This window comes from Salvelinus alpinus, chromosome 24 (assembly GCF_045679555.1).
Source record: "Salvelinus alpinus chromosome 24, SLU_Salpinus.1, whole genome shotgun sequence".
In the NCBI taxonomy this organism is placed as follows: domain Eukaryota; kingdom Metazoa; phylum Chordata; class Actinopteri; order Salmoniformes; family Salmonidae; genus Salvelinus; species Salvelinus alpinus.
This window is the reverse complement of record NC_092109.1, coordinates 17,451,054-17,593,617: the sequence shown is the minus strand read 5'-3', so window position 1 is coordinate 17,593,617 and position 142,564 is coordinate 17,451,054. Positions and strand designations below refer to the sequence as shown.

Below are 142,564 nucleotides of genomic sequence, written 5' to 3'. Positions count from 1 at the left end.
TCTTAAATCTCCTTCCTTCTCTCTCATCTCTCTTTAACTCATCTCTCATCTCTCTTTAAGTACCCTCCAGAGTGAGACTTTATGGCTTAAAGGAAAACTCCACCCAACAACTATTAGTCAATTGTTGATATAGTCCCAAAATCTTTCAAAATACAGAAAAACAGCCTTGCAGCAGTCTACCACAGTGTCCCAGTGTTGACACTAAGGCTGGCACGCACACACACACACACACACACACACACACACACACACACACACACACACACACACACACGGGGGCTAATTACATCTGGAAGAGATCATTACGCTTGCAAAACAAATCTGCCAATTACACAGCACATCACACAGCTTTACCAGAAGAGAAACAAAAATTCACAAGTCACAGTGAGATTGTCTTCAACACACAAACCGTTAAAAAACAAAGACAAACTCACATAGACATAGGCAGATACACAGAATAGTCACATAAATATATACAGAAAGGCTGATGCAGAGCCATATAGATACACACATACACACAGTGCCTTACTATGTAATCCCTCATGAAAAAGTACTAATTACTGTACAAAACCTGTTTGTGCAGTAGTGACTATGCAGAGGCTGTGTAGTGAATGTGTAGTTACGCACTAGTCAAGATACACAAGTAGAGTTTTGTAGTGTTCAGTAGGAAAACAGTAGTGTTTCCAGTAGTAGTCAGGTAGATTGATGTTGATGTTGGTAGTAAATAAGTAGTCAAAACACTATATAGCTTTACTAAACAGGCTTTTCATTAGTAATCAGGTAGAGTTTTTACTATTTGATGTTGGTAGTAAATAAGTATCACAACACTACAGCCAGACTACACCGTCTTTTCGCGACTGCAGAAGAAGACAAAACAGCAAGTAGTTGGTTGTTGTTAGCTAGCTACTGTTTTTGACAATCCCGAATGTAATCATCTTCCATTATTATTGATCGCAGACAATACGTGGGTTTATGACAAGGTCAGGTGAGGTCACTGTATTGCAATGGTATTTGTGCAGGTTCTCTCTGACAGTGGACATTTTGACCACCAAAGGCATCTTACTCAGAATATACAGAACCTATAGGCAAGAGAGAAACAGTGTGAGAAACAAGAGAAGAAGTGCAGGGATGGAAGGGGAGGGGGGAATGCAGAGGAGAAGGAGTGTGATGGGTGACTGCAGAAAAAAACAGTGTGTCAGTTTACTGATCTCCAGTGAATTGCCAAAAATAATAGAGCAATATAAGTAGAGGGAAGAGAGACATAAAGGAGAGGGGAGGGGGGAGATGAGGAGTGGGAGATGGATAGAGAGGTAGGGATAGAGAGGTGGAGATATGCCAAAATAGAGTATGGGTGAGGGAGACAGAGCGGGGGTAAGATTAGATGGAGGAAAGACGATGTAAATGCATTAGAGACATATTCTATTCCAGTCAAATACACTATTATAGGGTTAATCTATTCACTCTGCTGGTGGTTGGGCAGCCATTCACGTCCTTCCCTGATGAAAAATAGCTGACTTTAGCGCACATCGCTTTTAACCTCAGCATGAGGGCAAAACATTGTCAGTACAAAAGAGTGTGTGCTTTTGTGTGTTAGAGCAATATGCTGCACTGTGTCCTCAGTAACTCTGACTTTCAGGTTCATACAGACTCCTTGCAGCGTAGACAGACCAGCTAAGAGGAGACCCCCTAAAGCCCATTTGGGCACTTCACATGGTGGGCTCAGACTACAAACAAGGGGTCTCAGAACCAGGGTGCCGTTGATGAATGAGGCGTTACTGCAGGGCTGTACAGATCCATACATTTGAGTCATGTTGGATCAATAGTCTGTAGAATACCTGGGTTGGGTGAGGGAGTGTCATTAACGTTTCCTTATGGATGTTGGAGACTGCCATCTCTGTTCCCAGGATAAAGAACCCACAGCTCCTTCAAAGAGGGTCAATGAGGCGGCTCCAATATGGCTTCCATGCTCAGTTTGTCATAAATAGATTATTTAGGGTCATAATATTATCTGTGGATATGATATGATGCCTTTCGAAAGTATTCAGACCCCACATTTTGTTACGTTACAGCCTTATTCTAAAATGTATCAAATGAATTTTTTCCCTCATCAATCTACACACAATACCCCATAATGACGAAGCAAAAACAGGTTTTTAGAATTTTTTTGCAAATGTATTACAAATAAAAAACGAAAATAACTAATTTACATAAGTATTCAGAACCTTTACTCAGTACTTTGTTGAAGCACCTTTGGAAGTGATTACAGCATCGAGTCTTCTTGGGTATTAAATCAAACTTTATTTGTCACATGAGCCGAGTACAACAAGTGTAGACCTTACCGTGAAATGCTTACTTACAAGCCCGTAACCAACAGTGCAGTTGGTTACACAGAAAATATGATGCTACAAGTTTGGCACACCTGTATTTGGGGAGTTTCTCCCATCTTCTCTGCAGATCTACTCAAGCTCCGTCAAGTTGGATGGGGAGCGTTGCTGCACAGCTATATTCAGGTCTCTCCAGAGATGTTAGATCGGGTTCAAGTCCGTGCTCTGGCTGGGCCACTCAAGGACATTCAGAGACTTGCCCCAAAGCCACTACTGCATTGTCCTGTTGGAAGTTGAACCTTCAACCTATTCTGAGGTTCTGAGTGCTCTGGAGGTTTTGATCAGGGATTTCTCTGTACTTTGCTCCGTTCATCTTTGCCACAATCATGACCAGTCTCCCAGTCCGTGCCACTGAAAACATCCCCACAGCATGATGCTGCCACCACCATGCTTCACCGTAGGGATGGTGCCTGGTTTCCTCCAGACGTGACGCTTGGCATTCAGGACAAATAATTCAATCTTGGTTTCATCAGACCAGATACAGAGTCTTTAGATGCCTTTTGGCAAACTCCAAGCTGGCTGTCATGTGCCTTTTGGCTTCCGTCTGGCCACTCTACCATAAAGGTCTGATTGTTGGAGTTATGCAGAGATGGTTGTCCTTCTGGAAGTTTCTCCCATCTCCACAGAGGAACTCTAGAGCTCTGTCAGAGTGACCATCGGGTTCTTGGTTACCTCCCTGACCTAGGCCCTTCTCCCCCGATTGCTCAGTTTGGCTGGGCAGCCAGGTCTAGAAAGTGTCTTGGTGGTTCCAAACTTCTTCCGTTTAAGAATGATGGAGGCCACTGTGTTCTTGGGGACCTTCAACTCTGCAAATATTTTTTTGGTACCCTTCTTCAGATCTGTACCTCGACACAATCCTGTCTTGGAGCTCTACGGACAATTCCTTCAACATCATAGCTTGGTTTTTGCTCTGACATGCACTGACAACTGTGGGACCTTATATAGACAGGTGTGTGCCTTTCCAAATCATGTCCAATCAATTGAATTTACCACAGATGGACTCCTTGTCACACTCTGATCTGTTTCACCTGTCTTTGTGCTTGTCTCCACCCCCCACCAGGTGTCTCCCATCTCCCCTCAGTATTTATACCAGTGCTCTCTGTTTGTCAGTTCATTTTGTTTGTCAAGCCTACCAGCGGTTTTCCCCTTGCACCTTACTTTTCTAAAGTTCCTGTTTTCTAGTTTTCCCGGTTTTGACCATTCTACCTGCCCTGAGCCTTTCTGCCGTCCTGTACCTTGTCCCACCACATTGGATTATTGATCTCTGCCTACCCTGAGACTGCATGCCGTTGTGTACCTTTGGACACTGATCTGGATTACTGACTTCTGCCTGCCCTTGATCTGTCATTTTGCCTTCCCCCTGTTCTAGTAATGAAATGTGTTACTTCGACACTGTCTGCATCTGGGTCTTCCCTAAAACATGACAGTATGAACTGGCCACAACCGACCCAGCAGACTCAGACCAGCTCCACAATGCCGGCTCCCTGCAAGGAGACACCATTGGACGACACGAGGAGTTACTGCAATGTCTTATGGAGGGACTCCATACCCTGGCAGAACACCATGACCAGGCGTTCAAGACTTTGCTGGAGCAATTCCGCCGATTCCACACTGGGCAGCAGGTCACACCCATAATGTCCCAGCCTACCCCAGTGTCCCAAGAACCTCGCTTACCTCCTACAGAGCGCTATGCTGGAGATTCCGGGACCTGCCAGGCTTTTCTCTCCCAGTGCTCCCTCATTTTTGAGCTGCAGCCTTCTTCGATCACCTTGGACCGCTCGAGGATAGCGTACATCATAACGCTGATGTCCGGGAGGACACTCGCCTGCGCTATGGCGGTGTGGGAGCAACAGTCCGCCGTCTGCCTCAGTCTAGAGGAGTTTGTGGCGGAAGTTCAAAAGGTGTTTGATTCTCCGTTGTCCGAGAGAGAAGCTGCTCCAGCTACGTCAAGACTCTTGTTGTGTGACAGACTACCCAGTGAATTTTCGCATGTTGGCGGATGAGAGTGCCTGGAACCCGGAAGCATTGTTCGACATGTTCCTTCACAGATTATCAGAGGTGGTCAAATATGAGTTTGCAGCCTGGGAGCTGCCCCATGGACCTTGATTCCCTCAAGGCCTTGACCATCCAGATCGATGTACGGCTTCGAGAACGTAGGAGGGAGAGGGAATCTGTGCCCTGTCACCCTCGTTTGTGCTCGATTCCCACCTCGTCTCCGAAGAATCCCGGAGACCCCCGAATTCTACATATCTGAGTGAACCCGACGTCACCCGAGTTCTCTCGGGAATCACCGAGGGCTGCTGGCTCGCCTCCTTTGGAGTCCGGGCACCTGGACAGGGCTAGATTGACTCCGGCTGAGTGCTTATGCCGACTCCTCACCCAGAGCTGTCTATATTGTGGAGCTACGGGACATTTTGTAGCCACCTGACCATTGAAAAACCAGGCTAATCAAGAAGGGTCGAGTACTCTGGTGGGCCTTATGGAGAACTTTTCCTCTCACCTTACTCGCACACCTTTCCATGCCATCCTGCTGTGGGGGAACCAGGCGAAATCTCTCTGGGTACTCATCGACTCTGGGGCCAATGAGAGATGTTTGGACGCTACCCTGGCATCCGAGTTTGGCATCCCCACTCAGCCCCTCTCCATTGCTATAGACGTTAGAGCGCTGGACGGGCGATCTATAGGCCGGGTCACTCACAATACCACTCCCATCAACCTACGAGTATCTGGTCATGCCACTTGGCCTTATCAATGCCACAGCTGTGTTCCAGGCTCTGGTTAATGATGTCCTTCACGACTAGTTGATCCGGTTCGTCTTCGTCTACCTTGACAACTTCCTCATCTTCTCCCGCTCCACCCAAGAACACGTGCCCCCCCGCCTCCTGGAAAACCAGCTTTTTGTGAAAGCGGAGAAGTGTGAATTCCATCGCTCCACTATCTCCTTCCTGGGTTACATCATCGCTGCAGGGAGAGTGGTGGTGGATTGGCCCCAGCCTACGTCCAGGGTGCAGCTGTAACATTTACTGAGATTCGCCAAATGTCATAGCCACTTTATCCGGGGTTACAACACCCTGGCTTCCCCCCTGTCTGCACTTGCCTCTCCCAAGGTTCCATTCACGTGGTCCCCAGCTGCTGACCGGGCGTTACGGGATCTCACCAAAGCTCCCATCTTGATTCATCCTGACCCGTCCCGCCAGTTCATGGTGGAGGCCGAGGCTTCGGATGTCAGAGTGGGGGCTGTCCTGTCCCAGCTTTCTGCCCTGGACCTCAAGTTACATCCCTGTGCCTTCTACCATCACCTCAATGCCATGGAGAGGACCTACAATGTGGGGAATAGTGAGTTTCTCGCAGTGAAGATGGCGTTGGAGGAGTGGAGGTACTGGCTGGAGGGGGCGGATAATCCATTCATTGTGTGGACCGACCACAAGAACCTAGAATATCTCCGCACCACCAAGCATCTCAATTCCAGGCAAGCTAGGTCGGCCCTGCTCTTCACCCGGTTTAACTTCTCCCTCTCCTACCGACCAGGATCCAAGAACATCAAGCCGGATTTGCTGTCATGCCCAGATAACCGGATGTTTGTGCCTGACGCTGTCCACTCCTCGGTCCTGGAGTGGGCCCACTCCTCCAGGCTTGCCTGCCACCCAGGCTCGCGTTGGACCCTGGCATTTGTGCGACAACGCTTTTGGTGGCATACCATGGTCCCTGACGTCTCCACGTTCAGCGCCGCCTGCACGGTCTGTGCGCAGGACAAGATTCCTCGGCAAGCTCTGGCTGGTCTTCTTCAACCACTGCCTGTCCCTCACCATCCCTGGTCTCACATATTCCTGGACTTCGTCATGGGTCTCCCCCGTCTGATGGCAACATCGCCATCCTGACAGTAGTGGACCAGTTTTCAAAAGCCGCCCACTTCATTCCTCTCCCCAAGCTACCCTCTGCCAAAGAGATGGCCCAGCTCATCGGGCAGCACGTCTTCCGGATCCATAGACTCCCGGTGAACGTAACAAAATGTGGAAAAGGTGAAGTGGTCTGAATACTTTCCGAATGCACTGTATGCGTGGTTGGTTGAAGGGCTCCATCTCTATCACAGGGCAGGGAGAAAGATGTTATTGGGATGGAAACGTTCACAATGACACAAGGTTGTGGTCAATGGATGGATGGATGTACATTTTACATTTTATCAGAGCGACTTAATTAGTTACTCACTGTCCCTATAAGTGGCAATTACTGTAGCCATATTTAAATGCAGTCTAAACCCAACACACTATTTTAAAGCTATGTAACTAAAACAGTTTTGAAAATATCTCCCCTGGGAGGGGAAATAGGGAATGGTTTAATTTGTGTGGCTACATAGAAGTCATTAAAGGACCATCTAGAGTAGAACATGCTGCATCTGCCTTATGCTACTCACAAATTCAGAGTGAGGGAGAAAGAGAGAGGGAGAGGGAGAGAAACAGGGAGAGAGAGAGAGCTGCTGCTGATGCATTGCAGATAAACTGCAGATCCTGGATAACCCCTCCCATCTCATTTTCCTTGCACCCTTCCTCCCCAAATGCTCGATATGACATCACTGCCTCCTCACCCTCACCCCATGCAGCTCGGCTCCCCAGAGCCTCTGACTCGTCAACCCTCCCCGCACACACACCCCATCCCAGAACAGTTTGGTGCTGCTTCACTCACGCCATATCCCAGGTTACGTCCCTCTCCCCACACTAGCGAGCACTATCCAGCCACGCCCATCTATGCTATTCACTATGACATTCAGCTCACAGCTCTGCTCATAGATTTGATCAAAATACTTTCCTCAGGGATATACTACATATGTATATTGATATACCAGACAGTTACCACACTGATTAATAAAACAAAATACTCTACCTCACAATGATGCCAATATCGGCATCAGCATACTGTAGTCACAAAACTGGTTGATTGGGATATTAGAATTGGGATGATATTTGAGGTTTATTTCAGAACATGACCTTCCAGTCCTGAAGTGCAACAGGACATACCGACCTACTGGGGTAATATTGAGGGAGTTTATGGAGCAAATCCAATAAAGGACACCTCTGTGGCAACAACACTGCTTACTAAGGGTAAATATGGCCAGGCTAACAGGTGTCTGAGTAGACAGACAAACAACTACTGTATGTTATCATTGTGAACAACAGAGGACAAAAGATGGCGACTGAAAGTGGCAAGCGTGACATGGATAGAAGGAGATAAAGATGGGTCCGGGGAAGAAGGAGATGGGGAGATAAATTTGAGAGAGAGAGAAAGGGCAAAGGGGGCGACGCTCCAGCTGGTATTTCTGGCTGGTGGCGGCTGTGACTGTCTGGCCACGTATCAGACCATGTCTGTCCTCTAACTCAGCCCACCCATGCAGCGCACACAGACACACACACATATATACACCACAGGAGGTCGGTGGCACCTTAATTGGGGAGGACAGGCTCGTGGTAATGGCTGGAACAGAATTAGTGGAATGGTATCAAATACATAAAACCCATGGGTTCCATGTGTTTGATGCCATTCCATTAGTTCCTTTCCAGACATAATTATGAGCCGCCCTCCCCAGCAGCCTCCACTGACACACACACACACACACACACACACACACACACACACACACACACACACACACACACACACACACACACACACACACACACACACACACACACACACACACACACACACACACACACACACACATCCTCAATATAATTTCCAATTACACATAGTCTCACTTCACTATTCACCCATAAACATTCCTTACACCATGCCAACACACAAACATTAATTTAGCGCTAAATCCCTATCCATAAAACATCTGTCTCTATATGGGAGCACTATAAAAAAGAAGTATTTTTTTCTCTTTATGATAATGCTTTGTTTAATTTATCACATTGACAAGCTTTTAGAAAAAGAAAAAGTCTGAAATGGATACTCCTATACAGTAGCATAGGTTAATTTGGATACAGACAGCTACGTTAGAAGCTAAGGCTAAATAAACTGACTTAACCTTTTCCACTTTTAAACCCATCGATTGTGTGTGCATTCCGTGTAGGAATGGAGATGGGTGTGATTAAAACCTGTACAGACTCAGTGAGCATAGCCTTGCTATTGAGAAATTGCCACATAGAAATCAAAGATTTCCTTAAGTTTGGGTCAGTCACAGTGGTCAGGTGTTCTGCCACTGTGTACTCTCTATTTAGGGCCAAATGGCATTCAAGTTTGCTCTGTTTATTTGTTAATTTTTTTCCAATGTGTCAAGTAATTCGATTTTTGTTTTCTCATGAATTGGTTGGATCTAATTGTGTTTCTGTCCTGGGGCTCTGTGGGGTCTGTTTGTGTTTGTGAACAGAGCCCCAGGACCAGCTTGCTTAGGGGGCTCTTCTCCAGGTTAATTTCTCTGTAGGTGATGGCTTTGTTGTGGAAGGTTTGTGAATTGCTTCCTTTTAGGTGGTTATAGAATTGAATGGCTCTTTTCTGTATTGAGATAAACTTTTGTTATTGACCAAATACTTATTTTCCACCATAATTTGCAAATAAATTCATAAAAAATCCTACAATGTGATTTTCTGGATTTTTTTTTCTCATTTTGTCTGTCATACCACCTGGGGGCGGCCCGTCAGGAAGTCCAGGATCCAGTTGCAGAGGGAGGTGTTTAGACCCAGGGTCCTTAGCTTAGTGATGAGCTTTGAGGGAACTATGGTGTTGAACGCTGAGCTGTAGTCAATGTAGTCCGATTTATTTTCCAGCAATTGAAAGTTTGCTAACAGTACGGATGGCAAATTCAGATTAGCCACTTGTCGCCTGATCCTCACAATGCACCCCGATCTCCTTCCACTAAATATGTTTCTTTCTCTTGCGAATGACGGGGATGAGGGCCTGTTCGGGTGCTTGGAGTATATCCTTCCCGTCCGACTCATTAAAGAAAAATGATTTGTCCAATTCGAGGTGAATAATCACTGTTCTGATGTCCAGAAGCTATTTTCGGTCACAAGAGACGGTAGCAGCAACATTATGTACAAAATAAGTTACAAACAAATCCAAAAAAAACAAACAAAATAGCACGGTTGGTTAAGAGCCATCCTCTCCGGCGCTCAGAACTGTTTTTTTTCATTAACAATTAATTTGCTCTCGCTTTTAAGGGACCCCTCCAATGGAAGTTAACGTCACTATTTCAACTTAATTACTGTCCTAGTGTGGAAATGCTAGTTTCGTTCCACCCTCTGAACACTGGCGCATGGCTCCTTATCAATGGAGGCTGCTGAGAGGAGGACGGCTCATGGAGCAAATGGAATGGCATCGATTTATTTGATACCATTCCACTATTCCGCTCCAGCCTTTACCAGGAGCTTGTCCTCTCCAATTAAGGTGCCACCAACCTCCTGTGCTCCTTGTAAATATTGATTAATCGGGCGTGCACATCTCCACCATAGAGAATAATAGAGGCCTCTGGTGGCCAAAAGGCCGTATTAGCATGGGCAGCGCCATTGAGGCCTTCCACCATTTTAATGTAGTCAACTGGGTGGGACTTCCAAGTTCATTGGCTGATCCCTCCTTGTGATCCTGTTGAAGTCATGTCCAACCGGGTCATCAGCCAATCGAGAGGAAGAAAAAATGGAGATAGCCTCAATGGCGCTGCCCATGCTGTCACAGATGCTATAATTGCAGATACAAAGATGAGTCCTCTATCTATCTCTATGAGCTCCACCTTTGTCCGTGTGCACAGCCCATATACGATCTCTGGCACAGCCCACGCTCTGCGGATAGCGAAGGTGCATAAAGATGGTGGCCTTCATGCACTTATCACAAATGCCTTGTTTACCAAGTTCGCCGTATTGTACATTGCTCACTCTTACCCTTTTCTTGTATTGTCATTATTAGCACAGTATACATGATCCCAATTTAAGCTCCAAGACGCATGCAATTTGAAAAAACGATTTATTGGCAAATTTGAAATATGTTGTGCCTTAGATAAAAACATCCATGGATAGTGGTAAAACCATGACATCATATCTGAATTCCGACATCTTTATGTACCTTCGTCATTGTAAACACACCAAATATTACCATCTCCTAGCAGCAGGATATTATGCAGGCAGCACGATCACAGATTCCTTTTGTTTATTTTTGATAAGAGTCCCCTTGTAAAGAAATGCTAAACATTGGGAGTATAAGTTTTTTTGCACTCTAGTGCTGAACCACTGTTTTCACAACCTTTGAAAAAATAAATGTATAATTTCATATTTTTTTTTATATTGTATTATTTTTACCAGCATTTCCTTAGAAAGTTTACATACATACTGGTATGTTGAAAACTATTATGTAGGCTATAGTTAAATAAATCAAATATAGCTCCATTCACTGCAATGCAATACAGTGTATCTGAATTACCCATTGGTTTATAGAGAAATGATATTCCATGTGCCGAGGTAAAAGTGGGTTTAGGATTACTCAGTAGAGTCTGTAGAATCTATATATGGTGTTATTTTTTGGCGGACTGAGGTCTAAATACCCGGCAGAACTTTTTACTCCACCCACTCCATTGGTCCCAATGCAACACACTGTAGGCCATATATTACGTATTGGCTTAGAGAGAAAACACTACTCTATATGCCCGAGGTAAAAGGGGTGTTGGGTGTGGTCTAAATACCCAGCAGCACTTTCTACTCCATCCATGCCATTGGCCACACTCCCGTGCCGGATTTCCCTGTTCAAGCCCAAATGTATCATACTTTGACTAAAACGAAGACTTGTTGATTTAAATCGTTGCACAACATCAAAAGTAAGTACAACATCAAAGGGCATTGTCTTTCAGCTGAAAAAGGGGATTTTCGCTGGTGTGGACACGCAGTATTTTATTTTACTATCAATACTTTTGGGTTTATGTTTGGATTTCAATATCATTATGTTTGTTTGTTAAACCAACAACTTTCTTCTCAACTTCAAAAGTTTTGCTCGATATTAAACCCCCGGAGATCGATGTTCGCGCCCCCAAGGAAATCTAATTAACATAATACAATCATCCCCATAATAATCAGTCAATTTAAGCTAGAGATACTGTATCTGTTTTTTTGCATTCAAAGGGTCTCAATCCACCGCATCCACCTATGTAACGCTTCCGCTTTTGAGGTGAAAGGTGACAGAGCTAGAGAGGTGTTTGTCAGACCATGAGACATCCCGAAAATCAGTCTTCTCACAAAATTGTCTGAACGGTTTGGCCTACGACCCCCACAAGCGTCTTAGCGTCCGAACAGCGTCCGAACAATTTGGGCTGCACACTGTGTAAAGGTGAGACTCTCACAAACACGTACAGTGCATTCAAAAAGTATTCAGACCCCTTGATTTTTTACACAATTTGTTACATTACAGCCTTATTCTAAAATGTATAAAATATTTTTTCTCTCTCATCAATCCCTACACACAATACCTCATGACAAAGCAAAAACAGGTTTTTAGAAATTGTTGAGGTCCTGTGCGCTCTGGAGCAGGTTTTCATCAAGGATCTCTCTGTACTTTGCTCCGTCCATCATTCCCTCGATCCTGACTAGTCTCTCAGTCTCTGTCGCTGAAAAACTGGATGGTTCCAGGTTTCCTCCAGGTATGACGCTTGGCATTCAGGCCAAAGAGTTCAATCTTGTTTTCATCAGACCAGAGAATCTTGTTTCTCATGGTCTGAGAGTCCTTTAAGTGCCTTTTGGCAAACTCCAAGTGGTTTGTCATGTGCCTTTTACTCAGGAGTGGCTTCCGTCTGGCCACTCTACCATAAAAACCTGATTGGTGGAGTGCTGCAGAGATGGTTGTCCTTCTGGAAGGTTCTCCCATCTCCACAGAGGAACTGGATATCTGTCAGAGTGACCATCGGGTTCTTGGTCACCTCCCTGACCATGTCCGCTCTCCCACGATTGCTCAGAAGATGTCTTGGTGGTTCCAAACGTCTTCCATTTAGGAAGAAGCCACTGTGTTCTTGGGGATCCTCAATGCTGAATACATTTTTTGGTACCCTTCCCCAGATCTGTGTCTCAACACAATCCTGTCTCGGAGCTCAATGGACAATTACCTCGACCTCATGACTTGAATTTTCTTCTCTGACATGCACTGTCAACTGTGGGACCTTATATAGACAGGTGTGTGCCTTTGCAAATCATGTCCATACAATTGAATTTACCACAGGTGGACTCCAATCAAGTTATAGAAACATCTGAAGGATGATTCATGGAAACAGGATGCACCTGAGCTCAATTTCGAGTCTCATAGCAAAGGGTCTTAATACTTAATGTTGTATTAAACATACTAAATGTTTAATACATTTGAAAAATTGTCTAAAAACCTGTTATTGCTTCGTCATTATGGGCTATTTTAGAATAAGGCTGTAACGTCACAAAATGTGGAAAAAGTCAAAGGTTTTGAATACTTTGCGAATGCACTGTACATGTCGATTCATTAGCTCTTAAAATTCTAAATAAAATAGCAAAATGATCCTTGTTATGACCCTCTTAATTTAAACAATTCAATATAGCTTACAGGAGCAATTAGGGTTTAATGCCTTACTCAAGAGCACATCGACAGATTTTTCACCTAGTCGGCTCAGGGATTCAAACCAGCAACCTTTCGGGTACAGTCTCAACATTCTTAAATGCTAGGATACCTGCTGCCCATGAACTGTTGCTTGCTGTAGTGGTTACCCTCAACAAATCAGGAAACCTGGGCACCTGGAACAGGCTAATACTAACGTCAACACTTGCTACAGTGATCCCTAACAGTAAGCCAGGCTTGGAGTGCCACCCCAGTATCCGTGCCCCCCTCCCTCAGCAGGCAGAGGCCAGCCTGCCTGTCTGAAGGGCTGGGTGGGTCTGCCTTGGGGTTTGAAGCCATAGTGAGGAGGACATGGAGGGCCATTATATCCTTTACCGCCCCCAAGACAGGTTAATGGCACAAAAGTAATTCACTCACTAGAGGATTGTACCATATAATAACACTTTTACCGTATTAAAGGTGTTTAAAGCGGCAATTCTTAATTTAAACATTAACAAGGTGCTCATTCTGCCACAGTTTTAGTAAAAAGCTGAGGGATGGGGCTGGAGAAATACAACCACTCTCAATGACCATCCATGATATAAAAATTATAGTTTTAACCATGTTTTTTAGGTTATACAGTGTTTGTCTTAATTTAATGAGTTTTCTTACATTAACATGTGAAACTGCAAATTAGATTTTCACTTTCACATGTGGAATTGCAAGTTCACATGTGAAGAACAATCAGATGTGTAAGTTTTTCAAATATGAAACTGCAAATTAGATTTTTACATTTGATTGTTTTTCACATGTGAAAATGCAATTCCACATGTGAAAGTAAATTTTTTACATGTGGACTCCTCTTACATGTGAACCTGCTAATTAGATTTTTCAAATATGAACATTTTCAGACGTGATATTTTCACTTGGAGTTGATTTTAACATGTGAATTCTAAATGTAATACATGTGAAAATATGGCTTCAAATCAGAAATTTTAGCTCAACATGTGAATTGATTTAACATGTGAAAATGCAATTTTCAAATGTGAAACTGCAAATTTTATGTGCTTTTTTGTAAGGAGTAACTTCCATCGCGAGCATGGCCAGCAGTCTGGCAGTGGTGGAAATAATAATAATAATAATAAATATTACCCAATTGTCATACTTCAGTAAAAGTAAAAATACCTTAAAAGAAAATGTAAAACTGGAAGTCACCCAGTAAAATAATACTTGAGTAAAAGTATTTCGTTTTAAACATACTTAAGTATCAAAAGTAAAAGTAGAAGTGTAAATCATTTCAAATTCCTTATATTAAGCAAACCAGACGGCACCATTTTCTTGTTTTTTAAATTTACGGTCAGCCAGAGGCACACTTCAACACTCAGACATAATTTACAAACAAAGCATTTGTGTTTAGTGAATCCGCCAGATCAGATGGAGTGGGGATGACCAGGGATATTCTATTGATAAGTGAGTGAATTGGGCTGTTTTCCTGTCCTGCTAAGCATTCAAAATGTAACGATTACTTTTGGGTGTCAGGGAAAATACGGAGTAGAAAGAACATTATTTTATTGACAAATGTAGTGGAGTAAAAGTAGAAGTTGTCAAAAATATAAATAGTAAAGTACAGATACTTCAAAACACAACTTAAGTAGTACTTTAAAATATTTTTACTTCACACCACTGCAGTCTGGCACGGGCCAGGTTCATGAGTCCTCACATGAACTCGAAGGGAAGTTCAAATCAAATCAAGCTTTATTTGTCATATGTGCCGAATACAACATGTGTAGACCTTACTGTGAAATCCTTACTTACAAGCCCTTAACCAACAGTGCAGTTCAAGAAAGAGTTAAGAAAAGATTTACCAAATAAACTAAAGTAAAAAATGATATAAAGTAACACAATAAAATAAGTTGTATGTTATGGTAGAACACAGGGCGGCAGGTAGCCTAGTGGTTAGAGTGTAGGGGCAGCAGGTAGCCTAGTGGTTAGAGTGTAGGGGCGGCAGGTAGCCTAGTGGTGAGAGTGTAGGGGCGGCAGGTAGCCTAGTGGTGAGAGTGTAGGGGCGGCAGGTAGCCTAGTGGTGAGAGTGTAGGGGCGGCAGGTAGCCTAGTGGTGAGAGTGTAGGGGCGGCAGGTAGCCTAGTGGTGAGAGTGTAGGGGCGGCAGGTAGCCTAGTGGTTAGAGTGTAGGGGCGGCAGGTAGCCTAGTGGTGAGAGTGTAGGGGCGGCAGGTAGCCTAGTGGTGAGAGTGTAGGGGCGGCAGGTAGCCTAGTGGTTAGAGTGTAGGGGCGGCAGGTAGCCTAGTGGTGAGAGTGTAGGGGCGGCAGGTAGCCTAGTGGTGAGAGTGTAGGGGCAGCAGGTAGCCTAGTGGTGAGAGTGTAGGGGCAGCAGGTAGCCTAGTGGTGAGAGTGTAGGGGCAGCAGGTAGCCTAGTGGTGAGAGTGTAGGGGCGGCAGGTAGCCTAGTGGTGAGAGTGTAGGGGCAGCAGGTAGCCTAGTGGTGAGAGTGTAGGGGCGGCAGGTAGCCTAGTGGTGAGAGTGTAGGGGCAGCAGGTAGCCTAGTGGTGAGAGTGTAGGGGCGGCAGGTAGCCTAGTGGTGAGAGTGTAGGGGCAGCAGGTAGCCTAGTGGTGAGAGTGTAGGGGCGGCAGGTAGCCTAGTGGTGAGAGTGTAGGGGCAGCAGGTAGCCTAGTGGTGAGAGTGTAGGGGCAGCAGGTAGCCTAGTGGTGAGAGTGTAGGGGCAGCAGGTAGCCTAGTGGTGAGAGTGTAGGGGCAGCAGGTAGCCTAGTGGTGAGAGTGTAGGGGCAGCAGGTAGCCTAGTGGTGAGAGTGTAGGGGCGGCAGGTAGCCTAGTGGTGAGAGTGTAGGGGCAGCAGGTAGCCTAGTGGTGAGAGTGTAGGGGCGGCAGGTAGCCTAGTGGTGAGAGTGTAGGGGCAGCAGGTAGCCTAGTGGTGAGAGTGTAGGGGCGGCAGGTAGCCTAGTGGTGAGAGTGTAGGGGCAGCAGGTAGCCTAGTGGTGAGAGTGTAGGGGCGGCAGGTAGCCTAGTGGTGAGAGTGTAGGGGCAGCAGGTAGCCTAGTGGTGAGAGTGTAGGGGCGGCAGGTAGCCTAGTGGTGAGAGTGTAGGGGCGGCAGGTAGCCTAGTGGTGAGAGTGTAGGGGCGGCAGGTAGCCTAGTGGTTAGAGTGTAGGGGCAGCAGGTAGCCTAGTGGTTAGAGTGTAGGGGCGGCAGGTAGCCTAGTGGTGAGAGTGTAGGGGCAGCAGGTAGCCTAGTGGTGAGAGTGTAGGGGCAGCAGGTAGCCTAGTGGTTAGAGTGTAGGGGCGGCAGGTAGCCTAGTGGTGAGAGTGTAGGGGCAGCAGGTAGCCTAGTGGTGAGAGTGTAGGGGCGGCAGGTAGCCTAGTGGTGAGAGTGTAGGGGCGGCAGGTAGCCTAGTGGTGAGAGTGTAGGGGCGGCAGGTAGCCTAGTGGTTAGAGTGTAGGGGCAGCAGGTAGCCTAGTGGTTAGAGTGTAGGGGCGGCAGGTAGCCTAGTGGTGAGAGTGTAGGGGCAGCAGGTAGCCTAGTGGTGAGAGTGTAGGGGCAGCAGGTAGCCTAGTGGTTAGAGTGTAGGGGCGGCAGGTAGCCTAGTGGTGAGAGCGTTGGGCCAGTAACCAAAAGTTGCTAGATCAAATCCCTGAGCTGACAAAGTAAAAAGCTGTCGTTCTGCCCCTGAACAAGGCAGTTAACCCACTGTTCCTATGCTGTCATTGAAAATAAAAATGTGTTCTTAACTGACTTTCCTAGTTAAATAAAGGTAAAACATAACAGCCTATAGATCATACATTGGATTCATTTGCATCTAGCTGATGATGCAGTGTGCTAGCCAGAGACTTGTATTTCAGTGCATGGTGGTGTGATTTGCCAAACTGTGTTTTCTGGATCTACTTATTTACATCTCTGTTCCTCTGCCACGCCCTATTAGCTCCAATAAGTATCAGATTAATCACCCCAGTACTTGTATTGATTACCTATATATATCCAATGACCTCTCTTCTGCCTACCTTTCCCTTCTTTGGCCAGAGGGATCTCTTGTGGCGCTCTCTACTATCTTTGAATTAATGTAGTCGCTCATGCATTAAATAATGTGTAGAGACATACATAATAGAACATGAGAGGGGAACTGAGTTTGTAAGATCCTGTTGGGTGTCAAGAAGATGCTCCTGAACATAACTTTATTGATACACTTATTTTATTTAATAAGATTTAATAAGATAAGTTATAAGAACAGATGAGACTTTAATCTAAGTGAACCTATATCAGGTCTGGGGCGGGTCTCCTTGTCACGCCCTGACCTTAGAGATCCTTTTTATGTCTCTATTTTGGTTTGGTCAGGGTGTGAGTTGGGGTGGGCATTCTATGTTTTGTGTTTCTATGATTTTCTATTTCTATGTTTTGGCCGGGTATGGTTCTCAATCAGGGACAGCTGTCTATCGTTGTCTCTGATTGGGAACCATACTTAGGTAGCCTTTTTTCCCACCTGTCTTTGTGGGAAGTTGACTTTGTTTAGGGCACATAGCCTTTGAGCTTCACGGTTTGGTTTTGTAGTGTTTATTGTTTTGTTCTGCGTCATTTTAATTTAATAAAGAAAATGTACGCTCACCACTCTGCACCATGGTCCTCATCTTTCAACAGCCGTGACATTCCTTCCTGTTTTAAGCTGAGTCTGCGTTGATGGTGGCCAGGGTGTTGCAGGGGGATGCAGGACGTCATTGGGAGCTAGCAGGGAGAGCTCTGCTCTGTAGCCTGGGCTGGGCTTGGCTGCTTGCTCTCTGTTCACAGCCTGCTTCTGCTGCAGTGCCAAAGCACTCCAAGCCTTCTGCAGTGCGTTGGAGCCCGAGCCCCAGACTGAATTTAAACAACACCCCTTTCTCTACCCCATCCATGCATCACACCACCCCTAGCTGTGCCAGCCAAAAGCACCTTGAAGGCTGAGTGGCTGGCCTATTGTACTTGTGTGGTGATTTACATGTTTAAAAGGCTGAGGCCAGCAGGAAAGCAGAGAGAGAGAGAGGCAATGAACAGAGGCCAGTGGTCTAGGACACTGAAGGATCAGCACGGAGAAAGTGAGTTAGTGCTTTATACAAGTATAATCACCCAAGTAACCTCTAGTACACACATTCACACATTCTGCTCGGAGATTCACAGTAACTACCTCTGTTTTTTCTCTCCTTGTCCCTCTCTCTCTCTCTCTCTCTCTGTCCCCTTCTCTCTCTCTCTCTCTCTCTGGTACAAACACAATCTAAAATTGGCTGAGCTCTCAAACGCATTAGGGTTCGCTCTGCAGAGCTAGCTGTTGCGATGGAAAAACAATGAGTGAGATAACAGAATACAGACGGGTGATTAATGAGAAGAGTCTAATTCAATCTCAGAAATGGGAATAACTTATTCTCCCCTCTTATTCCTTTGGTATAAAACAAATTATGTTAAAGGTGACTGGAGCATCTGAATCAATCCTGAAAAACACAATTCAAATCTTATTGATTTTCATTTTGTGTGTAATAATGTTCTGGGGGGCAAAAATAGCCTTGTCATTTGTCAAAAATAACCTCGCCAGTTTTCATTCGATGAAATATGGCCATCTAAGGCAACCTATTGGCCAAAACCTGAGACAGCCATTTTGTTGCGTTAGGTGCAGCAGTTGCAGCTACAGGGTTTGCAGTGACCTCTGTTACCTCTGAAAGGATTAGAACAGGATTGATTGGGGATCAATAAGAATGACAGCAGACTGCAGCCAATCAGATCTGGCAACCAACACTGCGGCTTCACTCCTTAGAGAAAACATCTCAATGTAGGGAGGAGATAGCAGCCTCTCCGTCCCATGGCGTCTCAGCCACAACCCAAAGACTAACTTATGCATTATATTCTGTATCTCTTAGCGAAAGCATATTAATCAAAGTGAAATATTGTCCTGAAGAGAAACTGCTAGATGATATGGTATACTGATTGTACTCATATTCAGGACTCTAAGAGCAGTCCAATTACTTCTGATTTTGCTCAGATTCAATGTAAAATCCAATGGAGGGGGTCTAACGTTAACATGCTGAAAATTCAAACGTGTAATGACTCTATTCACAAAAGTACTTTTCTTCCAATTAGTAAGCTCTCAGAGAAAGAAAATAATATCATATGCTAGGAAGAGATAAGCCCTCTTTAAATTGTGAGTACTGAGCAGTTGGTGTTTCCCATCATTGTTAGAGTTAGACCGATAGAGTTACAGTCCTTCTGAGGCTGCAGAAGTGATATAAAACCACAGCTCATGGGTGGGCTAAATATAATTACAGAACTTTGGTGGATTAACAAAATGAGTGAGTTAAAATACGCCAGCTATCTTGCATGACTAATCAAAGATCAGAATCCACCAGACATCTTATCTCCCAAAGGAAACTAGCTCTGTCTGAAACCTTGCAGATGATTGAAAATTATCTCAAATACCACCAGATATAGGCAGTAGTCATCAATCTGTCAGGCTGAGCCATCCATACTCATGAGTGTTACTGTGCAGGGAGCACCCATTCAGATGGACAGATAAGATTCTGAACCACGAGGGAGACATTATATTATAGAAACAATGTTACACTGTTAAAATGAAGTGTTTTGTAACAACACTCAAACTAGTGGCAAATGAGCTGCCAACAACTTGAAGGAGACGAAACCTTAACTTTGCTGGAGTAGTGAAACACATCATCCTGAAATGTTTTGAAACATTACATGGTGTGTTGTAACACCACTTTATCAAGTGTTGTGTAACACCTCGCTAGGGATCGGGAGCACTAACTGAAAAGGTTTGGTATTTGGTATTTTATTAGGATCCCCATTAGCTGTTGCAAAAGCAGCAGCTACTCTTCCTTGGGTCCACACAAAAGATGAAACATAATACAGAACATCAATAGACAAAAACAGCTCAAGGACATACATTTTTTTTAAAGGCACACGTAGCCTACATATCAATGCATACACACGTAGCCTACATATCAATGCATACACACGTAGCCTACATATCAATGCATACACACATAGCCTACATATCAATGCATACACACGTAGCCTACATATCAATGCATACACACGTAGCCTACATATCATGCATACACAAATACACTCTCTAGGTCAAATAGGGGAGAGGTGTCGCTTTATCTGTTTTTTTTAAACCAGGTTTGCTGTTTATTTGAGCAATATGAAATGGAGGTTCCATGGAATAAGGGCTCTATATAATAGTGTATGCTTTCTTGAATTTGTTCTGTATTTTGGGACTGTGAAAAGTCCCCACTATTTCTGTGTTTCGAGTCCTGTTTAGCCTAGTTAAATAAAGGTTAAATAAATAAATAGTGCAGAATGAGATCCCTTCTCTTTTGGTGCCGTTTCATCTCTCGAAAGCTTCTAAACACCATTATGAGGCTTTGATTTCCTGTCTAGTGCAGAATTAGATCAGTTTTTCTGGTGTCTTAATGTTTAACCTTGTGTCATGTATTTGGTCATTTGGTCATCGTTTCGGCAGGCATTGTCAAGCAGTGTTCAAACCATCATGAGTAACTTGAGGTTTAACTGCAAGTATTGAGGATTCTGCAATTGCCTCTTCCATTGACAATCATGAATGTGGGAATGGGTGCTGTCCTCATTGAACTTCATTTTGCCTGACAGTTTTGATATCCATTCATCATGATCCATTGCACCTCATGGCTCAACAAGCCATATAATTGTCTTTCTTTGAACATGCATACAACATTTTTTGAATTATCCACAATCCTCTAAAAACAGAGTCATTGTGGCAAGATGATTAAACCAAAGACTTCCAGTGAGTTCAATCACTAAATTGTATTTTTCTTTGGTTATCTTCATGAAATATATTTACATTTTAATCAACATATTAGGTTGGATTTTTTCGAAAATGATTTACGTAAAATGAAATTAACAAATCAATGAAAGGACTTGCATACATTTAAAAAAATATATTTAGGGTTTATTTTGACACTTTATTGAGACAGTTCTGAAATGACAGCGGGGATACAAATAGGTGGGAGAAACAGATGGAAGGGTTGGAGCAGGGAATTTAACCCCGGTCTTCGGTGGGGAGAGGGATGACATGTCTAAGCCGGACGTGTTACCACTAGCCACGGGCTCCGCAAGACTTGAATTCCTTTTTATTAAGTGTATGTGGTTTTTTTGGTCAATTTACATTCACCCCAGAATCATTTCTTACAGTGTGGCTACTTGGTTGAGCTGGTAAAATGCCAACGAAATGTACCATTTTACTGCCCCCCCCTGTTTCTAATCTGTCTAAATAAAGCATTGAACAAATAAAAATGGAATTCCACAAAACAATATTATCTATAGGCCCTTATCATCAATCAAGTATTTAGGCTATAAACCATTTGCATTTCTAAACCATTGATTGTATGAGAAACAGTTTTGTGTTTTGATGCTCTGAAACCCCAAAAAGTGTTTTCACAACACTCTCTTAAAAACACCAATATTCAGGTTGAAGAACCACTGTGAGTGTTTCAGAGTACTTGATTTCTGTTTGAAAACACATGCCGTCTATTAAAACACTTACATTAGGTTTACAGTCAAACACTCTCCAAACACCAGATCTCAGTTAAGGCGCATTACTTTTCATGGTTTCATTACACAATCACGGTGTTTTGAGACTTTCCATTTTTACAGTCTACAGTCTGGATGCATTTTCATCACTACAGAAATGATTTGATTAGAAATGTCTCAAAAAGAGCACAAGAGAGCAAATTTGTCCAAGATGAACTTCACGCTTCATAATTTCCTGAAACTAGCAAGTGCTCACAGATGATTCATGCATGCATAGCCTGCATAGCCTTGTTGATTGAACCCTTATGCCCTTATGGTGGTCTCAGTTTATACGTCATCGGTATGTCACTGATGGTATAATCCCTCTAGCATCGGGAGATTTGATGTCAAGAAGTAATCGATCACCTATATTGAAGATTTAGCACAAACACATAACATCAATACTAACAAATTAGGTCGGCTTTATACATGTTCGTTGGCAAAGATGAAATACTCATTAAATACATTTAAGGATCGACCATTCTATAATACTTTCGATTTGAAAGAAAATGTTTGAACACTTTCAAACGTCTTATAAAGACGGGAATTGTGTTTTGCTGCTTTAAGTCGCTGCCCATGGTGCTGCTAGCGCTAAACGAATGGCTAGCGTCTGGCGGACTGGCTCTTTCCAAGGTGCTGATATTGGTCTCGTTCTGAATTGCATTGGTGTAACAGTTTTTGCTGAGTAACAATAGGGAACATAAGAATTAACATGGGACATAGAACTCCTCCATAAGTCACATCTCCATGCATAGAAATGCTGCACATTGGTTGTTTGAATGAGCAAATGCAGGGATGTATCGATCATTTCCTTTCTCACTAATGTTCAATATTGCGAGAAAGTTATATATTCACTCGGTGACAAGCGACAACTGATAAATACCTGAACACATAGGCTATCCTAATGAATGACTCAGCATCTGCATGGTTTCGAATGAATGATTCCAGTTCTGGAAACATCCTAATGATAATCGCCCCTTTCCTTTTTCCCCCTGTGTGATTATTCCTCTGCCTTTCAACCCGCCACCCACGAACCCTCACACTCCCACGTGGTATTTCTTGAAAAGTCTGAGGGGTTGGTTGAGACATGGCCCTCCCCCCTTAGATCAATGAGCCAGTAAAAACAGTTCCTACTTGCCTTTTTAACGATTGCGCCTTTCGTATATAAAGGACAGCCGGTGAGGCTAAGAATGCTGTGAGCGCCATCCACCCCGCACCTGCACACACACACACCCACCCCACTACTCCACCTCGCACACCTTCCCAGCCATTTGCACACGCACCTCCTTGTCTGGCCGGATGAGTTACCACCCTGTGGACACGGTAGGGAGTCCATTCAGGAGAAGCATGGATAGTAGGACAAGCTACGGCCGCTCCTCCGGCACCCCCTCCAGCGGGTTCCGCTCTCAGTCCTGGTCCCGGTCAAGCCCTAACAAGCCCTACAAGAGGAGCGTCAATATGCCGGTAGCCAGAGCGTACAGCTCCACACTCCTCAGCTCCGCCGACAGCGTTGATTTCAGTCAAACTAACGGAGACTACAAGCGTTCCAATGAGAAAGAGCAGCTCCAGGGGCTCAACGACCGCTTCGCCGGTTACATCGACAAGGTGCACTACCTGGAGCAGCAGAACAGCCAGATCGAGGAGGAGATCCAGGCGCTGCGGCAGAAGCAGGTGTCGCAGTCCCAGCTAGGGGATTTATACGACCAGGAGCTCCAGGAGCTGCGCTCCATGCTGGAGCAGATCCACCACGATAAGGCGCAGATCCAGCTCGACACAGACCACATCGAGGAGGACATCCAGAGAATTAGGGACCGCTTCGATGAGGAAGCTCGCATCAGGGATGAGACGGAAGGCATCATCCGGGCGCTCAAAAAAGATATGAACGACACTGAGTTAGTGAAGTCGGAGTTGGAGAAGAAAGTCCAGTCACTGCAGGATGAGATTGCCTTTATCCGTAACAACCACGAGGAAGAGGTGAGCGAGCTGTTTGCCCAGGTGCAGGCGTCGCAGGTGACCATGGAGAGGAAAGACTTCCAGAAGACGGACATCACCGAGGCGCTCCGGGAGATCCGCACCCAGCTCGAGGGCCACTCCAACCAGAACCTGCAGCAGGTGGAGGACTGGTTCATGTGCCGCTATTCCAAGCTCACTGATGCTGCGGAACAAAACAAAGATGCAATCAAGTCCGCCCGTGATGAGATTGCGGACTACCGCCGCCAGCTCCAGTCCAAGACCGTGGAATTAGAATCCGTCCGGGGAACCAGGGAGTCACTGGAAAGGCAGCTGAATGACATCGAGGACCGACACAACAACGACCTGTCCAGCCTGCAGGTATGATGAGACCCACTGTTGGCGTTGTTTTCATACAGAAACCCCCAGCCACAGGCTTAATGGTGAAGTGTTCTATAAAGTTGTATTCTTTGTGTAATTAGAGAAGCAACGTAGTGAAGAGAGTTGGCTAAATAATATTATCAGATGTGTTTCGTTTATCATATAGGCTATCAAATTGTGCCAGAGTCGTGCGAGGATATTATCACGATTCCTATGAGGTTTTTATTCTTAATTTAGGTCTACCTATAAGCAGAGTTCCCTACTTTGAGAAAGAAACATATACATATTATATTTGTTTTATTGTGTTAATATAGATAGATGTGTTTTATCTAGGTATACAAGCTCTGCGCAATGGTGGTGTCTGCGCATTTGCTTTACGATAAATGGCACAATGCTGACATCTTATGGGCACGGCTTTTACATCGCCCATCCTTGTTGAAGCATTAGGCTACTTATACGCTGCGACAATTGGTGAAAGTCAGGAGACATTGTAGGGTTCTTAATTAAGGGGAGACATAATGCAGCAAACGTTTTGTTTTTTTGCCGAGTCAGAGACGCGGGTCGATGCGTTCATTGGCTGTGTCCTTGCCTCACCCCACACAGATTTCGAGGAGGACTATTGAACAAGTGTGAAGAGGCTGCCCTTGAAACAGTGTACACTGCGTCAGAATAAATTATTTCACAGAACAATAATAGCCTAACCTTTTGCGCAGAACGGTCTCCAACATATCAATTGATTTGCCCTTTTACAAGGAGACAGGGTGACTTCACACTTTCAATTGTTATTGCAACGATATTGTAATGAAATCTCAAAGCGCTTTAATGTGTTGTAAATTTACACACGTTTCAATGTGCTTGTGATATAGCCTAATTACTAGGAACAAAATACGAAATTGTATTTTATTTTATTTTTTTTACAGTTTACATATTACTTCCAAAGGGTTCTGTCCTTTTGGAGACATATCCTCCCTGCACCAAAAAATAGATAACCAAGTATTTTTTCAGAGTTCCACATAGGCCTAGGTAATAACAGCTCCTAACCAGCTCATGTCTCTCTTGGTCTTGTTTTCTGCAGGAGACCATCCACCAGCTGGATAATGAGCTCAAGGGCACGAAGTGGGAGATGGCGCGTCATCTGCGCGAGTACCAGGACCTGCTCAATGTCAAGATGGCTCTTGACATCGAGATTGCTGCATACAGGTACAGTGTGGCGGATATATTTTTTAAACACGAAGAAACAAAAATTGTACTCATTATTAAGGAACGAAAAGATTGTATTTCATCATGTGTAAAATATATATATATAAATATAAAGGCAACATTTAAAGTGTTGGTCCCATGTTTCATGAGCTGAAACAAAAAATCCCAGAAATGTTCCACATGAACAAAAAGCTTATTTCTCAAAAATGTTGTAGATACATTTGTTTACATCCGTTAGTGAGCATTTCTCCTTTGCCAACATAATCCATCCACCTGACAGGTGTGGCATATCAAGAAGCTGATTAAACAGCATGATCATTAAATAGGTGCACCTTGTGCTGGTGACAATAAAAGGCCACTTTAAAAGGTGCAGTTTTATCACAAAACACAATGCCACCGATGTCTCAAGGTTTGAGGGAGCATGCAAATGGCATGATGACTGCAGGAATGTCCACCAGAGCTGATGCCAGATAATTTAATGTTTATTTCTCTATCATAAGCTGCCTCCAACGTCGCTTTAGAGAATTTGGCAGTACGTCGAAACGGCCTTACAACCGCAGACCACGTGTAACCACGCCAGCCCAGGACATCCAATTTCTTCACCTACGTGATCGTCTGAGGGGTGGTGGGGTGGTTCGGTGGTGCTGAGGAGTATTTCTGTCTGTAATAAAGCCCTTTTGTGGGTGGGCCCAGCTGCCAAGCGGGTGGGCCTTTGCCCTCCCAGACCCACCAATGGCTGCACCACTGCCCAATCAAGTGAAATCCATAGATTAGGGCATAATTTATTTATTTCAATTGACTGATTTCCTTATATGAACTGTAAAATCTTTGAAATTGTTGCATGTTGCATTTATATATTTTTTCAGTATATATCAACCCTAACTTTTATATTAGGCCTACACTATACTATATCTAATTTTCTATTGTTCTTGCAGGAAACTCCTAGAAGGTGAGGAGACCCACTTTAGCACTTTCCCTTACCGCCAAGCTGTCACCTCCTCTAAGAAGTCCAAGTCTGGGCCTCCCAAACTGAAGGTCCAGCACAAGTTTGTAGAGGAGATCATTGAGGAGACCAGGGTGGAGGATGAGAAGTCTGAAATGGACGTGGACCTGGAAGAGATTGCCCAGGAGCTGTCTGCCGCATTGGAGGCAGAGGCCACAGATGACAGAGAAGAGGAAGGAGAGGATAAGGGAGAAGAGGAAGGAGAAGAAGCAGTGGAACATGGAGAAGAGGGAGAGGGTGACTCAGAAGAGGTTGTAGCCTCCACTGAAGCCCAAGTGAGCTCCAGCGCCCCTGCTGAGGAGGAAGAGGAGGACAAAAACGGTGGTGATGAAGAAGAAGATGGAGGAGAGGGTGCCGAGGAGGGAGAAAAAGAAGAAGAGGGTGAGAAAGAAGGAAAGGATGAGGGTGAGAAGGGAGATGATGCAGAAGGTGGTGATGAGGGAGAAGGAAAGGAAGAGGGAGAGGAGACAGCCCCAGAATCAATGGTCTCTCCTGACAAAGAGAAGGCTGGAGAGAAGGAAGGAAGCGGAGGAGAAGAAGAGACAGCAGAGGGAGAGGGAGAAGAGGAGGGTGGTGATAAAGAGGAAGTTGCAGGTAGTGACAAAGGATCCAAAGATGGAGATGATAAGGATGAGAAAGATAAGAAAGGAAAGGATGAGAAAGATGACAAAACAGATGAGGCAGATGTAGCCAAGACAGAGTCTCCAAAAACAGATGCCCCCAAGAGTGAGGCCCCAAAAGCTGAGGTCCAGAAATCTGAGGCCCCAAAAGTCTCCAAGCCAGACTCCCTGAAAGCTGAATCCCCTAAGGCTGGGTCCCCTAAGTCTGAGTCACCAAAAGCTGGATCCCCCAAACATGAATCCCCCAAAGCTGGTTCCCCTAAATCTGAATCCCCAAAACCCGGCTCCCCCAAATCTGAAACCCCCAAACTTGCTGGATCCCCCAAATCTGAATCCCCCAAACCTGCTGGATCCCCCAAATCTGAATCCCCCAAACTTGCTGGTTCCCCCAAATCTGAATCTCCCAAACCTGCAGGGTCCCCCAAATCTGAATCCCCCAAATTAGGATCCCCTAAAGCAGAGTCTCCTAAGGATGAGGCTCCCAAACCAGAAGCCCCCAAGTCAGAGGCCCCCAAGGCTGCAGAAGAGAAAGTAGACAAAAAGGGTGATTCAGAGGAAGAGAAGGTAGAAAAGAAAGATGCAGCTTTGAGCGGAGAAGTGGAGAAGGGTGCCCCAGAGGACAAAAAAGACGATGGGAAGAAAGAGGAGACAGATGTGATCTCAAATGGAGTGGACGAGAGCCCCACCAAAGATGACCCCAACCAGAAAGATGACCCCAACCAGAAAGATGACCCCAGCCAGAAGGTGGTCATCACCAAAACGGTGGAGACCATCACCACTGGAGAGGACGGAGCCAAGCATGTCATTAAATCAGTCACTGTCACCGAGACTGTGAAAGAGTCTGAGGATATGATTCAGGAGAAGATGGTGTCCAGCAAGACGATGGAGAAACACTCTTCCAAGTCCGTCAAGGTGGTGACCGAAACCGAGTGACTGCGCTCCAACCAATCCACCCAGGAGGGTCAGGGAGGAGGACACGACGACAAGCAATCATACAGCTAGAGCGATGTAATAAAGATAACCACTCTCAAACATACAGAAAAGCAAAGAGAGAAGCCATATGATGTGACAAAGCTAAAATTTCTAAAATGCATGTTGAGTGAAGCTATAAATGAGCTTTTCTGCAGATGTGGTCAGGAAAATTTGGGAATGGGACAGATTATTAATTCTCTTTCTATCTGCAGTTCACAGGAGGGCTCACGGGTGGGGGCGTCTGCATGCTAGCTCAGGGAGGGAGTCCCCTCTCTAACATGTATGTATGGATGGATGGATGGGAGAGTGATAGAAATGTATCTTCATTCAAATGAAGTTTTTTGGGGGGCCCAGGTGGGAGGGTCCACTTCAGAAGTAAGCTTACTTATTATGTGACGATACCAATTGAGCCAAAAAAATACAATCAACTACAATACAATACAGTGAAGAAAGAGAATGACGATGGTGCAATGAACTCATGATCATGAACATACAGTACCCAAAGCAATTAACGCATAAATAACCTTGAAGAAACTCCTAGCCTTAAACATGCTTTGTATCAGTGTCTATTATGTTTACGAGTGCAATTGAAAATAAATCTGTAAATGCGCACACATACATTATTGTATGCATAGGATGGACTTGAATTTAAATACCGAACATACATGAGGTGCTACAGTTTGCAATCCCATGTCTTTACTCATCATGAATGATTTCCCAGCAGCATTTGCTCAATAAATGTCGTACTGAAATACAAAATATGGTCTCTTGTTCCTTTATGACACGCCAAACTCATTCCACGGACGGCTGAGTGTCTGCGGGTTTTCGCTCCACCCTTGTACTTGATTGATGAATTAAGGTCACTAAGGAACTCCCCTCACCTGCTTGTCTACGTCACTCGGCCCTCCGTGGAATGAGATTGACACCCCTGCTTTATGCAATTTTCCTGTTCTGTACGTTCCCTTTTGAATTTACAGTAGGTTTCTCACCACAATATGCACACAATATTCAACTTCCTCATCTGCTTTCATGGGGATGAGATTGCATCCTTCATTATCTTTTGCAGCCTAGAATTTATACAAAACCGCATAAACATCCACAGGCTGTCCTCTACAGATATTCGCAGTCACAATCGGTAGGTAATATGTGCATGCCATCTAAGAATAGGCCACCAACAATAATATGAACAATGCAATCCTATGCCATCACATGCAAATAGCACTTGATTAGAGTTGATTTATCAAATCAAATCAAACTTTATTTGCAAAGCACATTTCTTAACAGAGAAAATTGCACTTCAAAGTGCTTTACATACTGTACATAAATAAAATAATAAAAAGTGAGAAAGATTTAAAAAAAAATATATATATATACACATACATTTCTAGACAAATATACAATTAAGATAGATTAATTAAGAAAATAAAAGAACAGTGGACATGAGAGACTAATATGAAAGATTTAGACTGAGAAATGTATGGTATATGACATAGTAGTCTTTCAGCCATTAGCTATATTATTCGAGAACAACATTACCTACAATGTTAAACAGGATTTGAAACTAAACCTATTTTAAGTATTTTACACTACAACTTAAACAATGGAGTGATAGGTAATTTGGAGATTCAGCAACATTGAAACAGACAGTGACTCGTTTGGAAGTTCAGCACCACAGAAAGGTGGACAGCAACGGTCTCAGGCACAAGCCACACTGGAAAAATCCCTGAAGAAGTTTCTTTGAAATCCTATCCACATACACTGAGTGTAGAAAACATTAAGAACTTCCAATTCGTCGGGCCAGGGACTCTACAAGGTGTCGAAAGCGTTCCACAGGGATGCTGGCCCATGTTGACTCCAATGCTTCCCACTGTTGTGTCAGGTTGGCTGGATGTCCTTTGGGTGGTGGACCATTCGTGATACACACAGTAAACTGTTGAGCGTGAAAAACCCAGCAACATTGCAGTTCTTGATACAAACCAGTGTGCCTGGCACCTACTACCATACCCTGTTCAACGGCACTTAAAGTGGAACTGACAGTGTTTTAGTAACATGACATCGTATTAAAATATGTTCATATACACCTCCAGTAAGAATATGACACCTTGTTTTTATTTTCTGACAAGCGAGCACTTAGTTATGGTCATTTTCAAATTTTCATACATTTGTAGAATGTTTGGGATTGACGTATAGTAAGGCATTTGTGAAAATTCTGTTTGGACAATTAATAGACACTGCAGCAAATAAAACCTAATAAAAACATCTGTCTTGTCCAGGACTGGTGTCTATGCAGACCGGTATGCCATAGCCAATCAGAGCTAATAGCCAATCAAATAAGCCATTTGCCACACAGGCCTGCCATCATTCACTTTGGAATGGACTGTGTGTTTACAGGCAGAAGCAACAGTGCGACTTTAGAGCATTACAACGCATTGGCCAAAAGCCACAAAATACACCTGAATGGATTTCTGCAAATATGTACATACCACAGGGGTCCTCTTACATTTGGGAACTTCACAGTCCTATTGATCAAACAACCATAAAAAGGTATCTCTCCATCAGTTATGCACATCAACAACAACAAGATCAACAACTAATGCTAGCCAGAGCAAGATAAGCTAAACTCTAGCAAGGGTACATTGGATAAACCCTCTCAAGCTTTTGAAGCTAGTTGTTCATCAGCATTGCAGTGAAACAATGGGGAATAGTAGCTTGCTTGTCCTTCTGCATCTTGCCTGCCAATGCATGCTTGTCCCAACCCACGTTTTGACAACTGAATGGGAACTTGTCTGCCTGCCCACCCATTTGATCAATGCCAAATACATTTGACTGACAACTAAGAGATATGCTAAATGTGGATAACAATCGTTCAAATTCAGCATAGATAGCTAGCTAGCAAAGCGAATCACATTTCTTGCCAGCTAACAAAATAACACCTGCATCTCTAGCTGCAAAAACGGGGGGTTGTTGGTCACTCACCCACTCCTCCAATGACATGACATCCTCCCAGCAGCTAGCTATCTAGCGTTAGGCACTGTGTTTTTAGCTTGCTATGTAGATAAGCTAGCCCAGGGGTGTCAAACTCAATCAGTGCAAGGGACCTATTTAAAAAACAACGAATTTGCGGGCCAGACATGACCTATTTGTTTTCACAAAAAAACGTGCAACTGCAACCCAAACTGGCCATTGTTTATTAGAAAAAATATGGCTCTTTATAATGTCCACTTATATACAGAGAATGCTGTATATAGCATTCTAACATATTAAAACATGCTATTTGGTATGCTATTTTATCTCTTATAAATAATATTTGTCCAGCCTTAGCTGCTATGCTTGCAGATGTGCATAATATGCTGCGACCCTAATCAGAAAGTATTTAATAACAAATAACAAAAACGTAGCTATAGGTTTGTTTTAACATTTAAACTTAAAACATGTTTTAAATTTTTTTGCGCTGCATGGATCACCGGTGCGGTAGAATGCAACATTATATTGTAGTTGAGTAGCCAGCCTGGGTTACTGCTCAAAATGTTGCTGAAATATGCCTACATGTTTCTCTTTTGCATGGTGTTTTCTTGCAGATTTTGTTTTTTGGTTATTCGTTGTCAAGCTTTAAAAACCAAAGCCAGACTGCAACATTTTAGTAGCCTAGCTAGGACTGTGGCATGTGTCTGCACACTTTCCCTTTGCTGCGTGCTGTAAAAGGGACACACGAAAGCAGCTCAATTTAAGTTAAATTGTCCGATGTGAGCGCATCCGGCTGTAATCTCATGAAGTAAAATAAAAAAATAAGATTACAACATATATCAAAAGAAGAAAAACCTAGAGAGGTCTGCCTGTAGGCTACGACTGTAAATTGACTATATGATCTTTTTTCTCCGTTGCTTGTCCTCACGTTGCTTGTCCTCACCTGATCCGGGCTGAACCCTACTGCACCTGCCGACACTGCTGGTCGGGGACGACACTGCGGGGACGATGCTCTATGCTCACTCAGTGCGATTTCAACCCATTTCATCAGTGGACTTTGCCAAATAGCATGAATAAAAACAAACTAAAGCAGGCAAAAAAGCAGTGGGTTATAAAACATGTCACGTTTTAATTCCAATACAAGTAAAGCCTCTGCCCTAGTACGTCAAACTGGACCCAGGGGCAGACGTAACATTGTAAAAGTAAATATATTTCCCTCATTTTATATGCCCACCCACCCCGACCAAGCGGTTGCTAGACGATCGTGTTATATGCGCAGCCACCCCGACCAACCTGCCTCATTTTATTTATGCCTTAATAACTTCTTTGGGGTACCCCCCCCTTCTTCTCAATTTCCGCCTAAAGACATACCCTAATCTAACTGCCTGTAGCTAAGGCCCAGAATCAAGTATATGCATATTCTTGGTATCATTTGAAAGGAAACACTCTGAATTTTGTGGAAATGTGAATTGATGGTAGGAGAATATAACACAATAGATCTGGTAGAAGAAAATACAAGGAAATAAACATACGTTTTTTGTTTTTTATTGTTGCTGCATCATCTTTCAAATGGCCAAGAACAGCCAAACATACAGATAGGATGCTGTGGATGAATTGAATGAAGAACATAAGATGGCAACAATAGCTGAGCAAAGTTTTAGACAGATAACTTCAAAAATGAGCGAGCTACATGATATTGAGCATGAAGTCACCCAGGTGTCCCACACAAATGTACCCAAATGTACACAAGTGGCCAAATTGGTACAGTGATACATTTTGAAGGAAAAAACTATATACAAAATACATAAATGCTATTCTAACACCCCCAAAAAAATATATATATATAAATGATTTTTTTTAAATAAAAAAATAATAATAATAAACAAACAAATAACAAGGGTAACTATTTACACATTTTCTATTTACAATATTGTGAAGACCATCAGTCCTCTACACAATATTGTGCTGCTCATGCCATGCCCCATAGCAGTCTCTTTCTGCTGTAAAGCAGAGGGTTACTGAATAGGTGGTGCAGGTGATGGGGCATTTCCTGTGACAAAGCGCACAACGACGTCTCCCTACTGTCACGCCCTGGCCTTAGTTATCTTTGTTTTTTTATTATTTTAGTTAGGTCAGGGTGTGACATGGGGGAGGTATGTGTTTTGTATTGTCTAGGGTTTTTGTATGTTTATGGGGCAATGTTAAGTCTAGGTGTATGTATGTCTATGGTTGCCTAGATTGGTTCTCAATTAGAGACAGCTGTCTATCGTTGTCTCTGATTGGGAGCCATATTTAGGCAACCATAATCATTAGGTAGTTTGTGGGTGATTGTCTATGTCTATGTGTAAGTTGCCTGTGTCTGCACTTGTCATTATTATAGCTTCACGTTCGTCGGTTTGTTGTTTTGTTTAGTTAGTGTAAGTGTTCTTCATCTTCGTTGATTAAATATGTGTTCATTTCACGCTGCGCCTTGGTCCTCCTCTCTTTCACGTAACGACGATTGTGACAGAATTACCCACCAAAATTGGACCAAGCAGCATGAAAGGAGGGAACAGCGCTTTGTGGAGGAATGGACCCGGGAAAAGGATGAGTGGAGAACAACCTGGGAAGAGATAGACAGGTGGGCGATCGATCCAGAGAAAGTGCCGGAGCCCGCCGGGGATTCGCTAGAGCAGTGCGAGGAGGGTTACAGGATAATGGAGTTGGAGAAAGGAGCACGACGGCGCGGTAGGAAGCCCTCGAGGAAACGCCAAAAGTTTCTTGGGGAGGGGAACATGGGGAGTGTGGCGAGTTCAGATAGGAGACCTGCGTCAACTTCCCGTGCTTACTGTGAGGAGCCGAAGAAGGAACCAGAGCCAGTTGGGCTGATATTGGAGGTGAGCAATGGGAATGATACAGAGACTGTAAAGGATTTAATGGGGAGTTTGGAGGAGAGTGAAATGAGGGAGCTGCTGTGTTGGTGCTTGAGGCACAACATCCACCCAACAGAGCGTGTGCGGGATGTGATGTTACCTGAGTCATCTCTCCATACTCGTCCTGAGGTGCGTGCTAACCGTCTGGGAATGACAGTGCCAGTCCCACGAACCAGGCCTCCTGTGCGCCTCCCTAGTCCTGCACCTCCTGTAGCAGCCCCACGTACTAGCTCTCCTGTGGAAGCCCCTCGTACCAGTCCTCCGGTTCCGGTACCACGCACCAGGCCTATAGTGCACCTCGACAGTCCAATACGCCCTGTTCCTCTTCCCCGCACTAGCCTTGAGGTGCGTGTCCCCAGCCCGGTACCACCAGTTCCGGCACCACGCACCAAGCCTCCTGTGCGTCTCCAGAGCCCTGTGCGCCCTGTTCCTGCTCCCCGCACTAGCCTTGAGGTGCGTGTCCCCAGCCCGGTACCACCAGTTCCGGCACCACGTACCAGGCCTATAGTGCGCCTGGGCAGTCCAGTACGCCCTGTTCCTCTACCCCGCACTCGCCCTGAGGTGCGTGTCCTCGGCCCAGTACCACCAGTGCCAACACCACGCACCAAGCTTCCTGTGCGCCTCGGCAGTCCAGTACGCCCTGTTCGGCCTCCCCGCACTAGTCCTGAGATGCGTGTCCCCAGCCCGGTACCACCAGTTCCGGCACCACGCACCAGGCCTACTGTGCGCCTCAGCCGGCCAGAGTCTGCCGTCTGCCCAGCGCCGTCTGCGCTGTCCGCCTGCCCAGCGCCATCTGAGCTACCCGTCTGCCCACCGCCGCCTGCGCTGCCCGTCTGCCAAGCGCCATCTGAGCTGTCCGTCTGCCCAGCACCGCCTGCGCTGCCCGTCTGCCCAGCGCCATCTGAGCCACCCGTCTGTCCTGAGCCGTCAAAGCCGCCCGTCTGTCCTGAGCCACTAGAGCCGTACGTCAGTCAGGAGCCACTAGAGGCGTCCGTCAGTCAGGAGCCACCAGAGCCGCCCGCCAGTCAGGAGCTGCCAGTGCCGCCCGCCAGTCAGGACCTGCCAGAGCCGCCAGTCAGCCAGGACCTGCCAGAGTCGTCAATCAGCCAGGACCTGCCAGAGTCGTCAGTCAGCCAGGACCTGCCAGAGTCGTCAGTCAGCCAGGACCTGCCAGCGTCGTCAGTCAGCCAGGACCTGCCAGAGTCGTCAGTCAGCCAGGAGCTGCCAGAGCTGCCCGACAGTCATGAGCTGCCTTCCAGTCATGAGTTGCCCTCCAGTCATGAGCTGCCCTCCAGTCATGAGCTGCCCTCCAGTCATGAGCTGCCCTCCAGTCATGAGGTGCCCTCCAGTCATGAGCTGCCCTCCAGTCATGAGCTGCCCTCCAGTCCGGAGCTGCCCCTCAGTCCCCTCAGTCCCCTCAGTCCGGAGCTGCCCCTCAGTCCGGAGCTGCCCCCAGTCCGGAGCTGCCCCTCAGTCCGGAGCTGCCCCTCAGTCCGGAGCTGCCCCTCAGTCCGGAGCTGCCCCTCAGTCCGGAGCTACCCCTCAGTCCGGAGCTGCCCCTCCGTCCAGTGGCGCCCTCTAGGATGTTCTTCAGTCCGGGACTCGCTGTAAGGGTCCTCGCTCCAGAGGCGCCACCAAAGCGGGTATTGACTATGGTGGAGTGGGGGCCACGTCCCGCACCCGAGCCGCCGCCGTAAGAAGGCCCACCCGGACCCTCCCCTTCTATGTCAGGTTTTGCGGCCAGAGTCCGCACCTTTGGGGGGGGGGGGGGTACTGTCACGCCCTGGCCTTAGTTATCTTTGTTTTCTTTATTATTTTAGTTAGGTCAGGGTGTGACATGGGGGATGTATGTGTTTTGCATTGTCTAGGGTTTTTTGTATGTTTATGGGGCAATGTTTAGTCTAGGTGTATGTATGTCTATGGTTGCCTAGATTGGTTCTCAATTAGAGACAGCTGTCTATCGTTGTCTCTGATTGGGAGCCATATTTAGGCAACCATAGTCATTAGGTAGTTTGTGGGTGATTGTCTATGTCTATGTGTAAGTTGCCTGTGTCTGCACTTGTCATTATTATAGCTTCACGTTTGTCGGTTTGTTGTTTTGTTTAGTTTGTAAGTGTTCTTCATCTTCGTTGATTAAATATGTGTTCATTTCACGCTGCGCCTTGGTCCTCCTCTCTTTCACGTAACGACGATCGTGACACCTACTGTGCCCTTTTTGCCCTGAGGCACATTCATGCCTGCAGAGATGAATCTGGGCAGGTGAACAGCACTGGTTGGAGCAGAAGGTGCTGCAGTGGACTTGCTGTAGCTAGCAAGCTCCTGGATGAGCAGCTCCCTGAAGGCTAGTTGTGAGATGGGGGGCTGTCCACAGCTCTTGGCCATTTCCTTCTGGAGGATGAAGGAATTCACCACAGCAATGTCAATGAAATGATAGAAAAATGTTTTGTACCATTTCATGGTCTTGTGAAGAACATTGTAGTATCCTATCAGCGCATCTGACAGGTCCACACCTCCCATGCTCTTGTTGTAGTCCTTGATGGCTGCAGGAATGGGGACAATTTTGTGGTCCATGACCCGGAACCATCCTTTACACGTCTGATGACATGATCTCCACTGAAGGACTTGTGGATACTGGAGCACATGACCACCTCTCTGGTATCCATCCACTTCACAAACAGCAGGCCATCTTCACGGATCCATCGCATGGTACCCCGCTCAGCTCGCTTAGGCATGTCGTTCACCTTGGTCTTTGGAAATCCCACCCTGTTGGTCCGAATGGTGCCACAAGCCCACACATCCAGCTTCCTCAGGTCTGCAAACAGGGTAGGGCTTGTGTAGAAGTTGTCCACAAAAAGTTTGTAGCCCTTCCCCAGCAGTTGAAAATCCAATAACTCCATAACGGAATCATAACTCAGTCCATTACCGGTAGCAAAACAGTTTTTTCCCTCATAAACAAAAAAATTGCAAGTGTAGGCACACACAGAATCAGCCAAAACAAACAGCTTGTAACCCCATTTGGTTGGTTTGTTACGCATGTATTGTTTGAGGCTGATTCTGGCCTTTGAGGCTACCATTCTCTCATCGATGGACAGGTTCTGGGCGGGCTGAAAATAAGTCTTGCAGGCATCAACGATGCTGGGGTAGAGAGGTTTTATTTTAGTTATCTTTGTTTTCTTTATTATTTTAGTTAGGTCAGGGTGTGACATGGGGGATGTATGTGTTTTGCATTGTCTAGGGTTTTTTGTATGTTTATGGGGCAATGTTTAGTCTAGGTGTATGTATGTCTATGGTTGCCTAGATTGGTTCTCAATTAGAGACAGCTGTCTATCGTTGTCTCTGATTGGGAGCCATATTTAGGCAACCATAGTCATTAGGTAGTTTGTGGGTGATTGTCTATGTCTATGTGTAAGTTGCCTGTGTCTGCACTTGTCATTATTATAGCTTCACGTTTGTCGGTTTGTTGTTTTGTTTAGTTTGTAAGTGTTCTTCATCTTCGTTGATTAAATATGTGTTCATTTCACGCTGCGCCTTGGTCCTCCTCTCTTTCACGTAACGACGATCGTGACACCTACTGTGCCCTTTTTGCCCTGAGGCACATTCATGCCTGCAGAGATGAATCTGGGCAGGTGAACAGCACTGGTTGGAGCAGAAGGTGCTGCAGTGGACTTGCTGTAGCTAGCAAGCTCCTGGATGAGCAGCTCCCTGAAGGCTAGTTGTGAGATGGGGGGCTGTCCACAGCTCTTGGCCATTTCCTTCTGGAGGATGAAGGAATTCACCACAGCAATGTCAATGAAATGATAGAAAAATGTTTTGTACCATTTCATGGTCTTGTGAAGAACATTGTAGTATCCTATCAGCGCATCTGACAGGTCCACACCTCCCATGCTCTTGTTGTAGTCCTTGATGGCTGCAGGAATGGGGACAATTTTGTGGTCCATGACCCGGAACCATCCTTTACACGTCTGATGACATGATCTCCACTGAAGGACTTGTGGATACTGGAGCACATGACCACCTCTCTGGTATCCATCCACTTCACAAACAGCAGGCCATCTTCACGGATCCATCGCATGGTACCCCGCTCAGCTCGCTTAGGCATGTCGTTCACCTTGGTCTTTGGAAATCCCACCCTGTTGGTCCGAATGGTGCCACAAGCCCACACATCCAGCTTCCTCAGGTCTGCAAACAGGGTAGGGCTTGTGTAGAAGTTGTCCACAAAAAGTTTGTAGCCCTTCCCCAGCAGTTGAAAATCCAATAACTCCATAACGGAATCATAACTCAGTCCATTACCGGTAGCAAAACAGTTTTTTCCCTCATAAACAAAAAAATTGCAAGTGTAGGCACACACAGAATCAGCCAAAACAAACAGCTTGTAACCCCATTTGGTTGGTTTGTTACGCATGTATTGTTTGAGGCTGATTCTGGCCTTTGAGGCTACCATTCTCTCATCGATGGACAGGTTCTGGGCGGGCTGAAAATAAGTCTTGCAGGCATCAACGATGCTGGGGTAGAGAGGTTTTATTTTACAGAGCCTATCAAACCTTGGTGTGCCTCTCTTCTTGTCATTCTCCCCATCAACTTCTGGGTCACTGATGTGAAGCGCCCGTGAGATAGTCAGAAACCTTTTAGAAGACATGACAGTCATGGGGAAAGGCAGTTGATAGAGAGCTGATGTTTTCCAGTAGTCCCTTAGAGTTTTCAACTTCACCAGCTCCATGTAAATGACCATTGAAAAGTAACAGAAAAGGTCTGACATGGAAATGGTCTTCCATGCTCTTTCTTACCTGCCTGCTTCTTTGCCCCATACTTATTGGTGTTCGCCACCAGGGAATCAACAACTGACGAGGTGAAAAACAGTTGAAAAAGTTGAAGGGGGCTGTACTTTGCAGTCATGTCTAGTTGAGGTCCTGGCTGCCTTTTGGGTCTAAAAACTGGTGGATTTGGTTCCACATCGTCTTCTAACACAGAGTGCCAACGACCCTCTGGCCCTCTGTCTGCAGGTTTCTCTCTTCCCCACCTCCTCTTCTTTGTCACTGACTTCACAACTCTAGATGGCCGGGTAGGAGTGGAGCCGGAGACAGCGGGGGTCTGGCTGGATGAACCAGCTTCAGAGGGAGATGGACACCTAGACATTGGCGGCTCATAATCATAATCACTGGCACTGTGAAAGATTTAAAAAATCAGTAACAATACTTTCACGTATGAGCCCTGTATCAACACGTAAAATAAACAGATATACACTGCTCAAAAAAATAAAGGGAACACTTAAACAACACAATGTAACTCCAAGTCAATCACACTTCTGTGAAATCAAACTGTCCACTTAGGAAGCAACACTGATTGACAATAAATTTCACATGCTGTTGTGCAAATGGAATAGACAACAGGTTGAAATTATAGGCAATTAGCAAGACACCCCCAATAAAGGAGTGGTTCTGCAGGTGGTGACCACAGACCACTTCTCAGTTCCTATGCTTCCTGGCTGATGTTTTAGTCACTTTTGAATGCTGGCGGTGCTTTCACTCTAGTGGTAGCATGAGACGGAGTCTACAACCCACACAAGTGGCTCAGGCAGTGCAGCTCATCCAGGATGGCACATCAATGCGAGCTGTGGCAAGAAGGTTTGCTGTGTCTGTCAGCGTAGTGTCCAGAGCATGGAGGCGCTACCAGGAGACAGGCCAGTACATCAGGAGACGTGGAGGAGGCCGTAGGAGGGCAACAACCCAGCAGCAGGACCGCTACCTCCGCCTTTGTGCAAGGAGGAGCAGGAGGAGCACTGCCAGAGCCCTGCAAAATGACCTCCAGCAGGCCACAAATGTGCATGTGTCTGCTCAAACGGTCAGAAACAGACTCCATGAGGGTGGTATGAGGGCCCGACGTCCACAGGTGGGGGTTGTGCTTACAGCCCAACACCGTGCAGGACGTTTGGCATTTGCCAGAGAACACCAAGATTGGCAAATTCGCCACTGGCACCCTGTGCTCTTCACAGATGAAAGCAGGTTCACACTGAGCACATGTGACAGACGTGACAGAGTCTGGAGACGCCGTGGAGAACGTTCTGCTGCCTGCAACATCCTCCAGCATGACCGGTTTGGCGGTGGGTCAGTCATGGTGTGGGGTGGCATTTCTTTGGGGGGCCGCACAGCCCTCCATGTGCTTGCCAGAGGTAGCCTGACTGCCATTAGGTACCGAAATGAGATCCTCAGACCCCCTGTGAGACCATATGCTGGTGCGGTTGGCCCTGGGTTCCTCCTAATGCAAGACAATGCTAGACCTCATGTGGCTGGAGTGTGTCAGCAGTTCCTGCAAGAGGAAGGCATTGATGCTATGGACTGGCCCGCCCGTTCCCCAGACCTGAATCCAATTGAGCACATCTGGGACATCATGTCTCACTCCATCCACCAACGCCACGTTGCACCACAGACTGTCCAGGAGTTGGCGGATGCTTTAGTCCAGGTCTGGGAGGAGATCCCTCAGGAGACCATCCGCCACCTCATCAGGAGCATGCCCAGGCGTTGTAGGGAGGTCATACAGGCACGTGGAGGCCACACACACTACTGAGCCTCATTTTGACATGTTTTAATCAAAGTTGGATCAGCCTGTAGTGTGGTTTTCCACTTTAATTTTGAGTGTGACTCCAAATCCAGACCTCCATGGGTTGAAAAATGTGATTTCCATTGATCATTTTTGTGTGATTTTGTTGTCAGCACATTCAACTATGTAAAGAAAAAAGTATTTAATAAGAATATTTCATTCATTCAGATCTAGGATGTGTTATTTTAGTGTTCCCTTTATTTTATTGAGCAGTATATATAGAGTACAGTGAACATAATCACTATGGTGAAGTGCTGTTCCATTCCATGTTTATGTAAAATAAATGTAAAAAATATATAACACACACACAGTATTGCCAATGTGTACTTTACACATTTCATTACAGATAAAAATTTTATACATTGCAAATAAAATAAGAAAATCCCCCCAAAAATTCTCAAATGAATAATATTTCATATTAATTTCAAACAATGACATTAGCATTAGAATTTACCAATCCAGCATGGCATCCTTGCCATGCAGAAACATGTATTCCGCCTGGGAGTCAAAACTAGCTTCACTAAAAGATTCATCTTCCTGAAGAAACTCTGTCTCGCTGTCTCTATCAATTTCCTCTATAATTTGGGTTAAATCTGTATACCTAGACTTTGTTTTAGATTTTCCTGATTTATTCGCCATAATTTAAATATATAAACTTGTTGAAAATGCTATTGAATATGTACTGCTATGCGTAACACTCGTGGCTCCGTCAAGTAGGATTTGCAATGGCGACAAAGGCTGGTCTTTGAAAGTATAAACATTACATATTGCAGTTTACCTCAGCTCATTGGCTATCTTCCAAGCTAGATTTCAAGATGATCAGTGGTCATTGGGCCAAAATACAGTCAATCAACGATAGACCGGTCCTACCATTGGTGCGTAATGAGGTAATTGATTGGTGTCTTCAAATCGGTTTGCTTCGGTCAATACGTCCCGGGAAAAGAACTATCATGTATGGTTGTGTTAGTAACAACCAGAGGATTGCAATAAAACCAACCATGACTGGATAAACGTTTGTTTAGTGTGTGTAATTACCACGAACGCTTCGTCCAAAGTTGAATGAGACAGAAATCACGACGCAGCCGGTTTACAAATGTTTCGTGTTAGGCTATAAAAATGGATTTTATCAAACAAAACGAACATTCACTGTGTAGTTAGGACACTTGGAATTGCCACCAGAGGAAGATCTTCAATGGTAAGCGATTTATTTTATTGTTATTTCTGACTTTCGTGACGCTAATGCTTGGTTGGAAAATGCTAGTAATACTTGTGTGTGTGGGGCGCCGTCCTCAGAAAATCACATATTTGCTTTTGCAGTAAACCTTTTTGACATCTGACACAGCGGCTGGATTAACAAGACGTTCATCTTTTAAATGATGTAAGATACATGTATTTACAAGAATGTTTAATACAACGAATGGTGTATTTAAAATGTTAGCTCTCTGCAGTTTCACCGGATGTTGGCCTCGTGGAACGTTAGCGTCTCACCTACCCTAGAGAAGTTAAGTAACCTTATGTCATATGTAACCTTACCAAAAGTAGTATATCCTTTCTGGCGCAGGCGTTCCGCTAGCGACCCACCTTGACAACATCCGTTGAAATTGCAGAGCGCCAAATTCAAAACACAGAAATAGTCATAATAAACATTCATTGAAAATACAAGTGTTACACATCGGCTTGAAGATGAACTTCTTGTTAATCCAGCCGCTTTGTCAGATTTCAAAAAGGCTTTACGGCGAAAGAATACCATGCGATTATCTGAGGACAGCGCCCCGCTTACAAAAGCATACAAACATTTTACAACCAAGTAAAGGAATTACAAAAGTCAGAAATAGCGATAAAATTAATCACTTACCTTTGAAGATCTTCATATGGTTGCAGTCACAAGAGTCCCAGCTACACAATAAATGTTAGTTTTGTTCGATAAAGTCCCTCTTTATATCCCAAAAACTCTGTTTTGTTGGTGCATTTTGTTCAGTAATCCACCGGCTCAAAGGCTGTCAAAACATGCAGACGAATACATCCTAATAGTACTGGTAAAGTTCTTCGAAACATGTCAAACGATGTTAATAACTAATCATCAGGTTGTCAATTGTCTAAATAATCGATAATATCTCAACCGGACAATAGCTTATTCAATAGAAAGGAAAACAACGAAGGGCGCGCACTCGGTCACGCGCGCAAACCAGCACTGCATGATTCTACAGTCCACTGACAGAAGGGTCTCATTCTTCTTCATTTTTCAGAAAACACGCCTGAAACAATGTCTAAAGACTGTTGACATCTAGTGGAAGCCATAGGAACTGCAATCTGGGTCCTAACCCATTAGATACTCTATAGGCATTCAATTGAAAATACCCACATCAAAGAAATCCCACTTCCTGGATTTTACTCAGGTTTTCGCCTGCCATATCAGTTCTGTTATACTCAGAGACATTACTTTAACAGTTTTGGAAACGTTAGAGTGTTTACTATCCAAATCTACCAATTATATGCATATCCTCGCTTCTGGGCCTGAGTAATAGGCAGTTTACTTTGGGCATGCTTCTCATCCAGACGTCGAAATACTGCCCCCAAGCCATAAGAAGATATCATGCTAATTTCAGTATCCAGGATTTACTTTTATTATGTTATGTCTAGTCTATGAGACCATGCTGAGTAGTTTAGAAAAAGTTTTATGACTGATACACAGTGCCTTCAGAAAGTATTTATATCCCTTGACTTATACCACATTTTGTTGTGTTACAGCCTGAATTCAAAATTGATTAAATTAAATACAAATCTCACCCATCTACACACAATACCACCTAATAAAAAAGTGAAAACAAGTTAAAAATTTTTTTTGCAAATGTATTGAAAATTGTCACGCCCTGACCGTAGAGAGCCTTTTTATCTCTATTTTGGTTTGGTCAGGGTGTGATTTAGGGTGGGCATTCTATGCTTTGTTTTCTATGTTTCTTTATTTCTATGTTTTGGCCAGGTATGGTTCTCAATCAGGGACAGCTGTCTATCGTTGTCTCTGATTGGGAATCATACTTAGGTAGCCCTTTTTCCCTCCTTTCAGTGTGGGTAGTTAACTTTGTTTGTGGCACTAATGTCCTTGTAAGCTTCACGGTTGATTCTTTCGTTTGTTTTTTTGTTGGCGACATTTTAATAAAAAGGAAAATGTGCACTTACCACGCTGCACCTTGGTCTTCTTCCAGCGACGGCCGTGACAAAAATGAAATACAGAAGTATCTAATTTACATAATACTTTTACCCCTCAGTCAACACAGAATCACCTTTGGCAGTGATTACAGCTGTGAATCTTTCAGGGTAAGTCTCTAAGAGCTTTGCACACCTGGATGGTACAACATTTGCACATTATTCATTTTAAAATTCTTCAACCTACACTACATGGCCTAAAGTATGGGGACACCTGTTCATTGAACATCTCATTCCAAAATCATGTGCATTAATATGGAGTTGGTCCCCCCTTTGCTGCTATAACAGCCTAAACTCTTCTGGGAAGGCTTTTCACTAGATGTTGGAACATTGCTGCGTGGACTTGCTTCCATTCAGCCACAAGAGCATTAGTGAGGTCGGCACTGATGTTGAGCGATTAGGCCTGGCTTGCAGCCACCGTTCCAATTCATCCCAAAGCTGTTCGATGGGGTTGAGGTCAGGGTTCTGTGCAGGCCAGTCAAATTCTTCCATACCCTCATGCTGAACCAGGAAAGGGCCTTGTATGCTGTAGAGTTAAGATTTCCCTTTACTGGGATTAAGGAGCGTAGCACAAACCATGAATAACAGCCCCAGACCATTGTTCCTCCTTCACCAAACTTCATAATTGGTAGTATGCATTGGGCCAGGTAGCATTCTCCTGGCATCCGCCAAACCCAGATATGTCCGTTGGAGTGCAGAGTTTGAACTCGGTAGTGAGTGTTGCAACCAAGAACATACCATTTTTACGCGCTTCAGGTTAGTATTATGGAGCAACTATAATCTTGTTGATCCATCCCCAGTTTTCTCCTATCACAGCCATTAAACTTTTAAAGTCACCATTGGTCTCATGGTGAAATCCCTGAGCGGTTTCCTTCCCCCCGGCAACTGAGTTAGGAAGAATGCCTGTATCTTTGTAGTGACTGGTTGTATTGATACACCATCCAAGGTGTAATTGATAACTTTACCATGCTCAAAGGGATATTCAATGTCTGCGTTTTTTATTTTTACCCATCTACCAATAGGTGCCCTTCTTTGCGAAGCATTGGAAAACCTCACTGGTCCTCACTGGTCAACTGAGGGACCTTACAGATCATTGTCTGTGTGGGGTACAGAGATGAGGTTGTCATTCAAAAATCATATTAAACATTTATGCACACATCCAACTTATTATGTGACTTGTTTGGCACATTTTTACACCTAAACTTATGTAGGCTTGCCATAACAAAGGGGATGAATACTTACTGACTCAAGACATTTCAGCTTTTAGTTTTTAATAAATGTGTAAGAATGTCTAAAAACATAGTTCTATGTTGACATTATGGGGTATTGTGTGTAGGCCAGTGACACCCAATCTGAATTGAATTCATTTTAAATTCAGGTTGTAACTAAACAAAATGTGGAAAAAGTCAAGGGGTGTGAATATTTTCTGAAGGCACTGTATCCAGTCCTCTGCAATGCAGTTTTGCTTGGTGCATCATTACGCGCAAATTAATTGTTTTAAGCGATTTAGGTTGTTTGGAATTTATTATGTGATTATTATATTAAATTGAAGAGATGTTGGGTGCTGTCCATGGGTGACTCTGCTGATTGCTAACATTCTTCCTCTCAGGATTTTAGCTCAGCACTCACGTAGAGTGCTGAAGGAAGCAACTAAATTGTGATGAGTCATAAAATCAGCTCCACAGTATTTCAATGTCTTAAAAGCAATAAAAACACACGACTGATCCCAGATTTGATCGTTCTCAGCCCTGAAATTAGGTAATAAAAATGCCATCCCTCTCTGAAGTTCCTCCCGTTCCTCAGCATCTGTTCTCAGACACACTGGACATGAGCTGCATAGCTGATGGAGCCTCTGATGTGGACCTTGCCAGGTTAGTGCTCCCTCAAGACGGAATAAAGTACAAAAAACGATCAGATCCCTGCCAGTGCGTCGTGATTGTGCCTGCGTGCTCCGAATGTCGATGTAGGCAACTCCAAACCCAGAGAACTAGCTGTGTTCGCCATTCATGATCGGCACTATGGACAGGTTACCTGAAGTGCAACACACAGAGATATCTAATTCTGTGCTAGACACTTACACCAGCGTGTGTGTGTGTGTGTGTGTGCGTGTGCGTGTGCGTGTGTGTGTGTGTGTGTGTGTGTGTGTGTGTGTGTGTGTGTGTGTGTGTGTGTGCGCGCCAGCCTTAGTGTCAACACTGGGACACTGTGGTAGACTGCTGCAAGGCTGTTTTTCTGTATTTTGAAAGATTTTGGGACTATATCAACAATTGACTAATAGTTGTCGGGTGGAGTTTTCCTTTAAGCCATAAAGTCTCACTCTGGAGGGTACTTAAAGAGAGATGAGAGATGAGTTAAAGAGAGATGAGAGAGAAGGAAGGAGATTTAAGAAAGGGAGAGGGAGCACACTGCAGACTCTCTTGAAGGGAGGGGAGGGTAGAGGGCGTGTGAGTGGTGCATTGAGATGATTAGTAACTGATGAGGGAGGAAGATAAACAAGGGGGATGATACAGTAGAAGGAGGCGCTGTAGGTTCCAGAGAGACTAATGGATGTGCTCATAAGATGGCTCTTCTAGGCCTAAAAGATATCTGATAGGCTAATTGTAACGGCTCTCGTTGGTGGTATGAAGAGTGGACCAAGACGCAACGTGGAAAGTGTTCATGATTTTAATATTCAAAAACACTCAAACAAAATAACAAACGTGAAAATGAAAGCGCACAGTTCTGTCAGGCAGAAAAACTAAACAGAAAACAAGATCCCACAAAACCCAAAAGGAAAATTACAACTATTATATGATCCCAATCAGAGACAACGATAGACAGCTGCCTCTGATTGGGAAACACACACGGCAAAAAACAAAGAAATAGAAAACATAGACTTTCCCACCCGAGTCACACCCTGACCTAACCCAACATAGAAAATAATAAGGAACTTTAAGGTCAGGGCGTAACAGTACTGGGAACCGTCGCTGGAGGCTCCGGACTGGGAACCGTCGCTGCAGGCTCCGGAATGGGGACCGGAGACACACTGGAGGCCTGGTACGTGGAGCCGGAACAGGTCCCACCTACTCTCGGTGGGGGCTCTGGTGCGGGACGCAGACCCCGCTCCGCTTGAGGCTCCCCCCACTTCGGTGGCGCCTCTAGTGCAGGGATCTTTGCCGGGACCTCCGGACCGTAGATCGTCGCTGCAGGCTCCGGACTGGGAACCGTCGCTGGAGGCTCCGGACTGGGAACCGTCGCTGCAGGCTCCGGAATGGGGAACGTCGTTGCAGGCTCCGGACTGGGGACCGTCGCTGCAGGCTCCGGACTGGGGACCGTCGCAGGAGGCTCTGGACAGGGGACCGTCGCCTGAGGCTCCGGACCGGGGACCGTCGCCACGGGCTCCGGACCGAGGACCGTCGCTGCAGGCTCCGGGCCATGGATCGTCCCTGGATGCTTCGTGCCCTGGATATTCACTGCAGGCTCCGGGCCATGGATCATCACTGGAGGCTTCGTGCCATGGATTATCCTTACAGGCTCCGGGCCATGGATCATCACTGGAGGCTTCGTGCCATGGATCATCACTGGAGGCTCCGGGACATGGATCATCACTGGAGGCTTCGTGCCATGGATTATCACTGGAGGCTCCGGGCCATGGATTATCACTGGAGGCTTCGTGCCATGGATCATCACTACAGGCTCCGGGCCATGGATCATCACTGGAGGCTTCGTACGTGGAGCCGGAACAGGTTTCACCGGACTGAGGAGACGTACTGGCAGCCTGGTGCGTGGAGCTGCCACAGGGCTTACCAGGCTGGGGAGACACACTGGAGGCCTGGTACGTGGAGCCGGAACAGGTCTCACCGGACTGGGGAGATGCACTGGAAGCCTGGTGCGTGGAGCAGGCACAGGACGCACTGGGCTGTGAAGGCGCAGCGGAGACACAGTGCGCAGAGCCGGCGCAGGATTTCCTAGGCCGAAGAGACGCACCGGAGACCAGGAGCGCTGAGCCGGCTGAATGCCCACTCTAGCACGGCAAATGCGGGGAGCTAGCACAGAGCGCACCAGGCTGTGAATGCGCACTGGAGACACAGTGCGCATCACCGCATAACACGGTGCCTGACCGGTCACTCGCTCCCCGCGGTAAGCATGGGGAGTTGGCCCAGGTCTAAACCCTGACTCCGCCAATCTCCCCGTGTGCGCCCTCCAAAGATTTTTTGGAGCTGCCTCTCTTGCTTCTGTCCTTGCCGTGACTCTTGGTATTGCCGCCGTTCCTCCCTCGCTGCTTCCGCCTGTTTCCACGGCAGGCTCTCATGCCCTGCCATTACCTCCTCCCATGTCCATGATGTCCTCCACTCCGGGGCAAGCTGCTTGGTTCGTTTTTGGTGGGATCTTCTGTAACGGCTCTCATTGGTGGTATGAAGAGTGGACCAAGACGCAGCGTGGAAAGTGTTCATGATTTTAATATTCAAAAACACTCAAACAAAATAACAAACGTGAGAACGAAAGCGCACAGTTCTGTCAGGCAGAAACACTAAACAGAAAACAAGATCCCACAAAACCCAAAAGGAAAATGACAACTATTATATGATCCCCAATCAGAGACAACGATAGACAGCTGCCTCTGATTGGGAAACACACACGGCAAAAAACAAAGAAATAGAAAACATAGACTTTCCCACCCGAGTCACACCCTGACCTAACCCAACATAGAAAATAATAAGGAACTCTAAGGTCAGGGCGTGACACTAAAAAGCATAGTTAAACAGTATTCTAATGTATTTTAACAAGCAGCTAATAAACCATTCAATGGATAGTTTTTTTCAACATTTACAAAGTATTTATAAATCATGACACATAACCTGTTAATGTTTGAATGAATGAATTGAGTAAGGACCTGCTGTCATGTATGATGAACAACAGCCCTTATATGTTTTCACATTGTGGTGAACTATGTGGTCATGGTTTTAAGCACCTTCAAGATGTATCAATGATATATTCAACATTTTATCCTTGTTGTTGCGTTTTAACAGGTCTAACTTGAATATGATAAAACCCAAACTATTATAAATACTGTTTACTGAGTTGTTATTCAGCATGATTCAGTGTAAGGACAAAAACAATCAATTACACACTCGGCATGGCTTTCAAAAGTATTTATTCAACCATCCAAAACCACACTCTCACAGACTTGCACAGGCATAGCACACACACCCTTACACACACACTACAGGAATTGTGTGACCTTTATTGACTTTATTGATTTATAACTGCTAGCAGATAACCTTGATTCTGATGCATTAGTGCACCAAAAGACATTGTATTGAGCACCTTGTTACAAGCACACTGGAGTCGATTATGTTGGGTATTTCTGCTGTTTGCCGAGCTGAGGTTTTATTAGACTGTCTTTTGGCTTGTGTGGTCTTGGGCCACAAACTTACTTTTTAGCCTTTGGTTTTTCAGATTGGTCTTTCTCTTCGGCAGGTTTTTCTCTCTTCTCCTCACTCTTGGACATCTCTGGTTCGCCCTTCTCTTCTTTGGTTTCAGCTTCGTCATCTTTTTTCTCCTCACTTTTACCTTCATCTTTCACCTCTTCATCTTCATCATCTCCTCCCTCCTTTTCTACCCCCTCCTCTTCCACACCTTCCTTTCCATCCTGCCCCCCACCCTCATCCTTATCTTCCTCTTTCTCTCCATCCTCTTTTGCAGTTTCTGCCTTCTCATCTCCACCTGTATCAAAAAAGGAAATAATTGAGAAGAGGAATAGTTTAGTTAGTATACAGGTTTGTAAAAATGTCAGCATGTAAGCAATACACAACAACAATAGAGAATATTCTTTGAGGGAAAATATTCCAACGCTAACCTTGATCTCCATCCTTAGCATCCTCTCCATCTTCCTTCTCATCCTCGCTTCCCTCATCCCCATCTTCCTCTTTCTCTTCTCCCTTTTCCTCCTTCTCCTCTCCATCCTCTTCTTCCTCCTCCTGTCCCTCCTCTTTCTTCTCTTCTGCTTCTTCCTCCTCCTTCTCCTCCTCTTCCTCCTTCTCCTTCTCCTCCTCTTCCTCTTCCTGTGGTGGGCTGGCAGAGTCCCGTTGGGCCAGGCTGGTAGAGATGATGTCTTCTCCAGAGACAAATGAGGAGCTGAGGAAGCGTGAGGTCATCAGGTAGGGGGTGCCAGAGCTCAGGCTAGACTGCATTGAGAACATGGAGCAGCCGAAGGAGGGCATGACTGACAAGGTGTGGCCATAGACACTGGACATACCCCCTGACCCGCCCACACTGAAGTGAGACTCCTCCCCCTCCAGCAGCTTCCTGGAAAAGTAAAGGATCATGGGAAAGATACAATTTTAGAATAAACGCGCAATAGGCTTTCCTTGACCTGGACTGGCATTAGTATCATTACATTATATTTGTTTAAGTTGAAGCTCTGGCCAGTGCTCCTCATAGCATCCTACCTGTAGGCAGCGATCTCAATGTCCAAGGCCATCTTAACATTCAGCAGGTCCTGGTAGTCCTTCAGGTAGTGAGCCATCTCCTGCTTGGTGGCTCTCAGCTCATTCTCCAGCTGACCAATAGTGTCCTACGGGAGACGTTTAAAGGTTATGAAGTGGATAAAGTTTTTTTTACAGTGGGTAATACAGATAATATGCCTAAAATGGCTGAATGGATGAAATTTTAAATGTATTAGAAATAATCTTATTTGTTCCTATTCTGTATTACTAAATCAGTTCCACTTGGCACAAAATATAAAACATTATTGGTGTCTTGTATTCTGATATAGTTATTTACCTATTAGTAAGCAGTTTCTAAACATAAATAAATTCACATTCAGATTGCATTCATTCTGAGGTATTTGCATCAATCCAGATTTGCTGTTTAATTCATCCTGCAGTACCACCACTGACCTGCATGTTGCTGATCTCAGCGCTCTGCTTGTCCTCCATGATGTGTAACTGGTTTTCCAGAGACTTGTTGAGGCCCCTGCAGGTATCGATCTCCAGCAGGTGGGCCTTGAGCTGCCGGCGATACTCCCCTGCCTCATCCCTGGAGCTCCTCACTGCGTCGCTGTGCTGGGCAACACTCTCCGTCAGGGAGCCCACCTTCCCGTGGAACCACTCCTCAGCAGACTGCATGTTCTTGGCCGCCAGCCTCTCGTACTGGGCCCGGATGTCCCTCAGAGCACCGGACAGGTCTGGTGTGGCTGCCTCCATCTCCACAGCCACCTGGGCCCCCAGCTGGGCCTGGGCCTGGAGCTCCACCACCTCACCCTCGTGGAGCTTCTTGAGGAAGGCCACCTCGTCCAGGAGGGTCTCCACCCTCTTCTCCAGCTCAGCCCTGGCCAGGGCAGTCTGGTCGGCCCCACGCCGTGCATCCAGCAGCCTGCCCTCCGCGTCCTCGCGGGCCACCACCTCCTCCTCATAGCGGGCCTGCAGGGCGCTCAGGGCCTGCTCTAGACGCTCCCTCTGGCCCAGGGCGGCCTGCTGCTCCCCACGCGCCTCATCCACGGCGGCCCTCAGGGCCCGCGCCTCCTGCTCATACAGGGCCGCCAGGCGGGAGGGTTCACCGTGCCTTTGCCTCAGCATCACCAGCTCAGCCTCCAGTGCACGGTTCTGCTGCTCCAGCTCCCGCACACGCTCGATGAAGCCAGCGAAGCGGTCGTTGAGGTCCTGCAGCTGGGCCCTTTCCTGGGTCCTCACTGTGCGGAACTCAGAGCTCACCTGGGTCGCCTGGCTCAGCTCCAGTTCCACAGAGGAGGAAGAGGCCATGGATGAATGCAGAGCCTGGCCAGGAGAGTACTGCAGACGGGAGCTCAGGGGGGAGGCGTGGGAGGAGAAGGCCGATCGTGACCTCCCCTTGGTCACCACTCCGCGAGGGGCACCCTCCACGTGCCAGCGGCGATAGGAGGAGGATGAGTAGTAAGGGTCAAAGCCGAGGGCACTCATGGCTGGGCTGGGAGGGCAGGCAGCTCTGTCTGGCTCTGTGTCAATGTGTCTGTAGGGCTCAGGTGAAGAACCCAGACTGATGCCGCTGCAGTGGCTCCAGCTTTTATAGCAGGGAGGGAGAGCTCTGACGCAGGCGCATTCCCAAACTCTGACTATGCGGGATCGATAGGCTTACACTGCAACGAACAGAGAGGGAGAAAGGAAAGGAAAGAAGGAAAGAGAGGGGGAGGGAGAGGTTGCAGATGGAGATATATTTGTGTTTTTGAGGGTACAAAGGAGGTTAACATGTTTCTAGTTTCTTTACACTGTTTCTGTCATACACAGTAACCTTGACTACAAAAATGAATAGTCGCATGAGATGACTTGAGTTTGGAGTCATTCATTTGAATGTAGGTCTCGCAGTCCTCCCTGTAGGGGAATAAAATGAATGGGCTGTCCTGATTCTACAGCAGCCTATGCATTGATATTATACACAGCTTCTCCTCATACAGTGACACAGCAACTGCCCTGCTGGCCAATTAGAGAGCGACACCCAAGACCACAGAAAACCTACATTGATAAACACAGAACACGCGGCTGGATGGTATGTGTTTATTTATTTATATTTATTTATACATTATGGCTGGGAAGCTACTGTTTGGTGCCTGTAGATACTTGTGAGGTTCTGAATCAGATGCTGTAATGATAATGTGTATAAATATGTTGATGTCTGTGAAGATGTATTTGTGTTTTTGGGATGATAATGCATTGATAATAATAATAATAGATAATCATAATAATAATAATAGATAATTAATCTATTATACAAAATAGGTCAAATTAATTCAAATACATTTTCATGATTGCCTTAGCTGTAAGGGACACAGAGGAATTTGAAGAGAAGTTGAATGGTCTTTTTATATTGTTATGTTAATTCCCTAACAAGAGAAACAGGCTTCTTATCTTTCAGCTGCAGAGTGAAGAGGGAACCATAACTGGTCAATAACACTCTGCTTCCTCCCTGCTGACACCCACTTCATCCTTTTCCTCCTCCACTTCCTCCTGAGAGGGGTGGGGGAGATACACATGTTATACTGTCCCAGACTGTTGATTGAGAGAATGGATAGCACAGTGACTTGCCATACATTTAAGCATAGTATGAGGATCTTGTGAGAGAACAGGCTGGTATGCAGTATATTATGCATTTCGCCTGTACACATTTGAGGAGAGTGTATGAATTGAAGTGTGTTTGTGTGTCTCTCTTGTATGTGTGTATTTTGCTGACAGTTGTCAAAGCAGAAGCCTTGAAGGTGAGATGGATGAGGGTTGCTAGGCTACAGTAGGTGCGGGGTGCTGCCGCAAGCTGAGTCATAAGTAAAGTCAGGGCCGGTTCCAGGCATTATCAAAATAAGCCCCAGGCATTTTAATAAATCAGTCGGGGGCTCAACTTACTGTTGAGAGTTAGAATAGTAGAGTATACAAGGTGCAATTTAGACATTTGGTTGTGCATCAGCATTTTGACAGTCACTCAACTAGCCCATGTCAGCTAAAATGTTTTAGATTGGTAAATGAGTCTAGCCAGGTATCTATACTTGTAGTTATCATGGTCAAATTACCCTGACCTCCAGGGGGCCCCCATTGATTTTGTTAGTCACTCTCACTCAGAAGTCATATTAACATGGCAAATGTGTAAAATTGCAACAAACTTGCTTTGAAACTGCAACATTTTCTTTACACCCCATGTTGTACAAATAAATTAGCTTAGGGCCCCAAAAAGTGAAAGCCAGCCCTGAATACAGTAGTGTTTTCACCCATCCCCTCCACACCCAGCCCCACAGTATCCTCTCCACTTCTCTCTCATACTCCCTTCTCTTTCAGCTTTACCTGCTTTCTCTCTATCTCTCGCTTTTCTCTCTATCTCTCGCTCTCTCTCACGGCAGCATCCTCAGTCTTTCTCTCTCTTTGTGATTCCTCTATCTCTCTGTCCTTTTTTTGTGATATAAGATATGCAGATTGGCTACATGCCCAGAGTTCCATTACTATTGTATTTGCTGATATTGTATTTCTCTCTTTTCTCAATGTGTCTCATACTTTGATTGGTAGAAGGGAGCATTGATTGACTTGGCCCTATAGTTTGGGCTCCGCCCTGACTTTCTTTCAGTTTAAAGCCCAATCAGTATTCGTGGTAGGATCGGTTTGAAATCTTGGTGCATTTCTACATAGAATTTCAAACATCCCAAATAAATATTTGCTGACTGTATTTATTTGCTGACTGTTGTCCTGTGGAGACCAAATAGTGGTTGTACTGGGAATAAGTACCATTTCTATTGTGTGTTCTTTGGAGTATGTGTGATATTATACAGTAGGACTACTAGAGTATATGTGTTATTATACAGTAGGACTACTAGAGTATATGTGTTATTATACAGTAGGACTACTAGAGTATGTGTGTTATTATACAGTAGGACTACTAGAGTATGTGTGATATTATACAGTAGGACTACTAGAGTATATGTGTTATTATACAGTAGGACTACTAGAGTATGTGTGTTATTATACAGTAGGACTACTAGAGCATATGTGTTATTATACAGTAGGACTACTAGAGTATGTGTGTTATTATACAGTAGGACTACTAGAGTATGTGTGTTATTATACAGTAGGACTACTGGAGTATGTGTGTTATTATACAGTAGGACTACTAGAGTATGTGTGTTATTATACAGTAGGACTACTAGAGTATGTGTGTTATTATACAGTAGGACTACTAGAGTATGTGTGTTGTTATACAGTAGGACTACTAGAGTATGTGTGTTGTTATACAGTAGGATTACTAGAGTATGTGTGTTATTATGCCGTAGGACTACTAGAGTATGTGTGTTATTATACAGTAGGACTACTAGAGTATGTGTGTTGTTATACAGTAGGACTACTGGAGTATGTGTGTTATTATACAGTAGGACTACTAGAGTATGTGTGTTATTATACAGTAGGACTACTGGAGTATGTGTGTTATTATACAGTAGGACTACTGGAGTATGTGTGATATTATACAGTAGGACTACTAGAGTATGTGTGTTATTATACAGTAGGACTACTAGAGTATGTGTGTTATTATACAGTAGGACTACTAGAGTATGTGTGTTATTATACAGTAGGACTACTAGAGTATGTGTGTTATTATACAGTAGGACTACTGGAGTATGTGTGTTATTATACAGTAGGACTACTAGAGTATGTGTGTTATTATCCAGTAGGACTACTAGAGTATGTGTGTTATTATACAGTAGGACTACTGGAGTATGTGTGTTATTATACAGTAGGACTACTAGAGTATGTGTGTTATTATACAGTAGGACTACTAGAGTATGTGTGTTATTATACAGTAGGAATACTGGAGTATGTGTGTTATTATACATTAGGACTACTAGAGTATGTGTGTTATTATACAGTAGGACTACTAGAGTATGTGTGTTATTATACAGAAGGACTACTAGAGTATGTGTGTTATTATACAGTAGGACTACTGGAGTATGTGTGTTATTATACAGTAGGACTACTAGAGTATGTGTGTTATTATACAGTAGGACTACTAGAGTATGTGTGTTATTATACAGTAGGACTACTAGAGTATGTGTGTTATTATACAGTAGGACTACTAGAGTATGTGTGTTGTTATACAGTAGGACTACTAGAGTATGTGTGTTGTTATACAGTAGGATTACTAGAGTATGTGTGTTATTATGCCGTAGGACTACTAGAATATGTGTGTTATTATACAGTAGGACTACTAGAGTATGTGTGTTGTTATACAGTAGGACTACTGGAGTATGTGTGTTATTATACAGTAGGACTACTAGAGTATGTGTGTTATTATACAGTAGGACTACTGGAGTATGTGTGTTATTATACAGTAGGACTACTGGAGTATGTGTGATATTATACAGTAGGACTACTAGAGTATGTGTGTTATTATACAGTAGGACTACTAGAGTATGTGTGTTATTATACAGTAGGACTACTAGAGTATGTGTGTTATTATACAGTAGGACTACTAGAGTATGTGTGTTATTATACAGTAGGACTACTAGAGTATGTGTGTTATTATACAGTAGGACTACTAGAGTATGTGTGTTATTATACAGTAGGACTACTAGAGTATGGGTTTTATTATACAGTAGGACTACTGGAGTATGTGTGTTATTATACAGTAGGACTACTAGAGTATGTGTGTTATTATACAGTAGGACTACTAGAATATGTGTGTTATTATACAGTAGGACTACTGGAGTATGTGTGTTATTATACAGTAGGACTACTAGAGTATGTGTGTTATTATACAGTAGGAATACTAGAGTATGTGTGTTATTATACAGTAGGACTACTGGAGTATGTGTGTTATTATACAGTAGGACTACTGGAGTATGTGTGTTATTATACAGTAGGACTACTAGAGTATGTGTGTTATTATACAGTAGGACTACTAGAGTATGTGTGTTATTATACAGTAGGACTACTAGAGTATGTGTGTTATTATACAGTAGGACTACTAGAGTATGTGTGTTATTATACAGTAGGACTACTAGAGTATGTGTGTTATTATACAGTAGGACTACTGGAGTATGTGTGTTATTATACAGTAGGACTACTAGAGTATGTGTGATATTAAACAACTTCCCTTAACGTAACCCCATGTTGAGGCAGAATGTTTTAGTCTGTTTTTCCACTAGTCACTACTACCTCATTGCATGGTACAGTTGCCAGTATCAGTTCTAGTTTTGGAGTTAGATTACTAATTCCATTGCCTTTTATTGATGTCAGAAACTCTCAAAAACTCTACCACAGTAGGTTGTTGGCACCCTAATTGGGGAGGATGGGCTCGTGGTAATGGCTGTAGCGGAATAGGTGGAACGGTATCAAATATATAAAACACATGTGTTTGATGCCATTATTATGAGCCGTCCTCCCCTCAGCAGCCTCATGTGCACTCTACAGCGCCTCAGCAGCAGCAGCTTACTCTGATCTTTACACTTTTATTTCACAGCTCTCGGTTTAAAAGTCATGTTGCTATTTTAGCTCAATCCCTGACCTCTGGCCTTCCCAGCTGGGACATGTCCCTCCAGTCCATGTGAGGCCCTGCCCTATTGGCTGAGCCAAGCTGTCCATCAGGGGGTGAAGTGCTCTCATTGGTGGAGAGCAGTTTACGCCCGGCTGCTATGCAGGGCCTCATTCCAGAATGCTATAAAAAGAGTGTGAGAGGAGTCGCTCGGGGCTGTTGGTCTCAGAGTGTATGTGTACCATAAGGGAGGGCTGTGTCTCGTGTGTTTGGTAAAGGAATTTAAAGCAACACTGCAAGCATGACTACTGCCCATAAGTTGGTGATCGTCCGTCATGGCGAGAGTGAGTGGAACCAGTACAACAAATTCTGCGGCTGGTTTGATGCCGACCTCAGCGAGAAGGGCCTGGAAGAGGCCAAACGTGGTGCCAAGGCCATCAAGGACGCCGGAATGAAGTTTGACATCTGCCACACCTCCGTGCTGAAGCGAGCAGTCAAGACCCTGTGGACCATCCTGGAGGGCACAGACCAGATGTGGCTGCCCGTGTACCGCACATGGCGTCTGAACGAGCGCCACTACGGCGGTCTGACAGGTCTCAACAAGGCAGAGACAGCCGAGAAGCACGGAGAGGAGCAGGTCAAGATCTGGCGTCGTTCCTTCGACATCCCCCCTCCCCCCATGGAACACGACCACGCCTTCCACAAGATCATCAGTGAAGTAAGAGGCCGGTGGTGGTGGTGGTGAATAATAGTACATCACAAAACAGACTTGTGAACCACATTGTAGGTCTGTGACTGCTAACATAGAATAATAACACCTGACACATTATTTTAAAGCGTTGCGTGCAACTACCTCTGGAATATGTTCCCATTTTACAAGGAAACCAGTTGGAGTATATTCAGGAGATTTATGACTTGCTTAGGAGATCCTGCAAGACTAAGACTAAGTAACACAATTAAATAACAATAACGAGGCTATATACAGGGGGTACCGGTACCGAGTCAATGTGCGGGGGTACAGGTTAGTCGAAATAATTTGTACATGTAGGTAGGGGTAAAGTGACTATGCATAGGTAATAAACAGCGAGTAGCAGCAGTGTAAAAACAAAGGAGAGGGGGCAGTCTTATTGTTCACCAGTCTTATTACTTGGGGGTAGAAGCTAAGGAGAATTTTGGACCTAGACTTGGCGCTCCGTACCGCTTGCTGTGAGGTAGCAGAGACAACAGTCTATGACTTGGGTGACTTCCTCTGACATGCACTGCTTGAGGTACTACGTAGGCTTTGCCAGGTTTCATTTGCAACCCTCTAGGATGTTACATCACACCTACTTTTGTGATGATACATTTGAGCAGTGTAACCCAACATGCTGTTCTGTCCTCCCACCAGTCAAGGCGCTACAAGGGCCTGAAGCCCGGTGAGCTGCCCACATGTGAGTCCCTGAAAGACACTATTGCCCGTGCCCTGCCCTACTGGAACGATGTCATCGTACCTGAGATCAAGGCTGGCAAGAACATCATCATCGCTGCCCACGGCAACAGCCTCCGCGGAATTGTCAAGCACTTAGAGGGTTGGTATTATGGGCTGCTGCAGTGGCGGGGGGGGGGGGGGGGGGGGGGGGGTGTTCAGGAATAGGGAGAGGAGGTACAGGGAAAAGGTTAGAGTTCATGTTTCACAAGGAATGTCCAGTATGGCATGTTGTCAAACATCACATGACTCACAGATCTAACAGATGCATAGCCCCTGCACAAACTGAAAGGTCTGCAGCCTGCAACGAGTAAGGATGATGCACAGTAGTAATGATGATACACAGTAGTAATGATGGTACACAGTAGTAATGACAATACAATGATAATACTAAAGTAATGCTACACTCATGACATTACAGTTAATCACCTAACTGTTTGCTTACTGTGGCTCAGTGAGAATACAGCTGCTGGACCTGTAGGCATAGTATGGTACACCACATGCACCCAGTCACATAAATATAAATATGTATAATTATATATATATACACTACCGTTCAAAAGTTTGGGGTCACTTAGAAATGTCCTTGTTTTTGAAAGAAAAGCACATTTTTTGTCCATTAAAATAACATCAAATTGATCAGAAATACAGTGTAGACATTGTTAATATTGTGAATGACTATTGCAGCTGGAAAAGGCAGATTTTTTATGGAATATCTACATAGGCGTAGCAACCATCACTCCTGTGTTCCGATGGCACGTTGTGTTAGCTAATCCAAGTTTATCATTTTAAAAGGCTAATTGATCATTAGAAAACCATTTTGCAATTATGTTAGCACAGCTGAAAACGGTTGCGCTGATTAAAGAAGCAATAAAACTGGCCTTCTTTAGACTAGTTGAGTATCTGGAGCATCAGCATTTGTGTGTTCGATTACAGGCTCAAAATGGCTAGAAACAAATAACTTTCTTCTGAAACTCGTCTGTCTATTCTTGTTCTGAGAAATGAAGGCTATTCCATGTGAGAAATTGCCAAGAAACTGAATATCTCGTACAACACTGTGTACTACTCCCTTCACAGAACAGCGCAAACTGGCTGTAACCAGAATATAAAGAGGTGTGGGAGGCTCCAATGCACAACTGAGCAAGAGGACAAATACATTAGAGTGTTTGGTTTGAGAAACAGATGCCTCACAAGTCCTCAATTGGCAGCTTCATCAAATAGTACCCGCAAAACACCAGTCTCAACGTCAACAGTGAAGAGGCGACTCCGGGATGCTGGCCTTCAAGGCATAGTTCCTTTGTCCAGTGTCTGTGTTCTTTTGCCCATCTTAATATTTAATTTTTATTGGCTAGTTTGAGATATGGCTTTTTCTTTGCAACTCTGCCTAGAAGGCCAGCATCCCAGAGTCACCTTTTTAAATGATAAACTTGGATTAGCTAACACAACGTGCCATTGGATCACAGGAGTGATGGTTGCTGATAATGGGCCACTGTACGCCTGTGTAGATTTTCCATGAAAAATCAGCCGTTTCCAGCTACAATAATCATTTACAACATTAACAATGTCTACACTTTATTTCTGATCAACTAGATGTTATTTTAATGGACAATTTTTTTTATTTTATTTTAAAAACGAGAACATTTCTAAGTGACCCCAAACTTTTGAACGGTAGTGTATATACATTATATATAAATATATACACAGTACCAGTCAAAAGTTTGGACACACCTACTCATTGAAGGGTTTTTCTTTATTTTTACATTTTCTACATTGTAGAATAATAGTGAAGACATAAAAACTATGAAATAATACATATGGAATCATGTAGTAGCCAAATTGATTATTCTAAAATGGATTTTTTTTAAAAATTTGCTTAGCAATCTATACACAATACCCCATAATGACAAAGCAAAAGCATGTTATTTGAATTTGTTTCAAATGTATACTTTTTTAAAACCGAAATATCTTATTTACATAAGTATTCAGTCCCTTTGCTATGAGACTCGAAATTGAGCTCAGGTGCATCCTGTTTCCACTGATCATCTTGACATGTTTCTACAACTTGATTGGAGTCCACCTGTGGTAAATTCAATTGATTGGACATGATTTGGAAAGGCACACACCTGTCTACATAAGGTCACACAGTTGGCAGTGCATGTCAGAGAAAAAAACAAGCCATGAGGTCAAAGGAATTGTCCGTAGAGCTCCGAGACAGGATTGTGTTGAGGCACAGATCTGGGGAAGTGTACCAAACAATGACTGCAGCATTGAAGGTCCCCAAGACCACAGTCCACGGAAGACACTCCTCAGTAAAAGACACATGACAGCCCGCATGGAGTTTGTCAAAAGGCACCTAAAGACTCTCAGACCATGATAAACAAAATTCTCTGGTTTGATTGAACTCTTTGGCCTGAATGCCAAGCGTCACGTCTGGAGGAAACCTGGCACCATCCCTACAGTGAAGCATGGTGGTGGCAGCAACATGCTGTTTTTCTGCGGCAGGGACTAGGAGACTAGTCAGGATTAAGGCAAAGATGAACGGAGTATAGTACAGAGAGATCTTTTATGAAAACCTGCTCCAGAGCGCTCAGGACCTCAGACTGGGGCGAAGGTTCACCTTCCAACAGAACAAAGACCCTAAGCACACAGCCAAGACAATGCAGGAGTAGCTTCAGGACAAGTCTATGAATGTGCGAAGCATTGGATAACCTCCCTGGTCTTTGTGGTTGAATATGTGTTTGAAATTTACTGCTTGACTGAGGGACAATACAGATAATTGTATGTGTGGGGTACAGAGATGAGGTTGTCATTCAAAAATCATGTTAAAATCTATTATTGCACATGGAGTCCATGCAACTTATTATGTGACTTGTTAAACACATTTTTACTCCTGAACGTATTTAGGCTTGCCATAACAAAGCGGTTGAATGCTTATTGACTCAAGACATTTCAGCTTCTTTTTTTTTATGAATATTTTTTTTCTCAAAACATAATTCCACTTTGACATTATGGGGTACGGTGTAAAAAAAATCAGGCTGTAACAACCAAATGTGGAAAAACTTAAGGTGTGTAAATATTTTCTGAAGGCACATTTCCAGATAACCAGGAGTCTATAAATAGCTTGGGCTCTCTCCCTGGAGCTCAGACAGACACAGTGGAAAAGGCCATGGGCACGGTTTCCGTTACTGACACGACCTTTCTGCAGAAAGGTTCTGCATTCTCCAGGAGTGGTGGGACCGGGGTGATGCAGACAGGGTTGCTGGGTGGCAGGGTTGCAGAGGGAGAGGGGGTGACAAGAGGGCAGAGGGAAAGGGCAGAGAAAGGTAACGTCTGCTGAAACAAGCTACTTAGTGGCCCCCCTGAAAGAGGAGTATGGACGACCTCCCCTGTCAAAGGTGGTACTAGCTAAGAAATATACCAGCCTTTGAGGATCTGTACTTCCCCTCCACTGGGAATACACATGTCAAATACATTGCCATATGTGAATTTCCTCTATGTGAATGATCAGTCTTGATTTCACACACTATCCTCTGCTCACTCCTAACACGTCTTTCTGTCTGTCTCGTCAGGCATGTCAGACGCTGCCATCATGGAGTTGAACCTGCCAACAGGTATCCCCATCGTGTACGAGCTTGACGCAAACCTGAAGCCCGTCAAGCCCATGGCTTTCCTGGGAGACGCTGAGACTGTGAAGAAGGCCATGGAGGCCGTGGCTGCCCAGGGCAAAGCTAAGAAGTAAGCCAGCCTGGAGACATCAAGAGGAGAAAGAGAAAAAGTGACTGTCCCTTCCCCCGCACAAGCCTTGTCCACTCCCCCAAACACACACACACACACACACACTACTGTGGAGTGTCACAGTCCCACTGTAGGTGTTGGTGAAGCCCTGTGTTAAGGGCACAACAGTCTGACACAACAAATAAAGAAAACACCTTTTTGTGTCTTTGCCTGTTTCTGCTTTTATCTCTTTCCTCTTCCTCCATCTGTTTTGATGTTTTTCCTCCTATCTAATCTTTTTCCTCCTTTTCCTCTCTTGCTCCACCTTTTCTCTTCTTCCATTTACTCCTCCATGACCTGATCTTCCTTCTCTCCCTGGTGGGTAATTCACTGGTATCAGCATGGCGATGGTGGTGCTGTGTAATCTTATCCAGATAGCAGAGCAGAGCGGGGAGGAGAGAGAAGAGGAGGGTCACTGAGTTCCTATTGGCAGCGTTCCTGTGGTGCAGCAGCACCTTGTCTGACTCCGTCACACCCCATCCCTCTCATCTCCTCAGTACCGACGCAGTACACTGGCTCGGGCTGGCTCAGGGCTAGGGACACGTTTAACACTGGACTAGTCGCTCTCTCTGGTGACAAAAGTACAGGTGCAGGGGATTGTGTGTGTGTGTGTGTGTGTGTGTGTGTGTGTGTGTGTGTGCGTGCGTGCGTGCGTGCGTGCGTGCGTGCGTGCGTGCGTGCGTATGTGTGTGTGTTTAGGGGGTGAGGTAGAAGGGCAAAGTCAGTGTGTGTGGCAATATAGCTCAGTATTTGTATGATTTATTTTAGTGTTTTATTTTGCTCAACTTTATCAAGGGTGCCAATCATTTCGGTCATGACTGTATATCAGATGACTGGGTCAGAGTAGGGGGCACTAAAAGGAATTGCCTTCACATTAGATTGGACACAAATGACATCAAACCTAGAGCTGGGACAGCAGTAAAATAACATTTTACACTAACTAGTCTGGATCCTAAACACAGCACTGTTCCAAAGTGGATAAATAAAATCATACTTCCATCACTTCAGTTAGAAAATCTTTAATTCAATTCTCAACTACAATCAACCTTATAAAGCATTGTGTTGTAAGGCATTCAGATGTTCTTATTCAAGTTCTATACTGGGTATCTATGTCTTCACTGACACAAACAATTTAGCTTTTCCAATCAATCTTGCTTCAAAGATAGTTTTTTCTCTCTACTTGCATTGAATAAAATCCTTAATTTAAAGTGAAAAGTATTCACCCACATAATAAATGATCAAGCCCCAGAACTGACTTCTCTCAACTTTTCAAATGTAAAACACAATTATAATGTTGAATGTGCTATTGAGCAGGCAAAGGCTAAATGCTACCTACTAACAGTGGTGTTGATATGGAAGTAAATACCAGAGTTGTTAAATGTATAATCTATAGGAGAAATTAGAGTATCAATGTATATAGGAGAAATTAGAGTACCCTCTAGTGGTTCAACGTGTTCTTATCTGTTGAGTGACTCAGATTATTTTCCACATTATTAGAATTGCATGTGTGGGGAGACAGAAGCAGCTGAGCCCAATAGGTTGCCATGCAACCAGAATCCACCAGGGTGAGCTAGTCCCACAGAGATGCTCACTGCAGCAGAGAAACTTCATCTGAAGTGACCAGAGAACACCAGAGAAGCCGGTGTTTGAAGGATGTATTGGCACAGGTGTTGTTAGGCCTGAGATGAAGTCGAGCGTTGCGTCATGCCTAACAACAGCCCTTAGCCGTGGTATATTGGCCTATTGCTATATTAAGCCAATGTCTAACTTCTTTGACATTAAACGGTCCCAACACAAAAGATATGTAAGTGTAACCATTTTTGCCATGCATACTGTATCATAGTTGCAAAGGTCATCTGGAAAACCTACACTTCAGGCACATAGGCCTACAGAATTCCAACTTCCAGGCTGAGGTTGATCTAGGCAGTAGGGATATGTCTCTACATGTCAATCTGGAAGGTAGATGGGCCTAACTGAACACTCCGATGTGCTTCAACTTCTCCGAGGCTACTGTACAACAGATATGCACCCCCACGCACACAAACACACCTTGATTTTACCTGAGTATTTAGGCCTGCCTGAGTCATCCTGGTTTTCCCATCTGGAACATTCTTAAAGCTGAAGGTGTAAAGTCGAACAGAGACACTAAGTCTTCTGCAACAATGAGTTTCACACTGACATACAAAGTTTGAGTCATGCATTTGTTATACATCCTCTGTTGTATCCCTATGAGAGATTCCATTTAGCACTGTGTGAATTGAATTATATCCCTATACTAACTCTTGAGACAATAGCCACTAAAGCTACCACATACAAAGGCCTCACCCTCTACCCTTGTGCTATGAAAAGTGTTGCATACAATGTCCACACACAGACACAGTAACCTATTCAGAATCGAAACAATGTTTATTCAAAGCACTTTTTCACCAATCTGATCCATGTCATGTGCTCCAAAACAGTGCAGTAATAGTTTATCACAGAGTAATTAACACAAATACAGTATGCACAACACAGACTCAAACCCAACTTCTGGATTCCTCTCAAACCTCAATGATGATTGCGTCTGAAATTCAGATAGGATGTGCCTGGGCTGTGTGACCGTCACTCCTTCACTGCTCTCTGGGTGTGTTTAGCATGTGTGTGGATCTCAGCCGGGGATCAGGAGGGTGCTCCAGACCCAGACAGGGGCCGCACGGGATCAGAGCAGCCAGAATGGAGGGCCCTGCGGTGGGGTTATCACACATCAGAAATCCTGGAGCCTCCATCCATCCCCCCATCCCCTCCCTCTGTCCTTTCAGGCTAACAGGCCACTTGTGCCAGCCCCATTAGGCCCCATACGGCACCTCTCCAGGCCTGGGGGGCCATCGGCCACGATTAGCCAGAACTGCCTCCCATTGTCAAGGACGGAAATAACTCAACCCCCCCCCGCTCCCCCATTTAAAACCCTTAACCAACAGGGCAGTTCAAGAAAGAGTTAAGTAAAATATTTACCAAATAAACGAAGTAAAAAATTATAATAAAAAGTAACACAATAAAATAACAATAACTTGGCTATATACAGTGGGTACCGGTATCGAGTCAATGTGTGGGGGGTACAGGTTAGTCAACGTAATTTGTACATGTAGGTAGGGGTTAAGGGACTATGCATTGATAATAAACAGCGAGTAGCAGCAGTGTAAAAAAACAAATGGGGGGGGGTCAATGTAAATGAGGCTCCTGGATGGCGCAGCGGTCTAAGGCACCACATCTCAGTGCTTGAGGCGTCACTACAGACACACTGGTTTGATTCCAGGCTGTATCACAAATATATCAAATCAAATCAAATTTATTTGTCACATACACATGGTTAGCAGGTGTTAATGCGAGTGTAGCGAAATGCTTGTGCTTCTAGTTCCGACCATGCAGTAATATCTAACAAGTAATATAACCTAACAATTTCACAACAACTACCTTATACACACAGTGTAATGGAATGAAATAATATGTACATAAAAATATATGAATGAGTGATGGTACAGAACGGCATAGGCAAGATGCATTAGATGGTATAGAGTACAGTATATACATATGAGATGAGTAATGTAGGGTAAGTAAACATTATATAATATAAAGTGGCTAGTGATAAATTGATTACATCAATTTTTCCATTATTAAAGTGGCTGGAGTTGAGTCAGTATGTTGGCAGCAGCCACTCAATGTTAGTGATGGCTGTTTAACAATCGGCCGTAATTGGGAGTCCCATAGGGCTGCTCACAATTGGCCCAGCGTCGTTCGGGTTTGGCCGGTGTAGGCCATCATTGTAAATAACTGACTTGCCTAGTTAAATAAAGGTACATTAGTTTATTTGGAAAATATACATATATTTTTTTAAACAGTGATTTCTAGAAACAAAAGGTCACGTTCAGGCAGCTATTTCTTCACAGCACCACAGTATGCCCACCCCCTCCATTTCCCACCCCCTTGTCTGACACTTCAAAGGTTCGAAACCAGGCACACCACTCTGTTGTAACCACACCCACTTTGTCCTCACAGGCCATTCCCTTTCTGGGCTGACCAATGAACTCCAGAGGTCAGCCCCTCTAACTCCACAAGTTAAGGATATGGAAAGGAAAGTTTGAGATTGATAGGGAAACTTTTCATGATCCAAGGACCACCACTAAGTCCACAGCTCCTCTCACAGTATTCTCACAGTGATGTGGGTCTGACAGCAGCGACATCAGCACACACATTTGGATAAGGAATTTGATCTTGATATTCTCTTTGACCATTGTGGTGAACCGTGCAGGCAATGCAGCATATCTCTGGTAAGCATCACTTTTTCAACCTTTGCTACGTCAGTCAGTGGTCTAGCAAGAGAGTAACAGCAAGTCTATTGCATAGTTGAAATGTTGCATTGTCTGTGGAAATCTCTGTGTACTAAGGGTTTCTCCAGCACTGTTCCACTCTGTAAGGCTCCATGTCCCCCTCTCTCTCTCCAGAGCCGAGGCCCAACATGATGACCCCGTCCCCCCCTACAGCTGACCCCTACCACCAAGGCAACGTCAGGATGACCCTGGAAAAGGCTGACCTCTGGAAGTCCTTCCACAACCTGGGGACTGAGATGATCATCACCAAACATGGCCGGTACAATTGTTGTTATATCCTTCATCATCATTTTTGATCTGTGTAAATCTACTACACATTCTATGCTGTGGTGTGTTCACTGCAAAGTACCTTTCACCCGCATTTCATGCCATATTGTAGCTTTACCAATATTGTAGCTCTGCCAACGTTGTGAAACTGTATCTGCTGCTAGTATGCTTTTTTTGAGAGAGCGCATAGAGTTGTGATCAGGAATTGAGAGGATAATACAATTAGTGTGGATTTGTATGTATCAGGAGGATGTTTCCCCACTGCAACGTCAGTCTATCTGGACTCCAACCCTATACCAACTATGTCCTCATGGTGGATATGGTTCCGGTGGACAACTCCAGATACAGGGTAAAAACAACATGCCCACCATCCTTATATAATGCCTCAGTTGCAGGGAGTTTTTCCTAGGCACCGTGCTTCTACATCTGCATTGCTTGCTCTTTGGGGGTTTTAGGCTTGGTCTCTGTGTAAGCACTTTGTGACATATGCAGATGTAAAAAGGGCTTTATAAATACATTTGATTGAGAATATATTAATTGATAATACATTTGATTGATATATCACACATTGATATATCACACACATTACAATACTACATTTCTATTGGGAAGGTTCCAATTAGATAAGCTAAATGTGTCACAGTTTGGAATATAGTCAGCCATTGTTTTAAAAGGAAACATAAGGAGATTAAGTAGAAGACAAGCTTGCAGTCAGTCTGCATCCAGCATACAGTCCAGACGGTGCCCCGCCCACACCCAGCCAATCACCACACACACTGCATATCAAAGACCATTACTACGTCCTGTTTTTCTACCCCCTGTTTTTCTACCCCCGGCTGGAGGTTCAGCCACAGCCATTTAGCAAACCCCCCCCCCCCCCCCCCGCTCCAATCAAAGTGAATGGGGAGCAATACCCCCTCCATGCATCCACTGGCCCTCCCCTCAGTACACATTGCTTTTGACCATATGCTCCAGAGAGAGAGAAGTGTTTTTCCTTTGCTATAGCAGTTCCTGTATATGTTGGTAGATTATATGCAATTATATACATACCTACAGGATACTGTTCAAGCTTGCAATAATATGCACCACAGATTCCTTATATATATCAGTGTAAATACTGGGGGTATGTGAGTTTTTGTGGAGTGTCTACGTGTTGAGGCTTGTCTTGTGGTTCGTTTCACACCTGAGTAACGCCCATCCCCTCCCCCCTTCTCTTTCTCTTTGTAGTGGAATAAAGGCCAGTGGGACATGGCTGGGAAAGCCGAGCCCCAGCTCCCCTGTCGGACGTATGTGCATCCAGACTCCCCCACCCCGGGCTCCTACTGGATGAAACAATCGGTGTCCTTTCTCAAGCTCAAACTCACCAACCACACACTGGACCAGCACGGCCATGTAAGAACACGTATCCCCTTCTCTACTGAATCGCCAGCCCGCAACCTCTCACAGTCTGAGAGTAGACAGCTGTCATTTCTGTAAACAACATTATTAGTTGACTCATTAGTGGTGTCTGTTCTCTCCTCAGATCATCCTGCACTCTATGCATCGCTACATCCCACGCTTCTCTGTGGTCCAGGCTGACAGTCTGCACAGTGTGCGCTGGGGACACTTCCATTACTTCTCCTTCCCTGAGACCTCCTTCACTGCAGTCACGGCCTACCAGAACACTAAGGTCCGTCTATCAACTCACGTATTAAGAACATACAAACGGCGCACCCACGTAATTAACTTGCTCTTTGGGAATGGATGTCTTCATCTCCACTCCTGCTTTCAGATCGCTAAACTCAAGATTGACCACAACCCCTTTGCTAAAGGATTCAAAGGGGAGAACACCCGTACTCATAGCAAGAGGTAGGGATCAATAGAACTATAACACTACGTGTGTGTGAGTCGGGGAGATGTGCTTTACAAGTTGTTATTGTCTATTTTTTATAGGTGTCGATCCAACAAGAGTCCTGGAAATGCTTCAAAGAAAGCCAAACAAGACAGAGAAACAGAATTCAAAAGTCCTTCAGGTATGAATCTTAACTCTATACAGTAAGATTAGATGTCCAGCCCATAGGCCTATAGGCAGTCTCATTGATCCACAATCTTTTCCCATTTAGACCTCCAAAGGGCAACATTAGACTGTGAGCCAGCAGAACGGGGGATAACCTTGGGAACAACAGAGAACATAGTGTCGGCTAAGGAGGATCTCTTCTCCCCCTGGGCCATGGAAAAGGACCCATCCCAGAGCCACAGCCTGCACACTGAACTACTGGAGCTCCACGACCACAGACAGGAATACAGCACTGAGGAGCAGATGGTGCCTGGCCCTGCATCTATGTCCTACCAACCATGCAGGTACTGTACAACCACCAGGCACACACGCACGCATGTATAAGCGCAACATTGTAGCATTATAAACTAGATTGTAAAACAATCTTGTAAAGCATACCTTTTTTGGAGGTGAAACCCAACATACAGGCGAATCCCCACTCTAACAGCCTGCACACCCACAAAGGTGCATATGCAGAATCCTGACCCATTATGCCAATAGAAAACTCAGTGACTCAGTGCTATACTTAACAGGCACTCTATGGTGCAGAATACACCTCCATACTGTGCAATTAAAAGTGACACTTTGAGTCAGCGAGTGTTTGAGTTCACATACTGTATGTGGGTTGATGACAATAACTAAGAAGTCATATTAGTAACCCGCTCCATATTTTTAATTCTCTCCAGGTCTGTTGAGCATGGCAGACTTCCCTCTCCATCTTCTGCAGTGGAGGATTGCAAAGGCAGGCGCAGCTATGAGTCTCACCTCCGTGATGTAGCCACTGTCCCTGGGCACAAGACTAACAGTCCTGGCCCTGTCAGAGACATGGGACACACCCCCTTGGCTCCAGCCATGCCCCAGGACTATAGAATGTCCCCTGTCCATCTGCCCACATCCTCCAAAACCTACCCTGGGTACCTGGGCTACAGTTACCCCCTCTATGGCCACTACACTACTAACCAGGGCATGGGTCAGTGGAGTGAGGGTGGTACAGGACAGTACCCTGGACAGTCCTTGACTCACCACCTGCCCTTCTTCACCAGTCAAACACTGACTGCAGACCACGGCACCCACCAACGCAGCGTCCATCACCATGGCAACACAGAGGCAGAGTGGAGCTGGAGCCAGTACTTGAGTTTGGATAATGATCAGAATAGCTGACTCCGACTCACAAAGTGAAGGAGCTGAGTTTCATTCTGTGAACAATGCTACTTGTGACATTTCAGAAGGTCCAAACCAAGATATCGTCAAGTATGTTTAAAAAAAAACTTGTTCTCTGCTATGGACATGTGTGTCAAGAGGAGTGTGTGCAATTTTCTGTTCCAAGTCTATGCAGAGCTGCAGTCCTATTTAGCGGAAATAGCAGAAGGCTATTTGAGCTATATACTGGACTTAATGGACTGAGCCTCCTCATACTGTGCCTGGTGCTCCATATGAACTGCATTCAAATGTTTGTGGGCATTCATGCTTGTATTACGCATGTGATGAGTGTATGCTTGTTTGTTTACTTATCAAAATTATGATAATTGAGATCAGATTATGACCAAAAGGATGTCATGATATCCAAAAATAAATAATAATAAGATTTTCATATCGGTATAGTTCTCTACATCATAACTGTTGTAAATATGACAACTCTTAAGAGGTTTCACACAAGCCATAAGTGATTCCAACATGAAGGGTCATCAATGTTACCCAGCAGAAACTGCATGACAGAGAGATACAAAGGGACACAGAGGTGAGTCCTTCTCTCCCACAGGAGGACAGGCCAGGAACACATGTAAATAAGTCAATCAATCAAATGTATTTATGAAGCCCTTTTTATATCAGCCGATGTCACAAAGTGCTGTACAGAAACCCAGCCTAAAACCCCAAACAGCAAGCAATGCAGATGTAGAAGCATGGTGGCTAGGAAATACTCCCTAGAAAGACAGGAACCTAAGAAGAAACCTAGAGAGAAACCAGGCTCTGAGGGGTGGCCAGTCCTCTTCTGGCTGTGCCAGGTGGAGATTATAACAGTACATGGCCAAGATGTTCAAATGTTCATAGATGACCAGCAGGGTCAAATAATAATAATCACAGTGGTTGTAGAGGGTGCAACACGTCAGCACCTCAGGAGTAAATGTCAGTTGGCTTTTCATAGCCGATCATTCAGAGTTAGAGACAGCAGGTGCGATAGAGAGAGAGAGTTGAAAACAGCAGGTCTGGGACAGGTAGCACGTCCGGTGAACAGGTCAGGGTTCCAAAGCCGCAGGCAGAACAGTTGAAACTGGAACAGCAGTACGACCAGGTGGACTGGGGACAGCAAGGACTCATCAGGCCAGGTAGTCCTGAGGCATGGTCCAAGGGCTCAGGTCCTCTGAGAGAAGAGAGAAAGAGAGAGAGAATTAGAGGGAGCATAGTTAAATTCACACAGGACACCGGATAAGACAGGAGAAATACTCCAGATATAACAGACTGACCCTATCCCCCCGACACATAAACAATTGCAGCATAAATACTGGAGGCTGAGACAGGAGGGGTCGGGAGACACTGGCCCCGTCCGACGATACCCCTGGACAGGGCCAACCAGGCAGGATATAACCCCACCCACTTTGCTTTTTCAAGAGAGGCTTTATTACTGCCACCTTTAGTGAGTTTGGTACACATCCGGTGGATAGGGAGCCATTTATTATGTTCAACATAAGAGGGCCAAGCACAGGAAGCAGCTCTTTCAGTAGTTTAGTTGGAATAGGGCATGCAGCTTGCAGCTTGAAGGTTTAGAGGCCATGACTATTTTCATCAATGTGTCAAGAGATATAGTATAAAAAACTTGAGTGTCTCCCTTGATCCTAGGTCCTGGCAGTGTTGTGCAGACTCAGGACAACTGAGCTTTAGAGAAATACGCAGATTTATAGAGGAGTCCGTAATTTGCTTTCTAATGATCATGATATTTTCGTCAAAAAAGGTCATGAATTTATCACTGCTGAAGTTAAAGCCATCCTTGCTTGGGGAATGCTGTTTTTTAGTTAGTTTTGCGATAGTATCAAAAATACATTTTGGATTGTTCTTATTCTCCTCAATTAAGTTGGAAAAATAGGATGATCGAGCAGCAGTGAGGGCTCTTTGATACTGCACGGTACTGTCTTTCCAAGCTAGTCGGAAGACTTCCAGATTGGTGTAGCGCCATTTCCGTTCCAATTTTCTGGAAGCTTGCTTCAGGGCTCAGGTATTTTCTGTATACCAGGGAGCTAGTTTCTTATGACAAATGTTTTTTGTTTTTAGGGGTGCGACTGCATCTAGGATGGGGTCCGTTACTCCTCAGCAGGCCAGGCTTGTTCCTGTTTGTGGGTGAGTCCCAGAAAGAAGGCCAATTATCTACAAATTCTACCTTTTGGGAGGGGCAGAAAACAGTTTTCAACCAGCGATTGAGTTGTGAGACTCTGCTGTAGAGTTCATCACTCCCCCTAACTGGGAGGAGCCAGATACAATTACTCGATGTCAACATCTTTCTAGCTGATTTACACGCTGAAGCTATGTTGCGCTTGGTGACCTCTGACTGTTTCATCCTGACATCGTTGGTGCCTTCGTGAATAACAATATCCCTATACTCTACACTCGCCAGTTTTAGCCTTAGCCAGCACCATCTTCAGATTAGGGATTTCAATTTGTCAGAGCTAATGGTGGGAAGCTTCGGCGTCTCAGACCCCGTAACGGGAGGAGAGACCAGAGAAGGCTTGGCCTCTGACTCCGACTCGTTGCTTAATGGGGAGAACTGGTTGAAAGTTTCTATCGGCTGAATTAGCGACATCGGTTGAGCATTCCTACAGTATTTCCTTCCAGAAGCCATGAGAAAATTGTCCGGCTGCGGGGATTTTGCGAGGGGATTTATACTACTATCTGCACTTATTGGTGGCACAGACAGTTTCATCCTTTCCTACACTTAAATTACCCTTGCCTAACGATTGCGTCTGAAGCTGGGGTCGCAGCAGGGTTAACCTCACCATAATACCCTGACTACACCGCTCGCGTTGCGTGCGCGTGCGTGTCGCGTTGCAAAATAAAATTTGAAATCTATGGTATTCAATTATTGCACCCACACTGCTCGTGCACGTCAACGAGCGTCTGCGTTGCCAAGGGCTAAAATAGAAGTCCTTTCTATTTCTGACACCGATAGCTGCAAGTCTGACACCGATAGCAGCATTTCTGACACCGATAGCAGCATAGCAGCACTGGAGAAACGATTACATTACAACGGAACGACTTGATTAGTGTAGTGTTAGCTGGCTACACAGTTCTCTTTGCTATCTTTGTATCTGAGATAATTGTGTAGCTTAGAGTTGGTTAGAGTAATTATTCGGTTAACTAGCCAGCTATTTTCGTCCACCGCGCTGCGCTGCCGTCTCCTACCTAGTCAACACTGCTAGCTAACACTGCTAGTTAGCCAACTTCTACCGAATAGCAGCACTGTAGAAACTCACACTACAACTTACATTACAACGGAACGACTTGATTAGCGTAGTGTTAGCTAGCTACATAGTTGTCTTTGCTGTCCTTGTATCCAAGATAATTGTGTAGTTTTTGAGAAATTGTCGAGGTTACCTAGCCAGCTACACGTTCAAACAAATTCAACAACGCAGCCACTGCTAGCCAGCCTACTTCACCGCCAGCAGTACTATATCATTTTAGTCAATAAGATTTTAGTCAATAAGATTTTATTTTATTTTTGCAACGTAAGCTTAACTTCCTGAACATTCGAGACGTGTAGTCCACTTGTCATTCTAATCTCCTTTGCATTAGCGTAGCCTCTTCTGTAGCCTGTCAACTATGTGTCTGTCTATCCCTCTTCTCTCCTCTCTGCACAGACCATACAAACGCTTCACACCGCGTGGCCGCCGCCATTCTAACCTGGTGGTTCCAGCGCGCACGACCCACGTGGAGTTCCAGGTCTCCGGCAGCCTCTGGAACTGCCGATCTGCGGCCAACAAGGCAGAGTTCATCTCAGCCTATGCGTCCCTCCAGTCCCTCGACTTCTTGGCACTGACGGAAACATGGATTACCACTGACAACACTGCTACTCCTACTGCTCTCGCCTCGTCTGCCCACGTGTTCTCGCACACCCCGAGAGCTTCTGGTCAGCGGGGCGGTGGCACTGGGATCCTCATCTCTCCCAAGTGGACATTCTCTCTTTCTCCCCTGACCCATCTGTCTATCGCCTCCTTTGAATTCCATGCTGTCACAGTTACCAGCCCTTTCAAGCTTAACATCCTTATCATTTATCGCCCTCCAGGTTCCCTTGGAGAGTTCATCAATGAGCTTGACGCCCTGATAAGTTCCTTTCCTGAGGATGGCTCACCTCTCACAGTTCTGGGTGACTTTAACCTCCCCACGTCTACCTTTGACTCATTCCTCTCTGCCTCCTTCTTTCCACTCCTCTCCTCTTTTGACCTCACCCTCTCACCTTCCCCCCCTACTCACAAGGCAGGCAATACGCTTGACCTCATCTTTACTAGATGCTGTTCTTCCACTAATCTCACTGCAACTCCCCTCCAAGTCTCCGACCACTACCTTGTATCCTTTTCCCTCTCGCTCTCATCTAACACTTCCCACACTGCCCCTACTCGGATGGTATCGCGCCGTCCCAACCTTCGCTCTCTCTCCCCCGCTACTCTCTCCTCTTCCATCCTATCATCTCTTCCCTCTGCTCAAACCTTCTCCAACCTATCTCCTGATTCTGCCTCCTCAACCCTCCTCTCCTCCCTTTCTGCATCCTTTGACTCTCTATGTCCCCTATCCTCCAGGCCGGCTCGGTCCTCCCCTCCTGCTCCGTGGCTCGACGACTCACTGCGAGCTCACAGAACAGGGCTCCGGGCAGCCGAGCGGAAATGGAGGAAAACTCGCCTCCCTGCGGACCTGGCATCCTTTCACTCCCTCCTCTCTACTTTCTCCTCTTCTGTCTCTGCTGCTAAAGCCACTTTCTACCACTCTAAATTCCAAGCATCTGCCTCTAACCCTAGGAAGCTCTTTGCCACCTTCTCCTCCCTCCTGAATCCTCCTCCCCCTCCTCCCCCCTCCTCCCTCTCTGCGGATGACTTCGTCAACCATTTTGAAAAGAAGGTCGACGACATCCGATCCTCGTTTGCTAAGTCAAACGACACCGCTGGTTCTGCTCACACTGCCCTACCCTGTGCTTTGACCTATTTCTCCCCTCTCTCTCCAGATGAAATCTCGCGTCTTGTGACGGCCGGCCGCCCAACAACCTGCCCGCTTGACCCTATCCCCTCCTCTCTTCTCCAGACCATTTCCGGAGACCTTCTCCCTTACCTCACCTCGCTCATCAACTCATCCTTGACCGCTGGCTACGTCCCTTCCGTCTTCAAGAGAGCGAGAGTTGCACCCCTTCTGAAAAAACCTACACTCGATCCCTCCGATGTCAACAACTACAGACCAGTATCCCTTCTTTCTTTTCTCTCCAAAACTCTTGAACGTGCCGTCCTTGGCCAGCTCTCCTGCTATCTCTCTCAGAATGACCTTCTTGATCCAAATCAGTCAGGTTTCAAGACTAGTCATTCAACTGAGACTGCTCTTCTCTGTGTCACGGAGGCGCTCCGCACTGCTAAAGCTAACTCTCTCTCCTCTGCTCTCATCCTTCTAGACCTATCGGCTGCCTTTGATACTGTGAACCATCAGATCCTCCTCTCCACCCTCTCCGAGCTGGGCATCTCCGGCGCGGCCCACGCTTGGATTGCGTCCTACCTGACAGGTCGCTCCTACCAGGTGGCGTGGCGAGAATCTGTCTCCGCACCACGTGCTCTCACCACTGGTGTCCCCCAGGGCTCTGTTCTAGGCCCTCTCCTATTCTCGCTATACACCAAGTCACTTGGCTCTGTCATATCCTCACATGGCCTCTCCTATCATTGCTATGCAGACGACACACAATTAATCTTCTCCTTTCCCCCCTCTGATAACCAGGTGGCGAATCGCATCTCTGCATGTCTGGCAGACATATCAGTGTGGATGACGGATCACCACCTCAAGCTGAACCTCGGCAAGACGGAGCTGCTCTTCCTCCCGGGGAAGGACTGCCCGTTCCATGATCTCGCCATCACGGTTGACAACTCCATTGTGTCCTCCTCCCAGAGCGCTAAGAACCTTGGCGTGATCCTGGACAACACCCTGTCGTTCTCAACTCACATCAAGGCGGTGACCCGTTCCTGTAGGTTCATGCTCTACAACATTCGCAGAGTACGACCCTGCCTCACACAGGAAGCGGCGCAGGTCCTAATCCAGGCACTTGTCATCTCCCGTCTGGATTATTGCAACTCGCTGTTGGCTGGGCTCTCTGCCTGTGCCATTAAACCCCTACAACTCATCCAGAACGCCGCAGCCCGTCTGGTATTCAACCTTCCCAAGTTCTCTCACGTCACCCCGCTCCTCCACTCTCTCCACTGGCTTCCAGTTGAAGCTCGCATCCGCTACAAGACCATGGTGCTTGCCTACGGAGCTGTGAGGGGAACGGCACCTCCGTACCTTCAGGCTCTGATCAGGCCCTACACCCAAACAAGGGCACTGCGTTCATCCACCTCTGGCCTGCTCGCCTCCCTACCTCTGAGGAAGTACAGTTCCCGCTCAGCCCAGTCAAAACTGTTCGCTGCTCTGGCACCCCAATGGTGGAACAAACTCCCTCACGACGCCAGGTCAGCGGAGTCAATCACCACCTTCCGGAGACACCTGAAACCCCACCTCTTTAAGGAATACCTAGGATAGGATAAAGTAATCCTCCTAACCCCACCCCTCCCCCTTAAAAGAGTTAGATGCACTATTGTAAAGTGGTTGTTCCACTGGATTTCATAAGGTGAATGCACCAATTTGTAAGTCGCTCTGGATAAGAGCGTCTGCTAAATGACTTAAATGTAAATGTAAATGTAAGTCCTGCCTCTCCCATCTCCTCATTGGTTTATAGAAGCAGGTACCCACGTGCCATCTCCTCATTGGTTATACCCACGTGGGTGATTGAAAGACGAACTGTGTTGCCGGTTGTCGTGGTAATACTATGAAAGTTTAGATGCCAATCACAATATAAGTTCAAAGATGGAAAAGCCTGGAAGGAGGAGAGATGACTAGAAACGATTCGGTTGACCGTTTTATGTGTGGATTAAATGTTGGAGTAGAGGACCTTGTGCATTTCAGGTAAAATAACAACCTAATGTTTATATCCCAGGACAAATTAGCTAGCAACAGAAAGCTAGCTAAATAGGACAAATTAGCTAGCAAGTGCAAGCTAACTAGCTAAATTGCCATAAATGTTTAATGCTTTTCGACCAGTCCCCAAATTAATGTAATTGGTTCAGTTTGTTTTGATATTTTAACCTGCGTGTCGTGATCGCGTTTGGTGTGGGGGACAAAATAAATGTATGCACGATGGCGCAGGCGCGCAGCCGGTTTGGGTTCCGTAATGAGTACAGTGACTTCAATTTGAAGGCTTAATGTTACTACTTAGCTTCGGCTGGTGGAGGTCCTGTAGAACCATGTCCAGATAAAGCGTCTAGGGTGAAAAAGTTTAATTAATAAAAAAATATATAAAACGGTAATTAAAAAGTAAAAACCGTAAAGTTGGCAGGTAGCAAAGTAGCGTTAGCAACAAACCGCACAGCAGCACGTAAACAAGTCCACAATTACATAAGTCTGTCATTCTCATAGGATGGTTGGTAACGCAGGGTACAGACGGACATAGAAGGGCACTACGAATAGTTGGTAAAAGTTTACTTGACACCCAGGGTCATAACACATTATGACACGGTCATAACAATGTCACAACAGCTGACATAACTTGCATAACCTGTCATAATACAGTCATAACACTGCCATGATATGTTGTGGCATATATTGCATTATTTTATGGCTGGTTATGACACCTACGTAAGAATGTCAAAACCTACATTTACGGATAGCCAGGGGCACACTCCAACACTCACACATCATTTCCAAACTAAGCATTTGTGTTTAGTGAGTCTGCCAGATCAGAGGCATTAGGGATGACCAGGGATGTTCTCTTGATAAGTGTGTTAATTGCAGGACTATTTTTCTGTCCTGCTAAAATTTATTAACAAGTACTTTTGGGTGTCAGGGAAAATGTATGGAGTAAAAAGTACATAATTATTTTTAGGAATGTAGTAGAGTAAAAGTTGTCAAAAATATTAATTGTAAAGTACAGATACCCCAAGAACTACCTAAGTACTTTAAAATATTTTACTTAAGTAATTTACACCACTGTGAAAAACACAGAGAGAAAGAGATTATGATAATCATAAGGCTGGCCTGGTTTCCCCGGTAATAAATATTTAATGGTAATAAATGTTTAATGGAGAGAGAGAGACTGTCTGCAACTAGGCCATAGAGCTTCTGGGAGCACGCTCTCCACAAAGCCATGTTAAAGCTCCAAGTCTCCTCGTCCTCTTAAATACTGTGGCATGAACTTCTGAGGGCATGTGTAGATGGTTGCAATTATGCCTGAGCGCAGATCAGTTAGATATTGTTAGTTTATACCTGAGCGCAGATCAGTTAGATATTGTTAGTTTATACCTGAGCACAGATCAGTTAGATATTGTTAGTTTGTACCTGAGCTCAGATCAGTTAGATATTGTTAGTTCATACCTGAGCGCAGATCAGTTAGAAATTGTTAGTTTATACCTGAGCGCAGATCAGTTAGATATTGTTCGTTTATACCTGAGCGCAGATCAGTTAGATATTGTTAGTTCATACATGAGCGCAGATCAGTTAGATATTGTTAGTTCATACATGAGCACAGATCAGTTAGATATTGTTAGTTCATACATGAGCACAGATCAGTTAGATATTGTTAGTTCATACCTGAGAGCAGATCAGTTAGATATTGTTAGTTCATACATGAGCACAGATCAGTTAGATATTGTTAGTTCATACATGAGCACAGATCAGTTAGATATTGTTAGTTCATACCTGAGAGCAGATCAGTTAGATATTGTTAGTTCATACCTGAGAGCAGATCAGTTAGATTGTTAGTTTATTCAGGAAATCAAAGTGGACATGAAGTTTATGGAAATGGTCCAAAAACAAATATTGGCCCCAACTCTGAAGTGGAACCTATTTTGAAATGTAAGGAGCTGCAATGCAATGAACAAAATGCATTCCTATTCAGTCATTTAAATACAATATTCATAAACCATTTAGACAATCTTATCTTTTATATTATCCTAATCTAAATCGCACAAAAGCGCAGAAAACATATTCACAGATATTAAACTAGGTAGAAAATTATTATTGGACTGATGCCCATGCAAACACTGTGAGTGACAGCTGCTCAGTGGTGGGATAAGTACCCAATTGTCATACTTGAGTAAAAGTAAAGATACCTTAGTAGAAAATGACTCAAGTAAAAGTGAAAGTTACCCAGTAAAATACTACTTTAGGAAAAGTCTACATGTATTTGGTTTTAAATATACTTAAGTATCAAAAATAAATGTAATTGCAAAAATATACTTAGTATAAATCATTTCAAATTGCTGATATTAAGCAAACCAAACGGCACAATTTTATCAAAAGTAAAAGTATAAATCATTTCAAATTGCTTATATTAAATAAACTAAACAGCACAATTTCCTTTTATCTTTTTTTTTACAGATAGCCAAGGGCACACTCCAACACTCAGACATCATTTACAAACAAAGCATTTGTGTTTAGTGAGTCCGCCAGATCAGAGGCAGTAGGGATGACCCGGGATGTTCTCTTGATAACTGCAAGAATTAGACAATTGTCCTGTCCTGCTAAGCATTCAAAATGTAACGAGTACTTTTGGGTGTCAGGGAAAATGTATGGAGTAAAAAGTACATGAGTTTCTTTAGGAATGTAGTGAAGTCAAAGTAAAAGTTGTCAAACATATACAGTGGGGAGAACAAGTATTTGATACACTGCCGATTTTGCAGGTTTTCCTACTTACAAAGCATGTAGAGGTCTGTCATTTTTATCATAGGTACACTTCAACTGTGAGAGACGGAATCTAAAACAAAAATCCAGAAAATCACATTGTATGATTTTTAAGTAATTAATTTGCATTTTATTGCATGACATAAGTATTTGATCACCTACCAACCAGTAAGAATTCCGGCTCTCACAGACCTGTTAGTTTTTCTTTAAGAAGCCCTCCTGTTCTCCACTCATTACCTGTATTAACTGCACCTGTTTGAACTCGTTACCTGTATAAAAGACACCTGTCCACACACTCAATCAAACAGACTCCAACCTCTCCACAATGGCCAAGACCAGAGAGCTGTGTAAGGACATCAGGGATAAATTGTAGACCTGTACAAGGCTGGGATGGGCTACAGGACAATAGGCAAGCAGCTTGGTGAGAAGGCAACAACTGTTGGCACAATTATTAGAAAATGGAAGAAGTTCAAGATGACGGTCAATCACCCTCGGTCTGGGGCTCCATGCAAGATCTCACCTCGTGGGGCATCAATGATCATGAGGAATGTGAGGGATCAGCCCAGAACTACACGGCAGGACCTGGTCAATGACCTGAAGAGAGCTGGGACCACAGTCTCAAAGAAAACCATTAGTAACACACTATGCCGTCATGGATTAAAATCCTGCAGCGCACGCAAGGTCCCCCTGCTCAAGCCAGCGCATGTCCAGGCCCGTCTGAAGTTTGCCAATGACCATCTGGATGATCCAGAGGAGGAATGGGAGAAGGTCATGTGGTCTGATGAGACAAAAATAGAGCTTTTTGCTCTAAACTCCACTCGCCGTGTTTGGAGGAATAGAAGGATGAGTACAACCCCAAGAACACCATCCCAACCGTGAAGCATGGAGGTGGAAACATCATTCTTTGGGGATGCTTTTCTGCAAAGGGGACAGGACGACTGCACCGTATTGAGGGGAGGATGGACGGGGCCATGTATCGCGAGATCTTGACCAACAACCTCCTTCCCTCAGTAAGAGCATTGAAGATGGGTCGTGGCTGGGTCTTCCAGCATGACAACGACCCGAAACACACAGCCAGGGCAACTAAGGAGTGGCTCCGTAAGAAGCATCTCAAGGTCCTGGAGTGGCCTAGCCAGTCTCCAGACCTGAACCCAATAGAAAATCTTTGGAGGGAGCCGAAAGTCCGTATTGCCCAGCGACAGCCCCGAAACCTGAAGGATCTGGAGAAGGTCTGTATGGAGGAGTGGGCCAAAATCCCTGCTGCAGTGTGTGCAAACCTGGTCAAGAACTACAGTAAACGTATGATCTCTGTAATTACAAACTAAGGTTTCTGTACCAAATATTAAGTTCTGCTTTTCTGATGTATCAAATACTTATGTCATGCAATAAAATGCAAATTAATTACTTAAAAATCATACAATGTGATTTTCTGGATTTTTGTTTTAGATTCCTTCTCTCACAGTTGAAGTGTACCTATGATAAAAATTACAGACCTCTACATGCTTTGTAAGTAGGAAAACCTGCAAAATCGTCAGTGTATCAAATACTTGTTCTCCCCACTGTAAATAGTAAAGTACAGATACTCCAAAAAACTACTTAAGTAGTACTTTAAAGTATTTTTACTTCAGTACTTTACACCACTGCAGCTGCTTGAGTACAGACAGTGGTTGTGATACTCCAGGACCAGTGTGCCAATTAAAAATCTGTTTTAGCTGTTCCTAGCCTGACAAGAGCCTGAGCTGGCCATAAGTTCAGCTGTCCGTGACTAATGAAAACTGGCTAAAAATAGGCTCATCATTCATTCAGTGCTTTCTGCTGCATTTGAGCAAGTCAACCAAGGAGAAAATCGGATTCCTTTCCCCGGACAGGACAAATGGATGGACCAGAGGGGAGATGAGGCGACAGAGAGGAAGACGTGACTGACCAAGCAGAGTTGAGGAAAGGCCATCACAGGGAGAGAACATAACATAGGAGAGGCATGCCACAAAGACTTCCCTTTCTCTGTTTGAGGTTGAAGAAAGTCAGGGAGCATCTCCTCTCTCACACACACACTAACACCCACACAAACCAATGCACACACACATACATGCACACACACACACTGAAAATAGCCAAAAGAATATATGGATTGGGTAAACACTAGCATTTACAAAGCCAATCAATGCTGACTCATTAACCTATCTAGACTGCCACAGAATTGCATCCTGCTCCACTACTTAGCATATACACATTGTAGAGAAGATAGAGCCTGCCTTCTCTTTCACAGCTCCCAGGGTTACACGCATCACTATGGGTTCAACACTCCAACATGGCAGCCACCAACAGATAGCTTGGGGGTGAGCTGCTAATGGAATGGAGAGAGGCCTGTATCGACCTCGTGCTACACAGCCTGATTCATTTCAGGAAGTACCATTGAAGCCACAACAGTCTAAATGAATACATCAAGTTAGCTTTTAATGACTCTAATTTAACCTGACATTTTGTGTTGGAAGCTAAATAGGACAGAAGATGATGCAGGTTGGTCTGATTTCGGTACTTTGTGGCATGGGCGAGAATGTAGAGAAGTCTACATGTACCTGAAAAAGCTTGGCTGGAGTGGAGCAGCGGGTAGAAGTCCATGCGATCAAATGGGGGCCCATACCTGAAGAGGAAGGAGCAATAGGGGAGGCTGGGAGAAAGAGGAACACAACAGCTTCAAATTTGGGGTAAAACAATGCCCTTTTGTGTATGCAGTTACATCTAGACTACTGTATCATTTATTTCAGAAGCATACGGGCCTAGAAACAGTTACGTAATGGCCTTATTTATATCGCCGCCAGTGTAGTGCCACTTTGTCTGCGAGACACCCATTGGCGGTGGTAACCCCAGAGTTGGCCGTAGTTGAGCACTCTGCTCGTATGCACCTGTTCTTGCGTATCATTGCGAGCATCTGTGGCCCTCCAGTCAGCCTGGGCTGCAGTGGCTGGAGATGACAAACGCTGAGCTCAAAGAGTAGAATATACCACATAGACTGCTAGAAGCAGGAGTCAGCCACTCAATCAAGTGTGAAGAGATACTGGAAGATGAGTGGATATAGACACAGATGTGCAATGCACCTCTGTTGTGTAATGAAATCTCCAAAGACCACACTATGGAGGGCATGTTTTTTTATCATCTGACTTGTTGGACAAAGTCTACGAATAGCCTAGTCGAGGCTGGGTGCCATGGTGGTTTCCATACCAACAGGCCAGATAAGTCAAGCTCTTCCCTCCTTCAACACAGACCACAATCTTCTTTCTCACCATGAAGACCTTACAAAAAGATGTACTGAACAAAAATATAAAGGCAACATGTAAAGTATTGGTCACATGTTTCATGAGCTGAAACAAAAGATGCCAGAAATGTCCCATAAGCACAAAAATCTTATTCCTCTCAAATGTTGTGAACAAATCTGTTTACATCCCTGTTAGTGAGCATTTCTCCTTTGCCAAGATAATCCATCCACCTGACAGGTGTGGCATATCAAGAAGCTGATTAAATAGCATGATCATTACACAGGTGCACCTTGTGCTGTGGACAATAAAAGGCCACTCTAAAATGTGCAGTTCTGTCACACAACACAATGCCACAGACGTCTCAAGTTTTGAGGGAGCGTGCAATTGGCATGATGACTGCAGGAATGTTCACCAGACCATAAGGTACAGAATTTGGCAGTACATCCAACCGGCCTTACACGCCAGTCCTGGGCTGGCGTGTAACCACGCCAGCCCAGGACCTCCACATCCGGCTTCTTCACCTGTGGGATCGTCTGAGACCAGCCACCCGGACAGCTGATGAAACTGTAGAATTTCTGTACAAACTGTCAGAAACCGTCTCAGAGATGCTCATCTGCGTACCCAACCCCAAAGCCATATTACAACTTACGTGTTGTGTGTAATAATTGCGTTGTTTGCTGTTAATTCATATGCCTTGTGTCTGTGATATATAGGCCTAAAGGCCGAGACAATGAGAAGACAGAGACAGAATAAATTCAACCACACCCTTGTTTTATCACAAAACGGGATAGCAACCTCTGTCCGGTGAAGTTCATGACACATATCGCATGTAATAGACAGTTACATGACCTACAGCATGGTCAAGCAAGTTAATGTTTCAGACATTTTCAGACCACTAAACAACTATTGATTTAGAACCAGAGAGTTACTGCAAGTCACAAAGAAAACAGGAGCTGCCTCCACTATTCCAACACCATTTCAACTTCAACATTTCAACATCATCAAATCACCTCTGCTTAGTCTAATACAGTGACAACTAAAATATACCAAAAATGATTTAGTCCAATCAACATAAGCTAAATATGATGTGGCTGTCCATGGTTCTGATTTCTGTTTGTGTGCTTGCGCATGCGTTCATGCAAGTAGAAAAACATGTTGACTCACCCTACTTGTAGAGAAACGCCAATGCCATCTTCCTCTCTTTCATGTTGACGAAGCGGTCTATGACAGTACACACTTGTATTTTTTGTTGTCCTAGACTACCTGGCTAAAATGCTTGCTCACTAGCCTAACTTCCAATTATGGGCAATGTTAGTTAACATTAGCCTTCTACATCTAGCTACATATTGTACTTCCATCCATTCAGGTCAGGGGCACAACAATGTATGAATTTATGGTTGGATCAGAATCACCGTTATAATCATTGGCCAGTACGGAGAATTAAGTAAAACTACAAGTCCAAATCCCTATCTCCAACCATGGCTAATTTAGGAAAGAGACCATTTTAGCTAGCTAGCCATCTGAGAACAAGACAATGAGATGCAACAACATAAGTTGTTTCTGTTAATGACGTATGCTCTCAAAGCGATTTGATAGAAGAGACGCCAAATCCAAGCTGGCTTCCCCAAACACTTTTTTTCTTTCTTTCGCCAGGACCATTCACAGTTGAGCTCGCTCAGTCTAGCTCAACGATGATTGGCTATTTTTGCATACTTTTTTTGTCAAGGGAGGCCAAATGCTCACTGGCTTCCCTTGCATTCAATGCTATGGGTGACAACAATGTCATACTCGTTTGGACCAGACAGTATGAGATAGATAGATGGCCTACACGTAGAGAGACAGAGGGGCGCTGTTTCGCTCGCTCAGATGCTTTCGCTTGTGAGATACATTCAGCCTCTTGCAAATTGAAGGAAAATTCTGAAACACAGAGACAAAAGATAAATTATTTTACATAATTTGTATTTTTTGTGGGGGGGCAGGTAGCCTGGCATCCCTTTGCGTCCATGAATACAGGTCACTGTCTGCGGGATCGTCTGAGACCAGCCACCAGGGCAGCTGATGAAACTGAGGAGTATTTCTGTCTGTAATAAATCCATTTTGTGGGGAAAAACTTATTCGGAGTGGCTGAGCTTGTCTCCCAATTGGGTGGGGGGGGGGGCTATGCCCTCCCAGGCCTACCCCTGCCCAGTCATGTGAAATCCATAGATTAGGGCATAAATAATTCATTTCAATTGACTGATTTTCTTCTATGAACTAACTTGAAAATGTTGCATTTATATTTTTGTTCAGTATAGTTTTACAATGCCCAAACTAAGCTGATATTGAATGAATGGAGTACGTTTCCAAAAGTATACCCTATTAACCTGAAACCTCAGATGACTGCATTGCATGCAGTAGACCTAAATGTACATATTTGGATACCGGTCATGTAAGGAGAAAAGAGACTAAACCTGGCCCTTTAAAAGTGTCTCTCTCTAGGTCAGAGCTGTGTGTGCAAGCTTTCTTTTATTAGCACTTCATTAACATTAATTAATTGCTTCCTTTCTCCTGGGCACAGCCACAATCAAAACTGGAACTGACAGAAATGAAGCAGAGAGCAAAAACATCCCACTCCTCTCCTGTTCCACTTTAACGTACACACCCCCCACCCCATCTATGCTGAGCAGGAGACTTATTTGGGGCATTCGTATTCCCATCTCATAAGAAAGACGTCAGAGCAACTTAAAGAAGTAGATGTACATTTTATTGCCTTGTTCTGTACATAAAGGGTCATACCAGCACGGGTGTTAACCATGGGAAATATTAACACATGTAAATGGTATAAGAAAATAAAAAGGCACAATTTTTCATTTTGAATTAAGAATACAACATGGAGGCTCTCTTAAACACGAGGGGAAAAGCACAGTAATACCTTTAATGCCTTGAAAAAAATCTGAAGCAGGTTGAAAACGTCTTCACCTAACAAAAACAATAATTAGGATTGGTGTATTGCTTAATCAGATGGGTTAATATGGGAGGTTGGACAAGGAAATCCAAACTACATTTGAAAGGATTTATTCCACAGATAATGTAAAAAAAATAATAAAAAAAAAGTCTAATTCATACTTTGAGGAAATTAGAAGTGACAAAGCAGCATTTGACCAGGAAGAAAAAACTCAAGGCCAAGAAGTCATGCAGAGGCCACCAACAGGCATTTTTTCTCCCTTTTTAGAAAGCGACCTTCGGTCTAATTTTCAGTCTAACAGCTGGCTAACATAATAAACAAAAACAGTACAGTTGGGACACGATTGATAGCTGTACAATGGTATTACTCTACCCAATGAAAAAGCTCAGGGGGATTGAGGGAAAGCACTCAGGGAGAGAACAGCAAGGGTAAGTCTTTTCTTCTTTACAGCAGAGATCTAGTAGAGCACTTTATCAGCCCGTGCACACACACACACACCTGAGAGCAGGACAGCTCTGGCATCACAACAGACATACCAAAGACAACCATGTTTTCTGCCCAGAACCTGTGCTCGACATTCAACACCGTCTACAAGCAAGACAGAAGTGTAACCAATCACCACCTTAGGGAACTTGGAGAGAGAGAGAACAGGAAAGGATTGCTTGTGCGAAAGTTGCATTTTCAGTGAAAGGTATTGATGGGGTGTCATTGGCTGGATGAAACCTTTGCCCGCCTCCCATGACCCATATCATTGGATGCAGGAGGCATCTGTCTCATAGAAAAGCCCTTACCCCTCAAAAGTATTTATAAGCCATCTTATAACATTGGCTATAGCCTGGTCACAGCCATGCATTTACACTATGACAAACACCTTGCAGAACTCCTGAATTTCTGGCACAAATAATACAAAAAGATGTCATCACACATGGCCATTTCACATGTTGTCTTGGGAAAACATAAATAAGGGAACTCTGTCGACTAGGTTCATGTCACTGAGGCTGTGGGCTATTCCACAAGGCAGGATCCATGTGGGCTTGTCCTCCTGTCCCTGTCTGACACAAGCTGAGCTGAAAAGAGACTGATCCTCACACACACACAGCAGTTGCCCTAAACAAGTAATGGTCTACCGGTGTGTATGTGTGGCTGTGGTTAAGGTACAACAGTGAATGATTGTTTGGTGAGAGACAGTTAACTGGCTGCTTCTAACCTCAGGCCACACCTGAAGCCCTCTATGCCTTTGCTCTCCTGACCTCAGTCAGTTCATGTGATGTTCAGTCACCTTTCACTCTCTTCCCCCCTTCTTTTTTTACATTAACCTCCTCCCATCCACAACACGAAACACACAAGCAAGCTCTCAACAAATTCCTAAGTAATCAAATGTAACAAAATATCAAATAAAAAAAATGACCAGGTAAGACATGGCGTCGTGGGAGCCATGGCAACACACATTAAAGGACATGAAGGCAAAAACCACAGACCAAACTGTAACCAAGTTGGGGATGTAGGAGTTTAGTTAAGTCTGTAGCTGTAAACAGTCAGGAAGCTGCACGATGGTTGGCGTGACAATAACAGGGAGCGCTGCGGTATAGCCTCAAGCAGGCAAGCGCGTAACCGTGGTGACACTGGCGGGCGGGGTGGAGACAGCCAGCATTTTGGGTGTCACTGTGGAAGGGTTGGTTGGGGTCCAGGTCATTCACACTCATCTGGATTCAGGGGGTCTATTATTTTGACGTGGGTGAAGGGGAAGAGACCTCTCCGGCCATTTACCTCTCCCTCCCACTGACCGCTGATGTTCATCCTCGTCACTTTGACTATATCACCCACCTGAGGAGAAATGGAGCATGGCATTAGAAGAGTTTTCCTTAATAACACAGAAAAATGGGGTGTAAAATTTAAGATAAGTGCCAACAGCAGCCATCACATGTTAACAAAGTACCGACTGACTCATTGAAAAAGTGATTTGGCCAACCCTTCATGTATTTGACACTGTACTATGGTTATGACAGGCTGAGCAGAAAGCCATAAAGTGTATGCTTTGTGACACTGTGCGTGACCCCAAACTGCAGACCACATGCTATTTACTCAGGATTAAATGCGGAAAGTTGGCATTGTTAAGAGGAAGATTAAAACCTGAAAGTGGAGGGAAGGCTCTAGATGTTGTTGCAGAAAGATTAGATCAGATGAGGCTTCATGGACATTGAAGTCATCCAGACCTATCTGCAATCCATAATCCTTCAGACAAATTCCTCAGCTTTAATACTGCCATTTGTAATCAACGCATGCTCTTCTTGCATAGTGAAAGAACATGTTAATCTAGTCAACATTTAAAAAGGTGCAATATGCACAAATCGCTCCATCATTTCCCGGTTGCTAAAATTATAATAGTATGCTTAATTTCAGTTTATGTGACAAAACAAAACAATGTATAGTGTAGAGAACCATTGTACCATATAAACCACTGAAATATATTGGTGTACAAAAACCGAAAGTAAAAGAAGTAAAAACGAAATTTAAAAACAGGAAGCATAGAAATAGAGTACATAGAACAGATCTCCTGCTTCTTAAGACTTGCTTTCAATGAAGAATGACAGATCTATAAATCACATTTCTATGTGAATTGGGTCAGGTCAACCAAAAAGCTTTAGTAGGTGAATGTGGTCCTGCATAACCACTGTGTAAAATCCCAATGTGTAGGCTACTAGCACTTTCTTCATATCAGAAATGATTCTGTTGTGTGGTGATACAATTTTCCTAAACTGATTTTGCAAATGGTCCTTATCATTACAATGTAAATTATGTTAAGAATAACTTTAATATATTTAGTAATAGTATATTACTAAAGTAATATACCTTAGTAATAACCAGATTTCAGTAAGCCTCTCTGTAAGAGTGGGTGGTAGATTACAGGGTATATTCCTCCCTTCAGATGGAGTTAGAATAATGACTTTGTTTCCGGAAGCAGATAGGCCCCAAAATAGACTGCTGCTAAATTGTAGGTTTCTGCTGTAGGAAATGACCTACTCTAAGCAATTCAGAGAGTGAAAGAGATCACATTAGTGAGTGTGTGAGAGGAAAAGAGAGTGAGCGAGCGATGAGAAGACTAGAAAAAAAAAGAGACAGAAAGAGATAGATGAAGTGTAAAAGACTAATAACAAAACACTTTACACATATGGACCAGTGGAGGCTCCTCAGAGGACTAGGGCTGACCCAATTTAGTTGACTGGTCGATTGTTTGGTCGAGCGAGAATTTTTTTGTCTTGATTGACACCTATCTCAGTGGACTAATCCACTGTGGAGGCCTCGGGGATGCCACACCAGTATCATATTTACTGTTAATTCACATAATTTTTAATCTACAATGTTTGGTAACTGTAATTTCTGTTATTGCATTCAATATATTATTACAGTCTTTTAGCGTTCTCATTTTTGGAGTTGACACGTTTACAGCGCGCGCAACCTAGGCTACACTTGTGAGAAACAAATTTTGGTTAATTTCAATCCATTTACGAGTTGTCAATTTATTCATTGTGTTTTGTTTAGAGCGTTCCTGTCAATGTTGAGTAAGGTGCACCTGACTACTCAGAAGTAGGCCTAGGCTACCAGGCCTGCGTGCAAATGTAGTATTGACTGTCTTAACTCAGCACTACTGAGCTGTGGAGCCTCTCAAAGTCATTTTTATCTTCACCTCAAACAGCAAGTAAACAAAGTCTGTGTTTACATCCATTGACAATAGTTCCTTAATGTAGCCTATTTGAAAAATTGTTCCAGCTCTCTCCCTTTCAATAACCACTGTGTGAAAGAGAAAACAAATGTAATGCTGTGATCCAGTGGGTGGAAACGTCAGAAAATACCTGATTACTTCTTATCCTGTACGCAAATAGCCTACAGCTGTGCCTATCCGGAGCTCACCAGCATGGTTAACTGAGGGTCCAGAATATTTTATACAATGTTGCAAGTTTGTTAGCACAAGCTTAAGGCTGGACCAAGTTGATACAAATGTTTCAAGTTCCTTGCAGACAAGCCATGAGTAGCCAAAGTTATTTATTTTCAAAATCAGGATATTTTCTACCGTCAGGCTGCAATGTTTTTATTTGTTGGCTTTATCTAGGATATTTTTTACAAAGTTGGCAATAGAAGTTACTTTCAGATTTGCATAATTTTCATAGAATTTCATTGAATCACATGACAATGACTGAGATACGAAGACTATCATAAAATAAACTAATCCACGAAAATGTGCATATGAAAAACATAACTGGCACGCAGATCGATAGAATTGACAAGATAAATTGGCACTCCAAATGGAAAAGGTTGCCAACCCCTGGTGTAGACTATTACCGGCAACTTCGGAAGAATAGTGCCAGAATCTGTGAAAGCCAGCAGAAGGTGGTTCGGGAAAAATTCTGGTTAGGCTCTTGATCTCTGGCTCCCTCGAATCAATTGTGCGTCTTAATTATTTAATCACAGTGTGCTTAATGTGCTTAATGCATCAGACAAGCGCAGTAGCCTACATATAGTTGATGTTATTAAAACACATAGGGGTGTGTCTTTATATGGAAAAATACACGTTGGCTAAATCGATTGGTTGAAAGAAGTTGGCGGGGGGGGGGGGGGGGGGGGTTTGGTCAGGTACAGCCCTAGGGAGGACCATACGTCTAAGTGAATATCAGAAAAATTGTGAAATACATATTTTTTTAAAGATTGTGGAGGCCAGGTCATCTGATGCAGCACTCCAGCAGGCTCCTTCTTGACCAAATAGCCCTTACACAGCCTGGAGGTGTGTTTTGGGTCATTGTCCTGTTGAAAAACAAATCGTAACACAGAACCCAAACCTGCTGCGCACATGCGCCATCGTGCATAAATGTATTTTGTTCCCCTACACCAAACACGATCACGACACGCAGGTTAAAATATCAAAACAAACTCAGAACCAATGACATTAATTTGGGGACAGGTCAAAAAGCATTAAACATTCATGGCAATTTAGCTAGTTAGCTTGCACTTGTTAGCTAATTTGTCCTATTTAGCTAGCTTGCTGTTGCTAGCTAATTTGCCCTGGGATATAAACATTAGGTTGTTATTTTACCTGAAATGCACAAGGTCCTCTACTCCAACAATTAATCCACACATAAAATGGTCAACCGAATCGTTTCTAGTCATCTCTCCTCTTCCCAGGCTATTTCATCGTTTAACTTATATGGTGATTGGCATCTAAACTTTCATAGTATTACCACGACAACCGGCAACACAGTTCGTCTTTCAATCACCCACGTGGGTATTACCAATGAGGAGATGGCATGTGCGAACAGTGTGGGTGCAAAAATTGAATAACATAGATTTCTAAAATGATTTTGCAACGCTCGCACACGCGACACGAGCGGTGTGGTCAGCCTATAAGACCAAAAAAGATGGGATGGAGCATCTCTGCAGAATGCTGTGGTAGCCATGCTGGTTAATCACTGACAGTGTCACCAGCAAAGCACCCCCATCTCCTCCATGCTTCACGGTGGGAACCACACATGCGGAGATCCTCTGTTCACCTACTCTGCTTCTCACAAAGACATGGCAGTTGGAACCAAAAGAGCTTGATGATTTTTGCAACGGAACTTGAAGAAACTTTCAAAGTTCTTGAAATTTTCCAGATTGAGTGACCTGTCTTAAAGTAATGTCTTAAAGTAATGATGGACTGTCATTTCTCTTTGCTTATTTGACCTTTTCTAGCCATAATATGGACATGGTCTTTTACCAAATAGAGCTATCTTCTGTATACCACCTGTACCTTGTCACAACACAACTGATTGGCTCAAACGCATTAAGGAAAGAAATTCCACAGATTAACATTTAACAAGGCACACCTGTTAATTGAAATGCATTCCAGGTGACTACCTCATGAAGCTGGTTGAGAGAACGCCAAGAGTACACAAAGCTGTCAAGGCAAAGGGTGGCTAATTTGAAGAATCTCAAATATATTTTGATATGTTTAACACTTTTTTGGTTCCTACATGATTTCATACGTGTTATTTCATCGTTTTGATGTCTTCACTATTATTCTACAATGTAGAAAATAGTAACAATAAAGAAAACCCCTGGAATGAGTAGGTGTGTCAACTTTTGACTGGTACTATATACTGAACAAATACATAAAACCAACAAGTAAAAAGTGTTGGTCCCATGTTACATGGGCTGACATAAAAGATCGCAGAAATGTTCCATACTCACAAAAATCTAATTTCTCTCAAATGTTGTGCACAAATTTGTTTACAACCCTGTTAGTGAGCATTTCTCCTTTGCCAAGATATACCAGCCACCTGACAGGGGTGGCATGCCCAGAATTTGACTAAACGGCATGATCATTACACAGGTGCACCTTGTGCGGGGGGCAAAAAAAGGCCACTAAAATGTGCAGTTGCGTCACAACACAGGTGTCTCAAGTTCAGGGAGCGTGAAATTGGCATGACTGCAGGAATGTCCACCAGAGCTGTTGCCAAAGAATTTAATGTTAATTTCTCTACAGAGAATTTGGCAGTACATCCATCCGGCATCACAACAGCAGACCACGTGTAACCACGCCAGCCCAGAACCTCCAGATCCAGCTTCTTCATCTGCAGGATCGTCTTAGACCAGCCACCTGGACAGCTGATGAAACTGTGGGTTTGCACAACTGAAAATGTTTTGCACGAACTGTCAGAAACCATCTCAGGGAAGCTCATCTGTGTACTCGTCGTCCTCGCCAGGGTCTTGATGTCAACGTTGTGAAAAGAGTGCCCCATGGTGGCAGTGGGGTTATGGTATTGGCAGACATGAGCTACGGACAACGAAACACAATTGCATTTTATCGATGGCATACTGAATGCACAGAGATACTGTGACGAGATCCTGAGGCCCATTGTCGTGCCATTCATCCGCCGACATCACCTCATTTTTCAGCATAATAATGCACGGCCCCACGTCACAAGGACGCTTGCATACTCACCAGACAAGTCACCCATTGAGCATGTTTGAGATGCTCTGGATCGACATGTACGACAACGTGATCCAGTTCCCGCCAATATCCAGAAACTTTGCACAGACATTGATCAGGAGTGGGACAACTTTCCACAGGTCACAATCAACAGCCTGATCAACTCTATGCGAAGGAGATGTGTTGCGCTGCATGAGGCAAATGGTGGTCACACCAGATAATGACTGGTTTTCTGATCCACGCCCCTACTTATTTTTAAAGGTACCAACAGATAAATATCTGTATTCCCAGTCAAATGAAATCCATAGAGGTGGGCCTAATGAAATTATTTCAATTGACTGAATTCCTTATATGAAGTGTAACTTTGTAAAATATTTTAATTTTTTGTTCAGTGTAGTTGCGAAAAGGAATTATATATACACAATGAGCAAAGTGATCATGCTGTTTTTATGTGGCTGCTATGAAAGTGAACTGTGTTTGCGTGTGATCAGGGGTGTATTCATTCCGCTGATTCTGTTGAAAAATGTTTCTTAAACAAAAGCAAACAGAAAGCAGATAAAAATACCTGAATTTGTCCAACAGAAACTCACACTGTTGGACTAATGATTACACCCTAGATCAGCTAGATGCAGGCAAGAGTGTGCAAAGCGGTATTGAATGTGTCACTATCACCTTGATTATTCAAAATTCTCTAGACCTGTGCACCTACGTTATAAACTTTAATTCATAAGCTAGGTTGTAGCAACCTGATGATGTGTAACACAAAGCTAACACAATATCATGTAGTAGCCTAAACCTATCCATGTTACAGACTTGGGTGAATGGAATATGAATAAGTCAACCAATATGCTGTAATAGAAATAAGACCATGCTCATAAATGCTTAAAGTGTGTGTATGAAGAGTGGATGTATGATGAGTGGGTGTATGAGGACAGTGCAGCAACACCAGGGGGAAGTCCCCAACAGACGTGTACCCACCAGAGAGAGGCCTGCTGTGGAAACACGGATGCACCATGAGCAGAATCTCTAAATGAGAGATGGTTTACTTTAGTGTGGAGGTCTAGTACTAGCTACTGATGACTAATGCTGCAGATCTCTCTCTCCCTCTGAAAATGTGCACTATGACTAATAGCACATTTGACAATATGCTAATCTCCAATCTCCAAATACTGCTACAGTCGAGGGCTGTGGGTGAAAGGAGACTGGACATTGCCTACAGATGTTCATACCAAACCAATACATTCAAAGTCATGAAATAAGTCACCTGAGTTAGGAGGAGTGACCATTCCCCCAGGTGGTGTGATGGAAACTATATTCAGAGTCAGGAGGAAAAAAGCTGAGAGATTCTGATGTGGAGCCACAGCAGTTTCCATGATTAAATCAGATGACTTAATCCAAGGTGGTGGAAGTTATCGTAATACCCAATTTTTCTCCACTGACTCAAACTCTGCTGTATTCTGGGGGAGGATGGTAAATCCAAGGCATTAGTCAGCCTTGCTCTAGTTTGTGAAAGTGGTGGTGCAATTCACACAACCCCTGACTCTCTTTCTGGCAGATGGGGATTTAAACGCAAACCTTCCATCTGCTCTGGAGGATACATTTACATTTACATTACATTTAAGTCATTTAGCAGACGCTCTTATCCAGAGCGACTTACAAATTGGTGCATTCACCTTATGATATCCAGTGGAACAACCACTTTACAATAGTGCATCTAACTCTTTTAAGGGGGGGGGGGTTAGAAGGATTACTTTATCCTATCCTAGGTATTCCTTAAAGAGGTGGGGTTTCAGGTGTCTCCGGAAGGTGGTGATTGACTCCGCTGACCTGGCGTCGTGAGGGAGTTTGTTCCACCATTGGGGTGCCAGAGCAGCGAACAGTTTTGACTGGGCTGAGCGGGAACTGTACTTCCTTGCTATACATGATGAGAACAAACTGACCTGACTCACAAAACACGTCCCTCTAATTAATGAATAATCTCAGGATTTCTCTCTCTCTCTCAGAGCAAGAGGTCTACAGAGAATAATCAAGAGTTGACTTCAATGGTTAAACAGACCAAAAATGAAGTTTGAGTGGTGTTAGAATCCCACCTGGCATGTCATCGGCCCTAGCTTCCCCCTGTGGGGTACCTGACCATCAGGGGTGATCTGTGGGAGAGCGGGAGCCAGTGTTGGGCGTTATCCAGATTTTCATATTCTCATGCAGTCCTTCTCTCATACCGGGATTTACGGTATTACCGGCTTAGTACACATGGGGTCACCAAAAACTCAAAAAAGCCTATTACCAGAATGCTAACAAAATCAGCACAAGTAATAACGAATTTCCATGGACGCTGCTAGCTAAATATGCTAACGAGCGCAAGCAAACATAAACGAATTACAAAAACAGTCAATCAGCTTATAAAGTGGGTGTCACTAGGGCAATGGGCCTGCCTGCTCTGACAAGATAGGGGAGAAGCAGAGGGTCCCCGAACAGAGGAGAAAAAACACAAGGAAATCAAGCTGCAGTGGCAGCTATACAGATAACTCATCCAAAGGGGTGATCTGCGTTTACACGCAGATCTAAAAATGTTCTTATTGTAATTTCTGCTCATCAAACTAATTTTGTGCTTCAGACGCACTACTCCACTCGGATGAGAATTCACAAATGGGCATTCTATCAAAAGACAGCGCTCTGACTGATGTGTAGATACTTTTCTGGGTGTAGCTAGCTTACTTTTCTCTGCTAAAACATTTTGAAATGTAGCTGTTTACATTTTTTCTATGATAAACATTAGAAATATGATGGCCACGCATCGTGTCCCCCCCCCCAAAAAACCTGCTTTTTCATTGTAAGCTCATTTACTTGTGTGGCTGCCAGCCAAATAGTGTTGCACTTCTGTTGGCATCTGATGACAATGAAGCTATTTTCTGCCAAATGTGTTGCACTAATATATTTTCTGTGAAGATAAACTATAGTTGCACATCCCTGATCACTCTATTGAAGAAAAAAAAAAAAACCTGACTTTCAATATAAAATGCACTCCTGTCACACACAGCTGGACTCACTTGCTCCCACTTTCTCCCATTGTGCTATTTACAAACAAACATGACTGGCTCAACTGTTCTGGGGAACTACAGTAAGCTTCAAAATGTAAAATAATGTGACAGGTGAAATGAAGAACGCGATCTGCTTTATCTCCTAACGCATTGTACAATTTGACTGCAGGTATTTACTTAAAAAGTTAAAAGTTGCTAACCATATAGAAATGTATTGAAAAACAGTTTCAACAGCATTGAAAAACCACCTCGTGGCTATTTCCTAATAACCCGGTATGTGGTATACCGCCCAAGCCTAGCGGGTGGCTCTGGAGGATGAGCTTAACAAATAGAGAGAGGAGTCCAGAGAGCTCAGAGCCACCCACCGCCACCCTCAGCATTTATACTCCAGAAAAAGCTGACAACTTTGTGCTTCCTCACGAAAAATCTACACAGACTGATTGATGGAATCTATACCACTGGTCAGGAGAAGAGAATAGGAGGAGAAAAGGGAGGAAAGGAGATTACTTAAAAATGAGGGATGCAAGACAGAATATGCTTGCTGCATCAGAACTGTCTCAAACTCAACTGTATTTAAATGACTTGATACATAATATTTGGCACAATGTGTACTGTGGCTGCAGGCTATAGTTCCTGACAAACTACAATGCAGCTTCCACAGTACCAGCTCATTAAATCTAATAAAATGTACACAACATAGTGAACCAACTAATCAAATATGAGAATAGGGGACAACTGGGAGCATTTAGGCCTCCCTTCACAAAGCCATACTAGAACAGAAAGTGAGGAACTCCTACCTCTAGAGCCAGGGCAGTTTTGTCATATGCACAGGGCACTCGTTTCTGGATGGCCTTAGCCATGACTGGCCCGTTCTGCATGGAGGGTAGGGGGGTGATGACTGCTCCAGGGGTGCCAGGAGGCAGGGGCGAGGGCGTCTGAGGCTGGGCGTAAGCGTGGGCCGGCTCTGGGATGCCATAGCTGTTGGAGTTGCGGGAGCTGTGAGGGGGCTGGCCAGGGTGAGGGGAGGGTCGAACAAGCTTTTCCACATAGGGCACAGGGATCATGCCCACGCGGCCCTCCTTGCTCTTGGCGCTCCACCACTGCTCCTCAGGCTTCTCCAGGATGATCAGGATCTCCCCCTTTTTGAATGGCAGGTCCTCAGTGTCGCTGCCCGTGAAGTCGTACAGAGTTCGCACATACTCCAGGTTGTCCTCTGGGCCCCCCATCGTCTGAATGGGGCCGGTGCCTATCGCTGTGTTAGGATACCTGGGCAGGAGGGTGAGCATAAAATACAGATTAACATGTAGATTTTCAAAAGACTGTTTCAAGATAATATTAACAAGTTTTACTGCTGAACTACTGAAACCATCAGCTGACTAGATGGAAATATTTACATTCCTCTCACAAAATAGAAGTCACTACTGTTTTTAAAGTGTGACCCTCTTTGTGAACATACAACTAGACAAGGCTCAAATGGTTATGCAGCAACAATGACTCAAACCGGCTAGCACTGGAAGGGACTACACAATTCCTTGTTAGACTTGACATTACAAGAGAGGTCAATCAGGTCACTTATTAAGTATAAGCCTGGTAGCCTATAGTTTATGATTGAAATGGGGTACAACCATCAGAATCGGTTTCTAATAGGTCAATCACATATCAGGAAATGTGTCAAATAATTGAAATTCTAAATATCTTGCGAACCTAAGTCCTAATTGCTTTTAACTGCATTCCTTTGAGTGGTTTGTGGTCGCAGGTGCAGCCTATGAATGACAGTTCCTTACCTGGGGGCAGGTTCTATCAGTGTAGTCGTATCCAGGTAGTGGATTTTGTAGAATTCCAAAAGAGCTGGGAGGTGCTCGAATTCTTGGTCACCGATCTTGAACCTCTTGCTTGGCAAGGAGTTGATGATATAGTGGGACACTTTGGAGTTTTCAGATACTGAGAGCACATAGTCGCCAGGGCAGGTCGAGGAATCCCGAACCAAAAACATGCCATGCCTCTGTCCTTGTAATCTATTCTGCGCCTCCTGTCGCGACACCGGCCCAAAATACCAACTGGACCGGTCCGATGAATCAAACCGTGCAGATGACATATTTGATCTAAATTAGATTAACTCAAAATAGAAATAACAAATATATTAGTTTAAACAATAAATAAATACAAATACACTAGTTAACCAAATAAGCTAGATAGACAACGATGTGAAACCGATTTTCACAACTAAATGTTGAAGATCCAGGGCAGGGCAAGCCGTCGCCCTATACTCGTCTTGAATCAATTTCTAGCCGAAGGCTGCAGGTTTCAGCTAGCTACATCCAATAGAAACGTTACCTGGCGTTTCAGAGACAGGCTGTGACTAGCTTGAGCCAACTTCGAAGCATAATGTTTCTACGTTTATTGTCAATGATAAATGGCAGATCTCGGTGTCAAACTACGAGAAGTGACACACATTTAGAATGCCTGGCTGCAACAATGCTCAATCAAGGTTCCCCTTTTCGTTCCCTCTTCCGAAAAAAGTATAATCGTATCTATCTCATGAAACAATATATATCCAGTCACTGTCTAAATGAGAACGGAAAAGGTCGCCTCGCTTCTAGATTAAACGAATCTCCATGTCGAAACAATGTTGCAAATAGCTGCGCGCTGGAGCCCAAATTGTAATTTTGGAATTTCTTGGTCGAACATTGGCACGATTCGGGGAAATATATTTTAAAAATTATATTCTGGAGTCCCGACAGACTTTTGAGGCGGTAACAAAAATGGCGGCCTGCAACACGTCTTCCCAAAATTAATTCACTAAATAGTGACTCCGCTCCAATGCATGCATTTCTAGCCACAAAAATGTAGAGTTTGTTGCGTATATTTGTATCCTCTGGAAAATTGAATAATAGGGTCCCTCTATAATTGCCTTTCCCTTCTTTATACTCGGCTCCACTCCTCCTGCCTGATGGAGTCCGAGACCGAAAAATGGCGGCTAGAGGGCGGGTCTGTGCGCTCCCAGTCTTTCGAGTTCTACTAGATAGCACAGCCACAAAGTCAAAAGGGCTAATATATTTTTTTAAATAAAAACAAACATTTGCTTTTTAGTCTTTACGATTGTGGTTAAGGTTAGGTTTAAAATCATATGTTAAAAAGATAAATTGTAGAAATAGGCGGAGTGTATATGACTGTTGCAACTAGTGACGACCAAGTTTATTTTTACGTCACTGACACCTCGCGCGAGCGCTACGGAAGAGGAAGACAGAGGCCCAGGTCGACGGGAAATCTTTCTTCCTCCAGCAGGTAGCGTTTTTCCGTTGTTTCGCCCACCAAGCAAAGAGTTTTGTATGGAGGTCAATAGTGGTTTCCAACCAATTGGCGACAGATTTTCATAAAAATAATATGCGTATTTCCCCATCAAAAAAGTGGATACAAGTATGTGCGTGAGGAAGTAGGGCACATTAAACTATATTTTGCGGGTGAATCCGGATGTTCTAAATATAAAATTAGATTCCATCGCATTTTCAAATCTACTGATGGTTTTCTCACAAAAAAGATTTGCGTTATATAGCGAGTGTGCCACCTCCGGTATTGGCAGTTAAATTCTTGCCAATATTGCATGTATAGCCTACATGATGAGATTATTATGGACAAAATAGAGATTATTTTGTCAAATGGCAACCAAGCATCGATGATAATCATGTCACCAGAATAAGACCCTCGATATTTATTGGAAAGGACCATCAAGCTCATCACCTTGCACTTTCACCACCATGTGAAGTTCATCATCATTTATTTCGTATGTAGCCTAATAAACTGCATGATTTCCTGATGAGTCGTTGTGGGAATACCACGCAACATGTCATCACGTGACTCCAAAGCGTTTCCAACGACATTTCTCACATAATTAATTTTACAGACAAATTGATCGCACATTGTCTAGTTTATTTTGTTTTGTTAACATTTGGAACGTTTATGGAATTTGTTTTTATCTGACATGTACTTCACTCACATAAAAAGGCTGGATGGAAACCTGGTTAATCAACAACAAAAAGTTATGGTTTATTTGCTACCTGAGGATTTTATTTGATCAAATAGAAGTGTCATAAGGTTTCAGTTATGAGTGTACTGATATAAATAGGACACCTTAAATCCAGGCAACTTGATTGTTGACTTGATTCATGATGACTGCTAGCTAAGATTTTGAAAGTATGACGTTGACAACATACAGGCTGTGTATGTTTTGGTTTTACAAAGATGTGTAAATAATAACATCCAACCAATTAATTGCATACATTTTTGCCAATCCTCAGTTCTAAACATGTATTTTTCTTCTCTATGCACATTATATATTTCCCTGCGCGCATATGACACACAGTTGGTGGTCGGAGCACGTCTCTAGAGCCACTGAGCCGGAGGAGCGTGTATTAATCATGCTGTAGGCCTAGGACTCATTGCGGCCAGCACTATCATGTCAAACGAACGACTAACATGAACGAGTCAATCAGAAAGACATATCATGACTCGAGTCAGTAAAAAGAGTCGTTCAAAAATAACTAATCGTTCGCAAGCTGCACATCACTAGCATTTCTGCTCAAGCACGGCCAACAGCAGTAGGGTACAGATTTTCATGCGAATAGTCTAGAATCTGCATAAAGAAATATGTGCATTTTCCTACTGGTATTTCCACCAAATGGACTTGTTGCATAGAAATCAGTGCGTGATGAGGTAATGCACACAAAACGTAGACTACTTTTTGCTTAAGTTTTCTTGTAGTCCTACCGATTTTAAAAAATCTAAAGTTGAACATGTTTCCATGGCTTTTTCAACTCTGATAGTTTTGTCACAAAAACTGTTGTTAAATAGCAAATCTGCCTACTCTGGTCTTGGCACATGCTCTCTAGCCAACAGCTTGCAGATGCTGGTAGGCTAGTATACAGTGCATGGTTTCCCTGCCTTCTCTGATCCACCTCTAGTAGATGACACCATTCTGTATACTTCTGGCCTTTCTTTGGACACTGTGTTAACTAACCTCCAGACGAGCTTCAATGCCATACAACTCTCCTTCCGTGGCCTCCAACTGCTCTTAAATGCAAGTAAAACTAGATGCATGCTCTTTAACGGATTGCCGCCTGCACCTGCCCGCCCGTCCAGCATCACTACTCTAGACGGTTCTGACTTAGAATATGTGGACAACTACAAATACCTAGATGTCTGGTTAGATTGTAAACTCTCATTCCAGACTCACATTAAGCATCTCCAATCCAAAATTAAATCTAGAATCGGCTTCCTATTTCGCAACAAAGCATCCTTCACTCATGCTGCCAAACATACCCTCGTAAAACTGACTATCCTACCGATCCTTGATTTCTGCGATGTCATTTACAAAATAGCCTCCAACACTCTACACAGCAAATTGGATGCATTCTATCACAGTGCCATCCGTTTTGTCACCAAAGCCCCATATACTACCCACCACTGCGACCTGCACGCTCTCGTTGGCTGGCCCTCGCTTCATATTCGTCGCCAAACCCACTGGCTCCAGGTCATCTATAAGTCTTTGCTAGGTAAAGCTCCACCTTATCTCAGCTCACTGCTCACCATAGCAACACCCACCCGTAGCACGCGGTCCAGCAGGTATATTTCACTGGTCACCCCAAAGCCAATTCCTCCTTTGGCCGCCTTTCCTTCCAGTTCTCTGCTGCCAATGACTGGAACTAACTGCAAAAATCACTGAAGCTGGAGACTCATATCTCCCTCTCTAACTTTAAGCATCAGCTGTCAGAGCATATGTGCATGAAAATCTGTCACCAATTGGATAGAAACCTAGCTAGTGATGGTAAAAAAATTACATTGTGGGTTTCTGAAAAAAATTATATCACTTTTCCTGCCTATATGAAGTAGATGCCAATCTGAAATGACACAATGTGTTGGATAATTAGTAGGCTTATCCCCCTAATTGCCTGGAAAAACCCCACTGATGATGAGTGGAGGTAAAAACATGTTCTTAGCCTACCTACATCTAATCATGTTGACCACATAGGAGGACATCATTATGTCCAAATCATAGGAGGACCTTGATGGTTCACCTTTAAACAAAGACATTTGGCTTAAACAAAGAAATTTGGCTTGTCACCAAAAACACTCACAAACTTTTACAGATGCACAATCGAGAGCATCCTGTCGGGCTGTATCACCGCCTGGTACGGCAACTGCTCCGCCCACAACCGTAAGGCTCTCCAGAGGGTAGTGAGGTTTGCACAACGCATCACCAGTGGCAAACTACCTGCCCTCCAAGACACCTACAGCACCCGATGTCACAGGAAGGCCAAAAAGATCATCAAGGACAACAACCACCCGAACAACTGCCTGTTCACCCCGCTATCATCCAGAAGGCGAGGTGAGTACAGGTGCATCAAAGCTGGGACTGAAAAACAGCTTCTATCTCAAGGCCATCAGACTGTTAAACAGCCATCACTAACATTGAGTGGCTGCTGCCAACATACTGACTCAAATCTCTAGCCACTTTAATAATTAAAATTTGGATGTAATACATGTATCACTAGTCACTTTAAACAATGCCACTTTATATAATGTTTACATATCCTACATTACTCATCTCATATGTATATACTGTACTCTGTACCATCTACTGCATCTTGCCTATGCCGTTCGGCCATCGCTCATCCATATATTTATATGTACATATTCTTATTCATTCCTTTACACTTGTGTATTAGGTAGTTGTTGTGAAATTGTTAGATTACTTGTTAGATATTACTGCATGGTCAGAACTAGAAGCACAAGCATTTCGCTACACTCGCATTAACATCTGCTAACCATGTGTATGTGACCAATAAAATTTGATTTGATTTGATGTATCGTTTTTAAATGTGCTGTGATTCAGGCAATTTGTGCTTCAAATCAACATTTCGAGGTATAGGGGCCTGCTTGATGATTAGCCTAGTGTACGCTAGTCAGTCTACACACGATTCATGAGTAGATGTCCCCACCAGCATATTTCCCTATTTTCAATTCCTGTCAATCCTCAACTTCCCCTCCATTTAAGCTCCTCTGAAGTGTCATCTGGCATAGCATTCTATTCTGAAAGGGACAGGATGCATGTGAATGCAGGAAACATTGCCACCCAAGACCCTCCAAAAAACATAATGCAAATGAATACATGAATACATTAGGACTAGCATTAGCATGAGAGGTTGTTTTGTAGATTTTGTGAGTCAACCATAACATTTGGTCCCATTCAGTTTCTATCTTCCTCTCTTGGTTTGGAAATAGAAGAGTTTTCAGAGTACATACCTCTTGAGACTGCTACTGGCACAGAGTTGGTCTCATCACTGCAACACAGTCTGAATGTTAATAGATTTGCACCCACTGATTCTTAATGGCTAACGCCTGCCAATTCCCACATTCTTGCAAAGGCTCACTGGTGCAACAAATTGGATGAAAACCTACAGGAGTTTTTTAATGTGAATGTATAATATCTGCTGACTCCAAAACATAGGCCTAGGCTACTTCACTGACCAATAGGGAAATTAAATACCATGTAGAAAGATTTATAGAATTTCTGTGAACCTACTGATTTATCTACCATTTTTGCATTCTGGTTCCCAAAAAAGTAATTTGTTTCATTTTCACTTGATGAATTTACCAACATGTGATGTTGGTAATTGGCAGAGCCTTCTATTGCAATAAAGGTATTTGGTGATTATGAATAAATGGGTCAGAATGACTCAAATTACGACTCCCACAGGAAGCACCACCAGCTCAGTCAAAAGTAGGTTGCTAGGTTCAAGTGGGGGGGAAAACATACAAATGCCTCATCCAAGAATGACAAATTCAGTCAAATCAATAAAAACACACACAAAAAATAACAACTAATATGGCAGTGTTGGAAAGAAGGACAGACAAAGATGGATGTACTGAAGTCCTATGCACATCAAAGTAAGACCGGTTTGTTTGTCCATTATTTTAAACAATAAATGTAATAACATGTATATAAGGAAATTATGTCAATATGTTACTATTCCCTCTGCTAAAATGTACTGGAATGCAGCCCTAGGACAAGTGAATTGGAACAAAGTTTTGTTGTTGTCTGGTAAATATTGTATATCTAATAAGGTGAAAGAAGTATCATACAAACTCATTCATAGAATCTACCATGTAGATTACCTGTAGACCTTTATCATACACAGATTTAAAATAGCTATTGATAACAAATGTGTATTTTGTGGTTGTGACCCAGATACTCTTGACCATTTATTTTGGGACTGTTCTTATGTCAGAAGATTTTGGAGTGAGTTAGAAGATTTTATTTTAAAATAAATGACTATTGATGTTAATCTGAGAAACTGATATTCTGTTTTGTTTTGATCCAAATGATATGGACCCTGATTTAACTTTCATTGTTAATTTGTTTATCTTTTATAGATGATTCTTTATCCATAAAACGAAGTGGGCAGAGAACAAACCCCTCTTCACATTATTTAAGATAGAATTTAAATATTACTTTGAAATGATCAGTAAATGTAAAAACAAAAAAGCAATATGCACCATAAAAGTATTTAACAAATTGAAAATTAATCTTGATATGTAATTCCCCTGTCTGTTAGGTTTATATACTCTTGTTTATGTACTCTTGTACATGTACACTGTACATCCTTGCAGTTCAGATTGACAGCCCCATGCAGATGCCTCACTTCATGTTGCAAAACTCAGAATTTAACGTTTTGTAGATCCATGAAATTCAGAGGCCTACTCCTAAAATTCCACCCCCATTGAAAGTATTCGTTTACAATCAGAGATTAGTTTATGATTAGTTTAAGCACTACTAAAATCACATTAAGCACTACTAAAATCAATCTAATCAGAGATGTCTTTGAAAACTACAGCTACATTATTGGAGATGTAGCAGCTCTTGAATGGATGGAGAATTTAAACCGGAAGTACGTTTATGTTTTCTATTTATGCTTTTTGGTGCTGCATTCATTCAAAGCCTACGTTTGCAGATTGTCTGAAAACGATGTCTGCAATGGAGGTCCCAGGACCAGAAAGCGATTGGAGAAGCCCTGCATTCCGACAGAAAGTTGTTGCACAAATGTGAGACAATTTAGTTTTATTAAAACTTTGTAAACGTTGCTCACGTTGTGATATTGTATTTACTCCGCTATTATCACGACAGTGGCTAGCACACCACAGTTAGCCATATATGTTAGCTTCGCTACTGAACATGTTTGATATGAGGCCGTAAGCAATGCATCATCTGGGTTGATGCAGTTAGCTGCATGTGTTATAATTTGACCATAAAAAATGCCTGAAGTTTTGAGACGAACTAATTGGGCGTTCAGCTAAAGGTTAGCCAAACTAGCAGGCAACTAGCCTTTGTTATTGCTACTTCACTTCCTATGTAACTAGCTAGCTAGCTGCGAGGTATAGTCATCACAGACCCGGTGACATTTCTGCTTGGCCACATTTAGAGTGAGTTGCAGTTAATCTTCCATGAATATAATATCGCTGGAATGTGTGTTAGCAAAATACAGCAGGCAAAATATATAATCTTCCAACATTCGTTTGATCTGAATCTCTTTTTCAGTGAAGAGGCGATGAGAAAGGCTGGGACTGCACACACGAAGTCCAGCAATGATATGGAGAATCATGTTTATGTCAAAGCCAAATCTAGAGTGAGTGAACGTTTTTAATTTACACACACCTAGTAACCTCATCATGGGTCATCAGACAACACTCAGTAACATGCTATATAATTAACTGGAAATATTGGTGAAGAATGACCATCTCATCTACACTGAACGAAAATGTAATCGTAACATGCAACAATTTCAAAGATTTTACTGATTTACAGTTTATATAAGGAAATCAGTCAATTGAAAGGAATCCATTAGGCCCTAATCTATGGATCTCACATGACTGATATGCATCTGTTATTCACAGAAAAAGTAGGGGCGTGGATCAGAAAACCAGTCAGTATCTGGTGTGACAACCATTTGCCTCATGTAGCGTGACACATCTCCTTTGCATAGAATTGATCAAGCTGTTGATTGTGGCCTGTGGAATGTTGTCCCACTTCTCTTCAATGGCTGTGTGAGGTTGCTTGATATTGGAGGGAACTGGAACACACTGTTGTACATGTTGATCCAGAGCACCAGCATGTCTGGTGAGTATGCAAGCCATGAAGATCTGGGACATTTTCAGCATCCAGGAATTGTGTGGAGATCCTTGCGACATGTGGCCGTGCATTATCATTCTTTAACATGAGGTGATGGCGGCGGATGAATGGCACGATCCTGTTACGGTATCTCTGTGCATTCAAATTGCCATTGATAAAATGCAATTCTGTTCGTTGTCCTTCGTTCATGCTTGCCCATACCATAACCTCACCTCCACCATAGGGCACTCTGTTTACAACGTTGACATCAGCAAACCGCTCGCCCACACGACGCCATCTGCCCGGTACAGTTGAAGAGCACACTTCTCCAGTGTGCCAGTGACCATTGAAGGTGAGCATTGGCCCACTGAAGTCGGTTATGATGCCGAACTGCAGTCGGTTCAAGACCCTGGTGAGGATGACAAGCACGCAGATGAGCTTCCCTGAGGACGTTTCTGACTTCCCTGAGGACGTTTCTGACAGTTTGGGCAGAAATTCTTCGGTTGTGCAAGCCCGCTGTTTCATCGGCTGTCCGGGTTGCAAGTCTCAGACGATCCCGCAGGAAAAGAAGCTGGATGTTGAGGTCCTGGGCTGGTGTGGTCTGCGGTTGTAAGGTCGGTTGGATGTATAGCCAAATTCTCTAAAACAATGTTGGAGGCAGCTTATGGTAGAGAAATTAACATTACATTCACTGGCAACAGCTCTGGTGGACATCCCTGCAGTCAGCATGCTAATTGCATGCTCCCTCAAAACTTGAGACATCTCTGGCATTGTGTTGTTGAAAAAACTGCACATTTTAGTACTCTTTTATTGGCACCAGCACAAGGTGCACCTGTGTAATGATCATGCTTTTTTAATCAGCTTTGTGATATGCCATACCTGTCAGGTGGGTGGATTATCTTGGCAAAGGAGACATGCTCACTAACAGGGATGTAAACAAATGTGTGCACAAATGGAACATTTCTGTGATCTTTTACTTGAATCATGGAACCAACTCTTTACATGGTGCATTCATATTTTTGTTCAGTATAATAATGGTGTTATTGTTTACTTCTGAACAGGAAGAATACTTGTCCCTGGTAGCAAGGTTGATCATTCACTTCAGAGACATTCGTAAGTACTGCACATACTTTTCCTATCTGCAATGTAGGTCTAACTCTTGTTCATATTTTGAGACAACTATTCTGTAAAGTTGAGTTACGTAATGGTATATTTTTTGTTTTGCAGATAAAAAGGCACAAGGAGGAGGTCTGGGTGAGTTGTTGTGATTTTGCTAAATATGTTTTCCCTAACTGAAAGACATTCAGAAGAATATCTATGTAGCTACTCATGCCGCTACCCATGTGTAAAATGTATATACTGTCTCTCCTCTTCCAGATCCCATGAATGCCCTTACAAATCTCACAGGGGTTCCAGGGGTTCCAGGGGGCATCGCCATGGGGCCTAGGCCACCTGGTGCACCCATGGGTGGTATGGGGACCATGGGGCAGATGCAAATGGGTCAGCATGCAATGGCAGGTGTGGCTGGAAATCCTCAAGCGAGTGAGTGTATTTCTGAAGCTATTTCACTTTCTCACGTTATTCATGTTTATTTGAATGCTGCCGTCTGTTAGCCCACAGAAACAATTGGATCAGTAGCCTACTGGTCATGACATTTTGATTTTCGATCAGGGACCTCCAAACTCATATTCCTGTGTCCTCCATGAGGCTCAGAGCATGTGAGCAGAGATGAGTGGGAGCAGAGCGAGGAGCGGAGTGGGCACAATTTGACTGCAGCTGGGGAAATGGACGTGGAGCGCTCTGTGTGCAATAAGCTGGATTTCCGACCGCTCAACTCGGCTCACAGGCACTGCTCTACACTCATATTTCTGTTTCCTTAGTAACGCTCAGGTGTAGTGCTTTTCCTCCAGGGCTTTCCCCAAGTTCTCAGCTGGAGGATGTGTGTCTGTTTTGTCCACATCCTCCCTGTAGTAGGAGGTCCAGGGCAGATGCAGATGCAGCAGATTGCCCAGCAGCAGCAGTCCATTCAGTTCCAGCAGTTTCAGGCACAGCAGCAACAGACAGCCATGCAACAACAGCAACAGACGGCCATGCAGCAGCAGCAGACAGCTATGCAACAACAGACAGCCATACAGCAGCAGCAGTTTCAGGTCCAGCAGCAGCTGAAGCTGCAACAGTTACAGCAGCAACACCATCAGAACCAACAGCTCCAACAGCAGCACCAAAACCAGCAGCAGCAGCAGGCCCAAAACCAGCAACAACAGAACCAGGTATAACAGGGATGCAAACTTGTCCATTTTTGACGATGTTCGCCGTTTGGATCTCAAAATAGGTCATCCACGTGAGTTGTGTAGAGCTGTAAAAAACGGACAAAAGGTGTGCAGGCGTAGAGTGTATCACCCATAGTGCTATACAAAAGAGCCTCGAACAGATCTTCTCCCTGTGATCACTACCTTCTCTCTCCAAATGGATGACTGAGCACAGAATGCATCCCTACACTGCCTACAAATAGAATATCAGAGTTCAGAGCGTGATGTCAGATTTGTCATGTCAGAACGAGTGCTTCATCCAATATCACGTGACAGCTGTGAGCAGCCAGCCACATCCCCTAACCAGCCATTAGCCTACTCAGCTGCTTCTCTGTCCATTCTTTCTGTGCATCTCCATCAGTTTTTAAATGTTATTTTGTCGTGATGGCGAGCTGGGGTGTGCAGACATTATTGGAGCGGCTCGCTGCGCAAGTGAAGTGGATACGCCTCTTTTAATTTCGCCTGTAAGAACAAGAAGGGCAGTCGGCTTCACGCAGCCTCTTAGTGCCATAGAGGAAAAACGGAGCACATTGACAGTCAGGCTTGCCATAAGTTTCTAGCCCAAACCACTCCTTACCGGAGCTACCTTCTCCCCCTTTCTACCTCGAATTGGCACACATTTTATATAATTTTATAAACCATGTCGCTGGAAATTTGAAACTACTCGCGTGCCACATGTTTTTGGATGGATAAAAAGTGATCGGGGGGCAAACCCTGTGGTATCCTGATACTACTCGGAATCGTGATACTTGGCCTGGTATCACATCGTTAATAAAATGTTGGTATTGTGACAATTCTTTTCACTTTTGGCCCCTCACCAGTTTGTGTCCCTGTATAAGTTCCAATCTCCACCATGATGGTATGCCTAGATGTACATCAAAAGTTAACAGAGACATACAGAAGGCAGTTCAATTGGTTGATCTTTTGGTAAATAAATATAAGGATAAAATGAGCATATTTATGGGCTTCAAATAATCTATCTTTAAGTATTTACATGGCCTCCCCATCTCTCTTCAGATGCACCCATCAAGGCTCCAGCAACAACAGCAGATAGTTCAGTTACAACTCCAACAGCAGCATGCACAGGCCCAAGCACAAGCCCAGGCCCAAGCACAAGCCCAGGCCCAAGCACAAGCCCAGGCGCAGTCCATTCAGCACATGGTTCAGCAGCAGCAGGTTCAGGCCCAGTCTCAGCCCCAGGCGGCCCAGCTACCCCCCCACTCTCAGCAGCAGCAGGGCATGGTGCCCCAGTCTCTCGCTGGACAGATGACCTCCACACAGCACGTGCCCATCAGCTCGCTCAGTCAGCAGCAGCAACAGCTCAAGATCCAAGCATTGCAGGTAAAGCAGAGGTGGTGTTATGGAAAAAGATTAACTTTAAGTTTAGTTCACCCTCTGTAGAATAGTGGTGTCCTTTTTGTTGTCCACTCTAAATTTGTAATCTATAGTCTCTGGGATAACACACCTATTCCAGTATATTTTTTTACACACTCCTCTGCTTGCTTGCTTCCCTATGCGTGTGTGTGTGTGTATGTGCTGTGTTCTGTTTGTGTGTGGCCAGGCTAGAGCGATGCAGCAGCAGCAGCAAGTCCAGCAGGCCCAGCAGGCAGCGCAGCAAGCCCAACAGGCGGCAGCTCAGGCCCAGCTAGCTGCAGCAGTACCTGGACAGGTAAGAGCACAGCACTGCAAGCTGGTGTGTAGTGGGACTGATTGACTGACTGGGGACTGACACTTGTCACTGAGCTTGGCCTGGAGTGAGTGCATGCTTTCAGATTCACCCCTTTGAAATTTCAGCAGTTGATTTAATTTTGGGTCGCAAGCTCTTCTGTTGGTGTTAAATGACTTGAGGAAGACAAATGATATTTTTCTGTGTTGCCTGTTGCCATACTTAAGCTACTGCCATAGCCAGGAGGTAGTAATGCTTGTTTTGTAGCTCAAAGTTAGCATCTATTCTAATAATTGCACCATTGCTGCTTGATGGCTCAGGCTCAGGGGTTCTTTGGTTTGAACTGAATAATGATAGTCAGGAAATCAATTTAGTTTGTTGTCATTTGAATATGATGCTTTCTGAGAATTCCTTGATAGGCTTTGTACTCCTGTCTCTATCGCTTCCAAGCAAAATAGGGATGGAGCTAGGATTCACTTCCACAAGCCACTTACCCCATCCCTTCTCTACCAAACTAGAACTCACCTAGACCTCTTCTCCCCACCGCTACTTCTCCCTATTGAAAATCCCTGGAAGTGTGCTACTGCATTTCTCAGAATGAAACCCACGGGTGGGCTGCTGAGAGAAAATAAAGTTGATCTCTCAGAGGATGTCTCTTTATTGTACCTCACAGCAACGTTAGAATGTCTTGTTCCCCCTTCATGCATGTGTGTTGTTCATGCAGTGAATGCTGCAACTGCATGCTTACTCTGCCCTGCAAACCAACAATATTCTTTAACTCGGCTGCTGCATCTACCAGCGCTACTGTTACTGTAGATGCAAATACATGGCATCATCAATCATTGAAGGGCCCCCATTCTCTCATCCAATTGACCAATAGATACTGTTTGGGAAATCCCTGCCAAACCTCCTACTGGGGGTACCAGTGAGGTTCCACCATTCAAAATGCAATGCCTATCTACACAACCGTCGTTTGATAAAACCATTGAAATATTTTCCAGACTAGAATGTTTAATAAATTAATGTTAATTAACCAAAAATGGAGATCTATGTTATTTCTAGTCAGTTGGCAATGTTGACCTACTGTACTTAGCTAAGCCATTTAAATAACTGTCATACACACTGCATGGTTTGGCCTAAAGAGGAGAGGGAGCATGTTCCCACTGGCCACGGCAGGCTTCATCACTGTTGTCATGGCAACTGTTTGTTCCGACTCCGGAGACAGGGTCACATGCTTGGCAACGCTGTCTCTCTCTCACCAGGGTTTAAGATATGACTGTAACTGTGGCTCTGTCTGTGTGTCAATGAGTGTGCGTCCATGTGTTTGTGCATGTCTGCTTGTGCAATGTATTTTACAGATTTTGCTCCTGGGAGCGTGCATGCATGTGTCCGAATGTTTTTATTTTTTTGTGCATGCATGTGCATCATCTCCGCTGATGCATTGCATTTCTTGTTTTGCTTGTGACATGTATGTTGTCCCCTCTGTCCTCCAAGATGATGATGCCCCGCCTTGGGATACAAATTCCACCCCGGTTGCCCCGTGCTGCCCCGAACCCTGCCATACCTCCAAACTCTGCTGCCATGGGAGGACAGCAAATGCCACAGGTATTTACGCCAGTGTAGAGTGACCAGGCAGTCTTCCTACTCTGACCCTGACCTGACCCTCATGGTGACCACCACCTCTCCTAAAACCGTGTCCCTCTGGTGTGCTTCCTTATGCCAACCCTCATCCCTCAGTGCAGCCCTCAAATTTCATCCCCGCTCTACCCAAACCTCCACTCCTGCTTCTTATACAGACCAGTGGAATTAGATCTGATAGTAAACATCTGTTCTCATGCTCAGTATAGATATGCATGTGGATTCATGGAAAGAGAGCTGTGCCTTCTACAAGCAGGTTCCCATTTGGAATCCATTAAGGGTAGGCCTATAGATGTGATTGGAAATGCTGTTGTTTATTTTGCTCAGTGTAAGGGTGTCTGGCCAGTATTCATCGTGTATGGTAAGTGCCAGTAAGACAAGTATTTTCTTCCTATCTTCCTCAGTAGGCACTCAGGCCCTGGTCGGCGTAATGTCTGAAGGATCTTTTCCCCCTGCTATCTAGGATGGATGGTAACGTGATGCAGCATCCAACCAGCTAAAGATGTGCTGGGGTCTCCAGTGATTGGCTTGTCTGGTGTGAGCCCCCCATTTTTCTTTTCACACCCTCCATAGGTTCAGCAGCACCAGATGATGTCATCGCCCTCGCCGGTACAGGTACAGACCCCCCAGTCCATGCCACCCCCTCCCCAGCCACAGCCATCCCCACAGCCCCCGTCCTCCCAGCCCAACTCAGTCAGGTGAGCAAAGATGACAAGCCCACTCTCTCACTTTATGTAGCGCTTTTATTGACTTGAATATGGCATTCTAAAGTTTTATTTCAGGTCTAGTCTTGAAATAGAATGACTTTCTCTGGTGTCAACTGTATTGCGTTTCTTCACAGCAGTTCTGGTCCCACACCGTCGCCAGGTGGCTTCCAGCCTAGTCCATCCCCCCAGCCCTCGCATAGCCCAGCCACCGCACGCACCCCCCAGAACTATAGCGTCCCCTCCCCAGGACCCCTCAACACCCCAGGTACTGTCCCAGCTCCTCGCTGGAGCAGAGGTGGGGGCCTAAGCCCCTAAATATCATACCTCACATCTGATTGTTTTCCTTACTATAGTTTACATTCTTAAATCGGCTCTATGTAGGATTTTGATTTGTCTGGAACCACGTAATTTTCTATTTGCATTCTATGCCAAATATTGGAATACCAATCAAGCCTTTTCCCGGTGTCCCCAAGACTATGTAAACACATTCAATGTACCTGAGGATTCTAATTGTTGTACCACGTGGTTGTCTGGTGACGTGAAGGGAACCCCAGTTCAGTGATGAGTCCATCCGGGGCCAATCAGCAGGAGGACCAGCAGTACATGGAGAAACTCAAACAGCTTTCCAAATACATTGAGCCGCTGCGCAGGATGATCAACAAGATAGACAAAAATGAAGGTATGCAGTCACGCCATGCTCTTTCTTACTTTTCTTGCCAGTCTTGGCTGTTCCACTCACTAAAGGGAGTTTGCGTTCCCAACAGATAGGAAAAAGGACCTGAGTAAGATGAAGAGCCTGCTGAACATTCTCACTGACCCCAACACAAGGTAAAATAATACAAGTGTGTTGCTTATGTGTGTCAGTGTCCATCCAAGTTTGTCTCAGCAATGGTTATTGAATGATATTTCCTCTCCCGGACTTGCAGGTGTCCTCTCAGAACCTTACAGAAGTGTGAGATAGCACTGGAGAAACTGAAGAATGATATGGCTGTGGTAAGCATGAGACTGTGTTGATAATCTTTGTGCTGTTATATTGCTCCTTGGTTTTCAAAATGTCTTTCTGTTGTGAATTCCTAAAGGTTACCCATTGAATGTGAATCGGCAACAATTCAACAAAACGTTTGCTTATTTAGCTCCTTAACAACTGACTTTTTCCTAAACCTGTTATAGCCGACGCCACCCCCTCCACCTGTGCCCTGCACCAAGCAGCAGTACCTGTGCCAGCCCCTCTTGGATGCCGTCATGGCAAACATCCGCTCGCCTGTCTTCAACCATTCCCTGTACCGTACCTTCGCCCCAGCCATGACAGCCATCCACGGGCCGCCCATCATGTGAGTTTACCCTAACCACTCCTTCATGTCCAGAAACACTACACTTTAGGTCAGGGCATTGTGGAGCATCCCTGCTTTAGATCTGTCCACCACTCTGTCGTTGATACAAGACCATCCTCATTTCCTACAGTGCATAGAGAAAGTGTATTAAAGAGTACAGTAGCTTTGGGATCAGGCCGTCATCTGACACCCATGTCTATTCTCTCCCACTCCACAGGGGCCCCATCATCGCGGCCCGGAAGAGGAAACACGAGGAGGATGACCGTCAGACCATCCCCAACATCCTGCAGGGGGAGGTGGCTCGTCTTAATGCCAAGTTCCTGGTCAACCTGGACCCCTCGTTCTGCAGTAACAACGGCACTGTGCACCTCATCTGTAAACTAGGTGAGTTAAGGGCTGAGGTAGGCAACTAGATTCAGTCGCGGGCCGATTTTAGTTGGAGCGGATGTTCTGCAAATTGTTTATTTTATTTTATTTAACCTTTATTTAACTAGGCAAGTCAGTTAAGAACAAATTCTTATTTACAATGATGGCCTACCAAAAAGCAAAAGACCTCCTGTAGGGACGGGGGCTGCAATTAAAAATGTAAATATAGGACAAAACACACATGACATGAGACAACACTACATAGAGACCTAAGACAACAGTACAGCATGGCAGCAACACATGACGACAACATGGTAGCAGCACAAAACATGGTACAAACATTATTGGAAACAGACAACAGCACAATGGGCAAGAAGGTAGAGACAACAATGCATTGCGCGAAGCAGCTACAAGTGTCAGAGTCCATGATTTTAGTCTTTGAATGAAGAGATTGAGAACTGTTCCAGTCGCTAGCTGCAGCGAACTGAAAAGAGGAGCGACCCAGGGATGTGTGTGCTTTGGGGACCTTTAACAGAATTTGACTGGCAGAACGGGTGTTTTATGTGGAGGATGAGGGCTGCAGTAGATATCTCAGATAGGGGGGAGTGAGGCCGAAGAGGGTTTTATAAATAAGCATCAACCAGTGGGTCTTGCGATGGGTATACAGAGATGACCAGTTTACAGAGGAGTATAGAGTGCAGTGATGTGTCCTATAAGGAGCATTGGGGGCAAATCTGATGGCCGAATGGTAAAGAACATCTGGCTGCTCGAGAGCACCCTTACTTGTCGATATATAAATTACGTCTCCGTAATCTAGCATGGGTAGGATGGTCATCTTTGAATCAGGGTTAGTTTGGCAGCTGAGGTGAAAGAGTGATTACGATAGAGGAAACCAAGTCTAGATTTAACCTTAGCCTGCAGCTTTGATATGTGCTGAGAGAAGGACAGTGTACCATCTAGCAATACTCCCAAGTACTTGTATAAGGTGACTACCTCAAGCTCTAAACCCTCACGTAGTAATAACACCGGAGGGGGACATTATTCTTACCAAACTACGTGATCTTTGTTTATGAGGTGTTCAGAACAAGGTTAAGGGCAGAGAAAGCTTGTTGGACACTAAGAAATCTTTGTTGTAGAGCGTTTAACACCAAATCCAGGGAGGGGCCAGCTGAGTAGAAGACTGTATCATCTGCATATAAATGAATGAGAGCACTTCCTACTGCCTGAGCTATGTTGTTGATGTAAATTGAGAAGAGCATAGGGTCTAGGATTGACCCTTGGGGTACTCCCTTGGTGACAGGCAGTGGCTGAGACTGGATGTTCTGACTTTATACACTGCACTCTTTGAGAGGTAGTTAGCAAACCAGGCAACGACCCCTCAGAGACACCAATACTTAGCCGGCCCACAAGAATGGAATGGTCTACTTTATATAAAAATAGCAGCACAACATTGCTCAGAATCAAGGGCAATGGTGACATAATTTAGGAAATTTAAGGTTGCAGTGACACATCCATAACCTGAACGGAAACCAGATTGCATACCAGAGAGAATACTATAAACATTGAGAAAGCCAGTCAGTTGATTGACACATTTTTCCAACACTTTTGATCAACAGGGCAAAATAGAAATTGGCCTATAACAGGATCAGCTTGATCTCCCCCTTTTAAATAAAGGACGCACCATGGCTGCCTTCCAAGCAATGGGAACTTCCCCAGAGAGGAGAGACAGGCTCAGCGATGATAGGGGCTGGAACCTTAAAGAAGGATCTAAACCTGACCCAGATGGGGTTTTTGGGGTCAAGTTGAAGCATCTCCTTTAGCACCTCAGACTCAGTGACCGCCTGCAGGGAGAAACTTTGTAGCGGAGCAGGGGGAAAAGAGTGAGATGCATCGAGGATAGTCGCATTAGAAGGGCTGGGAGATGAGGAAATATTGGATGGGCAAGAAGGCATGGCTGAGTCAATCACTTATGGGCCAACCGCTAGTGTAGGGCATTGAGAGATGAAGACCGGGGGAAATCACACTATTCTCTCTCAAATATAAAATAAATTGATGTCTGACGTTATTCCTTGCCTCTCTCTTCCAGATGATAAGAACCTGCCAAGTGTGCCTCCTCTCCAGCTCAGCATCCCAGCAGACTACCCAGACCAGAGCCCTCAGTGGGCAGACGACGGGCAAGTGTATGGTAAGACACACTGGCTTTCTCTGTACCCGTACATTGCATTCGGAAAGTATTCAGACCCCTTAACTTTTCCCACATTTTGTTATGTTACAGCCTTATTCTAAAATGGATAAAAACCTTTTTTCCCCCCTCATCAATCTACACACAAAGTGAAAACAGGTTTTTAGACATTTTTTAAATGTATTAAAAATAAAACACACATACCTTATTTACATAAGTATTCAGACCCTTTGCTATGAGGCTCGAAATTGAGCTCAGCGGCATCCTGTTTCCATTGATCATCCTTGAGATGTTTCTACAACTTGATTGGAGTCCACCTGTGGTAAATTCAATTGATTGGACATGATTTGGAAAGACACACACCTGTCTATATAAGGTCCCACAGTTGACAGTGCATGTCAGAGCAAAAACCAAGCCATGAGGTTGAAGGAATTGTCCGTAGAGCTCCTAGACAAGATTGTGTCAAGGCACATCTGGGGAAGGATACCAAACATTTCTGCAACATTGATGGTCCCCAAGAACACAGTGGCCTCCATCATTCTTAAATGGAAGAAGTTTGGAACCACCAAGACACTTCCCTAGAGCTGGCTCTCGGTTACCTCTTGGTCAGGGAGGTAACCAAGAACCCAGTGGTCACTCTGACAGAGCTCCAGAGTTCCTCTGTGGAGATGGGACAACCATCTTTGCAGCACTCCACCAATCAGGCTTTTATGGTTACTGGCTAGACGGAAGCCAGTCCTCAGTAAAAGGCACATGACAGCCCACTTTGAGTTTGCCAAAAGGCACCTAAAGGACTCTGACCATAAGAAACAAGATTCTCTGGTCTGATGAAACCAAGATTGAACTCTTTGGCCTGAATGCCAGGCGTCACGTCTGGAGGAAACCTGGCAAAGGTGTTTCAACAAACTACTGAGTAAAGGGTCTGAATACTTTTTTTTGCTTTGTCATTATGGGGTATTGTGTATAGATTGAGGGGGGAAAACAATTTAATCCATTTTAGAAAAAGCTGTAATGTAACTAAATGTGGAAAACGTCTAGGGGTCTGAATACTTTCCGAATGCACTGTATTAGTCAAATTTACTCTACTTTAACTTTGGCTGTAATGGAGAAAGTATCCCAACATTACTGTGACAGTTTAAAATGTTACAAATATATATATATATATATCTATATATTTATTTTTAGCTTGTCTCAGGTTTCAATGCATTTTCGAGTTGATGTATGCTTTACTTTGTCTTCCTCTACTCTCCAGGTGCTAACCCCTTCCTACAAAACGTTCACAGAAACATGACCTCCAAGCTCCTACAGCTCCCAGACAAGCACTCAGTGACTGCACTGCTCAATACTTGGGCCCAGAGTGTCAGACAAGCCTGTCTTTCTGCAGCATAGACAAGAAGCTCACCTCACCTGTGCAGCAAACCATGCTGGGTACAACATAACTTATCACTAAGACAGTGCAAACTGGAAGGAGTGGGCTACCACATCTTGGAGCACCAGCTCTCCCCTATCACTAGGGTGTGCTGCTGAGGGTTCTATACAAACTGTATTATGAGAAGGTCCATTTGGGATGAGTTATGTAAAGAATTTTGAGTTGAGAAAATGTATAACCAATAACTGAACACGTTGCGGTGTAAAGCTTTGAAGTGTGTGTATATGTATGTATATATATATATATATATATACTCATAAGGGATTTGTTTTTTTTTGTTATCATGAATAAAAACTTTTCTGTTCACCTGTGTTTTCATGAACCTAGATACAGGTAACTTCCAAAATAAAGGAAACACTTCAGTAAATGAGTGATACAAAGTATATTGAAAGCAGGTGCTTCCACACTGGTGTGGTTCCTGAGTTAATTAATCAATTAACATCCCATCACGTTTAGGGTCATGTATAAAATGCCCAGTAGCTCATTGTTTTGGCTAGTGTGGCTAGAAGTGATCTCAGTGTCTTGGAAAGAGTTGTCTCAGAGGATTAAAGTGATCTCAGTGTCTTGGAAAGAGTTGTCTCAAAGGATTAAAGTGATCTCAGTGTCTTGGAAAGAGTTGTCTCAGAGGATTAAAGTGATCTCAGTGTCTTGGAAAGAGTGATCTCAGTGTCTTGGAAAGAGTTGTCTCAAAGGATTATAGGGGGTTTAAATGGTGTCTGTCACCAGATTTTAACACAATTGAACACTTATGGGAGATTCTGGAGCAGCACCTGAGACGGTGTTTTCCACCACCATCAACAAAACACCAAATTATGACATTTCTTGTAAGAACGGTGTCGCATCCCTCCAATAGAGTTCCAGACACTTGTAGAATCTATGCCAAGGCGCGTTGAAGCTGTTGTGGCCCAACACCCTACTTTAAGACACTGATGGTGTTTATTTTGGCAGTTACCTGTACATCCAATTCCCATAAGACAAAATACAACTAACTTGACCAACAACGGCACACCAAATTAAGTTTAATAGGGAGAAATATAAATTGAACTTTATAAGTTAACATTCAGTCAGTAGTAATTTCCTGGAAGTCCTTCAATGGCCATAGTAGGAGTCTACTTTTGTTAGTGAAAGAGGCTTGGGTTAGTGTGGGCTGGGCCTGCTGTACTGCTAGTCCCTCAATGCATTGTTCTCAGCCTGATCCTCTGTGGACATATGACATTTTTAACAATACTTTTTTCCAATAAAAAGTAGTTCATTGCATCCGCGGTGGAACCCAGTTTCATAATATTACCATATATCCCAGCTGCCGGCCGTAGTTTTGAAGTAATCACGAAAAAACAGGCCTTATTTTAGGGCATTTTTCACCCTGCCAGCTCCTATTAGTTCTATTGAACACTGTGGCACCAACTCGCCTTCTGAACGTTGTAATACCATTTTTGTTGTACTGTGTCACAATGGCAGCTTCGCTATAGTTGGAAATGGAGACCTGGGGCCTGTTGCACAAAAGTAGAATTAAGACATCCGGGATAAATGACTCAGCTGAGCTCAATGAAGCCAAAACATGTGCGTCCAGGCTTAATTGGTTGCACAAAGACCAAGCCAGGATGAGCAGACACGGATTCATTAAGCCAGGTGAAACCAATCCTGGATAGGTGCGCGCTCACGGCTCACTCAAATAGACCCCGCCACAGATCACAGATTAACTGATTTACCATGGCAACTAGAGCCGCGTACTTTTCCCCATCGGAAGCACAAATCCTCATGGAGGCATACGAGGAGGTAAAAGATATAATTAAGAAGAAAGGCAACACCGCCACAGTGATAAAGCAAAGAGAAAAGGCGTGGCAAAGTATTGCAGACCGCCTGAATGCGTAAGTAGTGCACAATTACACACTCACCGCTCCGCTGAAACATCACAATTACAATTCAAATATTTAATTCACATCTCCAAAAATGCAGTTGTACTGTAATTATGAAACGGTTAAATTTTTAATTGAAATGCACTGCAGATATGAGTGAAATTGTGTAAAGTAACTCCATCACACTGTATAAAGCTATGATAAATTTTTTGATATTTTTACTGAAAACAAGACAAAAATACCAAGTAATTTTTTGCAGTGTGACTCCATTAAATGTGTGTGTGTGTGTGTGTGTGTGTGTGTGTGTGTAGATTAAACATGAACGGGCCAAAACGGACATGGCAGCAGGTCAAAATCAAATACAAGAACATTCTGCAGAATGGTATGGTCCCTGACTAATATTTAACAAAGCACAAGCATATATTGTACCCAGAAGGTGCCTGCTCACACATTGTCTGTACTGTTTTAGCAGTGAAAAAGAATACCCACAGACAAGGCACGGGTGGTGGGTCACCAAAGGCTGACCTTACCCCAGCAGAGGACATGGCCTTGGAGCTAAATAAAGGCAGGCCCGTCTTAGAGGGGATCCCTGGGGGGAAAGAGACGAGCATAGGTTCCTCCCAAGATGCCACCCGCTTCATTCAAGGTATGTCCTTCCATCTCTACATGGGATACAACCACATTCATATTGAATCAATTTGGACTGTCTGACTTTGGTTTACCTATTGCCTTGCAGTGTCTGGCAGCACTGTGTTCCTGTTAGAGCCACCAGCACAAGCACCAGATGATGCTGATCCAGTGAGTACTCCATCAAAGGCATACTGTAGGCCTGGCATGTCTTGTCTACTAGCTTCAATATGAATCCGATTAAATGTGATAGGGTGAAGGCCCCAGTGCAGCAGCAACAGCACATGATGGAGACGATGATGAGGAGGAGACCATCTCTCTGGATTCCGGAAGGCATGAGGTATCATGTTAAGACTGTGAAAGTACTATTTACTCTACAATGGTGAGGAGTCCTCATCAAAATCAAAAAATCTAATTTCTTTTACAGGACCCAGATGCTATACAGTGGGAAAACCAGCCTGGCAACATAGTGCGTATTAATAAAAGGACACCACATCCTGCCAAATTCCAGCTGCGCTAATTGTATTGTGTTCACAGAGCTCACAAGCTATCAGAAAGTTGTATGGCAACCACCTCCGGCGCCAAATAGAACTGGCAGACATAGACATTCAGTACAAGAAGAAAAAGATGGAAAATCTTGCACTGGAGTCCGAAATAAAAAAGAGGACAATTAGGAAACTGGACCTTGAAATAAAAAAACTTGAGAGGGAGGTGAGATATGCCTTCAATGTACACTGTATGCTAACTGTAACACAAATGTATTAATCATTATTTTTCTTTCCTCCCCCAGCTCCAAGAAGATGATACAGCTCAAAATAAAAATTAGGTATATTCTCGTAAAGTCAAGTGAGCCATGACATATGAGCTCTTATTGTGAGCACACAGGACGGTGGCATCTTTCTAAGGTTTTTTTAATTTTCCCAGCAATCAGTACAACCAAGTCATCGTTATAAGGCATCGCCCTCTTTTGCCCACCCCCCCCAGCACCAGGTGTGGCCACTAGCCTATATGAAGGGCCAAAATTGTGTGTTCCTTTCTGCTCTGACAATGGCATGCCCATTCGTGCGAGATGTGGTGGATGAAGAAGCACTTGTGCTGAGGAGAGCCTTCAGGCGAGAAAGGGTCTTCAGGGACCGGTTGGACCCACTGGCCTTCCCTGATGACCATCTATATGAAAGATACAGGTTTTCTGCAGATGGCATCAGGTATCTATGCAGACTACTGGGTCCCAGGATTAAGCACCGCACTGCACGGAGCCATGCACTGAGTGTGGAGCAAATGGTTTGTGTGGCCTTGCGCTTTTTTGCTAGTGGAGCCTTCCTGTACTCAGTGGGGGATGCAGAACAGCTGAACAAGGCCACAATTTGCCGCACAATAAGGAGTGTGTGTCTGGCTATCAAAGCATTAGCAGATGTCTTCATCTCCTTCCCTGGCCACAGAAGACTCTGTGACATCAAAGAGGAGTTCTATAGGATTGCAGGTAAGAGGATCTACAAATTACAGGACAACTGTTAACACATAGTAGGATACTCATTACTTTGTGTGACAGGTTTCCCCAATGTCATTGGTGCAGTGGACTGCACACACATAAGGATAAAAGCCCCCTCAGGTGCCCATGAGGCCGATTTTGTGAATAGGAAATCCTTTCACAGCATTAATGTTCAGGTGAACATAACTTTTTGATATTGTCCATTGACGAACACTCTGCATTGCCAGTGATGTGCATTGATTGTTTACATACCCTACAGTACTCATCTCATATGTATATACCGTACTCTATACCATCTACTGCATCTGCCATGCCGTTCTGTACCACCACTCATCCATATATCTTTATGTACATATTCTTTATCCCTTTACACTTGTGTGTGTGTGTAAGGTAGTAGTGTGGAATTGTTAGGTTAGATTACTGTTGGTTATTACTGCATTGTCGGAACTAGAAGCACAAGCATTTCGCTACACTCGCATTAACATCTGCTAACCATGTGTATGTGACTAATAAAATTTGATTTGATTTGATTTGATTGGTGTAATATTCCTCATCTTATGATTTCAGATGGTCTGCAATGCTGACTGTGTGATCAGCAATGTTGTGGCAAAATGGCCTGGCTCAGTCCATGACTCCAGAATCTTTCGGGCCTCTGAAATCTATCAGTGCCTATCACAAGGTAAGCCACACAACCCCTATTTATAACCATCATGGCTGTGTCAAGAATATCACTGTGTTTATGAGGTAGTAATGATGAGATTTTGTGTTGACAGGTGAATTCTCTGGTGTGTTGCTGGGAGACAGGGGGTATGGCTGCCAGCCTTTTCTCCTGACACCTTTCACAGACCCCCAGGAAGCACAGCAGGCCTACAACCATGCCCATGCCAGGACCAGGGCCAGAGTTGAAATGACCTTTGGCCTCCTGAAGGCACGCTTTCACTGCCTTCACAAATTAAGGGTCAGCCCTGTTAGGGCATGTGATATTACTGTGGCTTGTGCTGTCCTCCACAATGTGGCCTGCCTGAGGAAGGAGAGGGCCCCCAGAGTGCCACCAGCCATGGACTGGGACAATCCGGCAATCTTCCCTGATGACGACAGTGGTCGGCTGCTGAGGGACCAATATGTGTTGAATTATTTTAGTTAGTATGTGTGCTTTCAATTTTGGTTAAATATGTCCTGCGGTGGCAGAGGAATTTGTTTTTTTTTGGGTTGGTTTTTTGACGAATTTGGCCTCTTATGATGTTTGTGCGGTATACTGTGTGTAATACAAGGCTGCAGGGAGGCTACTGCATCCATTCATTTGTCTGTTCAGTTGATGTGTATGGATTTGTCCTGCATTTATTTTAGTGTGCAGACATGCAGGGTGTGTTATATACAGACCTTTGAATGTGTATGTATCATTTTGTATAATATGCTTGGATTCTGTGCTTTCCATCTTGTAGAGTCACTGTGACTTCAGTTTCGAAAGGAGCTGATGGTTTACCTGCTTTGTTTTGTCCTTATTCAATAAAGGAACATAATGTTACACATTGTGTTTTTATATTCATATGGAATGTGTATTTGTTTATATGACAGAGTACTAGGGCCACACTGAAGAAAAAGGATAAAGTCATAAATTTATGAGGCTGGTTCTTTCTGCAGAAAAGCTACATATTGTTTTTACAGTTTTGATACTTATGACAATGTGATACTTAATATTCTGGCACATCAGCATGTCTTTGTTTATGAAACCATACTGAAGTACAATTTCACGAAATGCCCCACATCTGTCATTTTAACAACTGTCCTCCTTTAAAACAACTGGTTACAATATTATGACTTGTGTTTTTTTCCCCTCTGTGGCCCTAATATTCTATCATTTTATATATAGCCTTATAGTCTATGGGAAACTGTAAATTATCTAATGATAGCAACATCATCTAAAAATCATTTTTTATCCAAAATCATTGAAATTAATGATCACAAACGTTTAAATAATAACAGTGGGTCTAGTTATATGTGATAACAATGTATAGTGAGCAGTGAAATAACTATTGGTTTCCATTTGTGGTGACTGCTGACTGACATTAGGGATGAGATTAAATAGATCCTGGAATTTAGCCTGGTCTGGAGCAGGCTAGCTCCACAGAATAAATCTCCATGGTAATTTATACCATAACATATCCTCCTGCCCCCTATCCATCTTTAGTGCAACCGGATTACGGATCAATTGAGCCAGGATCACCAAAATATCCTGGCTTAATCCCTTATCCTAGTTTTGTGCAACAGGCCCCTGCTCACGTTGTTTATAGTTAAAATGTAAACAAAAAATGACTCGTTACTCTGAGGTCTTCCCATTGGCTGTCCTAAAAGTAGCTAGAAGTCGCTAAATGACGTCGACGCAATAGGATATGGGAATAATGTCGTGGGAGACAAAAAGTGAGTAAAAAACACTCTAAATATGTTTAGAACTACAAATGAACTTTCTTCTGTCGATTCGTTTTTTTTATGTCACAATTCCAACCCTCCTTTATCCGGGCTTGGGACCGGCAAAAGTGACCCAAAATTAACACTCTGGCGGAGTTACTTCGTTTTTAAATTTATTTTAGTTTCCTTAATTTGGTTTGGTTTTTAACCTTATGGTCCACTTAGGAGCCGACAAGTCACAGTAAAACATGAACATTTTTAACCATAACATTTTTTTTACATACAATCTAAATGGACCAAAAAGAGACAATAGAAAAAACTGTCAATGGCAATGTGAGAAAATTATGGTAACTAGTCTGGCCCTAATTCAGGTAATTGAAAAAAATGTAAGCCGGGGCGGGATCAACCAGCTGCGGCTTCCAGCATGCGCGATTCATTTGCAGTCTGGACGCAGAGGAGTGCTCTGACTGCAGCTGGGTGGGACTGCTGTGCGACGACCGGGCCGCCTGTGAGTGCTTTGGGACCGGGGTGGGTCCCCCACGGCAGCACCCGCTGCTCGTTGAGAAGAGTAAGAACGATACGTGCTTTCACGTCAGTCTCAAAGTCTCCAATAACACCAGAAAAAGTCGCTAGATTTGTCGCTAGAAGGGTCTGAATACTCACTAAATATAGCGACTAAGTCGTTAAGTTGGCAACAATGCGGGTATACATGGTGAGATGAGACTTGACTTGGACAGCGGTTGAAGTTCATAGACCGGGACAGGAAGTGGTTGTGGAAAGCAAGGCTTGTCAAAACATATAACGCGGGACCAGTGGGGTAGATTTCGGACAGGTAGAAGACTGTTGCCAGACATTGTCTTATTTTAAGGTTAGGCATACGGTTAGCGGTGTGGTTAAGCTTAGGTTTAAAAATCACATTTTAAGAAGATGCATTGTAGAAATAGGCGGGGTTTATGACTGACTGTTGTAACTTGACGACCGTTTAACTTGGCTAGCTAGCAAGTCCCACATCAATAATCGTGCAGAACCCTTACCACAAACGTTCCCGAGCGCATGGATTGTTCACCGCCACAGTGTGCAAAGTTCAGAAACAATTGAACGAGATAAGAAAGGTCAATACACAGATTACCCATGTGCACTTACAATTTATTTTTCCTTTCACCTGTCTTTAGTGGACAAGCACGCCTGCATACGTTGCCATGACAACCAGACTCTCAATCGGTGGCGGTAAATAAAATCTGCCATTCGAATGCAACATTGTATAACTACATTTCTGTCGTCTTTGCAAGCTGACACATTCATACAAAAATGATAAAGGCAAAGAATACCATCTTCAGTTAAATGATTATCATCAATTCAAAATACTAGTGCAAGAGTCATGTAACTATTTATTACACCTGTCAATCTTGTAGTTTGAGGATAATCACCACCATCCTTTCAATGTTCAATATCTTGTTAGAATATTAAATCATACAACTATCGTTCATATCTGTCAATCAGTAAAACTGCTTAAAAAAAAAGATTTAGCAAACTTCATCTGAAAAGCAATGCACTTGTATTTATTTACAAGAATAAAAAGGGACTGAATATATCATAATAGATGGCCAAGCACAAAGGCAAGTGGCAAAAAAAAGCCTTTTCATTCCCCTGCTACTGGGACTTGAGTTTATCTCCAAACAGTGTTATGAAGAGTCCATAGAGAAAGCCGCCTGTAAGGATGAGCAGTGTGCTGGATATGGGGCCGAATGAGAACAGCACCCCAAACAGGTAGAGAAATAGAAGCATCAGCAGGGTTCTGTAGCTCGCCAGTGTGCGCAGACTTAGCCGCGGCCGTCGGTTCCTCTCCGCTGTTCGCCGTGTCTCTGGGCTCCTCTGCCTGCCGTCCGCTATGACCTCGGGGCTGGCCAGGTAGTGTCGTCCCAAACGGCCCAGGAAGTCCGGCCGCGAGCACAGAGCTTCTATGTGACCTCCGAACTGTGGAGGGGAGAACGGTTCTGATTACAGAATGCTTGGACTAAAACTATGATAACTCAGATTCTGTTAGGCTACATATCACATACCCTCTCATTCACCAGGGACGAGATCTTGAAAAACAGTCTGACCAGGACAGCATTCTCATAGCTCCTGATGGGCTGAAGCTCTGGGTCGCCTTGATACTCAATCTCAAATCTACGTAGTCCATTGATGATCTGCAAAAACATCACACATATTTAACAATAATCCCTTTATGACATGGTTGGGGTTGTAGTTTTGCGTGAGTTGAATAAGTAGTCTGACCTGCATTCGGCCCAGGTCTGTGAGGATGAGTCCATTCTCACCCTGAACACAGTCTGGTAGCTGCCTGGAGTTCCCATCGTCCTGACCAGAGCCCAGGGTAGCCATCAGCTGAGAAAGCTGCCCTGCATTCAGCTGGAGACGACACACAATAGCATGACACATTTTCACCCAACATTAGTTGAATTAAGTTTGATTATTATCAATTGCAGCAGTTTAGCACATGCTAAAATCTTAAGGAAAACATCTGTGTAAACCTACCCGAAATATCTGACAGAGGTAGTCCAGTGACCTCTCCAGGAACTCGTGGGTCTTCTTGACACATTCCCCAGTGTCATCCACCTCTCCTCCATTGAAGGTGTAGTTGAGGTCGGGGGAGCCCATTCCAAACCAAGACATGAAGGAGTTATTGGCCGCCACTTCAGCTGAGTGATCTGATATCCTCTTGGCTGTCTGCCTCGCCTGTGCAATGATCTGAATGAGCTTCAGGACCTACATCAAAGAAGGATGACAACAGTGACCATGCTTATGTGCAGCCTCAAAACATCAGACTAAAGGAGTAGTTGTTGATTGGTTCTAGTGGTGCTGTGTGGCTCAGTTGTTAGAGCATGGCGCTTGTAATGCCAGGGTTGCGGGTTCAACTCCTACGGGGGACCAGTATGAAAATATATGCACTCACTACTCTAAGTCGCTTTGGATAAAAGCATCTAAATCAGGGTTTCCCAAACTCGGTCTTGGGGCCCCCTCTGGGTGCACGTTTAGTTTTTTGCCCTAGCACCACACAGCTGATTCAAATCATCAAAGCTTGGTGATGAGTTGGATATTTGATTCAGCTGTGTAGTGGTCGGGCAAAAACCAAAATGTTCACCCAGGGGGAGGCAGGACCGAGTTTGGACCCTGAGCTAAATGACAAATGTAAATCTAAGACGAAGGGCAGGCCTGGGCGGTTGTGAGAAGCAAGGAGAACATAGTCTTCTCCAGAAAGTCGGCAACACAGTACAGTTCAGAGCAATCTAATCTTGCAGAGCGTAGCTAGTTCCTTTTACTCAACTGAGACTACAGTTAACTGATGATTGATAAAATGTGTGAACAGTCAGCCTAGCAAATTCAATAAAGTCCACACAGAATGTGCTTGTAGCAGGTGGTTAACACTAGCTAGCTCAGCATTAGCCTCATTAGCACTTTTCTCCCAAAGTTGGGTTCAATTACAGAATTGGGAATTGGAATAACAAACTTGCAAATCTGGAATTGCAATGAAACCACCCCCAAGTATGGTTCCCTCCACTCACCGCGCCCCTCAGCTCTGTGCCGAACATCTGTTTGTACTGGCAGTCCTGGCCCTCCAGGCCGTACACGTGGCTCTTCACCCTGAACACCCTGTCTGTCACCACGGACTGCCGGGCAGACAGGAAGCTGCCACCGTGGCTTGGCGTGAGGAAGACCCGGTGCTGCCGATGGTGGAGGACGTGCTCCGGCTCCAGAAACAGCTGCTCTCCTGGGGAGGGACAGGGAGGGGACAGATAGGGGGTTTAGGGTAGGACAGGTTAGCGATAGCACAGTCTACTGTAGTTGGACATTACTATTAGTGCATCTGCATCACACAAGTATCATAAGATTAGGTGATTGTTTCTGTTCTTACCTTTCTGAATCATCTCTGATAGGTTTGGCTGAGCAAAGACTTTGGCCACCCTGAAGACCATTAGTGCATTTTTGACGTTGACCAGGTCTATGCGTACCACCCTGTTTAGAAAGCCCTGAAAGAGCTTTGTGTACATGAGCAGGTTCTCCTGAACAAACAAGCCCCTGGTCAGGAAGATGGATCAGAACATTTTTGGAATCAGTAAGACAAATATACCAATACTAAACCGTGCCTCTGAGTAAAACATTTCAAGGAAGCACTGCTAGCACACATTTATTTAGCCTGACCGATACTGTAATCCAACAGATAACTCACCATTTCTCAGGTACACCTTTGTTCTGGTCTGTCTGAGGATTGGTATTCTCTCCTGTGTACCTCCACGGCTGGATGTAGCTAAGCCACGTCTCCAACACCTAAACACAGAGACAGTGGGGGTATAGAGATGAGAGCACAAAAAAAGAAAATAACTGGACCCAATGAGAGAGTCGTGATTGACACCAGCCAAGCTGAGAAGGTTGAGGATGGAGTTGGAACACCTACCGCTCTGAAGGAGGCATCTAAAGGCCAGTGACCAAAGCAGTGCTGGAGGAACACATAGAGCTTCTGCTGGACAAAACGCTGCACCACCACCCTACAGAGACAGGGCCACAGTGAATTACAGACAAAACTAGATCGATTGTGATTTCCTGGAGAGACCGTGGACCCTGATGTCGGACTATTGGGGTGCTCACTGCTCAGCTCACCTCTTGAACTCTTCCAGGGGGCTGGCGTGGGAGTGGGCTGAGGGCGAGGAGCAGACCTGCTCAGGCTTCAGGCTGCAGGAAAAGGCATGGAGGTGCTTCACCAGGAGACGCACCACCAGAACGTGCTCCTCTGTCGGGGTGAAAGTCTCCTGAAACAGCAGCCAGTCATACAGAGATCCACAGGGGCAGCAGCCAATCACACAAAGCTCCTCGGATAACAATAACCAATCACACATTGGGCTTGGAACATTCCCCTAATCCTGGTTCCTCCCCTAGCCATTGTTACTGTTTCTCAAATTACCCTGCTGTTGAAAAAGCCTAGCTGAAAACAGAATTCAATCTGTGTCTAGCTCAGAACACATATAGTACTTCAAATTGATATTCAGATCCATTATTCTTAGAATGATGAGGAAAGTAGACAATTTGATGATTAATTATTTAATTTATTTAGGGCAATTTGGTTATTTATATGTTTTGTATACTGTAGTAGTGTTTGCTCAATGGAAGAATGTGAGATGGGAAAGAAACAATGACACACATTAACTAAGGATAGTGTGCAACACAACAGACATCCACATGCTACATACAATGAAAACGTCACTCTCTTCAAATTCAAAACATGCTTTGAAGGCACATTCTCCTTTCAAGGATACTTCTCTATGGGCCAGATTCTACTGTGAGATGTTTGACGTTATGTGAATTCCGTGCCGTCAAAATGGAGTCCATCCAAGGATAGGTCTTTGACTGGTTGCGTCAAGCAGGCAATTGGTTTTACAGAATGCACTGTAACGGCATTCAAATGTTAGTTTTTTTGTTGGAGAGAAGTACCCTTGACCTCCCCACCTTAACCTTAATGCTACTCTGTCCTCAGGGCCTAGGTTTACCTCCAGCAGGCCCGGTGGGAGTGGATGAAAAGGTAAAAGTACTTGGTACGTGTCGAGGGTCCCAGAGCCAGGAGGGGTCAGGGGTTGGCACGGCATGCTGGACATACTGAGGCGATAGTGCAGCAGCGCCAGCTGTACGACCCGTCACAACCAGGGGAGGAAGAGGAGGAGGGAAACGACAACAACACAGTTTGGAAAGGAGGAGAGAGGGGGAGAAGGGAAGGAGGTGAACATGAGAATAGAAAGGAGAAAAAAAGGATATAGTGCATCCACAAAGGAAAAGGAGTGAACACCAAATATGGGAGAAAACAAGAAACAAAACAAACAAAAAGATATTGGCCACAGGAACACAATGCTATGACAGCTAGGGTGATGCAGTAGCCTTTTCCACACCCAAGACAGGAGAGATTAAACGGTTAATATCCTCATCAATGAGGCACAGAAGACACAACACATGGTTAATAACAGGGTTTGTTATTTTAGGTAGAAGAACAGTCCACAGGTAAAATGATTGTTTCTGTCCAATGGCCATGACAGGTCGGGTTTTAGGGGGGAAGAGGGAGTACTGCATCTCTTACACTATGGAGGACCACATACTTAACTTTAACTATGCAATTTAACAGACTGGGAATGTACTAGGTTACAGCAGGGATGGGAAGGGTATGGCCTGTACACCATTGGGGATTTGACAGGTGTATGGATCATGACAAAGGGTGGTGGCTAAATGATACATGAACAGAAGTAGAGATGGCAACCAGCCTAGCAGCCCAACAGCCAAATAAACAACAGAGAAGGGCACTGAAACAGTTAATGGTGCCACACACACACACACACACACGGCACACGCAGGTCATGCGGGAAGCTAAAGCACTACTACCAGATACACATGCCAAATCGGTGCAGCACATTTGCTCTGCAGTTGCCCATAAGCCAATAATTCAGCAACGAAGGAAAGAAAATCTAAAAATAAGCCGGCCTTTCAAATAAAATTACAAATGCCTGATGTTTACTGTGCCCTATTTTGATTGGTTTAACAGTGAACTTTGATCATTTTGATAGCATTCATGTTTCCTAATCTGCAAATAGGGAGACTATAGATCAGTACAAACCAAAGCCAGACCTCCCTCTGCCTGATTTTCCAGTTACCCTCAAAGAAGCATAAGAAACAGCAACTAATATACAGTATACCCATCTATGCAGTGCAAAGGAGGTGTATATAAACTACATTTTTATAGCCCAGGTGTGGAGTGCAAGTCTTATAGAAAACACTCCCCTCTAGTTGAAAAGAGGACAATGTGACCCGTTTTGTGTCCCAGTCCCAGCCAGGGGACAGGTTGATTTGACGCTGATCACCATGTGGGGTCCATGTCTGTGGCTTGGAGGAAGGTCTAGCATGGCACTCGAGTGGGACGAGCCCTGCCGTTGTTCAAGTGAGGGGGGGGGTTCATCAGCCAGTCAGCCGTGCGTTGCTGCAGTGCAGGGGTGAGGGGGGAGCTTGGTGGTGGGAGGGTCCATGTGACATGCTCTTACCTTCACCTGGGGGGACTGCAGCTTCTGGTACATCTCCAGGGAGTAGTGATGCAGCCAGATCTCCACAAACACCTGGGGGTAACACACGTCTTATTCCCGATTCCCTAAACACCTGACTGACATCATTCAGACTAAATCCATTCATGACTGACAAAGGATGAAGGAGCCTCACCTGTAGTAATGCCTCTGACCTCCAGATCTCCTGGGCTGCAGGGTCAGCAGTGACTGAGGGCTGATGGGATATATGGCGCTTGAGGAGGCTGGTGCTATGGATGCCATACCCTGCAAAAGGCACGCTGGGAGCCCTGGGCGCCAAAGACATGACCGTGAGCTCTGAGTTGTAGCATGAGGAAGGAAGGAGAAACTAAGAGCCAAAGGTAAAAGTGTGTGCTCTTATTGGACAAGTTCAGGTAGCATCTTTTCTCACCCTACTGATCACAACCCTTTCACATTCACAGAAACCAGTGGTGTAAAGTACTGAAGTAAAAAATACTTTAAAGTACAACTTAAGTCATTTTTGGGGTATCTGCACTTGACTTGACTATTTATATATATTTTTTACAACTTTTACTTTTATTCCACTACAATTCTAATGTACTTTTTACTAGCATACATTTTCCCTGACACCAAAAAGTACGCTTCACTTCTAATGTTAAGGCAGGACAGAATTATGGTCCAATACACGCACCTATCAATACAACAACTTGTCATCTCTACTGCTTCAGATCTGGCGGACTCACTAAACACAAATAATGTGTTTGTAAATTATGCCTGAGTGTTGAAGTGTGCCCGTCTGTCCGTAAATAAAAAAAACTGCCATCTGGTTTGTATAGCTTTTACTTTTTCTCAAGTATGCCTATTGAGTACTTTTTCCACCACTGTACTTAAGTACATTTCAAACCAGATACTGCTTGAGTAAAAGTCTAAGAGTATTTTCCTGGGTGACTTTTACTTGAGTAATTTTCTATTAAAAAGGTATATTTACTTTTACTCAAGTATGACCATTGAGTACTTTTTACACCACTGACAGAAACATTTATTTTGATAAGACCTATCCCCACTGTAGAGTACCTGGGAGCAGGTGGAGACACAGAGCCTGTATTGTCGGCGAATGGAGAGGGAGGAACGCTGCCCTCTGTAGGGAGGAAGTACTTGAGGTAGGTGTCCACAAGCACAAAGTACGCATTGTCCAAGCTGCTCACATGCTGGCCCAGAGGGTAGTTCTGAGAAAATCACATCAAAACTATCATGTTAGGTCAAATAAGTCTGATTATCATGGAAGTTATCCCAAACTATCAAAACATTTATTGTTGTAATGACAGTTGAGTAGGGTTTACCTTTGGTGTGATAAGACTGGAAGCAAATATGAACATGTAATATTCAAATGGATCTGCAGATGGTTTAAGGACATACCACCAGACTACAAAACAAATGTAAATAATGTAAGCAAACATTGTCATTGTATGTTTGTGAGAAGGCGAGGACTGAGTGTGAGTTTGAGCATCAAGGATACTGAGCGCCAGGCTGAGTGTCTGGAGACCAGACAGAGGAAACTGCAGCTTGTTGTGAAAAAGTGGACAATCTGGGAGGACACCTTCCTGTATGGATGCCTTTACAGGACCCTGCAAGAGGAAAATAACATCCAAGCTTTATACCAATCACTGTTGTGGATGACCTTGCCATGTTTCAAATTGAGAAAAAAAAACATGTTTAAAAAGGGATGAGACTTACAGGGAGAAAGCTGACAGGTATTTCATACTTGTACTCCTCTGCTTGAAGCTTGTACACAAGCTTCATCATTGGCCCACTGAAAAGCATATACAATCATAATTAAGTCAGTATACAGTCCATTACTATTTTTCGAAAAATGCTTTTTATAAAGTCATTTAGGCTGGGGCGGCAGGTAGCCTAGCGGTTAGAGCGTTGGGCCAGTAACCGAAAGGTTGCTGGATCGAATCCCCGAGCGGACAAGGTAAAAATCTGTCATTCTGCCACTGAACAAGGCAGTTAACCCACTGTTCCCCGGTAGGCCGTCATTGTAAATAAGAATTTGTTCTTAACTGACTTGCCTTGTTAAATAAAAGTTACATTACAAAAAAATAAAAAAAATGTATGTTCCTGAGGGGAAAATTGTCATAGACACACAGTACTGGTACAAAATAGACGCTGTACATTGTCATACACGTCTTGTACAGCCACATACAGTGCATTCGGAAAGTATTCAGACCCCTTGACCTTTTCCACATTTTGTTATGTTACAGCCTTATTCTAAAATGGATCAAATTCATTTCCCCCCCTCTTCAAATCTACACACAATACCTTATAATGACGAAGTGAAAACAGGTTTAGATTTTTTTTTGCAAATTACAAATAAAAAAACAGAAATACCTTATTTACATAAGTATTCAGACCCTTTGCTATAAGACTCGAAATTGAGCTCAGGTGCATCCTGTTTCCATTGATCATCCTTGAGATGCTTCTACAACTTGATTGGAGTCCACCAGCGGTAAATTTAATTGATTAGACATGATTTGGAAAGGCACACACACCTATCTAGATAATAGTGCATGTCAGAGCAAAAAACATGCAGTGAGGTCGAAGGAATTCTCCATAGAGCTCCAAGACAGGATTGTGTCGTGGCACAGATCTGGGAAAGGGTACCAATTTTTTTTTTTGCAGTATTGAAGGTCCCCAAGAACTCAGTGGTCTCCATTCCTAAATGGAAGAAGTTTGGAACCACCAAGACTCTTCCTAGAGCTGGCAGCCAGGCTAAATTGAGCAATCTAGGGAGAAGGGACTTGGTCAGAACAGGGCTCCGGGCAGCCGAGCGGAAATGGAGGAAAACTCGCCTCCCTGCGGACCTGGCATCCTTTCACTCCCTCCTCTCTACATTCTCCTCTTCTGTCTCTGCTGCTAAAGCCAATTTCTACCACTCTAAATTCCAAGCATCTGCCTCTAACCCTAGGAAGCTCTTTGCCACCTTCTCCTCCCTCCTGAATCCTCCTCCCTCTCTGCTGATGACTTCGTCAACCATTTTGAAAAGAAGGTCGACGACATCCGATCCTCGTTTGCTAAGTCAAACGACACCGCTGGTTCTGCTCACACTGCCCTACCCTGTGCTTTGACCTCTTTCTCCCCTCTCTCTCCAGATGAAATCTCGCGTCTTGTGACGGCCGGCCGCCCAACAACCTGCCCGCTTGACCCTATCCCCTCCTCTCTTCTCCAGACCATTTCCGGAGACCTTCTCCCTTACCTCACCTCGCTCATCAACTCATCCTTGACCGCTGGCTACGTCCCTTCCGTCTTCAAGAGAGCGAGAGTTGCACCCCTTCTGAAAAAACCTACACTCGATCCCTCCGATGTCAACAACTACAGACCAGTATCCCTTCTTTCTTTTCTCTCCAAAACTCTTGAACGTGCCGTCCTTGGCCAGCTCTCCTGCTATCTCTCTCAGAATGACCTTCTTGATCCAAATCAGTCAGGTTTCAAGACTAGTCATTCAACTGAGACTGCTCTTCTCTGTGTCACGGAGGCGCTCCGCACTGCTAAAGCTAACTCTCTCTCCTCTGCTCTCATCCTTCTAGACCTATCGGCTGCCTTTGATACTGTGAACCATCAGATCCTCCTCTCCACCCTCTCCGAGCTGGGCATCTCCGGCGCGGCCCACGCTTGGATTGCGTCCTACCTGACAGGTCGCTCCTACCAGGTGGCGTGGCGAGAATCTGTCTCCGCACCACGTGCTCTCACCACTGGTGTCCCCCAGGGCTCTGTTCTAGGCCCTCTCCTATTCTCGCTATACACCAAGTCACTTGGCTCTGTCATATCCTCACATGGTCTCTCCTATCATTGCTATGCAGACGACACACAATTAATCTTCTCCTTTCCCCCCTCTGATAACCAGGTGGTGAATCGCATCTCTGCATGTCTGGCAGACATATCAGTGTGGATGACGGATCACCACCTCAAGCTGAACCTCGGCAAGACGGAGCTGCTCTTCCTCCCGGGGAAGGACTGCCCGTTCCATGATCTCGCCATCACGGTTCACAACTCCATTGTGTCCTCCTCCCAGAGTGCTAAGAACCTTGGCGTGATCCTGGACAACACCCTGTCGTTCTCAACTAACATCAAGGCGGTGACCCGTTCCTGTAGGTTCACGCTCTACAACATTCGCAGAGTACGACCCTGCCTCACGCAGGAAGCGGCGCAGGTCCTAATCCAGGCACTTGTCATCTCCCGTCTGGATTACTGCAACTCGCTGTTGGCTGGGCTCCCTGCCTGTGCCATTAAACCCCTACAACTCATCCAGAACGCCGCAGCCCGTCTGGTGTTCAACTTTCCCAAGTTCTCTCACGTCACCCCGCTCCTCCGCTCTCTCCACTGGCTTCCAGTTGAAGCTCGCATCCGCTACAAGACCATGGTGCTTGCCTACGGAGCTGTGAGGGGAACGGCACCTCCGTACCTTCAGGCTCTGATCAGGCCCTACACCCAAACAAGGGCACTGCGTTCATCCACCTCTGGCCTGCTCGCCTCCCTACCTCTGAGGAAGTACAGTTCCCGCTCAGCCCAGTCAAAACTGTTCGCTGCTCTGGCACCCCAATGGTGGAACAAACTCCCTCACGACGCCAGGTCAGCGGAGTCAATCACCACCTTCCGGAGACACCTGAAACCCCACCTCTTTAAGGAATACCTAGGATAGGATAAAGTAATCCTTCTAACCCCCCCCCCCCTTAAAAGAGTTAGATGCACTATTGTAAAGTGGTTGTTCCACTGGATATCATAAGGTGAATGCACCAATTTGTAAGTCGCTCTGGATAAGAGCGTCTGCTAAATGACTTAAATGTAAATGTCAGGGAGGTCACCAAAAACTCGATGGTTACTCTTAACAGAGTTCTTCTGTGGAGATGGGAGAACCTTCCAGAAGGACAACCATCTCTGCAGCACTCCACCAATCAGGCCTGTATGGTAGAGTGGCCAGACGGAAGCCACTCCTCAGTAAAAGGCACATGACAGCCCGCATGGAGTTTGCTAAAAGACACTTAAAGGCCTCTCAGACCATGAGAAACAAGATTCTCTGGTCTGATGAAACCAAGATTGAACTCTTTGGCCTGAATGCCAAGCAGCATGTCTGACCTGGCACCATCCCTAAGGTGAAGCAGGGTGGTGGCAACATCATGCTGTGAGGATGTTTGTCAGCAGCAGGGACTGGAAGACTAGTCAGGATCGAGGGAAAGAGGAACGGAGCAAAGTACAGATAGACCCATGATGAAAACCTGCTCCAAAGCGCTCAGGACCTCAGACTGGGGCGAAGGTTCTCCTTCCAACAGGACAACGACCCTAAGCACACAGCCAAGACAACACAGGAGTGGCTTCGGGACAAGTCTCGAGTGGACCAGCCAGAGCTCAGACTTCAACCCGATCGAACATCTCTGAAGAGACCTGAAAATAGCTGTGCAGCAACGCTTTCCATCCAACCTGACAGAGCTTGAGAGGATCTGCATAGAAGAATGGCAGAAACTCACCAAATACAGGTGTGCCAAGCTTGTAGTGTCATACCCAAGAACACTCAAGGCTGTAATCGCTTCCAAAGGTGCTTCAACAAAGTACTGAGTAAAGGGTCTGAATACTTATGTAAATGTAATATTTACATTTTTTTTATTTTAAATACATTTGCAAAAATGTGTAAACCTGTTTTTGCTTTGTCTTTATGGTGTTATTGTGTGTAGATTGATGAGGGGGAAAAGTATTTAATCAATTTTAGAATAAGGCTGTAACGTAACAAAATGTGGAAAAAGCGGCTTATGGTGGATGCGGCTTATGGTAGAGTAATGAACATTCAATTCTCTGGTAACGGCTCTGGTAGACATTCCTGCAATCAGCAAGCAAATTTGCACGCTCCCTCAAAACTTGAGACATCTGTGGCATTGTGTTGTGTGACAAAACTGCACATTTTAGAGTGGCCTTTTATTGTCCCCAGCACAAGGTGCACCTCTGTAATGATCATGCTGTTTAATCAGCTTCTTGATATGCCACACCTGTCAGGTGGAGGGATTACCTTGGCAAAGGAAAAATGCTCACTAACAGGGATGTAAACAAATTTGTGCACAACATTTTAGAGAAATAAGCTGTGTGTATGAAACATTTCTGGGATCTTTTATTTCAGCTCATGAAACATGGAACAAAATATGAGAAAAATAAGATTTTTGTGCATATTCAAGGGGTCTGAATACTTTCCGAATGCACTGTAATACATACTGTGTGTCACAGTGAAGTGACACACACACCAAAGTAATATTAACACCCTAAGTGTTTGTAAAGTCGGTTTAATAATACGTTCTTTAGATATTTTGTCTCACATTATCCCCATTTTAATGACCAACCGTCTTGCCCACTGGCATTGTAAGTTGAAATATACATATATATTCGTAACTTCTGGCTTCCCACGGACTGTTTTTGTGCAACCGAATACAATAGGGAGCAACGCTGTAGTGTAAATACACCCGCATTGAAAATAGCAGCTAACACCAAAGGAGCTTGTGAGGCCTACCTAGGATCGAGAAAGTCCATGACGATGTTGTACTCATTGCTGCGTGCCTGCAGGAATTGCAGGTTCCAGCCCACGATGACCCCATCCAGACTGCCAAAAACACTCTCTACAAGCCAGGGGAAGATCAGGTGCAGCTCCTGAAGAGAGAACGATATTAATGCTGTCAGTCACAAGCTTACCTCCATTATCCCTGCTTTAGTCTCCCTCCACAACAATGTCATCAGATCATGGAGAGGAAACTTCCAGTGGAAGACAAGAGGATGAATGAGATTGGATAACATGGTTGAGTTGAACCGGTTTGGATAGGGATGTTCAATGCTCTTTCTGACCTATTGCCAGATAGGTGCTCTTCCTCTGTAACGCGCACACGCAGAGTGAGGCATCTGCAGTGTAGCAGCTGTTCCTGAGACACTGATTTCCAGGCACTGTGTCACCCTACCCTGATATCCCCTCTGATCCCACCATACCACACAGTAACAGCTGCCTAGACACATTCCACATTGGCATGAAAGCCTGGAGAATCCAACTTATGGGTCTGCCCCAACCCTTTCAAAAGATAACATAAAACACTAGTAAGCATTCTATATAAATCATACACCTCCAAGCAACTAAGAATGACCGGGTAGGCAACAACATAGCTGCCACACTGATCTTCAACATGGAGGCCCCTCAGGAGTGCGTGCTTAGTCCCCTCCTGTACTCCCTGTTCACCCACGACTGCGTGGCCAAGCACGACTCCTACACAACCATTAAGTTCGCTAATGACAACATTGGTAGGCCGATCACAACAACGATGAGACAGCCTATAGGGAGGAGGTCAGAGACCTGGCAGTGTGGTGCCAGGACAACAACCTCTCCCTCAACGTCAGCCAGACAAAGGAGCTGATCGTGGACTACAGAAAAAGGAGGGCCGAACACGCTGCCATTTACATCGACGCGGCTGTAGTGGAGCGGGTCGAGAGTTTCAAGATCCTTGGTGTCCACATCACCAAAAAAGGATCATGGTCCAAACACACCAAGACAGTCGTGAAGAGGGCCCGACAACACCTATTCCTCCTTAGGAGACTGAAAATATTTGGCACGGGTCCCCAGATCCTCAAAAAGTTCTACAGCTGCACCATTGAGAGCATCCTGACCGGTTGCATCATTGCCTGGTATGATAACTGCTCGTTATTAGACCGAGCAGTTGCCATAGGGTAGTGTGTACGGGCCAGTTCATCACTGGGGCCAAGCTTCCTGCCATCCAGGAACTATGTACTAGGCTGTGTCAGAGGAAGGCCCAAAATGTTTTCAAAGACTTCAGTTACCCAAGTCATTGTGGAATAATAGTTAAGACATCAAAACTATGAAATAACACATATGGAATCATATAGTAACCAAAAATAGTGTTAAACAAATCAAAATATATTATATTTGAGATTCTTCAAAGTAGGCACCCTTTGCCTTGATGACAGCTTCAAATCAAATTTTATTTGTCACATACACATGTTTAGCAGATGTTAATGCGAGTGTAGCAAGTAATCTAACCTAACAATGCTCACTCTTGGCATTCTCCCAACCAGCTTCATGAGGTAGTCACCTGGAATGCATTTAAATGAACAGGTGTGCCTTCTTAAAAGTTAATTTGTGGAATTTATTTCCTTTTTAATTCGTTTGAGCCAATCAGTTGTGTTGTGACAAGATAGGGGTGGTATACAGAAGATAGCCTTATTTGGTAAAAGACCAAGTCCATATTATGGCAAGAACAGCTCAAATAAGCAAAGAGAAACAACAGACCATCATTACTTGAAGACAAGGTCAGTCAACCCCCTGTATACAGCCTCGTTATTGTTATTTTATTGTATTACTTTTTATTTTTTACTTTTGTTTATTTAGTAAATAATTTCTTAACTAATTATTGAACTGCTTTGTTGGTTAAGGGCTTGTAAGTAAGCATTTCACGGTAAGGTCTACACCCGTTGTTTTCGGCGCATGTGACAAATACAATTTGATTAGATTTTTTTTTATCCAGACTTGACAACTTGCTTCAAATTTTACATAGTTTGGACCTAAGCACGCACAATTCAATCTCTAACAACTCCTGAAAGACAGACAACACTGGTCTATACAAGCAAACTGCACCTTTGCAGGGTAGTCATCAATGACCTTCACCAGCTCCTGGCACCGCTGGAGAAAAGGTTTGGTGGTCGAGTCAACTTTCAGATTGGCCTGTAACGAGAAGAGAACATCATAAGAGTTGACAACAGTTACTGCTGTAACAGTGTTAGATAACTGACGTTTTGTGACATTGACTTTGGCTCATGAGAACTTCAGGCAGGCAACATATATTTCACATGTAACTAGCTCATGATGAGCAATACAATATAGGAGTTACCACTAACCAGAAGAAAACTGGGCTGTTGCAAGGCTGGGGCAGCCATATAAGATTCTATTCGAGACGGGTCACGATTCAAAATCTACTTGACACCTGGGGAGAACACAAAGCAGAAAGGGTTGAGGGGCTTTGTTGACATTTCTTTCTGTCAAGCAAACTAGCTAGCAGTAGCACCATTGCTAGCTAGATAACTAACGTTAGCTATGAGTACAGAGATCGATACAAAATGTTTAAACATTGGAAGCAAGATAGCTAGCTAGACGATACATTTAGACGTGGCTGAAACCATGGCTTGGCTAGCTAACTAACGTTAGCTAATATCAGCCGGCTAGCACTAACGTCTGCTAGCTAGCTTTCTGTACAACTAAGCTAACCCATCTATAACAGTGTGGCACTGGCAGGCAGCAGCTAACGGTACGGGCTGACCAAGCAATTTGTTTTTCAAAATAGTCTCGTCTCATTATAGAAAAAACTGCAACATGCACTTGGTTAAAATGTGTCTTACCTCCCTCGACTACAAATTTTCAGACTTTCAAGTTCCAATCTACCGCGTTTCCATTAGACACAGCAAATTGAAACGAAAATGATGTCATTTCCCTAAAAGGATATGGCACCCGACCGCCGCTTTCTTGTGAACACAGCGCACCCATGTGGATAGTACTTTAGGGAAGGAAGAGTCAGGTAGGCTAATCTAGGTAGATGGCAGTGTTGCAACAAAACAAAAAAATGTAGTAAACCAAGGTTCATAGCTGGCTCATAGACCACGTGGAATTGTGATAAAGCAATATTACTAACTGTTAAATATTGTTACATTTACCAGTGTATCAACAATGAATCAATAAGGTTAATCAATCATCATGGATAGTATATGCATGCAAATGTATTGATAAGGAATTCAACTAATCTAAATGAAGATAAGTGCAACGTATGCTTTTGCAAATGTATAGGATAAGGAATTCAACTAATCTAAATCAAGATAAATGCAAAGTATGCTTTTTGCAATGCAAAGATAAGTGTGCTTGTGTAGCCTAGTATGTGGCATAACTATTTGGTTTGTGTGTATTTGTGTTTTAATTTCACAGTGACATGCCCCTGTGTTATTGAGTATCAACTCCCAGGGGGCCAGCCCTACTCCATACAAAGCATATTACATCCTGTTTTGATTTAAGTGCACTCACCCCTCACAAATACCCTTGGAGTTCCCTGTTCTGCCTGGCAATTAGGCAGTATGTCAAAATGATTAATCAATGGCTGATGAATAATTCTAATTTCATCACTTTAAAGCAGAGCTTTATTGCAGGTGCATCCCTGTACAGGCACTCAATAATCTCCTGTCTTTCTCTGTGGAGGCCAATGTGGGTTTATCTGATATGATAATACCTCTGATGTTCAAACACTAAAAACCTCATGTGTTCGCCAAGATCGCTGATGTTAAACTTTTTTTTCTCTCTGTAATGCCACTTGACAAGCGTTTCATTCAATCATTATGAAACGGACTAGTGTTCTTCTGGTATTAGCAGGTTACCTAGTGGTTAGAGCGTAGGCCAGTAAAAGAAAGGTTGCTGGATTGAATCCACAAGCTGACATGGTAAAAATCTGTCATTCCCGCCCTTGAACAAGGCAGTTAACCCACTGTTCCTCAGTAGGCTGTCATTGTAAATAAGAATTTGTTCTTAACTGACTTGCTTAGTTAAACAAAGGTTACAAAGGCAGTGGTGTAAAAAAAAACTTTAAAGTACTACTTAAGTCGTTTTTGGGGGGTATCGGTACTTTACTCTACTATTTATATTTTGAACAACTTTTACTTCACTACATTCCTAAAGAAAATAATGTACTTTTTACTCCATACATTTTCCCTGACACTCAAAAGTAATTACATTTTGAATGCTTAGCAGTACAGTAAAATGGTCTAATTCATGCACTTATCAAGAGAACATCCCGGGTCAACACTCCTGCCTCTGATCTGGCGGACTCACTAAACACACATGCTTTGTTTATACATTATGTCTGAGTGTTGGAGTGTGCCCCTGGCTAACCGTAAATAAAAACAACACAAGGAAATGGTGCAGTCTGATTTGCTTAATATAAGGAATTAGAAATTATTCATACTTTTACTTTTGATACTTAAGTATATTTGAGCAATTACATTTACTTTTGATGCTTAAGTATATTTAAAACAGGACGGCGCACAATTGGCTCAGCGTTGTCTGCGTTAAGGTAGGGTTTGTCCATGCTTTAAAGTAGGCCTTCATTGTAAATAAACATTTTAAAAATGTAATTTAAATCAAACCAAATACTTTTAGACTTTTACTCAAGTAGTATTTTACTGGATAACTTTCACTTTACTTGAGTCATTTTCTATTTTTAATTTTACTCAAGTATGATTACTGGTGCTTTAGAGTATGGTAGAGGAGATATGTAATAGGAGGGAATGTAAAAACACAGTTTTAATGGATATCATCCTCATCCCTAGACCTCTTTACACTACACTACTTAGAAGACACAAACTAGGTCCAGGAACGATACTTGTGTAGTGTAAAGAGAGGATCAAGATTCAAATCTCTCTTTTTAAGAGATCTGCACTGCATATCCCCCTTTGAGTGGGTAGTGTAAAGACTATAGCTGTTCGAATACCCATACTAACATACTGTATATTACATACTTAATGAGTATATACTACATACTATATAATATTAGTTAATTTTACTATACTGTAAACGAACAGTATCCTTTCAGTTGAGCATACTAACTCTTCACAGGTCTTCCCGGAAGTTGATGCTGTTGCCTATGCAACATCTTGCTACCGAGGTAAAGACAGTTTCAGGTTGGATATTGAAGGAAATTCGCCTGTAGTTTTCCTTACATCCACCAACAGCAGTTAGGGACCGTTAACATAGTGACAAATCAAATTGTTCAAATTTCAATAGCTCTTTACTTTCAAAACTGGTTGTTGCTAACCAGATAGCATAGACACACATTGCATACACTTTTTGTTTGTCGATTTACATCTCACACTATTTTTTATTATTTATTTACATTTTTGAATTTCAATAGCTCATTGGTCATATGACCTACTGACTTCAAATGAGGTTCA

At 44.1% G+C, this 142,564-nt stretch overlaps 9 protein-coding genes across 20 annotated transcripts; 5 read left to right on the top strand and 4 right to left on the bottom strand.

Annotated features, from left to right (window-relative positions):
* Positions 1-22,670: 22,670 nt before the first annotated feature.
* Positions 22,671-28,402, top strand: nefma (neurofilament medium chain a). Its single transcript, XM_071363790.1, has 3 exons — positions 22,671-23,848; positions 24,924-25,048; positions 25,984-28,402. The coding sequence occupies exons 1-3, from the start codon at positions 22,817-22,819 to the stop codon at positions 27,602-27,604; spliced, it is 2,778 nt and encodes a 925-aa protein (XP_071219891.1). The 5' UTR covers positions 22,671-22,816; the 3' UTR covers positions 27,605-28,402.
* Positions 28,403-46,254: 17,852 nt separating this feature from the next.
* On the bottom strand, positions 46,255-46,794 carry LOC139551836 (uncharacterized). The gene has a single exon (XM_071363201.1). The coding sequence runs from the start codon at positions 46,792-46,794 to the stop codon at positions 46,255-46,257; it is 540 nt and encodes a 179-aa protein (XP_071219302.1).
* A 1,640-nt stretch (positions 46,795-48,434) lies between these two features.
* LOC139551767 (neurofilament light polypeptide-like) lies at positions 48,435-51,308 on the bottom strand. Its single transcript, XM_071363093.1, has 4 exons — positions 50,199-51,308; positions 49,749-49,873; positions 49,157-49,605; positions 48,435-49,023 (listed from the first exon to the last, which is right to left on the bottom strand). The coding sequence occupies exons 1-4, from the start codon at positions 51,234-51,236 to the stop codon at positions 48,731-48,733; spliced, it is 1,905 nt and encodes a 634-aa protein (XP_071219194.1). The 5' UTR covers positions 51,237-51,308; the 3' UTR covers positions 48,435-48,730.
* Positions 51,309-56,415: 5,107 nt separating this feature from the next.
* LOC139551766 (phosphoglycerate mutase 2-like) lies at positions 56,416-61,676 on the top strand. The gene is made up of 3 exons (XM_071363092.1): positions 56,416-56,989; positions 57,659-57,839; positions 61,306-61,676. The coding sequence occupies exons 1-3, from the start codon at positions 56,573-56,575 to the stop codon at positions 61,473-61,475; spliced, it is 768 nt and encodes a 255-aa protein (XP_071219193.1). The 5' UTR covers positions 56,416-56,572; the 3' UTR covers positions 61,476-61,676.
* Positions 61,677-63,054: 1,378 nt separating this feature from the next.
* On the top strand, positions 63,055-69,713 carry LOC139551835 (T-box-containing protein TBX6L-like). The gene is made up of 10 exons (XM_071363200.1): positions 63,055-63,075; positions 64,144-64,237; positions 65,989-66,133; positions 66,388-66,490; positions 67,369-67,533; positions 67,664-67,810; positions 67,913-67,989; positions 68,074-68,153; positions 68,244-68,481; positions 68,863-69,713. Exons 1-10 carry the CDS (start codon positions 63,055-63,057, stop codon positions 69,335-69,337), a joined length of 1,545 nt encoding a protein of 514 aa, XP_071219301.1. The 3' UTR covers positions 69,338-69,713.
* A 15,379-nt stretch (positions 69,714-85,092) lies between these two features.
* LOC139551765 (crk-like protein) lies at positions 85,093-98,455 on the bottom strand. Its single transcript, XM_071363091.1, has 3 exons — positions 97,099-98,455; positions 96,112-96,580; positions 85,093-87,139 (listed from the first exon to the last, which is right to left on the bottom strand). The coding sequence occupies exons 1-3, from the start codon at positions 97,407-97,409 to the stop codon at positions 87,005-87,007; spliced, it is 915 nt and encodes a 304-aa protein (XP_071219192.1). The 5' UTR covers positions 97,410-98,455; the 3' UTR covers positions 85,093-87,004.
* A 70-nt stretch (positions 98,456-98,525) lies between these two features.
* On the top strand, positions 98,526-117,408 carry LOC139551762 (mediator of RNA polymerase II transcription subunit 15-like). 7 transcript variants are annotated; one of them, XM_071363083.1, is made up of 20 exons: positions 98,527-98,599; positions 101,458-101,696; positions 104,323-104,413; positions 104,907-104,994; positions 106,538-106,589; positions 106,704-106,730; positions 106,854-107,018; positions 107,451-107,746; positions 108,803-109,126; positions 109,347-109,454; positions 110,946-111,056; positions 111,663-111,787; positions 111,931-112,061; positions 112,341-112,475; positions 112,561-112,624; positions 112,723-112,789; positions 112,967-113,127; positions 113,345-113,511; positions 115,580-115,678; positions 116,928-117,408. In XM_071363083.1, the coding sequence occupies exons 3-20, from the start codon at positions 104,337-104,339 to the stop codon at positions 117,062-117,064; spliced, it is 2,334 nt and encodes a 777-aa protein (XP_071219184.1). In that variant the 5' UTR covers positions 98,527-98,599; positions 101,458-101,696; positions 104,323-104,336; the 3' UTR covers positions 117,065-117,408. The 7 variants fall into 7 exon arrangements, with proteins under 7 accessions (XP_071219187.1, XP_071219184.1, XP_071219185.1 ...); XM_071363084.1 differs by having other exon boundaries at positions 107,448-107,746; positions 111,934-112,061; XM_071363082.1 differs by having other exon boundaries at positions 107,448-107,746.
* Positions 117,409-118,571: 1,163 nt separating this feature from the next.
* LOC139551764 (putative nuclease HARBI1) lies at positions 118,572-122,601 on the top strand. The gene is made up of 6 exons (XM_071363090.1): positions 118,572-119,606; positions 119,697-119,758; positions 119,841-121,067; positions 121,137-121,252; positions 121,644-121,755; positions 121,850-122,601. Exons 3-6 carry the CDS (start codon positions 120,596-120,598, stop codon positions 122,218-122,220), a joined length of 1,071 nt encoding a protein of 356 aa, XP_071219191.1. The 5' UTR covers positions 118,572-119,606; positions 119,697-119,758; positions 119,841-120,595; the 3' UTR covers positions 122,221-122,601.
* Positions 122,602-124,607: 2,006 nt separating this feature from the next.
* On the bottom strand, positions 124,608-140,109 carry LOC139551761 (sphingomyelin phosphodiesterase 4-like). Of its 6 annotated transcripts, none has more exons than XM_071363076.1 (20): positions 139,976-140,109; positions 139,478-139,563; positions 139,218-139,304; positions 137,097-137,233; positions 132,284-132,359; positions 132,066-132,174; positions 131,890-131,942; positions 131,624-131,775; positions 130,725-130,857; positions 130,553-130,624; positions 129,023-129,154; positions 128,139-128,287; positions 127,936-128,026; positions 127,711-127,808; positions 127,396-127,559; positions 127,046-127,251; positions 126,018-126,248; positions 125,760-125,891; positions 125,543-125,671; positions 124,608-125,456 (listed from the first exon to the last, which is right to left on the bottom strand). In XM_071363076.1, exons 2-20 carry the CDS (start codon positions 139,514-139,516, stop codon positions 125,133-125,135), a joined length of 2,514 nt encoding a protein of 837 aa, XP_071219177.1. In that variant the 5' UTR covers positions 139,517-139,563; positions 139,976-140,109; the 3' UTR covers positions 124,608-125,132. The 6 variants fall into 6 exon arrangements, with proteins under 6 accessions (XP_071219177.1, XP_071219179.1, XP_071219178.1 ...); XM_071363078.1 differs by having other exon boundaries at positions 129,065-129,154; XM_071363077.1 differs by having other exon boundaries at positions 130,559-130,624.
* Between the last annotated feature and the right edge of the window lie 2,455 nt (positions 140,110-142,564).

Bases quoted from the DNA above. Each gene is read 5' to 3' on its own strand.
- nefma (XM_071363790.1), top strand. From the start codon at position 22,817: ATGAGTTACCACCCTGTGGACACGGTAGGGAGTCCATTCAGGAGAAGC. The intron at 23,849-24,923 runs GTATGATGAGAC...TGTTTTCTGCAG, and splicing joins ACGACCTGTCCAGCCTGCAG to GAGACCATCCACCAGCTGGA. The intron at 25,049-25,983 runs GTACAGTGTGGC...TTGTTCTTGCAG, and splicing joins ATCGAGATTGCTGCATACAG to GAAACTCCTAGAAGGTGAGG.
- LOC139551836 (XM_071363201.1), bottom strand. From the start codon at position 46,794: ATGATCCATGGCCCGGAGCCTGCAGTGAATATCCAGGGCACGAAGCAT.
- LOC139551767 (XM_071363093.1), bottom strand. From the start codon at position 51,236: ATGAGTGCCCTCGGCTTTGACCCTTACTACTCATCCTCCTCCTATCGC. The intron at 49,606-49,748 runs GTAGGATGCTAT...TTACTTTTCCAG, and splicing joins ATTGAGATCGCTGCCTACAG to GAAGCTGCTGGAGGGGGAGG. The intron at 49,024-49,156 runs GTTAGCGTTGGA...TTTTTGATACAG, and splicing joins TGCTAAGGATGGAGATCAAG to GTGGAGATGAGAAGGCAGAA.
- LOC139551766 (XM_071363092.1), top strand. From the start codon at position 56,573: ATGACTACTGCCCATAAGTTGGTGATCGTCCGTCATGGCGAGAGTGAG. The intron at 56,990-57,658 runs GTAAGAGGCCGG...TCCTCCCACCAG, and splicing joins TCCACAAGATCATCAGTGAA to TCAAGGCGCTACAAGGGCCT. The intron at 57,840-61,305 runs GTTGGTATTATG...CTGTCTCGTCAG, and splicing joins AATTGTCAAGCACTTAGAGG to GCATGTCAGACGCTGCCATC.
- LOC139551835 (XM_071363200.1), top strand. From the start codon at position 63,055: ATGCAACCAGAATCCACCAGG. The intron at 63,076-64,143 runs GTGAGCTAGTCC...GGGTGTGTTTAG, and splicing joins TGCAACCAGAATCCACCAGG to CATGTGTGTGGATCTCAGCC. The intron at 67,811-67,912 runs GTCCGTCTATCA...TCCTGCTTTCAG, and splicing joins CGGCCTACCAGAACACTAAG to ATCGCTAAACTCAAGATTGA.
- LOC139551765 (XM_071363091.1), bottom strand. From the start codon at position 97,409: ATGTCATCTGCACGGTTTGATTCATCGGACCGGTCCAGTTGGTATTTT. The intron at 96,581-97,098 runs GTAAGGAACTGT...CCTCCTGCCCAG, and splicing joins CTGATAGAACCTGCCCCCAG to GTATCCTAACACAGCGATAG. The intron at 87,140-96,111 runs GTAGGAGTTCCT...ATTTCTCCTCAG, and splicing joins AAACTGCCCTGGCTCTAGAG to GTGGGTGATATAGTCAAAGT.
- LOC139551762 (XM_071363082.1), top strand. From the start codon at position 104,337: ATGTCTGCAATGGAGGTCCCAGGACCAGAAAGCGATTGGAGAAGCCCT. The intron at 107,019-107,447 runs GTGAGTGTATTT...TCCTCCCTGTAG, and splicing joins GGCTGGAAATCCTCAAGCGA to TAGGAGGTCCAGGGCAGATG. The intron at 111,788-111,930 runs GTGAGCAAAGAT...GTTTCTTCACAG, and splicing joins TCCCAGCCCAACTCAGTCAG to CAGTTCTGGTCCCACACCGT.
- LOC139551764 (XM_071363090.1), top strand. From the start codon at position 120,596: ATGAAGGGCCAAAATTGTGTGTTCCTTTCTGCTCTGACAATGGCATGC. The intron at 121,253-121,643 runs GTGAACATAACT...TTATGATTTCAG, and splicing joins TTCACAGCATTAATGTTCAG to ATGGTCTGCAATGCTGACTG. The intron at 121,756-121,849 runs GTAAGCCACACA...TTGTGTTGACAG, and splicing joins CTATCAGTGCCTATCACAAG to GTGAATTCTCTGGTGTGTTG.
- LOC139551761 (XM_071363076.1), bottom strand. From the start codon at position 139,516: ATGGCTGCCCCAGCCTTGCAACAGCCCAGTTTTCTTCTG. The intron at 131,943-132,065 runs GTATCCTTGATG...AACCATCTGCAG, and splicing joins GACACTCAGCCTGGCGCTCA to ATCCATTTGAATATTACATG. The intron at 127,252-127,395 runs GTAAGAACAGAA...GTCCCTCCCCAG, and splicing joins ATCAGAGATGATTCAGAAAG to GAGAGCAGCTGTTTCTGGAG.